This window comes from Pygocentrus nattereri, chromosome 12 (genome assembly GCF_015220715.1).
Source record: "Pygocentrus nattereri isolate fPygNat1 chromosome 12, fPygNat1.pri, whole genome shotgun sequence".
NCBI lineage: Eukaryota > Metazoa > Chordata > Actinopteri > Characiformes > Serrasalmidae > Pygocentrus > Pygocentrus nattereri.
The window spans coordinates 30641983-30781172 of record NC_051222.1 but is presented as its reverse complement, the minus strand read 5'-3'; the positions used below and the strand labels follow the sequence as shown (position 1 = coordinate 30781172).

Here is a 139190-nt window from a genome sequence, read left to right as displayed (position 1 = left end):
GCGCCAAGAACCGCATGGGGCAGTTCGTCCGCTCGGTGGATCCAGACTCGCCTGCAGAGAGAGCAGGTTTACGGCCCGGAGACAGAGTGGTGGAGGTAATCCAGCAGACATCACTTTCAGATTAATGCTGAGATTAGCCTGGATTAGCCTGGATTAAGATTAATCTGAGAGAGAAAGAGAAAGGGAATGCTTGTATAAATGGACGGCGCATGTAAATACATAGATTAAAATATTACATGTCAGTTGCAGCCGTCTTGAAGGTATTCTGCCCAGTTGTTATTGACAACAGTGTGTCATACAGTGTCAGACACCAAATAAGCAAGTCTATTAAGTATTACTGACAAACCCCACACAGCTCCAGGCAAATGCGTGATGTTTTAGGCATGCAGTTAGCATCATGCTAAAATGTTTATTCCTCAGTATGTGCTGATGTTCTAGTAAAGGCTAAAAATATACAGGAAAACTCAGACTTACTCTGCTCTGCTTTCAGCTTTAGCTCAGCTATAGCTGCTTTTCTCGCATCTCCAGCAGGAAACGTTTCCTCAAAAGTGAATCGTTTCTGTTAAAATGTCTCTCAGCATTCGACTTTTTATGAGGCTGAAGTCGCTTCTCATTGGAATTTTAACGTTCCACCTTAAATGGTGCCTGAGGCGCCAGAATGCAACTGCTGCACCATATAAGAGCGGCGTGTTGCCGACCCCAGCTCTAGTGTAAAACAGCAGCTGCAGCTGATAGAAGAAGCTGATCATGCATACAGCAGTTACTCCTTTAGATCCTCTACTGGCTGTTTTAATTGACCTGGGTTACAAATATTTTAAGTTTTTGGCTGTAGTGCCAGTCAAAAGTCTGGATTCATCACTTTTTTGCCACTGTTTTTCTCATTTGAAAATAATAGGCCTTAAAACTATGAAATAGCACTAATATGGAATTATCCAGTGAGCAGGATCGTGTCAAAAAATCCCTCTGTTTCAGGTTCTTGTAGCAACTGGACCCCCTTTGTCTTCATGAGGAGCCACCTGAGATGCTTGTTCAACTTGTTGAATTGATGTTTTTGATGCTTGTTCAACTTTCCAACAATAATGAATTCACTGATTTATTGACATTAAGGAATAAAATGAATACTTTTACTTTTAAAAAATCTGGGAATAAATTTAAATCTAGACATCAATATCATTGTTTTTGTTTGTTGTGGAAGCAGATTTATAGCATTTCAAGGGGAATTTCACTGGTGGGGAGAAAAAAAAGTTTAAATAATTTATGCAGCCAGATATAAAAACAGAGTCACTCAGAGTGGGTTGGTGAGAAATGGTTCACTGTAGAGAAACGTACTGATTCAGATTTCTTTACAGTGGTGCTGATAGGAACCAGACGTCACCATGACTACAACACTAATACAACAGTACTGTGTGAAAGTCGGAAGACACATTTCCAAAATCTGTTTATTTGTGTAGTTTAGTTTTTTAGTGTTTTTTAGTGTAGTAGTGTTTATTTGCTGACAAAGGTATTAATATTTGAATAAACAAAATGTATAGAACATTAATTATATATAATAAACAGTGATTTTCTGGATGTTGGTGTGTTTGTTTACATTTACATTATTTGGCTGACGCTCTTATCCAGAGCGACTTTCAATTTGATCATTTTACACAAGAGGGCGAAGGTGGTGTTAGGAGTCTTGCCCAAGGACCCTTATTGGTATAGTGTAGGGTGCTTAACCAGGTGGGGGATTGAACCCCAGTCTACAGCGTAGACGGCAGAGGTGTTAACCACTACACTAACCAACCCATTTCCAAGCCTCTCCTCGAGGAAGCCCAGTATTATATGTAGTTAAAAAGCAGCTCCTGGTTTGACCAATCAGTGCTTAGTAAATTGTGATCATGATGTAATTGATGATATTAACGAGTCTCTGTGGCGGCTGTGAAGGTGTTCAAGAAAAATACAGACCCAAGAAATTCTTGTTACTTTTTATTGTTTTTCTGTTTATTTGAATTATGAATACGACTTTATTCTAATGTATATTGTGATAAACTCACTGCTGAGGTCAGCTGGTTAAACATTTGCTTAGATGCCTAAAACTTTCACACAGTGCTGTACATCAATTCTGTTTACTATCCAAAACCACCAGAGAACCTAGACGTGTCTTCTGAGTCCTTGTATGTGATGTTGATGATGGTGAAATAGTGGTGCATCTGAAAAAAGAAAGTTTACCCCTCCACCATGAATGGATTTAAAAACGTAGTTTTCAGACGATGAGCGCACAACGTGTCAGGCATCAGACGGGGCATTCATAACCATTCTTGAAAATAACTTACAGTGAGGGAGCATTTAGGTTCCTATCACCACCACTGTGAAAAATTCCTAGTCAGTATGTTTTTCTGGAACGGATCATTTCACATCAAAACACTCAGAATTTTAAAAACTGGTGGAATTTCCCTTCGTGTTGCTTGACTGTTTAAATACAGCGCAATCATGAGTGTTTGTGTATGACCACAGTTTGCAGTTTGTCTATAGTCAGAAAGGAAGTGGAGGTTAAAGACGAGGGTGCAGTGACTGGGCGTCATGCGCCATCTGGTGGTCAGGTCATGTTGGTACACCTCCAGCCCCTCACCTGTATGTGTGTGTGTGTTTCAGGTGAATGATCGGAGCATCGAGGATATGAAGCACTCGGAGGTCGTGGCGTTTATTCGGGGAGGAGGAGGACACGCGCAGCTTTTGGTGGTCGACCCAGAAACAGACGCGCTTTTTAAAAGGCTGGGAATTACACCCACGGCAGAACACCTTAAAGGTACTGTACAGCATCAACACCTCTCCAAACATCCTCTGCAGAGGTTCTTCTACACTTCATGTAAAATCTTTCACAGCTATGTGTGTTGGACCTTTCACAGTCTACACAGCCTTATTAGGATGAAATGGTCAAGATGTAAATGACGTCGTTCAGAGCGGTTTGGTGTGAAAGGCTTTGTTCTAGAGAAACTTACAGACTCAGAATTGTTAATAGCGCTGTGATGGAAACTAAACTAGACACACACTAAGGCCAAATCCCATTTCTTATTTTTACCCCTACCCCTTGTTTTCGAGTGTAACCCCCCCCGAACATCAGTTGTCATCAGCGACTTTTATGTAAACAGACGAGACGAGGTTTCCCAGCCATTTCCAATACGCCGCATCACATCATTTAGAGCTACTAGCGCTGCTCTGTAGGCGACCCTGCCGGCCTGCAGTGACCGCAGAGGAGGGGAAAGTTCAGCTCCTCACTGCTTAAATTCATTTAGGGCATCATCCGCCTTCAAAGAGGGGGGCAGTTATTTATTATCACCACCAAGGATTCTTCGGTGATGTGAAGCTGAACTTAGCTTTCTAATCGCCAGCTTCATGATCGAATTTTCCCGTTCCACCTTAAATGGTGCAGCAACCTCAGGTACCAGAACATAACTGCTGCACCATTTAAGGTGGAACGGGAAAATTAGGCAGGTAGAGGCCGACACATGCGTGTTGTGAAGGAAATGGCCATAAAACACTGCAATGGTTCTTACAGTAAAGCGGCTTTTAAACAGAGAAATACTCACTTCTATGTGTCTCTTTGGTCACTTGTGCAGCCGACGATTCGCATAGCATTCTGGGAATTTTCTCACAACCCTCTGTTTGTTGTGCCTCTGAAAAATCTCCGTTTGAAGGGCCGAGTAGCCCCAACCCCTCCATCTCAACAACAGTCAGGATAACCCTACCCCTAGACGTGAACACGCAAAACAGAGGGGTAGGGCTAAGTGTTTAGGGCAAGGGGTGAAATGGGACTGGGCCTAAATTTACATATTTTGAGAGAAAAAAAACTGAGCTCAGTCAGTTAAAAGGGATTAGAGTCTGTGTTCTGTAACGTTTGTCTAACTGAGCAACAAGTATTTCGATGCATAAATGTCCTGACATGTTGCGCAAATGAGAAATAAACGTCATAAGAATGCACAGGATTACGAAAACACTGCGACAGTGAGCGTGTTTACATGCACCTAACAGTCCGACAACTGCAGAAAATCAGATCCGATCAATGCGTTTACACTCCAGTTCTACACGAGTCGGCCAGTAATCAGATTTCCGCTTTGCAGCCGGCCAGAAACCTCACAGAAGAAGACGTGACGTAAACGTAATGTAAAACTTCATGTTGCGCCACTTTAGCTGAAAATATGAACACGCATCATCTGGACGTTGAAGCATAATTAAATCCTTCATTTCGTCAAGCATGTTATTTGGTTTCACCGTCGCCCCAGAAGTGTTTTGCTGCCACCTCATGGGCGATGTTTCCTGCTTATTTCCGGTCCCGCCGTCTGTTTTCACTCATGCACAGACTGAGAAACCCAAAAGAAATCAGAGTAAGAGTTCACATGCACTGAGAAATCTGATTACTGAGCTAAAGTCCAGCCTCTTTGTCAGGTTTCTAGACCTTTGAAAGTTTGGAAAGTAAATGGAACGGCTGTAATTATTAAACCTTTAATTTCATTTTTAATTGAATAATTTTCCCTTTCAAATCTGTTGTTTTAATCATGGTTTTTATTTCCATTCTCTTTTACTTTTCAAACGACTCTCATTCTCAGTTGTGTGCCAGCAGTGTATGAGGTGCTCTATCAATAAACTTGCCTTGCCTATATTTGTGTTATAGACATTGTGACCCCTGGTTCCTATCATGACCACTGGAAACAAATCTGAGTCAGTAACAGTTTCACATCAGATGCCTCTGAATGACTGTTTACACCTCAGTTACTGAATTATTCAGACATAATTTCCCTTTAAGGTGTTATAATTGTGCTGGCTAATGAATTCAGTTGAATAGCTGAGTTTGTTTGAATGTATTTTTATCTCTTTCTAACAGAGGATTGTGTGGATGGACCACTCATAGAGAGTCCAGTGTCAGACCGTCCAAACACAGACAGCTCTGCTTCTCCTTCACCAGTCACTGATGGACCCCTCATTTGCCCACCAATAGTAAATGTCACGCTGACTGATCCACCAATCACAAACGGCTCTCTGAAGCACCAAAGCCACGGAAGCTCCTCCTCGCACTCCACCCTATCAGAGACAAGTGCAGAGCTGAGCAGCTCTGACGCCGGCAATAAGGTGTGTGTATGTTTTTGGTTGTTTTAGGATGAAAATGTCCTCGTTTTGCAGGAAAACTGGGCCAAGAATATGGACTCGAAATGGTCCTGAAGGGCAAAGTATGAAGCTGGATAAAGCAAACTTTGGACGGCCCGCGTCTTGGCTGATCGGCTCTAAACACTAATCATGCGAACAGTAGTTACTCCTTTAGATACTTTAGTCAAACTTTAGAAACTTTAGTCAAAAGTTTGGATTCATTCAAAGATTTTCCTTTTTTTCCCACTAAATTTCCACTAAATTTGAGAAGAGATTAGTAGTGGACGATATGTCAGCTCATCCAGAATACCGGTTGAAATTCCTCTTAAGTTATTCGTTTGCAAAACAAAGGGTTTGAGAAACCAAGAAGACATTACAGAATGGAATGGAAATTCTCCTCTCTACCAGTTCTCTGACCTAACTGCTGTGTTTGCTTCACAGATGTTTGATTTGAGTCACTGCAAGTGCCACAGCGGCCTCAGTGGAAAGCAGGAGTTAAAGTCACAGCAGGAATCGTTTTTGGAGAGTGACCTGCGCCTCAGCCCCACAGCTGCCGAGGCCAAGCAAAGAGCCAGGGCGAAAAGAGCCAACAAGAGAGCGCCCCCCATGGACTGGAACAAGAAAAAGGAGATCTTCAGCAACTTCTGAAGAGCCTGGACCACAAAAACTCCCCATGCTGACAGAAACCAAAGAAAACAGACATTCAAGACTTGGGCCAGAGCTGGGGCTGAATGTTTAGCCCTGGAAAAAAGTGAGGGGATTTGAAAAAGACACTTTGTAAAAGGAGGTGTTGATTTTTTAACTCCACCATTCTTTTTTCTTTAAGCCTCCCTCCTCCTTAAAATGGCCACATGTCAGGAAGAAACCCCAAAAGCCTGGTGACAAAAGAGAGACAAACAATAATATACCCTTAAAAATAGTGATACCATAGAAGAAGTCCTTCTGCTTCCCTGAAGAACATTTCCATCCCCTGGAAATTTACTTAAGGAACCGAACGTCACTCCACAGTGTACTTCATTATTAAGAGTGTACAGTAAACAACTCTACAGAGATGGGTTTTGAAAGACATGGTCACACAGGAGACACACGGTCAACGGCAAAACCAAGAGAAGAGTCAAATTGCAAGTGGGATTTTGTGGATTTAGGAAGTGACAAAGGATGCTAAAAGGTAAATAAGTCTGAAAATGATGGATTCAAGTTGGACATGACAGAGTTTCTGTCAACGACAATGAAAAGGGAAAATGAAAAAGAAAATATCATGGAGACATGGATCAAAAATACAGTACTGGATACAACCATGTCGCTCCAGTGGTGAGAGTATGAGAAGGATAAAGGGCAGGATAGACAGACAGACAGATGGACAGAGGAAGAAGGTCTTGGTATGATGATTTGAAAGGCATGGAAAAAAATACTGATGCCTGATTCAGATTTTGGTGTTATCAGAAGTTTGTTGTTCACATGTCGCCACAGTTAAGCTTTTTTTAACTTCTGCTTTTCAACATTTCATGATGGGCCAACAAAAAATAACAAATAACCCAAATTTACTTTGGACTACAATCTTGTTACATGAATGTTTGTTAAAGTTAACACCTTAAAACCTGCACTATTGTGTGTTTTGGGGATTTGGCGACCTCCCTGGTCAAAATGTGTTATTGCACATACACATAAGTTGTGTTTCGGAGCCCTTGCCCAAGCAGAGGACATTGATGATTGCGAGAGAATTGAAAGAGTATTCAAAACTTGGTGAAGGACACGTCCACTGAGGATGTGAGTGAATTCTATACTGTTGTCATTGATTTTGCATTTGAGACCTAAACATTAAGATAAAGTGACCCTTATTAGTCCCACAATGGGGAAATTTCACCTCTGCATTTAACCCATCCCACACACACACTAGGGGGCAGTGAGGGCACTTGCCCGGAGCAGTGGGCAGCCTTATCCACAGCGCCCAGGGAGCAGTTGGGAGTTAGGTGCCTTGCTCAAGGACACTTCAGTCTTGTATTGTTGGCTCTCGGGATTGAACCAGCAACCTTCCGGTCACTGGGCCGGTTCCCTGACCTCCACCCCACATCAAGCCGGGCCTGTTGTTTGAGGCTGTGCGCGTGACGTGGTCTTATAAATCATTATTTCAGGCTTTACAGAGCCACTCACTACAGCACATGCTTACCATATTTTCCTTGTTTATTTTTCTCCTGTCTCAGTAAGGCTACTTCTTTCAATTTTGGCATAAAAGAACCTTTTATTCTTCTATATGATTATTTTTTAGTTTGGAAATGCATGGTTTTGTTACGACATTGCCATGTCATTCACAATGATCAGCAATGACCAATTAAGGAACTCTGGGTGTTCATCAATTTTCATAATAGGGAAAAATAAGTGGCGTTCTGTTGTTTTTGCTCTCTTTGGTTTTTCCCATTTATTTTGTACTGTGTACATTTTCCCCGTATTCATATTTCGACTGTTAAATAACAACGGCATAATTCAGAGGATTTGGGGACATTTAGAAAATAAGCCTGAAGGCCATTACACACAGAAACATTTGGACACGATTGTACCACATCAAACCTAAACACACCAGACACAATATGATTTTTTAAATTGTACCAAACAAGCAAATCAAAAGTCATCCTCATGAAACAGACCGTCTGTTGCAATGCACTGAATTCTTTCCAGTTTCTCCACCTCATTCAAAAGCTTAAAGAACTCTTTCACTCACAGCTTGGCTCTCCGTAACTCATTTTGAGCTGCTCTTGTAAATCCCAAACAAGATGAAGTACAAGCAAAACAGGCTGAATGTCTTCAGCCAAGAGTGACACTGGGCTACTCTCCATTTTGCAAAAGTGGATGCAGCATGGAGAGCCTCATCACTGCATTCAGAATGTAACGTCGCTGGTACACAGCTAATTCACATCTTTGGTGTCGCCATGCCAACACCAGTGATTGGTCAGACGGCTCATGTCGTAGGGGAATGTATACAAAAATCGAACAGGGGGCGAATAAAATAATGCCAGTTTTCTGCATCTGAAAAATGGCATTTGGTGTGCAAGATATCAGCAGTTACACACATGCTCAAACTCAGATACTGTCGTCCGAATAAATTTAACGAATAATTTGCGCTCGATGTGGAAAGGCCTTAAGACAAAACGTATCAGCTGTGAAACATTTTATTCACCACACTCGGTAACAGTGTAAATTTTCTAAAACTGCATTCATTTTCCCCAATAGAGAAAACCGGCTTAGACCCAGAGTTCCATATATCGGCTTGATGCAGATTACAGGATGAGGCACGACTTCAGAGGCCTATAGAACCAGTTCTGCAGTTTCTCTAGAAACTATAGCTTTGCTTGGACAGTGAATGCCAGCACAGTCTGTGTCAGAACTTTTCTTCACAGACTGAACAAACATCAAATCAGTCATTTTAACACTGACTCACTCCAATTCCATTCATATAGCAGTCAAACAAGAAAACCTGTTTCAAATGGTTACAATAAAAATTTCTTTATCAATCTACATCAGATAAACAGCACATGACCGGACTGAATCTGTATGTGCAGAACATACACTGATAACATGAGCACCAGAAATCTAAAGCACTTTACGTATTTTGTTATTTTATCATTTTGGTGTCTCATAATTTCAAATTCATAGTCCAACGTGAATATTTAAGTACATAGAGATAACTTACAGTTTAATATTATTGCATATACACTAATTTAATTGGCACTTAACTTTATTGAGATGTACACCACGCTGTGAAATGTGCTTCCGGCACTGTATCAGCTAAAACTGGGTTTTAAAATATGTTTTTAATAGTAGTCTCAGGTTTCTAGCATTAACTGTGAAGATGCATCACATAGAGGTCTGTCTTAAGCACAGCAAAACTAACCATAATCCTAATATTCACAAAAGTTATGAGTAACATTTCACGAATAGCACAGTGAGCATGATAGAACATTAATATGCTATTGTAATCTAGTAATTACAATATCAAATTCCACTTTGTTTTGCTTGCATTTCGGGTTAGAAATGTTTAATCCTGCATCAGAGCTGAGCTGTTATGAATTCCACCGTGCGGACTGTCTCTGTTTTACACAGATGCTATGAATAAAAAGAGGAACTATGAAATATCATCTGTGCAGTGGTTTTTTCCCCCCTCTGCGACTGTGTGGTGCAACCTCATGGTCTCCCGAGCCAGAGCGCAGTTCTATTTCTCACCACAAGAGGGCAGAAAAGAGACGTTTGACTTTTTTTTAAATTCCATTTAATAAAACAAAGCGACTGTTTTTGTGTTTAAATCGCTTTTTTGAACAAGTTTCTTTCCACATTATACACGGGTGTTAAAACAAATAAGTAAAGACTTTCTATTGCTATTAGTTACAGTGATTTTTAGTTCCACCTTAACGTTACATTACTAATGCACCATTTAAGGTGGAACGGAAAGTTCGACTAAGAAAACGTAAGCTTTGTATTTCTGGAAGGGGTTCACGGCTTGTTTTCATGTTTATTTACAATAGATGGAGTATCTTGTCGTTTTTTAAAATCTTATTTCAACCCATTTGTGTTTTCAGCTTGGCTCCAGAATGTAAACACTGCACGATTTAAGGTGGAACGGGACATTCGACAAAGATGCTAATGAGAAAACACCTCAGCGTTAGCTGGGCTCCGTATTCAAGGGAAATGTTTTGTTTTAATCGATTTTACAGTGAGTTTATGTGCTGTAGAACGCCTTTCTTGTCGTTTTTGACCTGTTTCAGCTCATTGATTTCACTTTGCTGCTGCCTGGCAACCGTCAAACCCATGCTAGCATGTTTTTAAAGGGGACCCATTAGTTCACCTAAACCGTCCACAAGAAAGACTGGACATCAGATTGTGTTTTACTGTCTGAGGGGTAGAAGAGCACGTGAAGGAGAAGAGGAGGAGGAGGAGGAGGAGGAAGGGTGATTAACTACAGCTTCTCAGACAGTGTTTGTACCTGATTAGACGGCAATAAACAAACCTCTGAAATGAGAGAGAGGAAGGCTGAGTGGGTGAACTGTGGATATAAATAGGACAAAATGTCAATAAAACACACCCACTGTCTCTCTCACACACACACACACACACACACTTCTCTGTCCGAAGGTCTGTCCTCCATTTTCCCAGCACCGACCGGCAGCCAGCAACAGGGTGGAGAGTCGATACTTTCTGAAAGAAATAACTGTGGAGCGATTTTAATCCAGTATGAATCTGCAGCGTGTGTAGTTTTACAGTCTGACTGTAATAATTGTGGAGTGATTTTAATCCAGTATGAATCTGCAGTGTGTGTAGTTTTACAGTCTGACTGTAATAATTGTGGAGTGATTTTAATCCAGTATGAATCTGCAGCGTGTGTAGTTTTACAGTCTGACTGTAATAATTGTGGAGTGATTTTAATCCAGTATGAATCTGCAGTGTTTGTAGTTTTACAGTCTGACTGTAATAATTGTGGAGTGATTTTAATCCAGTATGAATCTGCAGTGTGTGTAGTTTTACAGTCTGACTGTAATAATTGTGGAGTTATTTTGATCCAGTATGAATCTGCAGTGTGTGTAGTTTTACAGTCTGACGGTAATAATTGAGGAGTGATTTTAATCCGGTATGAATCTGCAGTGTGTGTAGTTTTACAGTCTGACTGTAATAATTGTGGAGTGATTTTAATCCAGTATGAATCTACAGTGTGTAGTTTTACAGTTTGACTGTAATAATTGTGGAGTGATTTTAATCCAATATGAATCTGCAGCGTGTGTAGTTTTACAGTCTGACTGTAATAATTGTGGAGGGATTTTAATCCAGTATGAATCTGCAGCGTGTAGTTTTACAGTCTGACTGTAATAATTGTGGAGGGATTTTAATCCAGTATGAATCTGCAGTGTGTGTTGTTTTACAGTCTGGCGGTAATAATTGTGGAGTGATTTTAATCCAGTGTGAATCTGCAGTGTGTGTAGTTTTACAGTCTGACTGTAATAATTGTGGAGGGATTTTAATCCAGTGTGAATCTGCAGCGTGTGTAGTTTTACAGTCTGACTGTAATAATTGTGAAGTGATTTTAATCCAGTGTGAATCTGCAGCGTGTGTAGTTTTACAGTCTGACTGTAATAATTGTGGAGTGATTTTAATCCAGTATGAATCTGCAGCGTGTGTAGTTTTACAGTCTGACGGTAATAATTGTGGAGTTCTTTTGATCCAGTATGAATCTGCAGCGTGTGTAGTTTTACAGTCTGACGGTAATAATTGTGGAGTGATTTTAATCCAGTATGAATCTACAGTGTGTAGTTTTACAGTCTGACTGTAATAATTGTGGAGTGATTTTAATCCAGTATGAATCTGCAGCGTGTGTAGTTTTACAGTCTGACTGTAATAATTGTGGAGTGATTTTAATCCAGTATGAATCTGCAGCGTGTAGTTTTACAGTCTGACGGTAATAATTGTGGAGTGATTTTAATCCAGTATGAATCTGCAGTGTGTGTAGTTTTACAGTCTGACGGTAATAATTGAGGAGTGATTTTAATCCAGTATGAATCTGCAGTGTTTGTAGTTTTACAGTCTGACTGTAATAATTGTGGAGTGATTTTAATCCAGTATGAATCTGCAGTGTGTGTAGTTTTACAGTCTGACGGTAATAATTGTGGAGTTATTTTAATCCAGTATGACTCTGCAGTGTGTAGTTTTACAGTCTGACGGTAATAATTGAGGAGTGATTTTAATCCGGTATGAATCTGCAGTGTGTGTAGTTTTACAGTCTGACTGTAATAATTGTGGAGTGATTTTAATCCAGTATGAATCTACAGTGTGTAGTTTTACAGTTTGACTGTAATAATTGTGGAGTGATTTTAATCCAATATGAATCTGCAGCGTGTGTAGTTTTACAGTCTGACTGTAATAATTGTGGAGTGATTTTAATCCAGTATGAATCTGCAGCGTGTAGTTTTACAGTCTGACGGTAATAATTGTGGAGTTATTTTAATCCAGTATGAATCTGCAGTGTGTAGTTTTACAGTCTGACGGTAATAATTGTGGAGTGATTTTAATCCAGAATGAATCTGCAGTGTGTAATTTTACAGTCTGACTGTAATAATTGTGGAGTGATTTTAATCCAGTATGAATCTACAGTGTGTGTAGTTTTACAGTCTGACAGTAATAATTGTGGAGGGATTTTAATCCAGTATGAATCTGCAGTGTGTAGTTTTACAGTCTGACTGTAATAATTGTGGAGGGATTTTAATCCAGTATGAATCTGCAGTGTGTGTAGTTTTACAGTCTGATGGTAATAATTGTGGAGTGATTTTTATCCGGTATGAATCTGCAGTGTGTGTAGTTTTACAGTCTGACGGTAATAATTGAGGAGTGATTTTAATCTGGTATGAATCTGCAGTGTGTGTAGTTTTACAGTCTGACTGTAATAATTGTGGAGTGATTTTAATCCGGTATGAATCTGCAGTGTGTGTAGTTTTACAGTCTGACGGTAATAATTGTGGAGTGATTTTAATCCAGTATGAATCTGCAGTGTGTATTTTTACAGTCTGACTGTAATAATTGTGGAGTGATTTTAATCCAGTATGAATCTGCAGTGTGTAGTTTTACGGTCTGACTGTAATAATTGTGGAGTGATTTTAATCCGGTATGAATCTGCACTGTGTGTTGTTTTACAGTCTGACTGTAATAATTGTGGAATGATTTTAATCCCGTATGAATCTGCAGTGTGTAATTTTACAGTCTGACTGTAATAATTGTGGAGTGATTTTAATCCAGTATGAATCTGCAGCGTGTAGTTTTACAGTCTGACGGTAATAATTGTGGAGTTATTTTAATCCAGTATGAATCTGCAGTGTGTAGTTTTACAGTCTGACGGTAATAATTGAGGAGTGATTTTAATCCAGAATGAATCTGCAGTGTGTAGTTTTACAGTCTGACTGTAATAATTGTGGAGTGATTTTAATCCAGTATGAATCTGCAGTGTGTGTAGTTTTACAGTCTGACAGTAATAATTGTGGAGGGATTTTAATCCAGTATGAATCTGCAGTGTGTAGTTTTACAGTCTGACTGTAATAATTGTGGAGGGATTTTAATCCAGTATGAATCTGCAGTGTGTGTAGTTTTACAGTCTGACTGTAATAATTGTGGAGTGATTTTAATCCAGTATGAATCTGCAGTGTGTGTAGTTTTACAGTCTGACTGTAATAATTGTGGAGTGATTTTAATCCGGTATGAATCTGCAGTGTGTGTAGTTTTACAGTCTGACGGTAATAATTGTGGAGTGATTTTAATCCAGTATGAATCTGCAGTGTGTGTAGTTTTACAGTCTGACTGTAATAATTGTGGAGTGATTTTAATCCAGTATGAATCTGCAGTGTGTAGTTTTACGGTCTGACTGTAATAATTGTGGAGTGATTTTAATCTGGTATGAATCTGCACTGTGTGTTGTTTTACAGTCTGACTGTAATAATTGTGGAATGATTTTACTCCAGTATGAATCTGCAGTGTGTAGTTTTACAGTCTGGCGGTAATAATTGTGGAGTGATTTTAATCCAGTATGAATCTGCAGTGTGTAGTTTTACAGTCTGATGGTAATAATTGTGGAGTGATTTTAATCCAGTATGAATCTGCAGTGTGTGTAGTTCTACAATCTGACTGTAATAATTGTGGAGTGATTTTAATCCAGTATGAATCTGCAGTGTGTGTAGTTTTACAGTCTGACGGTAATAATTGTGGAGTGATTTTAATCCAGTATGAATCTGCAGTGTGTGTAGTTTTACAGTCTGACGGTAATAATTGTGGAGTGATTTTAATCCAGTATGAATCTGCAGTGTGTAGTTTTACGGTCTGACTGTAATAATTGTGGAGTGATTTTAATCCGGTATGAATCTGCACTGTGTGTTGTTTTACAGTCTGACTGTAATAATTGTGGAATGATTTTAATCCCGTATGAATCTGCAGTGTGTAGTTTTACAGTCTGACGGTAATAATTGTGGAGTGATTTTAATCCAGTATGAATCTGCAGTGTGTGTAGTTTTACAGTCTGACTGTAATAATTGTGGAGTGATTTTAATCCAGTATGAATCTGCAGTGTGTAGTTTTACAGTCTGACGGTAATAATTGTGGAGTGATTTTAATCCGGTATGAATCTGCACTGTGTGTTGTTTTACAGTCTGACTGTAATAATTGTGGAATGATTTTAATCCCGAAAGAATCTGCAGTGTGTAGTTTTACAGTCTGATGGTAATAATTGTGGAGTGATTTTAATCTGGTATGAATCTGCAGTGTGTGTAATTTTACAGTGTGACGGTAATAATTGAGTGATTTTAATCCGGTATGAATCTGCAGTGTGTGTAGTTTTACAGTGTGACGGTAATAATTGAGTGATTTTAATCTGGTATGAATCTGCAGTGTGTGTAGTTTTACAGTCTGACGGTAATAATTGTGGAGGGATTTTAATCCAGTATGAATCTGTAGTGTGTAGTTTTACAGTCTGACTGTAATAATTGTGGAGGGATTTTAATCCAGTGTGAATCTGCAGTGTGTGTAGTTTTACAGTCTGACTGTAATAATTGTGGAGTGATTTTAATCCAGTGTGAATCTGCAGCGTGTGTAGTTTTACAGTCTGACTGTAATAATTGTGGAGTGATTTTAATCCAGTATGAATCTGCAGCGTGTGTAGTTTTACAGTCTGACGGTAATAATTGTGGAGTTCTTTTGATCCAGTATGAATCTGCAGCGTGTGTAGTTTTACAGTCTGACGGTAATAATTGTGGAGTGATTTTAATCCAGTATGAATCTACAGTGTGTAGTTTTACAGTCTGACTGTAATAATTGTGGAGTGATTTTAATCCAGTATGAATCTGCAGCGTGTGTAGTTTTACAGTCTGACGGTAATAATTGTGGAGTTCTTTTGATCCAGTATGAATCTGCAGCGTGTGTAGTTTTACAGTCTGACGGTAATAATTGTGGAGTGATTTTAATCCAGTATGAATCTGCAGTGTGTAGTTTTACAGTCTGACTGTAATAATTGTGGAGTGATTTTAATCCAGTATGAATCTGCAGCGTGTGTAGTTTTACAGTCTGACTGTAATAATTGTGGAGTGATTTTAATCCAGTATGAATCTGCAGCGTGTAGTTTTACAGTCTGACTGTAATAATTGTGGAGTGATTTTAATCCAGTATGAATCTGCAGTGTGTGTAGTTTTACAGTCTGACGGTAATAATTGAGGAGTGATTTTAATCCAGTATGAATCTGCAGTGTGTGTAGTTCTACAATCTGACTGTAATAATTGTGGAGTGATTTTAATCCAGTATGAATCTGCAGTGTGTGTAGTTTTACAGTCTGACGGTAATAATTGTGGAGTGATTTTAATCCAGTATGAATCTGCAGTGTGTGTAGTTTTACAGTCTGACGGTAATAATTGAGGAGTGATTTTAATCCAGTATGAATCTGCAGTGTTTGTAGTTTTACAGTCTGACTGTAATAATTGTGGAGTGATTTTAATCCAGTATGAATCTGCAGTGTGTGTAGTTTTACAGTCTGACGGTAATAATTGTGGAGTTATTTTAATCCAGTATGACTCTGCAGTGTGTAGTTTTACAGTCTGACGGTAATAATTGAGGAGTGATTTTAATCCGGTATGAATCTGCAGTGTGTGTAGTTTTACAGTCTGACTGTAATAATTGTGGAGTGATTTTAATCCAGTATGAATCTACAGTGTGTAGTTTTACAGTTTGACTGTAATAATTGTGGAGTGATTTTAATCCAATATGAATCTGCAGCGTGTGTAGTTTTACAGTCTGACTGTAATAATTGTGGAGTGATTTTAATCCAGTATGAATCTGCAGCGTGTAGTTTTACAGTCTGACGGTAATAATTGTGGAGTTATTTTAATCCAGTATGAATCTGCAGTGTGTAGTTTTACAGTCTGACGGTAATAATTGTGGAGTGATTTTAATCCAGAATGAATCTGCAGTGTGTAATTTTACAGTCTGACTGTAATAATTGTGGAGTGATTTTAATCCAGTATGAATCTACAGTGTGTGTAGTTTTACAGTCTGACAGTAATAATTGTGGAGGGATTTTAATCCAGTATGAATCTGCAGTGTGTAGTTTTACAGTCTGACTGTAATAATTGTGGAGGGATTTTAATCCAGTATGAATCTGCAGTGTGTGTAGTTTTACAGTCTGATGGTAATAATTGTGGAGTGATTTTTATCCGGTATGAATCTGCAGTGTGTGTAGTTTTACAGTCTGACGGTAATAATTGAGGAGTGATTTTAATCTGGTATGAATCTGCAGTGTGTGTAGTTTTACAGTCTGACTGTAATAATTGTGGAGTGATTTTAATCCGGTATGAATCTGCAGTGTGTGTAGTTTTACAGTCTGACGGTAATAATTGTGGAGTGATTTTAATCCAGTATGAATCTGCAGTGTGTATTTTTACAGTCTGACTGTAATAATTGTGGAGTGATTTTAATCCAGTATGAATCTGCAGTGTGTAGTTTTACGGTCTGACTGTAATAATTGTGGAGTGATTTTAATCCGGTATGAATCTGCACTGTGTGTTGTTTTACAGTCTGACTGTAATAATTGTGGAATGATTTTAATCCCGTATGAATCTGCAGTGTGTAGTTTTACAGTCTGACTGTAATAATTGTGGAGTGATTTTAATCCAGTATGAATCTGCAGCGTGTAGTTTTACAGTCTGACGGTAATAATTGTGGAGTTATTTTAATCCAGTATGAATCTGCAGTGTGTAGTTTTACAGTCTGACGGTAATAATTGAGGAGTGATTTTAATCCAGAATGAATCTGCAGTGTGTAGTTTTACAGTCTGACTGTAATAATTGTGGAGTGATTTTAATCCAGTATGAATCTGCAGTGTGTGTAGTTTTACAGTCTGACAGTAATAATTGTGGAGGGATTTTAATCCAGTATGAATCTGCAGTGTGTAGTTTTACAGTCTGACTGTAATAATTGTGGAGGGATTTTAATCCAGTATGAATCTGCAGTGTGTGTAGTTTTACAGTCTGACTGTAATAATTGTGGAGTGATTTTAATCCAGTATGAATCTGCAGTGTGTGTAGTTTTACAGTCTGACTGTAATAATTGAGGAGTGATTTTAATCCGGTATGAATCTGCAGTGTGTGTAGTTTTACAGTCTGACGGTAATAATTGTGGAGTGATTTTAATCCAGTATGAATCTGCAGTGTGTGTAGTTTTACAGTCTGACTGTAATAATTGTGGAGTGATTTTAATCCAGTATGAATCTGCAGTGTGTAGTTTTACGGTCTGACTGTAATAATTGTGGAGTGATTTTAATCTGGTATGAATCTGCACTGTGTGTTGTTTTACAGTCTGACTGTAATAATTGTGGAATGATTTTACTCCAGTATGAATCTGCAGTGTGTAGTTTTACAGTCTGGCGGTAATAATTGTGGAGTGATTTTAATCCAGTATGAATCTGCAGTGTGTAGTTTTACAGTCTGATGGTAATAATTGTGGAGTGATTTTAATCCAGTATGAATCTGCAGTGTGTGTAGTTCTACAATCTGACTGTAATAATTGTGGAGTGATTTTAATCCAGTATGAATCTGCAGTGTGTGTAGTTTTACAGTCTGACGGTAATAATTGTGGAGTGATTTTAATCCAGTATGAATCTGCAGTGTGTGTAGTTTTACAGTCTGACGGTAATAATTGTGGAGTGATTTTAATCCAGTATGAATCTGCAGTGTGTAGTTTTACGGTCTGACTGTAATAATTGTGGAGTGATTTTAATCCGGTATGAATCTGCACTGTGTGTTGTTTTACAGTCTGACTGTAATAATTGTGGAATGATTTTAATCCCGTATGAATCTGCAGTGTGTAGTTTTACAGTCTGACGGTAATAATTGTGGAGTGATTTTAATCCAGTATGAATCTGCAGTGTGTGTAGTTTTACAGTCTGACTGTAATAATTGTGGAGTGATTTTAATCCAGTATGAATCTGCAGTGTGTAGTTTTACAGTCTGACGGTAATAATTGTGGAGTGATTTTAATCCAGTATGAATCTGCAGTGTGTAGTTTTACGGTCTGACTGTAATAATTGTGGAGTGATTTTAATCCGGTATGAATCTGCACTGTGTGTTGTTTTACAGTCTGACTGTAATAATTGTGGAATGATTTTAATCCCGAAAGAATCTGCAGTGTGTAGTTTTACAGTCTGATGGTAATAATTGTGGAGTGATTTTAATCTGGTATGAATCTGCAGTGTGTGTAATTTTACAGTGTGACGGTAATAATTGAGTGATTTTAATCCGGTATGAATCTGCAGTGTGTGTAGTTTTACAGTGTGACGGTAATAATTGAGTGATTTTAATCTGGTATGAATCTGCAGTGTGTGTAGTTTTACAGTCTGACGGTAATAATTGTGGAGGGATTTTAATCCAGTATGAATCTGTAGTGTGTAGTTTTACAGTCTGACTGTAATAATTGTGGAGGGATTTTAATCCAGTGTGAATCTGCAGTGTGTGTAGTTTTACAGTCTGACTGTAATAATTGTGGAGTGATTTTAATCCAGTGTGAATCTGCAGCGTGTGTAGTTTTACAGTCTGACTGTAATAATTGTGGAGTGATTTTAATCCAGTATGAATCTGCAGCGTGTGTAGTTTTACAGTCTGACGGTAATAATTGTGGAGTTCTTTTGATCCAGTATGAATCTGCAGCGTGTGTAGTTTTACAGTCTGACGGTAATAATTGTGGAGTGATTTTAATCCAGTATGAATCTACAGTGTGTAGTTTTACAGTCTGACTGTAATAATTGTGGAGTGATTTTAATCCAGTATGAATCTGCAGCGTGTGTAGTTTTACAGTCTGACGGTAATAATTGTGGAGTTCTTTTGATCCAGTATGAATCTGCAGCGTGTGTAGTTTTACAGTCTGACGGTAATAATTGTGGAGTGATTTTAATCCAGTATGAATCTGCAGTGTGTAGTTTTACAGTCTGACTGTAATAATTGTGGAGTGATTTTAATCCAGTATGAATCTGCAGCGTGTGTAGTTTTACAGTCTGACTGTAATAATTGTGGAGTGATTTTAATCCAGTATGAATCTGCAGCGTGTAGTTTTACAGTCTGACTGTAATAATTGTGGAGTGATTTTAATCCAGTATGAATCTGCAGTGTGTGTAGTTTTACAGTCTGACGGTAATAATCGAGGAGTGATTTTAATCCGGTATGAATCTGCAGTGTGTGTAGTTTTACAGTCTGACTGTAATAATTGTGGAGTGATTTTAATCCAGTATGAATCTACAGTGTGTAGTTTTACAGTTTGACTGTAATAATTGTGGAGTGATTTTAATCCAATATGAATCTGCAGCGTGTGTAGTTTTACAGTCTGACTGTAATAATTGTGGAGGGATTTTAATCCAGTATGAATCTGCAGCGTGTAGTTTTACAGTCTGACTGTAATAATTGTGGAGGGATTTTAATCCAGTATGAATCTGCAGTGTGTGTTGTTTTACAGTCTGGCGGTAATAATTGTGGAGTGATTTTAATCCAGTGTGAATCTGCAGTGTGTGTAGTTTTACAGTCTGACTGTAATAATTGTGGAGGGATTTTAATCCAGTGTGAATCTGCAGCGTGTGTAGTTTTACAGTCTGACTGTAATAATTGTGAAGTGATTTTAATCCAGTGTGAATCTGCAGCGTGTGTAGTTTTACAGTCTGACTGTAATAATTGTGGAGTGATTTTAATCCAGTATGAATCTGCAGCGTGTGTAGTTTTACAGTCTGACGGTAATAATTGTGGAGTTCTTTTGATCCAGTATGAATCTGCAGCGTGTGTAGTTTTACAGTCTGACGGTAATAATTGTGGAGTGATTTTAATCCAGTATGAATCTACAGTGTGTAGTTTTACAGTCTGACTGTAATAATTGTGGAGTGATTTTAATCCAGTATGAATCTGCAGCGTGTGTAGTTTTACAGTCTGACTGTAATAATTGTGGAGTGATTTTAATCCAGTATGAATCTGCAGCGTGTAGTTTTACAGTCTGACGGTAATAATTGTGGAGTGATTTTAATCCAGTATGAATCTGCAGTGTGTGTAGTTTTACAGTCTGACGGTAATAATTGAGGAGTGATTTTAATCCAGTATGAATCTGCAGTGTTTGTAGTTTTACAGTCTGACTGTAATAATTGTGGAGTGATTTTAATCCAGTATGAATCTGCAGTGTGTGTAGTTTTACAGTCTGACGGTAATAATTGTGGAGTTATTTTAATCCAGTATGACTCTGCAGTGTGTAGTTTTACAGTCTGACGGTAATAATTGAGGAGTGATTTTAATCCGGTATGAATCTGCAGTGTGTGTAGTTTTACAGTCTGACTGTAATAATTGTGGAGTGATTTTAATCCAGTATGAATCTACAGTGTGTAGTTTTACAGTTTGACTGTAATAATTGTGGAGTGATTTTAATCCAATATGAATCTGCAGCGTGTGTAGTTTTACAGTCTGACTGTAATAATTGTGGAGTGATTTTAATCCAGTATGAATCTGCAGCGTGTAGTTTTACAGTCTGACGGTAATAATTGTGGAGTTATTTTAATCCAGTATGAATCTGCAGTGTGTAGTTTTACAGTCTGACGGTAATAATTGAGGAGTGATTTTAATCCGGTATGAATCTGCAGTGTGTGTAGTTTTACAGTCTGACTGTAATAATTGTGGAGTGATTTTAATCCAGTATGAATCTGCAGTGTGTGTAGTTTTACAGTCTGACAGTAATAATTGTGGAGGGATTTTAATCCAGTATGAATCTGCAGTGTGTAGTTTTACAGTCTGACTGTAATAATTGTGGAGGGATTTTAATCCAGTATGAATCTGCAGTGTGTGTAGTTTTACAGTCTGATGGTAATAATTGTGGAGTGATTTTTATCCGGTATGAATCTGCAGTGTGTGTAGTTTTACAGTCTGACGGTAATAATTGAGGAGTGATTTTAATCTGGTATGAATCTGCAGTGTGTGTAGTTTTACAGTCTGACTGTAATAATTGTGGAGTGATTTTAATCCGGTATGAATCTGCAGTGTGTGTAGTTTTACAGTCTGACGGTAATAATTGTGGAGTGATTTTAATCCAGTATGAATCTGCAGTGTGTATTTTTACAGTCTGACTGTAATAATTGTGGAGTGATTTTAATCCAGTATGAATCTGCAGTGTGTAGTTTTACGGTCTGACTGTAATAATTGTGGAGTGATTTTAATCCGGTATGAATCTGCACTGTGTGTTGTTTTACAGTCTGACTGTAATAATTGTGGAATGATTTTAATCCCGTATGAATCTGCAGTGTGTAATTTTACAGTCTGACTGTAATAATTGTGGAGTGATTTTAATCCAGTATGAATCTGCAGCGTGTAGTTTTACAGTCTGACGGTAATAATTGTGGAGTTATTTTAATCCAGTATGAATCTGCAGTGTGTAGTTTTACAGTCTGACGGTAATAATTGAGGAGTGATTTTAATCCAGAATGAATCTGCAGTGTGTAGTTTTACAGTCTGACTGTAATAATTGTGGAGTGATTTTAATCCAGTATGAATCTGCAGTGTGTGTAGTTTTACAGTCTGACAGTAATAATTGTGGAGGGATTTTAATCCAGTATGAATCTGCAGTGTGTAGTTTTACAGTCTGACTGTAATAATTGTGGAGGGATTTTAATCCAGTATGAATCTGCAGTGTGTGTAGTTTTACAGTCTGATGGTAATAATTGTGGAGTGATTTTTATCCGGTATGAATCTGCAGTGTGTGTAGTTTTACAGTCTGACGGTAATAATTGAGGAGTGATTTTAATCTGGTATGAATCTGCAGTGTGTGTAGTTTTACAGTCTGACTGTAATAATTGTGGAGTGATTTTAATCCGGTATGAATCTGCAGTGTGTGTAGTTTTACAGTCTGACGGTAATAATTGTGGAGTGATTTTAATCCAGTATGAATCTGCAGTGTGTGTAGTTTTACAGTCTGACTGTAATAATTGTGGAGTGATTTTAATCCAGTATGAATCTGCAGTGTGTAGTTTTACGGTCTGACTGTAATAATTGTGGAGTGATTTTAATCTGGTATGAATCTGCACTGTGTGTTGTTTTACAGTCTGACTGTAATAATTGTGGAATGATTTTAATCCAGTATGAATCTGCAGTGTGTAGTTTTACAGTCTGGCGGTAATAATTGTGGAGTGATTTTAATCCAGTATGAATCTGCAGTGTGTAGTTTTACAGTCTGATGGTAATAATTGTGGAGTGATTTTAATCCAGTATGAATCTGCAGTGTGTGTAGTTCTACAATCTGACTGTAATAATTGTGGAGTGATTTTAATCCAGTATGAATCTGCAGTGTGTGTAGTTTTACAGTCTGACGGTAATAATTGTGGAGTGATTTTAATCCAGTATGAATCTGCAGTGTGTGTAGTTTTACAGTCTGACGGTAATAATTGTGGAGTGATTTTAATCCAGTATGAATCTGCAGTGTGTAGTTTTACGGTCTGACTGTAATAATTGTGGAGTGATTTTAATCCGGTATGAATCTGCACTGTGTGTTGTTTTACAGTCTGACTGTAATAATTGTGGAATGATTTTAATCCCGTATGAATCTGCAGTGTGTAGTTTTACAGTCTGACGGTAATAATTGTGGAGTGATTTTAATCCAGTATGAATCTGCAGTGTGTGTAGTTTTACAGTCTGACTGTAATAATTGTGGAGTGATTTTAATCCAGTATGAATCTGCAGTGTGTAGTTTTACAGTCTGACGGTAATAATTGTGGAGTGATTTTAATCCAGTATGAATCTGCAGTGTGTAGTTTTACGGTCTGACTGTAATAATTGTGGAGTGATTTTAATCCGGTATGAATCTGCACTGTGTGTTGTTTTACAGTCTGACTGTAATAATTGTGGAATGATTTTAATCCCGAAAGAATCTGCAGTGTGTAGTTTTACAGTCTGATGGTAATAATTGTGGAGTGATTTTAATCTGGTATGAATCTGCAGTGTGTGTAGTTTTACAGTGTGACGGTAATAATTGAGTGATTTTAATCCGGTATGAATCTGCAGTGTGTGTAGTTTTACAGTGTGACGGTAATAATTGAGTGATTTTAATCCAGTATGAATCTGCAGTGTGTAGTTTTACAGTCTGACGGTAATAATTGTGGAGGGATTTTAATCCAGTATGAATCTGTAGTGTGTAGTTTTACAGTCTGACTGTAATAATTGTGGAGGGATTTTAATCCAGTATGAATCTGCAGTGTGTGTAGTTTTACAGTCTGACTGTAATAATTGTGGAGGGATTTTAATCCAGTATGAATCTGCAGTGTGTGTAGTTTTACAGTCTGACGGTAATAATTGTGGAGGGATTTTAATCCAGTATGGATAACTCCCATGGACAGATAGAAAGTGGACGATTCCGTAGAATGACCCATTTTTGTAGATTTCTTTATCCTACTTTGTAAAATATGCTGTTCTGGTCCTCAGTTGGCTGATTGTTACATTTTCATGTTCATGCACAGGAGGATAAATCACAGCCTGAGTATCTAAACCTTAGAAAAGCCCGGTTCCAATTGGCACATTTGCCAACCTGTGGCCCATATTTGCATATGTGACTGCGAGGCTGTAGGGTGTCCCATTTTCTGCGCTGGTAATCAAATGAGTGCCTTTTGTGCAGCATTCAGTGACCACCACATTAATGCAGACTCAGCAACGGCCTATTACCCAATATTCCTTGAGATACATGCAAGAAACAGTCAGAGTGGGTGGCTTTGTTGACCATACACCACTGATGTGTTGTCATTCTGTAGTTGGCATCACATTAGAAACTCCAGGTTCTTTAAAGACGGAGTCCTAAACTTTGATTTATTTTTTATATTTTTTTGTTTATTAGAGCGTCTTTGTATCTTCAGCTATTCGACACAGTTTAACCCCAATACTCACACTTGTGTAAAGTGTCTCCTCAGCCGCCGTTCGCTCCTCTGCTGACGCCTCACCACAATGTAATGAACCTTGGGATATGTTGGCTGGTGAAGGATCCACCTGTTGGATCCTTCTTTGCATTGGAAAGACAGAATGATATATTTCTCAGCCGCATATGAAGGAGCCTTCGAAATGGGACAGCCTAGTTACACCGCTGTGACACAATCGGCCTTCAAATGCAGCCTCTGAGGGACGCAGCCCCAGAATTGGGACTTGCACTAGACCTAGAGCACTGGTTTCCAACCCTGGTCCTGGAGAGCTACCTTCCTACAGAGTTTAGCTCCAGTCTGTATCCAGTAAGATGCTCCACCTCTTACTCAGCTCTAACACATCTGATCCAGCCAGTCAGGGACTTGGGAAGAGGCTGATTAGCTGGAACAGGTGTGGCAAGTTGTGGTTGGAACTAGGCTCTGCGGGAAAGTTGCTCTTCAGAACTAGGGTTGGAGACCACTGGCCTAGAGTGATGTATTTTTCTTACAAATTTGGCCAACTGTACATCAAAACATGATTGGTTGGTTCCTCTGGTGATACAAGGTGGTTCCTCACCTTGTAGTTACGCTGCTAGTTAATCGAGCATGTTGGGTCTTCTCTTCTGGTCTCTTGAAGTCTTAGCCGATATGGAAGCTCGCGTAGCTACATCTGCCTGGACACCATGGAGAAAAACAGTTTCCTATTGGCCAGTTTTCCACTGGCCCATTCAAAAATGAACCCTTTTGATTCCAACCTGAACTTGACAAAACTAAACGATGAAAAGAGAGCAGTGCTGTAGTACTTACAGCTTTAATACAGTCACGATTCTACTGAATCAAAATGAGCCAAAATTTTTCAACTATACATTCTGTAGTTCCCAGAAATCATTAGGCCTGCAGTCTGATAAAAGATGGTGCTTCAAATGTTCTTCAGTAAAGTAAATGGTTCTGTACAGAACCATAAACAAAGAATCCTTTTGCATGATTAAAGGGTTCTTTGCATCATGAAAGTGCCCTTCAGACTGATGGAGAATGTGCTTTAGAACAGTTCTGTATAGCACCCAAAAGGGTTCTTCTATTGCTACGTTGTCAATCTTGTGACCAAAGAACTATTTGGGTGCTGTATAGAACCATTTTCAAAAAGGTTCTACATAGAACCATCTAAAGCACATTCCATCAGTCTGAAGAACATTTTCAGGATGAAAAGAAGCTTTTAATCATGCAAAATGCTCTTTTGAGTGTCCATGGTTCTATATAGAACCATTTTCTTTACTAAACAACCCTTGATCGTCAAGAATGGGTTCTTTGGATTGATGGAAAATGGGCATGAATGTGCTTTAGATGGTTCTATATAGCACCCAAAAGGGTTCTTCTATAACAATAGAAGCCTTTAACCGTGCAAAAATGTTCTGTGGGTGTTCATGGTTCTATATAGAACCACTGTCTTTACTAAAGCACCCTTGAAGCACCTTTTTGGACTAAAGTTCTTTTTCAAGCTCTGTGAAGCTGAACCTTCATCAGAAACCCTGTCTAGGTTGACCCAGGGCTAATATGAGAAGTCGTTCTTCCTCTTTTCACACAATGTTCCTTTGTTCTCCTCTTTCCTCCTTTCGTCTCACAGAAAGCACCTACAAAACCAGAGCCATGGTTCAGTTTCTCCAAAGTGTACATGCTCGCATTTGCATACGCCCACACTCTGAGTCTCTCTCACACTCAGTTTCTCTTGCGCACACACACAAACTCCGAGAGATCCTCTCGAAGGCCCACCACAAGCAGAGAACTGAGTCACTTCTGCAGACTAAATCACAGATCTTTCACATCGTTCCTCCAGTTACAAAAGGTACTCCAGCTCTTTCCAGCTGTGTTCCTCTTCCAACCTAAACATTCGCCCAGCTTCTGAGCATCGCTACTGCATTAATGCACATAGAAATAAATGAGTCTGTGTGTGTTGCATTTAGCTTCATCGCCCTTCCTCTGTTTCCTGTGCTGTGGCTTTGTCACATTATAGTTCACCACAGTCTACAAAGCAGATGCAAAAGCAAGACATGCACACGTGATGCAGTGAAAACACACACACACACACACGCTCTTCTCATTGTGGCCATTACTCTAGTTGTTAGCTTAGCAGCAGTTTAGTCTCCGTTTGAAGAGGAACGCCTCCATTTTTCCCCACATTTCTGCATAACCCAGTGGTTGAGATGTAAACCAAGTTGCTCAGAGTGGTTTGGTGTGAAACGGTTCCCTGGAGAGAAACGGCTCTCTTTACAGTGGTGTTGATGGGAACCAGGGGTCAGAATGTCTGCAACACAAATACAGACATTTTACTTACTGTCCACAGCCACCAGTGAACCTGTGAACTATGGGGTTTTTAATATGTAGTGCTGACCGTGGTAAAAGTCAGAAATTAGAATAAATAACTGTTCTCTGAGGACTATTTTGCCTTGTAACACCTTACAAGTACCCCTCCACCACGAATGGATTAAAATACATTTTAAACAAAAGATGCACCACAAAACTACCATAAAACAATGAGGCAGACATCAAGCGGCATATATCTGACCATTTTATGTAATAATTTTCTGTGAGGCGGCTTTCAAGACGTCTGGTTCCTATCACCACCACTGTGAACAGTTCTGAGCTTCTCTAGAACAGAGCATTTCACACCAAACTGCTCTGAATTACATTAGATATTATGGATTTAAATATCCAGAAATTTTAAAAAGAAGGAAAAAAAAAAAGCTGATTTGCACCTTAAACCTCTAAAGCCTTTAGCAGGTTTAAGAGAAACTTCATTTAAACCTACAGCCATGGCTTATAGCGACATCTAGCGGCAGATGTGTGATTTTTAAATTGGGGAAATTGGGTTTAGTTTCAACTGCAGCTTCCAAGGATAAAGTAGTTTAAGAGTTTAAGAAATCAGGTAACTCATTCAGGTTTGAGCTCGGTTTAAACTCTAAACCACAGGTCTGGAACTGCCCCAGTAGCACGAATGGGCTGATTTCACATTACAAACCATCAAAAGGAAGACATTTACAGTCATTTTCAACTTGGTAAAAAATCATTTATTTGATTGTTTTTCTTCTGTCAAGGAAAAGAGAAAAAGGTGATGAGTGTTTTTTTGGAAAGCTGAGGTCTTTCAAAATCTGAGTGCACATATTCACACTCTGACATAAACCCAATACACAAAACACTTCTTTACCTCCGTTCTTTCTCCTAACTTTCATGGTGTTTTTTTATTGCCAGCAAAACAGACACATCTTAACGAGACACAACCAACAACCGAGACGAAAAGGTGATTCCACCAGTTGTATTTAATTGATAAATTTGAATTTGTCGGCATTAAATCCTTGTACAAAAAAAAAAAAAATTAATAAATAAAATAAAAATTAAAAAAAAAAACAAAGAAAAAAGTGCATAACGAGCTCATTCCAATTTAAATCTTTTTTTTTTCTCACTGATATTTCATTCAAGGATGCGTTTGTAATTCACCGATGAAAAAAATAAAAAAAACAGCAGTAGCAGCAAAATAAAAATGAAAAAAAAAAGAAATGTAATCTTGTAAAACTATATTTGATATAGTCACGGTGCTGTATGAGAGGATTAATTCACTACATATCAAATATCAATATGGCATCAATAGTTATCAGTACAAATACTTTCTCTCAGGCACACGCGCACAAAAACATACGCGCACGCATTCACGAACACTTGAAAGCGCGCTCACGCACACACGTTGGTCACAGTTTACAGGTCAATAGGGGTCCAGGAGTCAAGTGTAATAATGTACCTTAGAACATTTAACCTATTAACGCAGAACACATACGCACAATGCAAAAAAAAAAAAAAAAAAAAAAGCAAAAAATTAAAAAGATAAAAAAAAAATACGCAAACACAAAGTACAGCTACGCACAAACGCACGATCGCACACATACAAACAGAAGTCATGATCGTTGATCTATTTTGTCTCCGTTTCACTCTAAAGACTGTATTTTGATTAAATATTTAAACTGTGATGTGATTCACAAACGAACGATGATCAAGCCCGGAGGGGAAAAACAAAAACAAAAACAAAAAAAAAGAAAAAACAAACAAAAAAAAACGGACTAGCCAACAGCACGTTTCAGAAGCAGGAGACAAAAAATTAAAACGAATATACCAAACAGCGCAAGAGGAAGAGAAACCAGAGAAGCGGCAAGCAGAAGAAAGCGGTGACTGCGGTCTGTCGAGGAAAATGAAGTAAAGTTTTGCGAAGTTAAACCTGTAAAGCGCAGAATTCAGCAAAAGACAGCGCATTAACCGTTTTGTTTGTGTTCTGTTAAATTTATTTCCATTATTTAAAAAAAGAAAGAAAAAGAAAACCTAGCCTTTTCTACAGTCTTTAAGTTTTTAAGCCTGATCATGCTATTCGCCAGAACAGCGCCATCTGCTGTCTGCTCATAGTTATTGCGAATGAATCAGCAAATGTGTCTAGAGTCATCCTGTCTGTGAGAATCTTTAATGCCTGGGATCGACCTTAAAAAAGAAGACGATGTTTTTATGGATGGCTGTTGAGCGTCGTTCCCGAACGTACAGTCTTATATTACAATTCCCACATCTGTAACCTTTGAAACTACTTACTACCTCCCTCCCTCCCTCACGATTTTTTATTTATTCATTCTTTTTTTTTTTTCAGTTTCTCGCTCATTACTCTCATTATCTTTCGCTCTTCCCTAAAATTTGTTGTTTTAGGTGTGTTTCCCCGTGATTGGGTGCATTCCGCAGTTAACTAGAGGAGTCCCCTCCCCCCTCCCTCCCACCCACCCACCCTCATGGACACACACAGGGCGTGGGGTCTGTCCGTCAGGCGGAGCGGCCGATCTCGTCCCTCTCCCCCACGATCAGGGCAGTGCAATACACAGATGGATGAGTTCCCCCCCCCAGGTTAACCCTCCTAAAGGTTCAGCTGAAAGAGAAAAGGAGAGAAATGAATGAACAAAAAGAAAACAAATAAATAAACATATAATCGCTGCTGTCGGAACAAAACCTTGAATCTAGGTTTTACTGTACATACTTTACATTTGAATGTAAGTCAATGGAACCAAAAATTTGGCCCATTTCTTTTTGTCATGAAATTTCAACACAATACAAACGGCAACAAGCAGGTATTTTCTCTCTCTCTCTCACACACACACACACACACACACACACACACACACACACACACACACACACACACACACACACACACACATATATATATATAATTAACTTTATTCTGGGTGTTAACATTTTATTGCAGCTTAATTCTCAAATGTTTTACTGTTTTTCAGTCATTTTAGAATCATCTACAGCTCTTTTTCACTCTGGACACATCTAATATCTGGTTTTTTGCTCACAGCCTTTTTTGTTCTAATTATTTAAAAAATGCACAGGACTAACATTTCACAAAATAATTACACTGCACTTTATGTTTGTACCTTACAAATGCACAGCTGACACCACCTCTTTAGCATTTTAGTCTTGGAATGTATGAGCATATAATCCACTAAAATGATCAGCTATTATTTAGTGTTTTCACCGCACACTTACATGGTTAATTTAACACTGTGAGGATTAGCCTTTTATAAGCGGTCAGGGCGACTCACCTGACAGCGCATGATCGTGCTGTGTGTGGAGGAGGGTGGGGCTACACGCCATAGCATGCAGAGAGGCGTTCTTTCAGGATGGGCGGGAACTGCTCCGAGAACTGCTGCCAATTCTCCTCCCCTACCTGATCCTTAAAACCATGCAGGATCTACACATGCAATCAAATGGAGAACATTAGTATCTTATCTGTAAAACTGCAATGCACAAAATGTAATTAACAGAATACAACCACTGTTTAGGGTCAGGTTCAGTGATATTTACTGGGGGCTGGATAAAGATTAGGCTGCAGTAAATACTACTTGGCTACAATGGATCTACAGTAAGAGCATGTGTGGTTGTGTGAGTTTTGAACCTTATAGAACATGTCTCTCAGATCGTCTTTAGGATTGACCCAGGAGGCCACCGCATCACAGAAGAAAATGAAATCCTGAGAGAGAGAGAGAGAGAGAGAGAGAGAGAGAGAGAGAGAGAGAGAGAGAGAGAGAGAGAGAGAGAGAGAGAGAGAGAGAGAGAGAGAGAGAGAGAGAGGGAAAGAAAGAAAGAAAGAAAGAAAGAAAGAAAGAAAAAAAGAAAAAGAAAGAAAGAAAGAAAAAAAGAAAAAGAAAGAAAGAAAAAGAAAGAAAGAAAGAAAAAAGAAAAAGAAAGAAAGAAAAAGAAAGAAAGAAAGAAAGAAAAAAGAAAAAGAAAGAAAGAAATAAAGAAAGAAAAAAAAAGAAAGAAAAAGAAAAAGAAATAAAGAAAAAAAGAAAAAGAAAGAAAGAAAGAAAGAAAAAAGAAAAAGAAAGAAAGAAAGAAAGAAAGAAAGAAAGAAAAAGAAAGAAAGAAAGAAAGAAAGAAAGAAAAAAGAAAAAGAAAGAAAGAAAGAAAGAAAGAAAAAAAAGAAAGAAAAAGAAAGAAAGAAAGAAAGAAAGAAAGAAAAAAGAAAAAGAAAGAAAGAAAGAAAGAAAGAAAAAAAAGAAAGAAAAAGAAAGAAAAAAAGAAAAAGAAAGAAAGAAAAAGAAAAAGAAAGAAAGAAAAAGAAAGAAAGAAAAAGAAAAAGAAAGAAAGAAAAAGAAAGAAAGAAAGAAAAAAGAAAAAGAAAGAAAAAAAGAAAGAGAAAGAAAGAAAAAGAAAGAAAAAGAAAGAAAAAGAAAGAAAGAAAGAAAGAAAGAAAAAAAGAAAGAAAGAAAAAGAAAGAAAGAAAGAAAAAAAAGAAAGAGAAAGAAAGAAAAAGAAAGAAAAAGAAAGAAAAAGAAAGAAAGAAAGAAAGAAAGAAAGAAAGAAAGAAAGAAAGAAAGAAAGAAAGAAAGAAAGAAAGAGAGAGAGAGAGAGAGAGAGAGAGAGAGAGAGAGAGAGAGAGAGAGAGAGAGAGAGAGAGAGAGAGAGAGAGAGAGAGAGAGAGAGAGAGAGAATTTGAATAGGTTAAAGAATAAGTTACCGTGTCAGGCGAGGTTAACAGACCAATGTGCAGCTTGAATCTTATTTATTTGTATTAATATTTATTCACAGATATTTTTCACACCTGTACCACTCCTCCAGGATTCACACCAATCATCACACAGATGCCTCTGAACGCAGAGTCTTTTTCCTCATTGTCTCGGATGTTCCTTAATGATGTACACCTACATACAAAAAACACAGAACATGATATTACCACAAACTAAAACGGGCAGATTTTCTATGTAAACACGGCACAAAATACAGGTCGCTATGGAAACCCACCAGGGCCGGATAAACTGCTGCAACATCGGAGCCACTTCCTGCGGACACACGTAACCCAGCCGACCAATCGTGATCGCTGCAATCAGAAGAGAGGAACATCAAAACTTCATTTCGAGGAAGTGATATTCCCATCATCAGTAGAAACACCAGACACACACACACTCACAACCTGTACATTTCCACTGCTCAATTTTTCATTAACTATTTATACAACAAAAAAAAGTGGGATTTTCAAACAAGGCCACAAAAATGTTCATCACATCAACAAAACATATCCCTGCTATTGTAACAAAACTGGTAAAAAGGAAAAATGGCAACTTCAAGAAGAAAAAATAAAATCTTGTTACATTTAAAAAGTTTTATTTCTTTTAAACCATAAATGTTCAAACAACAAAGAATAACTGAAGATAAGTTTTGATGAGATTTAAGCTCATTTAAAGCGAGGTCTGTGCCATACCAGTGTTCTCTAGCAGGGTTTTTGGAGTGTTGGGTCGGTTGATGATCTCCACCAGGTGAGGAACAACTAGAGCCACATATGGCTGCATCTCCACACCTGAGAGAGAATAATATAAACAAGAACTAAAGCACATTCATGACTTATACGTGAACAAAATTAATGGTACTACTGTCTCAAAGTCAGTGAATGTCAATATCCTGCCCATTTCCAAAATGAACCATTACAATCAACATTAAATGCAACTGACCTTTTTTTTTACCTTGCCATTTCCAAAAGTATTCACTCGCCCATCTAAATAATTGAATTCAGGTGTTCCAATTACTTCCATGGCCACAGGTGTATAAAACCAAGCCCCTAGGCCTGCAGACTGCTTCTACAGACATTAGTGAAAGAATGGGTCGCTCTCAGGAGCTCAGTGAATTCCAGCGTGGTACCGTGATCGGACGCCACCTGTGCAACAAGTCCAGTAGTGAAATTTCCTCACTACTAAATATTCCACAGTCAACTGTCAGTGGGATTATAACAAAGTGGACAGCAACTCAGCCACGAAGTGGTTGACCACGTAAGATGACAGAGCGGGGTCAGCGGATGCTGAGGGGCATAGTGCACAGAGGTCACCAACTTTCTACAGAGTCAATCGCTATAGACCTCCAAACTTCATGTGGCCTTCAGATCAGCTCAAGAACAGCATAGAGAGCTTCATGGAATGAGTTTCCATGGCCGAGCAGCTGCATCCAAGCCTTACATCACCAAGCGCAATGCAAAGCGTCGAATGCAGTGGTGTAAAGCGCTGCCACTGGACTCTAGAGCAGTGGAGACGTGTTCTCTGGAGTGACTAATCACGCTTCTGCGTCTGGCAATCCAATGGACAAGTCTGGGTTTGACGGTTGCCAGGAGACGGTACTTGTCTGACTGCATTGTGCCAAGTGTAAAGTTTGGTGGAGGGGGGATCATGGTGTGGGGTTGTTTTCAGAAGTTGGGCTCGGCCCCTTAGTTCCAGTGAAAGGAGCTCTTAATGCTTCAGCACCAAGAGATTTCCGGACAATTTCATGCTCCAAACTTTGTGGGAACAGTTTGGGGACGGCCCCTTCTTGTTCCAACATGACTGCGCACCAGTGCACAAAGCAGGTCCACAAAGACATGGATGAGCCAGTTTGGTGTGGAAGAACTTGACTGGCCTGCACAGAGTCCTGACCTCAACCCAATAGCACACCTTTGGGATGAATTAGAGCGGAGACTGTGAGCCAGGCCTTCTCGTCCAACATCAGTGTCTGACCTCACAAATGCGCTTCTGGAAGAACGGTCAAAAATTCCCATAAACACTCCTAACCCTTGTGGAAAGCCTTCCTAGAAGAGTTGAGGCTGTTATAGCTATAAAGGGTGGGCCGACATCATATTAAACCCTATAGATTAAGAATGGGATGTCACTCAAGTTCATATGCGTGTGAAGCCAGACGAGCAAATACTTTTGGAAATATATAGCGTATGTGTAACTAAGGTGGCTTGACAAAGCCAGCTGAAAACGCATAAAACGTTAAAGCAGAACAATGTTCATTGTTTTTAGTAACTTAACCAGCTTTATACAGTAATTCCAATCGCTATGGTGTTGCTACGGGTTTGCTATGGTATTCCTGCTTGATGTTAGGGTATTGCTTGGTGGTCATTAAGGTGTTGCTAGGCTGCTGAAATGGTATCCCAAGTAGTTGTTAAGGTGTGTGTACATGTGCTAGTATATATACACAGATCAAGCATAAGATTATCATGGGGGTCCTGACCACTGAAGAACAGGGTAAAAGGGGGTAACAGAGTATCAGAGAAACAGATGGACTACAGTCTGTAACTGTAGAACTACAGAGTGCAGCTATACAGTAAGAGGAGCTGATAAAATGGACAGTGAGTGTAGAAACAAGTAGGTGGTCAGAATGCTATGCCTGATCGGTGTATGTGAGTAAGTATGTCTATGAGAGACTGTGTGAAAGCTGTCCTTTGTCCCTTTCCTATATTTCAAGAGATGCTGTATGAAAACCGCTGATGCATAATCAATCACTCTATTGTGGTATAGGCCCTACAATCCTGCAAAGAGATCCTATCAGAGAGAAACGTCTCAGCCACCTAAGTGACCTTCCCTGTTACCATATTTCACTCACAAACATGTGAAGGAAAGGAAAATGCATAGGATTAGAAATGTCCACTCTGACTAATTTTGCTATTCATGTTTCTTTAAGAGATATTTGGTTTACCACAGAAAAGGAAAAACAGGTCTTTGTAGTAATATTAATGTATCATAACACACAGACAGGTTATGCTGCTGCACTGGTGCTAGCATGCTAAAAAAAAACTAAATGCAAGAATGAGTATTTATCAGATTGCAGCAGTGTATATTTGATAAACATCCTCTATTGGTCAAAAAGAGCCAAGGCAAAGTGGGTTGGCCTCAAGTCACAGACGCTGCCCATTCAGATGAGCCAATGAGCTAACAGTAACTGTAGAGCTAACCAGGCCAAGGTCAGACAGTACTGACTCACTGTCTTCAAAGTTTTTCCTAATGTTTATGTTTAAGGAAACACTGAGAACAGAGAAATAATCTTTTCATTGCTATTGGCTCTGACTGAATAGCTTAGAGCAGTACATGGATCATCTATTCTTACAATACAAAACTGAGTAGAAGGCAGAATGACGAAATGACAGCTCACCCATCTGCATGCAGATTTCTCCAATGGCCCACGTAGCGTTATTACACACAGAGATGAACTCAGGGTTCAGGTTCGTCCCCAAAATCGGCATGAACTCAGCTACACAGAGAGACACACACACATACATACACAGACGTTTAAAAAAAGGCTGGAACAGTGTCCAAAAATACTGGCTGAACAACAATAACAAAAGACTGAGTAACAGAGAAAGAGAAATAAGAAAACAAACATTCAGACCGAGTTAGTGTTTGACCGCAGCGTAACTATTCCATTAGCTCATTAGGTCACTTGAAATCTGATCAGCATAAATCATAACCATATTAATCAATCAAAAAACCCAAAAACCTATGTATACTGTTCTAAACTTGCCTACAAAGCCTGAACTCATTTATGATGACAAATACGGTTTATAATAGAGTGAATATTTAAAGCCCCTGTGTACTCGATTAACTATTATCTATAGGTGTTGTGGTACTTGTACTACGAACTGACAGAAAAAGTATGCTGTTGGTCTTTTCTGTTAAGAGATTTTTGATACATTACTGCCTTTTTCTTCAGTTGGGAGGGATTAATTTCCCTCCAATGACTAGCAACTAATGCTAATGGTGCGTGCCATGTCAGATCTGCCAAAGTGCCAATCAGAGCAAGCAATGTGTATGTCAGGTCCTCATGTGCTCCCCCAACTCCATCCTTTACAGGGACACTAAGAAATTTATCCAGTGCCCACAAACATGACCGTGCCAACTCACAATAGGAGCTTTTGTGACCACCATTACAGCTAGCTAGACATAGCTTGACATGACTACACAACTCAAAGAAAGCAGCAGCTCTGAATTTTTGGAGCATTCATCTACCATCACATTTAGTGAGAGGAATTCTGTATTATATATAATGTGAATACAGCACTTGTAAATACTCTCGGCATCAGTTCTTAAATCATAAATTATGCTATAAACTATACTATTCTTAAATAATAAACTAAACATTTAAACAATGTTGACAGGGGCTTTGAAATGAATTCAGCAGTATCTACATAATTCTGAATGTCTCCTAAAAAAACATGCTTGTTATCAGGGGAATGAGGGCTCTTTGTTCTTACCGATGCAGGGTTTGACGTGAGGAAAACAGGCTTTGGTCAGATCTCCCAGCAACGCAAAAGAGCTCTGTCTGACCTCGGGCATTGTGTCCTGAAGAGAAACAGATACTTTAATTGCACTTTAATGCACCGGACCAACGTACTGTTCCCTGTTCAAGACCATGACTGTTGGAGCCAGACCTTTAATTCAGGCCATAAATGTTGAAGAAAAAAAAAAAAAAAAAAAACTTTTTTCAAAACACATCTCAGGAGCTTGTAAATGATGTTAACATTCCAACAGAGCCAGTTTGAGGAGCCTGGCCACTTCCTATTTCACCTGTTCTATCAAAAACAGGACAGCTAAACAGCAGAGGGCACCCACGAGCGAGTCCTCAATGAATGGGAGTGAGCAGAGCTCAAAATCTAAAAACTAAAAATGAAAATAGTTTCTAATCACTGGCCCAGCACTTTCACTAAAAAAGCAAAGAAAATATGTAGGAAAGTTCTTATTTCTACAGCAAATAATTCTATTTTGGGCGTCAGAACGCTGGAATTATTGCTACCGAGTACTGATTGGTTTGCAAGCAGAGCAGCTCATTGGCCGTTCGCACTCACCGACGTCATGAACGTACATGAGGCACTGCTTTAAACTCCTATAACTTGAGTTTAAAAGCTCTTAAAATATAAATGTATACAAATATATAAGTGTTAAAATGTTTTATGCTGCTCTTTGTTCAGGAAATAAATGTATTCTTTGACATTAAAAATGTTTAAGCACTTATAAACTGTGATTTTGCACAAATGCTCCATGTTCACCCATTCATTTTGGACTCACTTAGGAGCACCCTCTAGTGTTTGAGAAACCCGGAAGACAGTACGGAGCGGTAATTCTCCTCTCTACAAGTTCTCTGGATTCCCCAGTCACTTCATAATTAGGTTGATAGTCAACCCCTTTGTCTCAAATCAGGCTGAGAGAACCCAAACATGAAATATGAACTTGACCTCAGCCAATACATAATTCTGGGGTAGGAGCGAACCACCACCCAGCACTTTAGTGTTCCCTGGATGTCCTACAAAGAAATTTTTAGCAATCTGGAAAACACACCGAAAATAGACAAAGACACACACCTGCATGCACTGGAAGAGTAAAGTCATGATATTGCTACGGGCAACCAGCTGGTCAACATGTCCACCAAGGCCCTCTGCCAATCCACTTAGTAGATCCAGAGCTACTATCATGAAGTCCTTATCAGGAGCCTCATATTGGTCCGGCTGCTGGCTGTACATCTGCACACGCACAAGGGAGGAAAAGAGGTGGAGAGTCAATGACTACCAGACTCTCTGTGGGTTTGTTTACGCATGTTTGTGTATGTACTGTTACTGTATTTACTCAATTATCTGATTCAACTTCAAACTGGCAAAAGGAGGTACACACCTAAAACAGGCTGTATGTATTAGATTGTATTGTATTGAGTGCGTGTATTAAAATGTTTATATTGGTAATATAGCAGCACTGTGTTCACAGCAAATTTCCCCTGTGGGCAAGAAAGCTGATCCAATCTAATCTGATTTGAGCGTGTTCTCACCATGGCCTGAGCGAGTGTTTTCTGCACCAGGGTGACGCAGCGCTGATACACAGGTTCACAGTAGGGCAGGAAACCGCTCTGCAGCGCCGTTGCAACAGATGACAAACACTGCAGAGAGACACACGTTGCATATTTATATGAAGAAAAATAATAAATAAATAAATAAGTAGGCGCAAGTTAAGGGATATTTCCAGAACTCTATATATTCATAGTTTTTGGAGGAAATGTATTACTGGTGTGCATGTAAATGCACTCAGTGTTGTTTTATGTTGTGACTTTGGCTAACAAAGTATTGGGAATGTGCTAGTGCGCCTTGTCTTTATTTACTAGACACAGTGTGAGCTTCAGCTTTAAAGAATCAGCCTAATAAAATTTGACCACAGACATATTTCACGGTAAAGAAATCAGAATCAGGCATAAGCATTCATGATCAGTGCTTCCCGAGTCCTTGTGATCAGAGAGGATGCACGAAGCAAGAGCATTAATTTCCCCTTTATGAAGGCGACAGGCGAAGGTTCACAGCAGCAGGAAAGTCTTATATTTTCCCTAAACTGCAGTGATTCTTTATTCCTCATCCATGGATACAGCAACGATGTGGCCACTGTTGTGACTGCTCAAGTTTTGAGCCTAAACATTATTTTCTGATTAGCTGGGCCAAAGCATCTTAACGCTAACGTAACCTGGTAGAAAGAGTGTTGAGTGTGATGCTCGCTCTACCATTTAAGGATCGTCTTTCTGCTGTGACGTATTTGGGAAACTCAGTCCTGATTTTAAGAAAAGCGCGGTCCTGTTTAGGGTTTGTTCGGCTCGGTGCAGAGTCGCTCTGCACAGTCTGCTGCTGTTGGGGCAAAAAAAACTTAATGACTTAAAACTTAAGCAGACAGGAAACTGCATTGCTGCTCAACCCACTGACTTGAAAACACATGCACCACCTTGGTTTCCCTTCAATATATATTCTTTGCTGCTGTGCTTCGCCTGTCCCCCAGTGACACCTACAGCACACATTGTGAACTACACTTTATTAGTGAATTCTTAATAAACTCAAAAGACTCCAAATCAAATTGCAGAACTCGATCTCTGCTCAGGAGCCAATAATGTCACACCTGGCCAAAAGTCTGACGCTATGAGGCTTACTTTGTTTAACTCTAACGGTTCAAGAACACGGCACACTTTCCAAATTAAAAAAACAACTTATTTTGAAATCCCAATTGTGCTGAACAAATGTTCATTTTCCTAACAAAAAAAAAAATGTAGGATTTTATCTTTAGCTGTATTTTACTCGTTTTACTCTTGTATTATATTAAGTATCTCTTGGTTTTATTCTATTCTCTACTATAGAATACTCTATACTATTCTATATAACTTATATTGTGTTTTGTGGTGCCAAAAGACACATTTGCATGACCAGCTGTTCTGAGAAGCTTTTCTTTCTTGAGCAGAACTAGAGTTCTGCAATTTGATTGGTTCCACAGTAGAGCAGAGCTTCGGAGGTCTGCAGCTAGACCCTTCTCAATAAACTTCTTAAGCACCTTAAGCATTTTCAGACTATTTACACACAGTCTGACAGGGTTTGGATGGAGCAGAGGGAAGCGCTTTTCTGAATGATTCAGCTTTCATACTGGTAAGCCATGTCGCACAGTGAAATTTTTTAAATGTCTAGGAAACTTAATCTAGCAATAACTGTTTGTTCTCACACTAACTGGATGAGCTACAGTTAGTAGAATCAGCAGTACTGTGTGTAATGTTCAATAAATACATTAATAAATCAAACATAGCTGTTTATGGTCATAAAGGCGGCTCTGGCTTTGCATGCAGTGTTCAGTGAATGTGCTCAAGCTCAGCCTCAGTGACACTAGTGGGCTGGCTGAGTTTAAGCAGTAGGTTTTCAGTCTCACCTCTAGCAAAGGGAAAAGGTCTTTGTCCTCATCCTTCAGCTCATTCCATTTCTGAATCAGAGGGGGCATCAGCTTCTGAATGTACTCCTACATACAGTCAATTCAGAAAGAAAAAAAATTAAACATGCCAATTTGAACCCGTCATATAAACATATAGACAAATTTATTATTAATAACCATTTTTTGTAGATTTAATTCACACCATTTAAAGGGGTTTAAGAATAAATCCTTAAAAGGGTACATTTTAAACATTTGTGTGGTATTATGTAACACACACACACACACACACACACACACACACACACTTTCTAAGCCGCTTATCCTTTTAGGTGGCTGGGCAGCTGGAGCCCAACGGTCATTGGGCAAAAGGCAGAAAGCACCCTTGACAGGTCGCCAGTCCATCGCAGGGCAGACACTGACACATTCACACACTCGCAAGTAGGGGCAATTTAGTGTGTCCACTTGGCCTGACCACACAGAAACGACCCTGCTTACCCGGCCGGGAATCGAAGTAACAAAAATAATAGAATTCATCTTACAGGACTATTATACAAACTCTCTGTATCTCTCAGAATTAAACATACTAGTTTTGTTATTGTGTCTTCAAGACTGATGTAAATGAAAAAAAATCCCAGATCTTCCTATGTGGTCTCAGTCTTCTGGACTGTGCTGTACACACACACACACACACGCACACACACACACACACACACGCACACACACACACACACACACACACACACGCACGCACGCACACACACGCACGCACACACACGCACGCACACACACGCACGCACACACACACACACGCACGCACACGAAACAAATTCAAAGTGTTCTGTTCTGGCAGCTTAGCTTCCATTTACAGACTGAGTGAGGGAAACCTTATTTTTAACATCTTGTAGACATTTAATCAAATGTTACCTTAAACAGGACTATGTATTCGCAAAAAACAGATTTTTATATTAGGTAAAGCTCAAAACGCTAGCTATGTATATATTTTTGGTGCGAGTCAAATCAGATTGTTCCTCTTGGTTGCAAACAGCGTCTTCCAAAAGGAAAGTTTCTCAGAGTGAGAAAACCAAGAAAACCAAGTGTAAAGTGAGCACAAGTAAAACAGTGTCACACTTCTGCCATTCAAAAAAATCAATAAATCACATCTCTTGTGCAGGATATTCTCAGTAATACAAACAACCGAATTGATTTTCTGCTGTCCGAAAATACTGCATGTAAATTCAGTGTGTAATGGCCTTTTATCTTCACATGTCCGAGAATAGAAAACGAGTAAATACCGTGCCGTACTCTTATCTCAGGAGATCGTTTTTAAGAATAAAGCTCTGCAGCCAAACAAATTATACCGTCAACTGGAGGCTTAACAAATATGCATGTAAATCATTTGAACTGAGCCAGAACTTCTTTCACAACTTTCATTTCTTCAGCACGTTATCCAGCAGCCACTGGCTGTCAGATAGGAAGACACTGGTATTACCGGCTGGTTGAGATGATGTCCCACAGAGTCTGCAAGGGTCCCGATGGCGTCATAGAGGATGAGCAGGTTCTTGTGCTGGTACTTTCCGAAGGCGAACACCAGAGTGTCTAAAATAAAGCTGAGGTACGGGACCAGCTCCGTACAGGCCTCCTCCTCCAGAGTGGCAAACGCACTGAGGGGAAGAACCGAAAAGGTTAAATGAACAAGAACAAAAGGGGGAGAGAGAGAAAACAAAACATACAAGAAGTAACAAACAATAACACAGTTCTTGGGCTGGTGTTGTTTCCAGAGGTAGTTTGTAACTCTGTACCGAGTGATAACATAGAACTTTTATGTGGGATGTCCTTCAGCACTCAGCGGTCCCACACCGTGAATGGGCGTGGTCCACTGAGCTTTTGTTGCTCCTGGAAGCTTCCATGTGGAATTAAAGCACTCATATTAAGACAGGGGCAGACTTAGTTTTGCTGACTTGTGGCATCCTATGTCCAAAACAGTGCCACATTTAAAATGACTGAACTCTTCAGTACCATCCATGCTACTGCCAGGCTATGTATTTGATTTCATACACCTGTTAGCAATGGGCGTGGCTGGGCGTGTCCACATAAATGTCAGCCATAGTACAGAGGACCATTCCGATGCGAATGACTTCTCCATAAAATCGACACAAAATTGGGTCATTATGAGCTAAAAGGTGGAGTAAAAGTGTTGGTTTGTCAGAAAATGTCTGCGATTTTAAACAGTCACCTTACAAAGACTGTATTTCTTCCGATTAGCATTATTTAGTTTCTGAAGGGAACATTTTATTTTGCTCAGAATGACCAGAGTTGCAAAAAAAAAAGAAAAAAAAAAAGTCTTTAAACAATTAAAACTCAAATTCAAGACAGAACAAAACAAAACAATCAAGATTATGTTCAGTGATGGCAGGTCCTTCCCTTCAATTAAATAGCTGTCCTTTGTCATAATGTTACTAACTCCTGGCCTGAAACGTACTAGATGCCATAGCAGAGGTGGCTTTAAACAGGATTGATTTTTTTCCCCCCAATTCTCAGAGCATCCGAATACTGAATTTCATTTTGATTCCTATTAGACCCTCACAGCACTAAGCACACACATACAGACCTGCAGGCGGCCTCCTGCACTCTCTTGTTGCCGTCGAGGATGCGTTTGAGCAGTTCAGTCATGAGGGGTTTGAGGTGGGCGTCTGGCGGCTGGCTAACCACCCAATGGGCGTAGCGGCTTAGAGTCCAGCAGGCAATGGAGCGAACTAGAGCCTTCTTATCACACAGACACTGGATCAGGTGAGGGATCAGTTCAGGCAGGTAGGGAACCATCCCCTGCATACAGCCTACAGTGAGAGAGAATGCCTGGGATGAAGCGGACACTGAACATGAAATGACTTACTTGTGATGTTCACATTAAAATCCTTAAGTAACTGATTGAACAAAAAAAAAATGCTACTGCAGCTGGAACGTGGAGAGAACATTGTATTCAAATCTAGACTAGAGAGAACATTCTAGAACAGTAAGAAAGGAAGAGAACAATCCAGATCAGTGCAAATGGAAGAGGCACATTTTAGAGCACAGCGTATGGAAGACAGGCATTCTAGAAGGAATGGGAATCCTGGATGGAAAGGGGGGTGGGCAGGAGGAAGGGAAGCTAAGATGAGAGTGAATGTAGGAGAAGAAACAGGCTAAACGGTCTCAGGGGGGATAATTTTGGAAAACAGCATGAAGGGAGGAGAACATTCTAGAATGGTGAAAAAGAGGACAATTTAGAACAGTGGGAACGGAGAAAGAACACTCGAGACCCACATGAACAGTGGAGATCATCATCATAGAACAGTGTGAATGTTGAAAGAACATTTCAGAACAATGTGAATGGGAAGAACCTTCTAGAACAGTATGAACAGCAGAGAACATTCCAGACCTGTGTGAACAGAGGGGAAGAACATTCTAGAAAAGCATGAACGTGGAGAACATATGGGGAGAACATTTCAGAACAGTGCGAATGGGGGGAACAATCTACAACAGGGTGAAAGAGAAACACCTGTATAATTTACACAGGAGTTTTGTAGTAATTATCAATGTACAGTATGTATAGACTTTCAGGCCTAAATGAATAACAAGTCTTAAGATTAATAACTGAAAGGGCTGCAAATACAGGCGACAAGCTTCCCTTCACAAACACTGTCTAACTGAACTGCTCCTTTAACAGGGGTACAAGTAAACAGGTAAGACATGCTTTCAGGTGTGCAGACAGAATGCCTGTGCGTGTTAATACACACCCTCAGCGATAGCTCCCAACACCAGTATGCCGGACTCTTTAACAACCCAGTCTGGGTGGAACAGAAGCCCCTTCAGCAGAGGCAGCAGGTGGGGCAGGAGCTCATCCCGAAACACATTAGCCAGGACATCCAGCGCCGCCGCAGAACACTTACCTACACACCAAAACGCAGTAACAAGAGCACATTACTGATCACCTCCAAGATACAGATACAACATGAAACTACACTGGAAAAACACCACCACGAAGATGGACGGATGAATTTACATTTCAAGAAGTTCTCAAGACTCAGAATGTGTATTTTTTCCTGACATCTAACAAATTTGGACATAGTAAGTAGTTCTACATTTAAAAACACGACCCAAAACTTAATTATGCTCTCTTTGTAATCAAACATGCAGTTGGGAAGTTCAAGCACTAATGATATTCACCATATGCTCAGAAAATCAGTACTAAACGTAACCAAGGCAGATACCCATTTTAAGAACTAACCATTCCGATAGACAATGTTGACCAACATAACGTTATTTTTATAGTTACAAATTTATATTTATTAATGATTTATGGTTTATAAACTCGTTTTTTTTTTTTTAATTTCATACTCCAGTAGTTCCATTTTTATTATGATAGATTTATTAAAAAAAAAAAATCTTATTGCAATCTTTGACAAATATTGCAATTGTGATTCAAATGTGCTCCCTTTTCAAATTGTTTACTACACATTATTCTCCAGTCATAACTTGCTTTTTATGCCAAAACAAGCACATTTTTTTTATTAACTGAGGGAACTCAACAGAACTACGCACAGAACTAGGGCTGTACAATTTTTGTTGAATAAAACTGCTGGACATCAATTACTATGAGAGTGATAAATGAATATTAAAATTATATTTTTCTGTGTCGATATGTTGCAAGTACAAACTTTCTTTTTGAAAAACAACTAATCACCCTTTTAAGCAAACAGCAAAAAAGAGGCACAACATACATCATTCAATATGATCCTACAAAAACAAATATCTACAAATATTTTACTTTTGATGCAGATTATGATGTGACAGCAGACTTTGCTGCTCCATACATTTTATCATACAGTCTAGGGAAGACAACACTGAATAAGGTAGGGTATAATAAGAAAATGACAGCTCCTACGATTATTTAAAAACTAAAAAATATTTGATATAGTAATGATTACTGTATCAGCCACTCTTACACATCCAATTTGCCAGTTTGATTAGACTCTTACCCCGTCCTTGTTTTTCTGACCATATTTTACAAACTGATCATTCGGCTGTAACAGACTTGCACTCACGCAGATTCCAGTCACTCAGAGTGTCGTCATCATCGTCTTCATCTTCATCAATGTCCTCTCCCTCCTCCCCCTCTCCGCCCTCGTGCTGCAGGGTGACTGTGCGGGACTTATGGAAACGGGGCTTTATGTCCTGCTCGCTGTCTGGGACAGTGTCGTCCTCCTCGACATCACCCTGCAGATAGAGAGAGAAGGAATGAAGGAAACAAAAAGAAATAAAATCAGGAAAATTAGGATCAAAGACATTAAACAACAAAAGGAAAAGAAAGGCAAAATGAAAGAAAGAAGCTACAGAGAAGAAAGATGAATAGCCAGTCATACAGACAAAGCCCCAAGCCCACTCACCTTCAGCAGAATGATGTCAATCTCAGAGTACTTCATTCCATTCACCAGGATGGGGATGAGTCTACAGAGAGCAAACATGCAGAGCTTTTCATATCAACAGCACCTTACAGCATAAACAAAAATACAAGTTAGAAAGAGTCTCTACTTTACTTTACTCTACTAGATGTCGACATGATTGAAATATTGTATAACATCTCTCTCTCTCTCTCTCCATCCATCCATCCATCCATCCATCCATCCCCCCCCCCCTCTCTCTCTCTCTCTCTCTCTCTCTCTCTCTCTCTCTCTCTCGTTGTTGCACGTTTATTGCATAGGACTATGGTGGTGCTGTCCGATACATCCCAAATTTCTTCCTGCACCTGTTGTGTAAGTGCGAGTAGGCTACCTATTTCTCCTAGCAGTCTTGGTTTGGTGAATGTGGGGCCCGTCAGTGATAGTCTAACCACCAAGTGAACAAAAAACACTCTGCATATTCAATGTGCTTCCAATAACCAGCTGTGAGGCATGATTATGTTGGCCCCATGCTGATAGCAGCCAATAAAAAATAAAATTTACATGCGTCCACATGGTTATTAACGTTGTTTACGCTACGCAGCTAGCCATTGTTCCTCATAAGTTGTGGTAGCCGCTCTTAATAGCAAGGGAATATAATGAGTCAAGCTCGAAAATGTAATAAAAGTTAAATTTTTTACTAGCAATGACAGCGGAAATTAGACATTAAACATTAGGGACCACGCCAGCCAGATAATTTCAACATGATTCTGTCTGTAAAGGACAAAAAAAGTCCAGAGAGGTTGAAGAGAAAAACCTGGTTAACTGTGAGCGTAGCTAAAACACTCCTCTGCTTTCTTTGCCTGCCCTCATTATGCCATCACCCGAGTTCATTCATGGATTGGTCGACTTTGAGAGAAACGATTTTGACAAGATCGCCGAGATGAACGATCATCGTGTATCTTGTCTTTTCAGTGAACCTCACAGGTGAGTCATTCTGCATTATTATGAGGCGAGTTACTCCTACAGCCCAAAATGCAAGGTGTTTCCCTGCTCCGATCCGATGTGTATTTGCAGGCCACAGTGATCATCACTGCTACATAACTTTGGATTTGTAATGTTATCATATCTCTCATGTTCTGCACTTTCGTTTCTGCATTACGTTAATCTGTGAATGTGATGCAGTGTGTTTGTGTTTGGATCAGGTGTGTGTAGTTTCATTGATGAGTCGCTGCTGCTCCTACAGTTTATTGTGCCCCACCAGGCTTTCTGTGCCACTGTAGTCACACAAATATAATAGCTTCTGACAGCTTTTAAGGCTTGAACCCTGGTCAAGTTCTGACCCAGATACTACCATATAAAGAACGGACTATGAGACCGCATGTAAATTTGGTAGACGACCTGCTAAAGACGCGCAATCAGCATTTGCCAAAATTGGAACTGGATGATTTTTACCCCAAACATGCAATCAGCATTCTGCCCATGTATTTTTCACTGATCTTAGTTGCAGTTTAATGAGGTAAACAATGAGAGGCAGGCAAGCGGACTCACGCTGTATTTGGATGCAGCGGCTAAGCCTAAAGCAAAATGTCATAGCATAATTATACATTACTCATTGTGCAAAATAGCCAGTCCCCCCTTTCTTCCCATGTAGTACTACATTTGATTGTTATTTAAATACGTGACTGATGTTTTAATGAAAACTTTAGAGATTAATTCCACCAATTTCTTAAATTGCCTCAAGTAATTCAGAGAGGTTTGATGTGAAATGCTCTGTTCCACAGAAACTCACTGAGCCAGAATTGTTCTTCTGAAGAGTTTGAGGTCTTTAAGAGCTCCTTTACAATTGGTCTCATTCACCAACACGTTCCTAGGTTTTTCCTTAAATTTGTTCAGGAAAATCATGAGAAAAAGTCGACGTCACATTCATGATGTAATCTTAAACTGCAGACGTGTTCACACTATTCTGACATTCACCAATGTTTTCTTATATGGAATTTGTTAAATAAGAGCCAAGAACAAATTCCAAATAAGAAAACACGGGTGAATGTCAGAAAACCGCATAAGTTTTAAGAAGAACTTTACAGTTGGTGAGTGAGCGATGCATCCCTACTGATTACTGTACAATACTAAGAAAGGACTTTACCAGTGAATATGAAAAGGGTAGACTACTTATTCTGCCATACTAAGAATGGACTACGCTGAATGTGAGAACAGGGGTGAGGTGGACACTCACTGGACTAGGTGTCCTGATAGAGCCTCTTTGCAGATGGGCTGTTCAGCCAGAGTGAGCCAGAACTCGCAGGCCTCCAGAGCTACGTTCTCATCAGGGTCCTGTGTGCGCTGAAGCATATACTGAGAGATGGAGAGAAAGAGAAAAAGGTTGATCCTACATAACAGAAAACAGGAATGCTAAACCACACCACTGAATGTTTGCACATTTCAGTAATGCTGCTGATGTGTTGAAGTGAATATTTAACATTTTTTTGTAGGTGTATTAGCATGAAATGTGCATAAGTCACCTGTAATTGCGCTGCTGAATGATGCTAAGAAAGTATATTTGCACCTATGACCTTCTGGCCTCAGTTAATGTACGTGTGTACAGATGTATACAAAAGTTTGAACAAACCGCAGTCAAATTACACCTTTTGTTGATTCTCTGAATAAAAGGTAACATCCTCTACAGACAACACACTTAGATATGCCATTTTTCTGCAAATGTTCAATATATTTGCTGAGTATAACATATTGAAAAAATATAAACAGAACCATTATTATATTTCATTTTATTTTTACTTCAAATTGTAAAGCATTTTAACACTCTACAGGAAGCGTAGGGGGCGATACGGCTTCTACTGTTTCATTTAAAAAGCTCTATAATGTTCATATGATCCACACAGTCGCTCTGACAGACTGTAATACTCTACAGGAAGCGTAGGGGGCGATACGGCTTCTACTGTTTCATTTAAAAAGCTCTATAATGTTCATTATGATCCACACAGTCGCTCTGACAGACTGTAATACACTACAGGAAGCGTAGGGGGCGATACGGCTTCTACTGTTTCATTTAAAAAGCTCTATAATGTTCATTATGATCCACACGGTCGCTCTGACAGACTGTAATATACTACAGGAAGCGTAGGGGGCGATACGGCTTCTACTGTTTCATTTAAAAAGCTCTATAATGTTCATATGATCCACACAGTCACTCTGACAGACTGTAATACACTACAGGAAGCGTAGGGGGCGATACGGCTTCTACTGTTTCATTTAAAAAGCTCTATAATGTTCATATGATCCACACAGTCGCTCTGACAGACTGTAATACACTACAGGAAGCGTAGGGGGCGATACGGCTTCTACTGTTTCATTTAAAAAGCTCTATAATGTTCATATGATCCACACAGTCGCTCTGACAGACTGTAATACTCTACAGGAAGCGTAGGGGGCGATACGGCTTCTACTGTTTCATTTAAAAAGCTCTATAATGTTCATTATGATCCACACAGTCGCTCTGACAGACTGTAATACACTACAGGAAGCGTAGGGGGCGATACGGCTTCTACTGTTTCATTTAAAAAGCTCTATAATGTTCATTATGATCCACACGGTCGCTCTGACAGACTGTAATATACTACAGGAAGCGTAGGGGGCGATACGGCTTCTACTGTTTCATTTAAAAAGCTCTATAATGTTCATATGATCCACACAGTCGCTCTGACAGACTGTAATACACTACAGGAAGCGTAGGGGGCGATATGGCTTCTACTGTTTCATTTAAAAAGCTCTATAATGTTCATATGATCCCCTCAGTCACTCTGACAGACTGTAATACACTACAGGAAGCGTAGGGGGCGATACGGCTTCTACTGTTTCATTTAAAAAGCTCTATAATGTTCATATGATCCACACAGTCGCTCTGACAGACTGTAATACACTACAGGAAGTGTAGGGGGCGATACGGCTTCTACTGTTTCATTTAAAAAGCTCTATAATGTTCATATGATCCACACAGTCGCTCTGACAGACTGTAATACACTACAGGAAGCGTAGGGGGCGATACGGCTTCTACTGTTTCATTTAAAAAGCTCTATAATGTTCATATGATCCACACAGTCACTCTGACAGACTGTAATACACTACAGGAAGCGTAGGGGGCGATACGGCTTCTACTGTTTCATTTAAAAAGCTCTATAATGTTCATTATGATCCACACGGTCGCTCTGACAGACTGTAATATACTACAGGAAGCGTAGGGGGCGATACGGCTTCTACTGTTTCATTTAAAAAGCTCTATAATGTTCATATGATCCACACAGTCGCTCTGACAGACTGTAATATACTACAGGAAGCGTAGGGGGCGATACGGCTTCTACTGTTTCATTTAAAAAGCTCTATAATGTTCATATGATCCACACAGTCGCTCTGACAGACTGTAATACACTACAGGAAGCGTAGGGGGCGATATGGCTTCTACTATTTTTTTGCCCGGACTGAACTATGTATGATGGTCGCAGCAAAGAAGTATAGTAGCTTGATTCGTCAATAAACTCAACAGTTGAAAGTTGAATATAGAAATAAAATAGAAATGAGAACAACCCTAGTTAACACGTCAATATGGCATATGTGCATTTGCGTGTCTCACCTGGATGATGCTGTGCATGTGGGGGATGAGGCGGTCTATGCGAACCTCCAGCAGCATCACTAGCGCCCTGCACACATTCTTCCTCACCTCAGAGTCTTCATCACCCGCCAGAGCAAACAGAGACTGAAAGAGACAGTGAAAGAGCAAATAAAGAAAGAAAAGAAAACAAGAAACAACAAAGATGGAGCAAACATAAGACATTAAGTTTCTGTACAGCATTAAAAGATTAATTCCCTCAAACAATGCAAACACTAATTTTTATCAGCATTACTTGATAAAAGGATTGCTTTGTGACTGGATCTCAAAAAAAAAAAAAAAACAAAAAAAAAAACTGATGTCTCCTTGATTTTTCTCTCCCCTTTTGACCCAGAAACTGGTCAAAACCCAACATCTTTAAGGATTTGGTGGAGCTGAGAAGTGAGGAGGTTTTCAGATCCTATGTACAAGACCTTTTTATTATAGCATGGTCCAAAAAAAGACAGCTGATAATATGATAAAGGGGTTTATCATCAACAGACCACTTAAGCCTAGAAGCTGGTGATGAAAGTAAGGACCTCTCATTTGGTAAACAAGCTTGGCACCCATCCTTCTTTTCTCACATTGCATCTCATCTTTGAGCTCTCAGATGGAAGAGCTTAGGTGTGAAGGAATGATGCAAGCAAGTAATTGAGGAAAAGAGATTCGAACGTATAAAACAGACCTCACCTCTATGAAAGTGTCAATGTTGTCCATCAGAGCCTGAGCTCTGCCTATGATGAACTGATTCACACATGCTATAGCATGTGACCTGTGGAGAGGAGCAGAGAGAGCATGTCAGCCCTAACACACAATTTTATATATTTAATTTTCTAAAGCAAGTCCATTTACACCAAAAGGGTCACAGCATGATCATTTTTAACTATTAAGTGTTCAAAAAACACACACCTGGATTACTTTTATCAGAGGAGATAACGAAATCGTAAAACGTAATTTGTGTGGTTTTTGATCGGCCCAGCGGTTCACCATAAAATATACGCACAATTTTCCCCAAACGAGTACAGGTCACAGTCCAGATGTTCATGTCAGTATTGTGCCGCAAGACGCTTTCAATAAGCTGCACAGTCACTGTTTATAAGTGGAGTTTGTTATTATACTAGACAGACAGATGGAGATGACATGGACAGATAAGAGTCAGACCTGATTTTGGGGCTGCAGTGTTTGAAGAACTGTAGAAATTTTGGGATCATTATGTTTAGAGGTCGATTCAGAGCATCACTGTCCAACAGCTCAGATGAGTCCTCACAGATTTTCTGCAAAGCGCCGAATGAACCCTGAAAACAAAAGATTATCTATTACATAAACATCCTTTTGTGCGCTCATGCTCAGGATGAGTGAAACGGCTGTAAAATGAGATCGTAGGGAGTGTCACCTCGCAGGTGTTGTAGTCCTCAGAGTTGAGCAGGTTGCAGAGTTGAGGCAGAAGCTCTGGCCATGTCTGCAACTCTCCTTTAGATGCTATGGTGGTGATCAGAATGCCTGCATATAAACAGACACACTGAGTTTGCATACATGAATATAAAACCACAGACAAAAGTCCCCAAGTGGTCTCATTTGCCTTTATGTAGAGGTTAGGGCTTCAACAATGAGTTGACAAATGTAACAGCATCATGTGTAGAACAAAAAGGACACTGTTTACCTAAAACCAGAGACACCTTATAATTCTGGTCAATACTGGATACAGCACAGTTTGGTGATTTTCAACCTGGCACAACTCAATAGTTAGTTTTCAGGCTTAGTCTGTGTATTTGAATTGGAGATGGCACATTACTGGGGCTGGCACTACGCCCCCCCCCACCTTTGTCCACCTTCTATACATGTTTAGGTTAACCTCTTTAACTCCTTGAGACCACCAGTGGTTCCAAAACGCAATTAGTCATACTCTTCATAACATTCATATTTCATAAGCTACATTCAAAACCTGTCTTCTTTCCAGTCAAATAGATGGGCGATGTAATTTTAAACCATTATAATAAAAGCTTTTTTTCCTACTGAAAGGCGGCCCATTTTTCCACAAATCTGGGCTATAAACTATAAACAGATGGCATCTCTTCAGTGATCTGCTTTGTAAAATTACTTTTTATAAAATAATACAAAGACCGTCTGAGATTTTTGGTTTTCAGCAGTAAATTGTAAGCATATAGCATTATGTGTAGATCATAAAATACTTTCTGTTCATTTGAGGGGAACTTTTACAAAATAAATCAAATTTAATTAATTAGTTTGGACTGCATGTACCCCTCAGTGCCCTTTCCAAAAAACAGTGAACGAGCCAAACAAAATAACTTGATAAAATAACTAAAATCAACTAAAACTAATTCCAAAACCAATTCTGTCACAGCAACAGGGAGCACACAAGCAGCTTCAATCTGCCACCTCCTGGACAAAACCATGTTTTGGACTGCAGTAACGAACATGCTTAATATTATGGTTAATTATGAAACAAATTTTACTATTGTTTTTTTAAGGGTTAAGAACCAAAACCCCAGGACTTGCTCAGAAATACCAACGTGTATTCAAAGCCTCCAAAATGCGGTTTCGTTTTCGCTACTGAAACCTTGAACATCGGCCAATACAGAGTCGATATTTCTACTTTAAAAGTTACTAATTTTTTAAATGATCTATTTTTAATTGAAGCTCCACATTTAAGACGAGCACCTAAAAGTAGTCCATCACAAGACTCTACTAACCCCACAGAAAGATCTACGCAGCCATCACCACCACTCAAGAGACACAAAAGCACCAAACTGTGCCGGACCAGATTTGATGAACCTGGCTCTTGAATATTTCTACGATATGATACACATATTCAAGATTTACTAGGACAGCAAAACAAAAGAACCAGAGGCCAGAACTTTGAAAAATGATAGCACTGTGACAGGAGCAAAAATGACCATCTCACTCAGCTCGCTTCCTCCCTCACTCACCGATAGTGGCGCGGATGAGTGGTGACGGGTCTCCGATGTTGTTGAGACACTCCCGTTTGATAAAGTCAGCCACGGCAGGAGGAAAGTTCTGATAGTGAGCTTTCACATTGTTCTTCAAAATCAAACCACTGAGAGAGCGAGTAGGCTCATCTTGAGTGTGAGAGAGAGAAGAGAGAGAGAGAATACATCACAACGGGGGTCTTAAACACACCTTGATGGGATCAGCTGTGCAGTCTTCTCCAAGGAGGGCCAGTAGCAGTAGAAAAAAAAATGCAGTGAAGTAGTGACCCATATACCCGTAAGTCAAAGCAGGTCTTCTTTCAGCAACAAACCTCTACGACCACCATCGCCACTATTATATCACCACTACTACTACTACTACTACTACTACTACTACTACTACTACTACTACTACTACAAACATATAGAGCATATAATAAACATTGTAGCGTTTACTTGCATTAAGTAAAAACTTACATTTAAGAGAACTAAATGGGATTCTAACAGTGAAAGCTATGAAGTGAAGTGAAGCAGTTAATTCTGCATTCTCCGCAGATTCATCTAACAATTAACTCCGACATGCTGCATCGACTGCTGTGTCTAATGACATAACTACTGCTCTAACTTCGAATAACAGCTACAGTAGACATAGCTAAATCACGGTCATGCCCACCCGGTGTGCAGCATTTATGTTGTATCAGGGTTTTCTCTGAATGGTTTCGCTTGCATGCAGCACTTTGTCTTGGCTTTTAACAAAGTAAACATTGGTCTAAGCTGATTTTTGCAGGGTTTGTGTTGACTATCCAGCCAGCGTCTGATGGGTGAAGCAAATTTAGTCATCAAACATGAATATATGCCGCTGCAGAAAGATGTGGAAAAAATCTGGGCCAGATTTAAGACAACACTGTAAATGTGTGACGGCCTGTGTGAAGCTGGACCCCTGGTTTAAATCAACATTAGTAGCACAGCTTCATCATTTGTCAGACTCTTGTCAGGGTTTAAAGGAGACTTACCTTCAGATTTGAGACTTGTGAGGACAAAGATGAGGTAATTGTTGAAGTCTGGGAATTGATTGAGTTGCTCCAGTTTCTAATAGAACTGCTGAGGAAATCACTGACAAACTAGACACAAACATACTCAACAAATAAAAACACACCAAGACAGGTTTATAACGCCAATGTCTAGATTATAATAATACATACGAGGCCTTAAAGTGACAATTTGGCAAATTTACAAAACTTCCTACTAACCCCAATCGCAAAACTTGCTTACGTGTGACGGTCTGACACTGTATGGCTGTTGTCTATAAAAACGGACAAAAGTATGGGCAGAACTTGAGCTGCTGTTTTTTAGCTCTTTCATTGTTTATGGATAACAGTATGTCACACAGTGTTAGGGATCACATAAGCAAGTCTATATGGCAAAAGCAGTTTCTCCACTTTCCACCTCCAATATGCATGATCAGAAGGGGGTTTTCCTCGTCCTTGAACCAGAAAATCTCACTCTAGAGACTCCTGCTGCACTGCTGTATGATATGAGAAAGCATGTTTACAAAGTATAAGCAATTGTTACATTTCTGCCAAAGTGCCCCTTTAACAAGTCAGTTCCCCTAATCCACAAGACAAGTTGGGTGTCTGAAGTTTGGTTCTTTAGCTTTGCCTCACAAGCGAAGGTGGTATTAGGAGTCTTGCCCAAGGACGCTTATTGGTATAGTGTAGGGTACTTACCCTGGTGGGGGACTGAACCCTAGTCTACAGTGTAGAAGGCAGAGGTGCTACCCGCTACACTACAACAACCAGTTTCTTGTTCAAATTTTCCCGTTCCACCTTAAACGGTGTAGCAATTACATTCTGGTGCGTCACTTACCATTTAAGGTGAAACGGGAAAATAAAATAAAATAAATAAATAAATTACATTTAAATAAATTAAATTTAAATAAATAATTTAAATAAATAAATAAATTAAATAAATAAATAATTAAAAGTCAAACGTTTAGAGACATTTTACAAGAAACTTCTACTTTTGAGGAACAGTTTCCTGCCAGAGATGCGAGAAACGCAGCTATAGCTGAGCTAAAGCTTAAAGCAGGACAAAATAAGGGCGTTTTCATTTATATTTTTAGCCTACATTAGCACACACTGAGGCATATTTACAGCCAAGATGGATATAATATGGACGTAAATGGCCCTCAAAGTGATCCCTGGTGCAGCCTATACATCAACAATATGGTCTTAAGTTCAAAATAGGGACATTTAACCTAAAAACACTGAGTTTGTGAACGGTGTGTGGATGAGTTAGACCAATCAGAAACCACCAAAATCCCACATGCTGTGACATCACAACCACTCAAGACAGGAAAAGCGGTTAAGATGGTCTTATTGGCCAAAAACAGTACAGAAAATAATTAGATTCAATTTAAGTCAAAAAATGTTTAGAGAAGTTATAATTATTGTAATTTTGCCCAAATCATTCAGCCCTACAGTTTGGTGTGATTAGTGCATTTATGCACTAATCGGTGGATCGGTTGTAGCTGCAAAGTAAATCCAGTGTATGTATCCAGTGTAAAGAAGCATATTTCAGATACCAAACATGTCTTGGCTGATCAGCTACATTTGAGGGAGGTGGGACTGTATATGTTTGTTTTTCCATTCTTCTCCTATGCACGGTCACATGCCGTCTTCTCCAAGGATACCTCTTGCACGGCTCTCTGCGTGGCCGTGTCTGGAGACTGAGAATCCTTCAGCAGCAGGAGCACCTGCTGGAGACCCTGTTCATCCGGCTGCCACTCCATCCTACATACGTGCAGCACAGAGCGCGACAGAGAGACAAAGACACACACACACACACACACACGAGAAAAAAAGAAAATAAAAAAGGTGGAAACACACAGAGGACGAATGAGTGCGCTACACAAATACTCTACTCAAAATGACCAGCAAGATGCAACAGGCACACAGCGTAGAACCAGTGAGGACTCTACAGCTACTGGAAAAAAAACAAAACATCTGTAACGGTGTACGAAATAAACCAGAATCGGTCACTGTCGTAGGAAAAGACGAGGAAAAGCGGGTGAAACGGCCAGGATGCTATTTGGCAAGAGGTTCAATGCTAAACGAATGTATTTCTTACTGATCCAATTCACAACATACATCGATCAGGTGTATACCCGCTCCATCAGCTTACAGACTGTGGTCCTGTTTCTCTACAAACCTTGTCAGACCCCCTTTTACCCTGTTCTTCAGTGGTCATGACCCCCATGGACCCTCATAGAGCAGGCACTATTTGGGTGGTGGATCGTTCTCAGCGCTGCAGTAAAGTGGTGGTGTGTTAGTGTGTGTTGCGCTGGCCTGAGTGGATCAGACACAGCAGTGCTGCTGGAGTTTTTAAACACCTCAGTGTCACTGCTGGACTGAGAATAGCCCACCAACCAAAAACATCCAGCCGACAGTGTCCTGGACTAGAGGATGACCAACACAAGCTGTGCAGCAGATGAGCTGCCGTCCTTACATCTACAAGGTGGACCGGCATGGTAGGAGTGTCTAACAGAGTGGACAGTGAGTGGACACAGTGTTTAAAAACTCCAGCAGCACTGCTGTGTCTGATCCACTCGCACCAGCACAACACACACTAACACACCACCACCACGTCAGTGTTACTGCAGTGCTGAGAATGATCCACCACCCAAAATAGTATGTAAGGGTGTCCTGGCCATTGAAGAACAGGGTAAAAGGGGGCAGAGAAACCGATATAACATTAGAGGTTATATGGCCAGTGGAGCTGAGCGTAGAAACAAGGTTCCGGCTAATGAGCGTAACGTTCCGGCTAATGAGCGAAACGTTACATTTCCACTTTTGTTGATCTTCAGTTGGCTAATTACATTAGCTTAGCATGACGACGTTACCTGGCAAGCCACGGGCGCGCGGTCCGTTAAGCTAGCGTTACCTTAGCAACAAGTACCGCCGCGGTAACGTTAACACAGCAGCAACGACGGCTCCGGTAACGCTAGCTTAGCAACGGTAACGCTAGCACAACAACAAGTAACGTTACTGCTAAGATAGCGTTAGCTTAGCAACAAGTATTTCAGGTGTAATCCGTGCAGGCGGCTAGCTTAGGTGTCTTAGCGACGACCTTACCGCTGTGTAGGCTCCACAACGAGCTGGACGCGTTTACTCGGCAGACCACTCGCCTTCACTCCTGCGCTTCGTTGTTTTGCTAAAACGGACGCGATTTTAGGCTAGCAGGCTAACCTGCGCCTCACGGTCGACGAGGCTGAAGTTGGCTTCCTATTCGCTCGAATTTCGCCGTTCCACCTTAAATGATGCAGCAGTTCCATTCTGCCGCCGGAGGATGTAGAATGGAACTGCTGCACCATTTAAGGTGGAGCGGCTATGTTGGAGCAAGCACCTCGTCGTTTCACGTTCGCAGCGATGTAAACGTGCCAGAACAAACCAGTGGATAATAACACTGCGGCGCCGAGTTACTGACACAACTACGGACACGGAGCGACGAGGACACGGCAGAGACACGTCGTGACATCTTGAGCCGCGGTTCGCAGGTCTTTGTCCGTTTTCGCTCTTTCCACATTGTTGTTGTTGTTGTTGTTTTCTCGCTATCTTTGTGAGGGGAGCTAGCGAGCGAGAGCTAACACGTTGAAAGTGCCGCCAAAGCCCCTTCTTACCTGATTCGGTCAACACGCCGATTTTCCTTCTTTTTCTCCTTCTTTTCAGCCTTTTTCGCCTATTATGTCCCGTCCTATCGGCGGGTGTCGGACTGCGGTTTAAAGGGGTCGGGGTTGTTTTAAAACGACGCGGCGCTCTTATGCAGCGGTTTTGGCTTTTCTCCCGTCTTAATCTGGGAGGTTTGTTATTCGCTCGCCGGCGCCTCTTCGTTTCCGCCGTGGAGATTTGAACTCGTTCGGCCCCCGTAGCTGCGTGACACTCAGTTCCCGCGCAGTCGCCGAGCTAACAGCGTCCATAAACGTTAAAGGGCGCCTCCACAGGTTTTTCAAAATTTCTACACAGCTCAATAGTCGAGCTGTAAACAGAGTCATTCAGAGCGGTTTGGTGTGAAACGCTCTGTTCTAGAGAAACTTGCAGGGTCAGAACTGTTCACAGTGGTGGTGATGGGAACCAGACGTCGGAAGAGTGTAATGCCTCTAAAAGCTCCCTCACAGAAAGCTGCCGTATATATATATATATATATATACACTATATTAACAAAAGTATTTACTTGTCTGGCTTCACACACGTATGAACTCGGGTGACATCCCATTCTTAATCCGTAGGGTTTAATATGATGTCGGCCCACCCTTTGCAGCTGTAACAGCTTCAACTCTTCCGGGAAGGCTTTCCACAAGGGTTAGGAGTGTGTTTATTGGAATTTTTGACCGTTCTTCCAGAAGCACTGATGTTGGACGAGAAGGTCTGGCTCACAGTCTCTGCTTTAATTCATCCCAAAGGTGTTCTATGGGGTTGAGGTCAGGACTCCGTGCAGGCCGGTCAAGCTCTTCCACACCAAACTCGCTCAGCCATGTCTTTATGGACCTGCTTTGTGCACTGGTGTACAGTCATGCTGGAGCAGGAAGGGGCCGTCCCCAAACTGTTCCCACAAAGTTGGGAGCATGAAATTGTCCAAAATCTCTTGGTGCTGAACCTTTAAGAGTTCCTTTCACTGGAACTAAGGGGCCGAGCCCAACTCCTGAAAAACAACCACACACCATGATCCCCCCTCCACCAAACTTTACACTCGGCACAGTGCAGTCAGTCAAGTACCATCTCCTGGCAACCGCCAAACCCAGACTCGTCCATTGGATTGCAAGACGCAGAAGCGTGATTGGTCACTCCAGAGAACACGTCTCCACTGCTCTAGAGTCCAGTGACGGCGCTTTACTCCACTGCATTCAACGCTTTGCATTGCATTGCACTAATCTGAACGCCACATGAAATTTGAAGGTCTGTAGTGATTGACTCTGCAGAAAGTGACCTCTGCGCACTATGCCCCTCAACATCCGCTGACCCCACTCTGTCGTTTTACGTGGCCGACCACTTCTTGGCTGAGTCGCTTCCACTTTGTTATAATCCCACTGACAGTTGACTGTGGAATATTTAGCAGTGAGGAAATTTCACGACTGGACTTGTTGCACAGGTGGCGTCCGATCACGGTACCACGCTGGAAAACCTCATAGAAACCATTAAGCGTTTCTGTTTGGTTCCTGATGGTTTGATTATGTGTTTTGTCTTTTTTGACGTGTTGATATCACATGTTAAAGGATCCTAATGGTTGAAAGGGTGAGACCAGTGGCTGACTCTAAATTAATTAGTTGGTTCTCACTTTACATTTATTTACTATTGAATTGCACTATTTGTAAATAGATACTCTACTGTTCGCATATGTACACCCACACGTGCAAAACCACAGCTGCTGCCTTCTTTTCTATCCACTTATTTTACTTTTTTATAATTCTATTTTAAATGATATCACACTTTAAATTATTTCTTTATTTTTTACATTTTTACAGTTTGAAATTGTGGAGTCTTTCCTTTAATGTCTTGCTCTTTATTCCTACTGTAATCTTTTTTGTTTATGCACTGTTAGGATTGCTGCCCGATTTCATTGTACCCTGAGCAATGACAATGAAGAATCTTCAATCTTGAATCTAATGGGATCTAAAGGTGCTCTACAGGAAATATAGTGGTCTCTACTGGAAACCGTTAAGCCAACCCCCACTGTGTGTTTGAATTAGACTATCGTGTACAGACAAAACCTGCGATTTATGTACTCACTTTCCATTAAACACTTCATCCATGAAGATGTCTGAAGAGTTTAATGTGGCTAAAAGCTCTGTCACAGAAAGTTATTACCAGAAACAGTTATGAATGCACTGCCTGATGTCTGAGACACTGTTTTATGGTAGTTTGAAAGATGAAACTTACTTTTATAGCGCACTGATGGCAAAGAGGTACACACACACACACACACACACACACACACACATATATTTTCTAAGCCGCTTCTCCCTCAGGGTACATACAGGTCATTATATGGTAAATTAGTCCACAAAGAAATCAACGTTCCATATAAACACTTAGAGGACTCGTGTAGGTTCACTGGTGGTTTTGGATGGTAAATAAAATGTCTATTAGTGTTGTAGTCACGGTGACGTCTGGTGCCTATCAGCACCGCTGTAAAGAGATCTGAGTCAGTAAGTTTCTCTACAGTGAACCGTTTCACACCAAACCACTGTGAATGACTTCGTTTACCATTAAACCACTGCATTATAAGACACAGTCTCACTGGAATTCCAGTTTATGGGCTTCAATTAAAAAAAAAAACGCTAATCCACTGTCACTTCATATCACACTTTCACTCGTTCTCTTTCACTTTATCACTCCCTCTCACTCACTATCACGCTTCCTCTCTCACATTCACTCTCACTATCCCTATCGCTCTCACTCATTCAATCTTATTATTACACTCTCATACTCTCACTCACTCAATCAGACTTCTAAATCGGACTTCTAAAGTCGCCTCACAGCGAGGAGGGCCTGGGTTTGATTCCCCAAAGGGTGACCGGGGTCCTCTCTGTGTGGAGTTTGCATGTTCTCCCCGTGTCTGCGTGGGTTTCCTCCAGGTTCTCCGGTTTCCTCCCACAGTCCAAAGACATGCAGTCAGGCCAATTGGACATGCTAAACTACCCCAGGTGTGAGTGTGTGAGTGACTGTCTGTGTCTGTGTGTCTGCCCTGCGATGGACTGGCGACCTGTCCAGGGTGTATCCTGCCTTCCGCCCGAAGACTGCTTGGATAGGCTCCAGCACCCCCCCGCGACCCTGACGGAGAAGCGGCTTAGAAAAGGGATGGATGGATGGATGTTAAAGTGATGTGTGACAGGGTTCATAAAGACTGCAGCTCCTCCAGTCACCAGCAGATGGAGACATATGTGCAAAAATAGAGCATTTGCGTTGATATTGTGCATCTCTGAAAACGGCTGTACGTTGAATTCTCACACACACACACACACACATTGTCTAAGCCACTTCTCCCTCAGGGTCGCGGACGTTGAATTCAGGTTTATCCAATTCAATTTTATTTGTACAGCATTTTTTGCAACAGTCCTCCCAAACAAGCCTTTCAGAAAAGGGGGTTCAGACCCCTAGTGGACTAAGACAAGTCTGCAGATGAAACTGGAAAGTATCATATGGACCATATGGTTTAAACCTTTCACACTGTCTTCTGACCACTCTAAACTGTTCTGACTCGGAAAGAGTCAAAACAAATCTGCAATCTTGAAATTCTCCCTTGACTACAGTCTGGCTTTCCGCTCTTTCAGACTGATGAGTCATATGGGTGTTGGCTTTGGACTGTTGGCAAAGTTCTTTTCCAAGAGATTGGAGCAGCCAAGCACTCTTAAAATAAAGGTGCCAAAAAGAGTTCTTTGTGCAGAGATGTAGAAGAACCACCTTTGGAACCTTCCAGTGAGGAACCATTTTTATAAATGAGAGGGTGTGAGTGTGAAGAACCTTTTCACAGTTTAACGAGCCTCCATCTAATGAAAAGATTCCAGAAAGATCCCTTAAATTCACGTTTGTCTAATCTCATTTGCAAAAATGGTTCTTTGGGGAACCAAAAGAGGATCTTCTATGGCAAAGAACATCTTGCGACCCCTTTATTGATAAGCGTGTGACTTTTCTCATCAGAGGTCACACTTCAGTATCAGTGCCAACAGAGTCATTCCAGAAATTCATCACAGGACACTATTTGGCCTGAGCCAAAAGTGTAGACTAAAGTCTTCACCAGCCTGGTGATGCTAGACTCAAACTTACAGAGGAAGCTCATGAGTTGTAGAATGGTTTAATAAAAAATAAATAAATAAATAAACAACAACAATTTCCTGTCCTTTCTGTAATGAGACTCAGCCATACTCAACCCGAAGCCTTTGATTTTACTAGGCTAAACATAAAAGCAGTAGTTCAAGCCCAAAATTGAATATACACCATTTCTACCACATCTGTTAACTGTCGTCATTCAGCCAAGGCACTGTAGCTAATGTAGCTAACAAGTGCAAGGTAAACCCCTACAAGTTAGCATTACGCTAACTCCTTGTCTAAATCATACACTGGCCTCAAACCATTCTGACTTGTTATGTAATCTCTAATGAGTTGCTTATGTGGTTTCTGACACTTTATGACATTCAGTTATCTATAAAAATGGACAAAATTCAGGTTTCAAGATGCTGCTAGTACTGTTTAGCTATGCTAAATACATCTGTCTATTTCCACTCATCGCCCAAGTGTTTAGGCACAGTTTGCAGGGGGGTAACTGATGGAAAGCGCTGGGCAAAATTCAAAGGGCACCCTTCACTTATTTACCTTCCAGTCAAAACACACATCATGCTCAAGTTATTCATTTTTCAGGAGATACAGTATTTGTGAGAAGATTAGATATAATCCACTTGAATACGGAAGGAGAAAACTGGAGCTCAAAAATGATTAAAAGCTACAAAGAAAATGAGACTCCTAACAACCACCTGGAAAAGCTGGCAGACACCAACACTGCCCCCATCAGATAAACAGCACTTAAAGCTTTCCTCTTTGAGAGAGAGGAGAAGATCAAGCTCCACTCTGGATTCAGATCTGAAAACATCCACAGGAGCTTCTGTCCATCCTTCCACTGAGAGACACTCAGCGCTATGAGTCTGAAAGGATGTGGAGCTGTTAAGAAGCTCTGAGAAAAGGAGACGCATCAAACAGAGAAGCTGAACAATGGACTGACCACCCCATAGTCCAGACCTCAGCACCACTGAATGTGTTTGGGATTATTGGACTGTCAGCAGCAGAAAATACAACCAACTTCTAAGACTGAACTTTGGAGTTGTGAAAAAATGTATCTGCGGTTTACTTTCAAAAACCGAAAGCTTTTCCGACTGGAAAGAATGGAAGCTGTAATAAAGACAAAGAGTGGACACACTAAATCCCATTTGTCAAACACAAGGCCCATAAATCAGCTCAGGCCTTGACACAATTCTTTCCAGCCTGCAGAAATATTTTATTTTTTAATTAATATTAGCTGATGGGCGGCACGGTGGCGTGGTGGGTAGCGCTGTCGCCTCACAGCAAGGAGGGCCTAGGTTCGATTCCCTGGCCGGGTGGCCAGGGTCCTCTCTGTGTGGAGTTTGCATGTTCTCCCCGTGTCTGCGTGGGTTTCCTCCGGGTTCTCCGGTTTCCTCCCACAGTCCAAAGACATGCAGTCAGGCCAATTGGACATGCTAAATTACCCCTGGGTGTGAATGTGTGAGTGACTGTCTGTGTCTGTCTGTCTGCCCTGCGATGGACTGGCGACCTGTCCAGGGTGTATCCTGCCTTCCGCCCGAAGACTGCTGGGATAGGCTCCAGCATTCCCCCGCGACCCTGACGGAGAAGCGGCTTAGAAAATGGATGGATGGATATTAGCTGATTTTGCAATGTGTAGCACTGCAGGCTCCAACATGCATTACAATGTTATGTGCTCTCCAACTCTCATCCCCCAATAGCAATCTGTTATTAGAGTCTATCTCAATTCTGCACAATTCTATGCAATTCCTCACCAGTCACATCAGCAAACCAATATAATCAATATAAACACCTAATGTCTCAACAGCTCAGAAATAGAGCCCAAGTCTTCATGAACTTGCAGCAGAGAAAGGATGTTAGGTGCCTAGCTCAAGCAAATAGGTAGGTTTGAAAGGCCATGCTCCCGGGGACGTTTAAGCTTTGAATATTTTAAGGGCCCGTGTAATATTTCAAAGTCTGCTACAGTTGCCTGTATTTTACTGTTGAATTCTTTGCAAGGTTTTAATAAACAACAGTCAGTTCAGTTTACAGCACGACATTAAGTAAAAATGAAATAAAGACATTTTTTTCTCTGGCCCACAGATTTGTTGAGATTTTCCGATATGGCCCTTTTACTCATTGAGTTTGACACCCCTGCACTAAACACTGAGAAATTACGTATTTAGGCGTTGAGGCTTCTGTGTAATTTTCTGTGAAATATGTTTTTTCCTACTATTTTCTGACATTGAAAAAGGAATAATCGAGTTTGAATGAAAACTGTATAAATTAAGCATGTAAGGGGGGGTCGGGGGGCTCTCTGACTTTTTCAATATACTGCACATAATTTTCCATCACTTGTTAACTACATTAGCCTTGTAGTTTAGTGCAAACTGAAAGAAGCAAACATGTCTCCTCTGCTAGTTACCATCTATATTGGTTGGGATAGTGTGGTTAACACCTCTGCCTTCTACACTGTAGACTGGGGTTCAATCCCCACCTGGGTAAGCACCCTACACTACACCAATAGGAGTCCTTGGGCAAGACTCCCAACACCACCTTGGCCTCCCTGTGTAAAAATGATCAAATTGTAAGTCACTCTGGATAAGAGTGTCAGCCAAATGCCATAAATGTAAATGTCTTGGCTGACTGTATTTGGGGCAAACTGTATGCGAGGTAAACTATTGCTTAATCGAGCTAATTTGTAGCCACATAACAATGAAATGCATCGGATTGCAAAAGCAAAACTTTATTTTTATTTGGGCACCACACAACCAGGATGGCTCATAATATACAGAACATTCAAAAACATGCGACTTTTGCATACTGTTTTAATAAGTTAGACAACACACACTATATTCAAACAAGGCCGTTTGGACCTCCCCATGCATTTTCAGTTATGTTTACATCCCTCCCGACATCAAACATGAAGATATGAAGACCAGTGTCTCATGTAAGAGAGAGAGTGGAGCTCTGCCTTCCTGCAGGCTTTCAGCTCCAACCCCAAAATCTAGCTTCATTCAGCTAATCAAGTACCTCTAAATTCAGTGGCTGGACCAAGTGAGGTGAGTAATAATAGTGTGGAAATGCATTGAAGTGCTGTTTTTACATGTAAAAATAATAAAAAGTTATTTTATTCATATTTGTATGTCGCGTGTAATTTAAAAAAATAATTCTGAATCAAAATAATTTCAACTGGTGAAATCTGAGGCTTGCTTAAGTGAATGGTCCCCCAAAGAATCGAATCAAACTGACGTGAATCATTTTTACCCTTGAAAAATGTAGTGAATTGACTTGATCATTTTCACACAAATAAAGCATATTACATCAGCACAACTGTTGCCAAGAAAGATTAAACTGAAAGTCAATGTTGATAAAATATTTCTTTCATGCGGAAATGACGGACACATTTGAACAAGGTCAGATCAACGCATTACGTCTGTCAGTGTAGCGGACGAGGGTTGAAGCCAAAACTCTGCAGGAAGCGAGGCGGCTGACCAGCACAGATAGAGCTGTTCTTCAGCAGAGGGAGCTGATCTCGCTCTTGCTGCAGCCCCATTTGCAGCAGGCGTTGGACAGGCCCACCACCACGTCCCGCCCCTTCCTGTCGGAGGTGCGCAGGGCCTCCAGCACTTCATCAGAGATGAGTGAGCGTGCAGGCCGGGGGAACGTGGGGCCCTCCGGACTTTCAGGGGCCCAGTTGGGCGTCTCTGAGTCAGAGTGAGGCTTGTAGGAGAGTGCAGAGATGGGGTTTGAGCCCCAGCCGTCAGAGGCCTCGTCGTCATGAGCAGAGAGGAGGTCACTGGACAGGTCTGCTGTGAGAAAAAGGAGAGCGAAAGGGAGTTTTAGCAATAAAGTGGATACAGACTCTACAGTCTCAGCTGCTGCTCAGCTTGTCAAAAGTACACTATGGGAAAGTTTTGCTCAACTGCAAACCACATTTTGTCATTAAAAAGGGCTGCAATTTATTAAATAGGTGCAAAGGCCCTTTAGTGGCTATAATACGATCTAAAGGGCAGAGCTGCTCTAAAGGGCGGAGCTGCTCTCTTGTACCTTTGCCTCCTTGTATATGCATATAGGCGGGAGGAGATTATCATAATGAAGCACCTACTCAGATTCAACAAGACAGACAGTAAATACTGCCTCTGCATTTCTGAGTCAAAATTTCTACACAAATCAATTAGTGGGATGTAAACAAAGTTATTCAGGGTGATTTGATGTGAAATGGTCTGTTGCAGGGAAACATAATGAGATGTATATGTATATGTATATGCATGTCTATATATATGTATCTATATACACACATATAAATATCATGTCCCCATGTATTTTAGATCTCACCTGCCATGCCGATGGATCGTCTCCAGCGCGAGCCTCCACAGGTGAAGATGACGGCTCTGATGAACTCTCTTCCACACAGCTTCACTCCGTAGATAGGATGACCATCAGTGGCCTGCACTCGGCTGGCTAATGCCACCAGCAGGCAAAGGGTCAGCACTACTTCTTTATACATGACGGCAGCAAAGGCCAAAACGGCTAGGCTCAGCAATGAAAGTATAAGCGAATTTGCTATGAAAAGCAAAAGAGCTAAAGAGCTAAACCGCAAAGATGAGGACAGTCAGAAGAAGCTGGCAGGTACCACTAAACCTACTTTATTGCCTTTATTGCAGTTTGGAAATGCTGTCTTTGGGTTCCTCAGCATCCTGGAGGCTCTTTTATAGCTCCTCGGTGCTCCAGCATGACCTATTCGTGCACAGTGTCAGTCAGGGAGACAGTGATAGCAGCTCTGATAGTGGCAAAGACCTTTAGGTGGACAAAGAGCCGTGCAACAACCATTGTAATTAACCCAGACCCAGCCGTGGGGGTTATGTCAGAGGAAACAGCCTAATCTCACTGCTCGTGACCTTTCTGACAGCACAAGGAGCTCAAACCCACCAAATAACCTTCATCGCTATCAAGAAAATCCTACTGCTTATATCCATGTTTTGGACAAAAATCACATTTACAGTTTTCCTACCTCCAGTGTAGGAGCCAAGACATCTTTAGCATCTGAAGTTTGATTCTTTACTTTTGTTAATGTAGCTAACAAGTAACAGACGTTTATGCTGCAAAGGGTTCTGTGCTTGGCAAGATCTGGGAATATGAGATTATTATCTTGTTATAAAAGTAATTTACTAGTGTTTGCCTTTGAATTCATGCTATATTCTCAAATCAATCAAGAATATGTCTTTTATATAGTTAGATTTTATTTAGTTTTATTTTATCCAGACATATTTTTCTCTCTGATGTCCAAATATTATAACTTTTTTTATTGCCCTTTAACGGTCCAATGTCTCTCTTTCATTCTCTCTCTCTGTCCAGTTGTCAATGAATATTGATGGAAACTTCACTTGTATTCCTGGCTGTGATTTCAGAAAAATCGGTTTTCTGTTTTAAAATGTATCTGAGATTAAGGACTAGTTTTAGTTAGATATGTAGCAGCAGCCTCTCAGCTCACTCGTTTGGCTGGCGGCGGCTGTGCGGCTCTGTTTATTAGAAAACATTAACTTGCTCATTTACTTTGTTTGGTCTATTAACTCTTAACTATACTGTTCTGATGGCTCAGTGACTGTTGTTGTCACTGTCACTGTCAGCTCCTTGTTTACTGGGTGATGTTAACGTCTGCTTGTTCTAAATGTTTTGAGCTGGTTTCCTCTGGGAGCAAGAATTTGCATGTTGTTCATGTGATCGGCTGCTTTGAAACTCTTTACAATGACTTCATTCATTTTAACTGTTTCACTGTTTTCCTTCTATGTTGTTTATATATACATATATATATATATATATATATATATATATATATATATATATATATGATTTAGTGATTGTTCTACTTTATTTAGGCTGTTCATTAATTTGCAGGATTGCTTTTCATGCATGCTTTGGGCCGATGCCGCTTACAGGGTTACTTTTTTCCCGCACACACCTGCGAGCCACACTGAAAATCGCAAGATATTGTGTTGGATCCCATGCAGGCCTCTATAATAAAGAGCCATGGAGAGCAATTACATAGACATGTGCAAATAAGCAATAAGCAATACAGCAAGGAGATTTGTTGGCTTAGTTTAGATTTAAAGTGTGAGGTGTCTACTGTGTTTGATGAGCTCTACAGCTCTGTGGAAAATGCTGTTAGCATGTCTGGTTGTGCTGGATTTGATAGCCCAAAATCTTCTACCAGTAGGAAGTGTCTGTAAGAGGTGATGTCCAGGATGAGAGGGGTCAGCTGTAATTTCACCAGCACATTCATGCTGCTGTTGTAGATGTCCTGAAGCATTGGCAGGCTACATCCAATGGGCCTATCTGCTGTCCTGATTATGCACTGTCAAGTTCTTGAGAGGTGGAGGAACCAAACCAAATGGTTATGGATGATGTGAGGATGGATCTGGATCATCAGGCTCTACAGCAGGTTGATTTCTTTTCTCGGGAAGGACATTCCCTGCTGTGCTTTCTTGGCAATGGAGACCATGTTCCTCTCCCACATCAGGTCCCTGGATATGGTGGTGCCCAGGAACATGAGTGACTCATGGTGGAAACCACAGAGCTGTTGATGTTAGGAGGGTGTAGGGAGAGAGGGTGGCGCCTGAAGTTCACCACCATCTCTATAGTCTTTTGTGTGTTGAGCAACAGGTTGTTCAGAACACCAGCTGCTTGACTTCCTTTCTGTAGGCAGGCTGTTGGCTGTGAGGCCCAACACAGTGGTGTCATCTGCAAACATCAGGATCTTCAAAGCTGGCTCTTTAAAGACACAGTCATTGGTGTAGAGGCTGAAGAGAAGGGGTGAAAGCACACAACCTTGTGGCACACCGGTACTGAGAATCCAGGAGTCTCGTGTTTGTCAGGAAGTCTATGATACACCGGCAGATCTGGCTCAGACAGCTAGGACAGTTTGACGTGCAGCAGCTCTGGCACTATGGTGTTGAATGCTGAGCTGAAGTCTACAAACAGAACTGTAGCGTAGGTTCCAGGACTTTCGAGATGCTGCAGCATGAAGTGTAGGGCCAAGTTGACCATGTTGTCAACAGATCTGTTTGCTCTGTATACAAACCGCATGGGATCCAGAAGAGGGTTTGTAATGGCCTTCAGGTGAGCTAGGATCAGGCCTTCAAAGACCTTCATGTCTATAGGGGTCAGAGCTACTAACTTGTAGTCATTAAGTGCAGTAATGTTAGTTTTTTTTAAGGACTGGAATGATGGAGGATGTTTTAAAGCTTGTGGGAACAGAGCAGTTCCAGTGATTTGTTGAAGATGGTGGTGAAATTCAGCGCTAGATGGTCACAGTAGTACCTTAGGGCGGACGGACAGACACCAGCTGGCTCTTTTCTCGCCTTGTCTTCTGAAAAGGCTGTTAATGTCCTGCTTATTGATGGTGAGATGAGCAAAAGTCAGCAGGGAAGGAGGGCAGGGGAACGTCACTGTGTCTGTATATTCATATAGTTTGCCTGTCGCCTCTTCAAAAACAGTCCGGTTTGTGGACTCAAAGTGGCCCTGTAGTTTTTCAGTGTCTCCGCTGGTCCACTAGTATGAATTAATTTCCACATAAATTTGTGATATATTTTCTGGTTCCTTGGCCTTCATTTTTTTTAATCTGCTAAAATTAAGAATTGAATTAAGAATTATTTGCTAATATTCAGTGTATTTCACTTATTACTGTGCTGTAGCAAGTCTCATTTGAAATAATTTATAATACAACCCCAATTCCAATGAAGTTGGGACGTTGTGTAAAACATAAATAAAAACTGAATACGATGATTTGCAAATCCTTTTCAACCTATATTCAATTGAATACACTACAAAGACGAGATATTTAATGTTCAAACGGACAAACTTTATAGTTTTTTGCAAATATTCACTCATTTTGAATTTGATGCCTGCAACACATTCCAAAGAAGTTGGGACAGGGGCAACAAAAGACTGGGAAAGTTGAGGAATGCTCAAAAAACATTCCACAGGTGAACAGGTTAATTGGAAACAGGTGAGTGTCATGACTGGGTATAAAGGGAGCATCCCTGAAAGACTCAATCGTTCACAAGCAAGGACGGGGCGAGGTTCACCACTTTGTGAACAACTGCGTGAGCAAATAGTCCAACAGTTTAAGAACAACGTTTCTCAACGTGCAGTTGCAAGGAATTTAGGGATTTCATCATCATGCAGTGCCGCCTGAGGGATTGAAGGTCACGGGCATTCAATGTTGGTTTTCTGCCTTTGCTGCTTACTTTCAGAGAAGTGCTCCTCAGACCCATAGGGGAAAAAAAGATATGGACATGTATTTTCACATATTTGAAATACATCACAAATACGTTGTAATCCATGCCAAAACACACACACACACACACACACACACACACACACACACACACACACACACACACACACACACACACAAAGCAGAACTTTATAGGAAAAAAAAACTACTTGAATTATGTCAAAAACAAAAAAAACCCACAAAAATGGAGATATGAGGTTTTGTTCCAACAGCATAGAATGTGTATCCCAGTATCTTAATTCTAAATATTAGCTAATGAACCTTTAACAGGGAAATCAGGTGCTGTAGGTGTTGATACACTGTAAAAATGCATGATTTGATATCTTCATTATTTGAAATACATTTTGTATGTCTTACCACATAAATACATTGTTAATGCAAGGTACTATGCAAAACACAGAACTCAATGCAATTCATTCAGTTTGTGTGTATGTAGTTATACCTGTAACTTGTTAAAACTACATATATGTCACAATTGGCCCCTCCCAGTCCTCCATGTGATTTTGTTTACCTCTGGCCGTGTCCATGTGCTCCCTTGTTTTGATTCTTCCCTGTTCTGCCCCCTTGTTTCTAGACTCTGCCCTTGATTGTTTTCACCTGTGTCTTGTATACCCTTGTTGTTCTTGTATTTAAATCCTGTGTTTTCCCTTGTTAGTGGCTGGTCTTGTTGGTGTTGTTTCTTCTGGCCTCCATTGTGTGGCTAGTCTGTGTTCCTTTTCGTATGTCTGTCCCTCGATGTCTCCGTGTTGGTTCTTTGACCCTGGACTGTTTAGACCCTGATTATGGATTTGCCCCTAATAAATCTCACTTCTCTCAGCATATGCGTCCGCCTCATCATGGCTCCCCCACGTTAAAGTATAAATGAAAAATATAGTAACAAATACAAAGAATGCATTCTAATATATATTTAACATACATTTTTGGCCATTTCCCTACATTGAGAAAAATATATATGTGTGACAGAAGGATAGCAGCCAGAGTGAAAGGGAAGGTTTACAAGACAGCAGTGCGTCCTGCTATGATGTATGGTTTGGAGACTGTGGCTCTGTCTAAAAGACAGGAGGCTGAGCTGGAGGTGGCGGAGATGAAGATGCTGAGATTTTCGTTGGGAGTGACGAGGATGGACAAGATTAGAAATGAGCAGATCAGAGGGACGGTGAAGGTGGAGCAGTTTGGAGATAAAGCCAGAGAGGCCAGGTTGAGATGGTTTGGACATGTGTTGAGGAGGAATAGTGGATATATTGGTCAAAGAATGTTGAAGATGGAGCTGCCGGGTAGAAGGAGAAGAGGTAGACCTCAGAGAAAGTTTATGGATGTAGTGAAGGTGGACATGGAGATGGTTGGTGTGAAAGTAGAGGAGGCAGTGGATAGGGCAAGATGGAGGCAGATGATCCGCTGTGGCCACCCCTAAAGGGAGCAGCCGAAAGAAGAAGAAGAGTTTGAGGCAAACACGATGATTTAGGAATTTGTCCAATGATAATTGCCAGCTGTTAGCTTCCAATACTTGTTAGATACACTACAATACAATACACTAGCCCCAGTACAAAACTAAAGAAGCAAACTTCAGACGCCAAACTTGGCTGACCAACTACATTTGGAGTAAGGAGGGGAAACAAGAATGTGGCTGTTACATTTGCCACCAAACTATCTCTAATACTCCATCTCACAGCTTTGCTGGTTGAAGCTTTGTAATGTAGGTGTAAGTAGGACTGTTTGATTCTTAAAGGTGAGTTTGGCTTCCCATCTGTTTGTTTTTCTCAGTTTTTCTTTCTGCATGTTTTTAATTTATTTAACCAAAAATGGTTTAAAAATAAAAACACTAACTACGGCCTAACGATTTGACCTAGTCCTGAATCATTTCCTCGAATGTTTGGGGAAAGAATCCTTTCTCTCTGGTGGTTTCGGTATATGTAGGTAGTTCAATGGCGATGGATTCAGCAACAAGTGTCGTACTGTTGTCAGCAAAACTATAAAGCAAAACCCGATGTGCCCTGAAACATAAGGAACTTTGCCTTTGGCACAGAAATGACGTATGTGGCGTTTAGAGAGGCGTGGTACTTTAAAGGTCTCCTTCTGCATGTGGCAGTGCATATCTAATGTCAGAAATGATATTTGGTGACCTTCCTCAGATTGCAGTAACAAACAGGTTATAAACAAGCATCTACAGAAGATCAGGGGTGAACTGTAGGCCTACGTGTAGCACGGCCTTCTGCACAGAGCCTATGAGAAATGAACTGAGGCTTTTGGATGGAAAAGTGCAAAGAAAGGCACAAAAAAGAGGGGATATGAGATGATCAGACGTCACGGACGCAATATTTCATCCCGGGTTACTTGACCTGCTCTGACATTTCAAGATAAAGATAAGAGAGTGACGTGAAAGGGGAAATGGGGTGAGGAGGTCGTGTATGTGTGTTGTTTTGTCATAAGTCTATAATCCTATAGCTTCCTATCAGCAATGCCCCCCTCCCCGAGCTGCTCATGTGTGAAATAACAAAGCTTAGGGGAAATTGATTTAGTAATTTGGCATTCAGACAGATAGGGAGGCACGGCTATGTGTTCTAAATTGTTTTGTGCGTCTTCCTCCTCGTCCTTATCGTACTGATATACAAGACAGTAAATATTGGAAGATGCGTGAGTCTAATTAAAAATGTCAGTGCGTTGAAATACTGTCTCCTTCCAGCAGGTTCATCTATATTCATGTGGGTTTCTGAGTGCAAAAAGAAAAAGTTTTAACCACTGCCTCTAAAAGTATGTGCTTAGCAACACCCCCACAGCCCACCCCACGGCCCACCCCACCCCAAAACTGTTCATACATTCTTTCTCACTACTTATAATTAAACTGAATGCATCTTACTTGAAAAATATATCATCTTAAAGGGGAACTCCATCATTTTTTAATTTATTTTTTTATTTCTTTCACTCTAGAGAAACCTGCCGAGTCAGAATTGTTCACAGTGGTGGTGGTGATAGGAACCAGACGTTGGAAGTGTTTAATGTCTCTAAAAGCTCCCTCACATATTACATACTACACCGCCTGAAGCCTGGGATGTTGTTTTATGATACTTTTGTGATGAAGCTTTGACCTAAAATGTCTTAATACCCCATTCCTTTTAATCCAATTCAAGGCGGAGGGGTACATGTAGGGCGTTGTAGGGCAACGTAGTCCCCCCCAAACAACTTATTTTTCATATGTTCCTCTGTTTCACCATCATAAACAATACATATAAAAACTTGTAGGTTCTCTACTGGTCTGGGATGATAAATAAACTTGCTATTTCTGTGTTGTGCGCACCAGAATCGAACGAACAGTTTCACATCAAACCCCTCCAGACGACTGCTTGTGTCCCTGTGACTGAGTTATGCGGAAATTGTGAAAATTCGGTGGATTTCCCCTTTACGCGAGACGTTCGATTGAGTTGAACGTTGTTGGGCGAACAGGGGGCGTGTCCTCCTTGCGTAATATCAAGGGATGAGTGACAGGCGCCTGTCACGAATGTGCGCACGGCTAGCCTGAGCCGTCCAATCAGAGGGAGGACGGAGCGACGAGTCGCGCCAATCAGCGCGGAGACGGAGGCGTGACTAGGACGGCGGGTGGGTAGCAACAGTTGCCCCGGTGAGGACGAGGCGCCATAGTCACGGTAGCCCTGGCGACAAGAACCAAGCAACGGGAATCAACAACAACAACCGCCCGATCCGCTAAAGAGCGAGAAAAGAAAAAACAAACAAGTAAGCGACAAAACCGAGACACGTTTCAGCAGCAAGCGAGAGGCGAAGGCTACAGTGCGGTTTTGCGCAGACTCTTGCGCTTGTGAGGGGAAAGTAGCGAGTGTTGTGCGCCGTAGTTTCTCTCCTAGCAGCAGCAGCAGAAGCGCTTGTTTGAGCCAGAGCTAGGCGGCGGAGGTAACGAGATCCGGTTGTTATGACGATCCGCGATAGTGGTACAAGATGGCGGGTGTTACAGCGAGTGTTGGACTTTCACTTGTTGCCCTCTTTCTTTCTTTTCTTTTCTTTTTTTTCACCTGCGAAGCAGAAGTTTGCTTCTTCTTCGCCAGCGTCTCACTCCAATTCCCCGTTCCACCTTAAATGGTGCAGCAGTTACGTTATCTGACCTCAGGCGCCCGAACGTAACTGTTGCACCGTTTAAGGTGGAACGGGAAATTCGAGCGAGACGCTGGCGAAGAGGAAGCCAACTTCAGCCTCGTTTTTCCGCGCTGGGTCAGAGAGTTTCATTAGAGACGGTCTCGGCTGCTACGCGTTTCTCTTCGGATCACGTGTCAAATGGCGCACTTGACAATCTGACACAGAAATCACTTTGTCGCTCCGTTTTTCTTCGCGTCCCCTTTGCTTTTCCACCCTCTCCGCCTTTTCACTCTTACTTTCGGACACTCGCTTTGGGGCACAACACCGCCGGAGTGTTTTTCAGCTGCTTGAAAAAAGTTTTCGCCAAAAGGCCCATATGCTCGCCAGATCAGCGAGGGAGTGGAGAGTGGGCGTGTCCTTTCGGCGAAGTGGGCGTGACCGGGCGTGATTGACGCTGTTCACATCCAATTGAGTTTCAGTATCAGCGCTGCGTGGAATAAGTAGCTGCTGCCAGCGGGGGTTCTGCCTGAGATCTTACCTGCTCCAACAAGAAGTGTGTTTTTTGCCTTGCTAGCCTATTTACGTCTTACCCAAAGGGGAATTCCACCCATTTTTGAAAAATTCTGCATAGTTAAGTCATTGAGATCACTCGGAGCAGGAACCAGACGTTTACCATGCCTAATAGGCTCATAACCACCACAACCACCAGTGAACCTACACGTGGTTCTTGGCCTTCTGAGTTTTATGTAATATTTCTGATTTTAAACAGTGGAAATTTGGAAATGACACTTTTTTGGGGTGTCTAAGACTATTTTGCCTTAGAATGACCCGACGCCTTAAACGGATGAAATCGATCATGTTTTAAGGCCAAAATTGTCTCATAAAGCTGTGGCTCAGTAACCAAGCGATGTATTCGTAGTCATGTGGACGCCTGGTTACTATCACCACCACTGTGAACAGTTGTGGCTCTGCTCAATTTCGTTGTACACTGTGCAATGACAATAAAATCTCGTCTCTGTAAGTTTCTCTAGAGCAGAACATTTCACACCAGACCACTCTGAAAGACTCTGTTTGCATCACAGTGATTTCCTTATGCAGGAGTTTTGAAAAATTGGTGGAGTTCCCCTTTAATCTGTCACCCTTCTTGCTTTTTCTACAGTGTTTTTCTGGACAAACTGCCTCACATTTCCGACAGCCTCGTATAATACGCGATATGATGTAACGTGGCACACTGGCTTATTCGCCATTGGCTTACAGATGGTTTTCTGAGCTATGAAATTCAGTCATAGGAATTCCATCACAAGACTGGGCAAGTAAACACGGCCTGTTTGCACCTAATTTAGCGTTAAAAGGGGTGCATTGTAAAACCAGTTCGACAAGCTTCAGAGAACGTAGCGTCTTAAACTCCCCTGTCTTGTGCTGCTGGTGTTTTTTGTGTAAGAAAGTTTATACTTTTGAATTCAGGTCAGAGTTGCACGCTGAAAGCCTACTAACCCACTGGATTCGTATGCAGATCTGTCAGTACTGACAGTAGTCATTTAAAAGGCCTGTCACTGCAGACGTTAAAAGCAGCTTACACCCCCCAGCCGCCGCCCCAAGCTAAGACATGTTTGCTGTTTTGGTTCTAGGGCAGGTTTGCTTCTTTAATTTTGCACTGGAGGTACGAGGCTAATGTAGCCAGTAATACCACAGCGATTAGATGTGCTCAATAATCTCAAATGAAAATAAAAATAGGTGACAGTACAGAGAAGATGACTGTGACTGCTGTTTGTTTGCTATACTAATGTCCTTTTGTTCATTTTTATAGACAACTGGATGTCATACAGGGTCAGAAACCACGTAAGCAAGTCTGTTACAAATGACTATTTTCAGGGAATTCCACAGATTTCTCAAAATTCCTGCATTTTTCAGCAGTTGGGATGTAAACAGAGTCATTCAGAGCGGTTTGGTGTGAAACGCTCAGTTCCAGAGAAACTTGGAGAGTCAGAGCTCTTCACAGTGGTGGTGATAGGAACCAGACGCCTGAATAGTTTGATGCCTCCATCACAGAAAGATATTACAGGAAATGAACGACTGCAATATTTTACCATCAATATTACATATGAAATGTAGATGACATGTCGATTCACTGGTAGTTAATAATAGTAATAATATAATAGTAGATAATTTAGTGCATAACCCAGCGGTTGAGATGTAAACAGAGTCATTCAGAGTGGTTTGCTGTGAAATGGTTCGCTGTAGAGAAACTTACTGACTCTGGTTTCTTCACAGTGGTGGTGATGGGAACCATAATGTCTATGACAGAAAAATAACCACATTATTTACTATCCAAAACCACCAATGAATGTAACATTGATGACGGTACAATAGTGGCAAATCTGAAAAAAGTAGATTTTTCAAGCTTCAGGCACCAAATCTGTGATCATTTGATGTTGTTATTTTCTGTGATGGAGCTTTTAGAGGCATTAAACTCTTTGGTTACCACCACCACCACTGTGAACAATCCTGGCTCTGTAGTTTCTTCAGAAAGGAGCTTTTTGCATCAAAAAACCTTGAAAGACTTTTTCATAACCATCTACCAATGTCTGAAAAAATCAACAAAATTCCCTTTGAAAGTAGATTAAAGAACCTGTTGAACCAGGATTGTTCACAGTGGTGGTGATAGGAACCAGACATGTAAAGAGTTTAATGCCTCTAAAAGCTCCATCATAAAAAGATATGACATGAAATGATCACGGATTTGGTGCCTGATGCTTGAAAAATCGACTTTTTTCAGATTTGCCACTATTGTACCGTCATCAATGTTACATTCACTGGTGGTTTTGGATAGTAAATAATGTGGTTATTTTTCTGTCATAGACATTATGGTTCCCATCACCACCACTGTGAAGAAACCAGAGTCAGTAAGTTTCTCTACAGCGAACCATTTCACAGCAAACCACTCTGAATGACTCTGTTTACATCTCAACCGCTGGGTTACGCACTAAATTATCTACCATCCAAAACTATCAGTGAATCGACGTGTCATCTACATTTCGTATGTAATACTGATGATGGTAAAATCAACAGAATTCCCCTTAAACTTGGATTAAAGGACCTGTTTTTCCTTCCAGTTGAGGTTTTGTTATAACAGTGATGAAATATAGGAGCAACATTACATCCCTGACAAAGAAACAGTGTTTTGGCATCAGTTCACTATTGTCAGTTTCAGTGTCAGGCTTCCTTTTCACACGTCCACCCCTCACACTGCACACACTGCACACAGGCATTGTTGAAAGTCCTTCAAACAGGAAGTGACTTCCCATGCGTTTCAGCAAGACACAGAAGCCATACTTCCGGCTCGACCGTCTCTAGCTCGAACGCTCTGTACCTGCTTGAGATCACTCGTACAGGCAAACGCATCCTTGTCTGGTGTATTTGATTTGGTTTCTGGTCTCTAAACCTCAAAACCTCCCGATGCTACTTAGAAACCTTAGTGCCCTGATCTGTGGGGTTGAAGTGGTGAAACCTAGACCTTTTCTGACCCCTTAAATGTAGGCTTGCAAGCCAAACTACTCCCTGTCTTCAGCGAGGCGGGGACGTTTCGTCCGTAAACGTGACCAGGACCTGCCTACTTTGACAGGAAGGGGCCGTTTGCCATTTGAGTGATATGCAGAATAACCACGTCAGCTACAAAATGGACTAACTTCAATTAAGCAGGACTCATCCGGCTGTCTTCAAAATAAAATATTAACTTAGGAACTGAAGATATGCTCAGAAAAATGTTGTGTGTCATGATAATTTATCTCGATAATGAGAAAATATCGTTGAATTGCCCGCCTCTAATTCTCAGCATGAAAAAGCCTATTATTGCTGAGCTCCTCGTCTCTGAAATGCAACCAAACGAAGAACTGCTTTTTATTGAATTGGCTTTGACTTTATGTTCTCAATAACTGAACTATTATTAACTATTAGATGCCCTCAATGGGCGAAGAGGCTGGTTCATTCATGTTGAGAAATAAGCTTCAAATGCTGGCCTTTGCAGAAGGAGTCACACGCCCCTGTTTAAGCTCAAGTTGGCATCACATATGATTACCCAGTTTCGCTAGCTTGGGGCTAACAATACTACAAATTCCCATACAAGTACTACCTGAAATTAGCATTGTGCTAGCAGCTGACTGGACAATGCAGTGCTGCATTTAAAGCGAAGTACAAGGTTTGTGCAGTAAGCATTGCTGTGTAAAGGCAAACTGGTAGACCGTCATGATGTTACTACTGTACCAGTTTCACAGCATAAACACTACTAAGGATTTGGTGAAACGACTGGAATATCCCACGCATTACATTACATTCTGTTAGACCTCTGCTTTCCTATTAGTGGTCATACGTTTGGCCGAACTTTGGCCAAAAATTCGAATGATGTCGTGCATGTGCCACTAGGGTTCATCTTCAAAAGGTTCTGGTAGAGCAGTGAGTTGTTTCAGTCTTGCAGGACAGCAAGTGCTGTTTTAAATGTACATTAACAAATCTAATATGGTAAAAACTGACACACCTTGGCTGATGCACCGATCAGGCATAACATTATTATGATCCTTGTTTCTACACTCATACACTTACTCTATAGGAGCACAGGGTACAATTACAGACTGTAGTCCATCTGTTTCTCTGATACTTTGTTACCCCCTTTTACCCTGTTCTTCAGTGGTCAGGACCCCCTTGGACCCTCACTGAGCAGGTACTGTTTGGGTGGTGGATCATTCTCAGCACTGCAGTAACACTGACATGGTGGTGGTGCTGTGTTAGTGTGTGTTGTGCTGGTGTGAGTGGATCAGACACAGCAGTGCTGCTGGAGTTTTTAATCACTGTGTCCACTCACTGTCCACTCTATTAGACACTCCTGCCTTGTCAGTCCACCTTGTAGATGTAAAGTCAGAGACGACAGCTCATCTGCTGCTGCAGCTTGTGTTGGTCATCCTCTAGTCCTTCATCAGTGCGCACAGGACGCTGCCCACAGGACACTGTTCGCTGGATGGTGGACTATTCTCAGTCCAGCAGCGACACTGAAGTGTTTAAAAAATCCAGCACCACTGCTGTGTCTGATCCACTCAGGCCAGCGCAACACACACTAACACACCACCACCACCACGCCCGTGTTACTACAGTGCTGTAAATGATCAATCACCCAAATAGTACCTGCTCTGTGAGGTTATGCAGAGAAACAGATGTACCGATATAGTAAATGGAACTGATAAAATGGACAGTGAGCGTAGAAACGAGGAGGAGGTCATCATGTTATGCCTGATCGGTGTATGTTCTGAATGTGTATGCTGATGTTCTGCATTCAATAAACCCTGTCATCTCTTTTTAATGCAGAACTTCATCTGTAGTTGTCATGGCGACTCCAGGGTTTGCAGAAGACCTACAACCCTCCCAGCCCCAAGGGGGTAGCATAACCACAGCCAAAGCTGTCCAGCAGAAAGCCACGCCCGCTGCCACATCCCAATTCCTCCCAGAGATACAGAGCCCTTCAAGCTCCACCCCTTCGCAGACAGTCCCCACCGCTAGAGCTAGTCAGGTCACGCCCCCGGTGAGCCAGAAGAAGACGGTTTTGGCAATACCTTCTCAAGTAACCGTGGCAGCAGGGCCTTATGTTGCCTCGGAGATTCAGAGCTCCGCATCCCAGTCCAGCAACGGACAGAGCACGCCACAGTACATAGTGGTCACTGTTACTGGTAAGATGTAACTTATCACATGTATACACACACTTGTGCACTACTGTTCACAAGCTTGGAAACACAGTTATATGATTATATCGCTGTTCTCAGAACAAAGCCTCGTATCTCCAAAATGGTAAGTTTACAGGAGAAGGGAAAAAAACACCTTACTTTTAATGTAAGTCAGTAGAACCAGACTTTTTTCCAAGCCATTCATCATGAAATTTACACACAAAATAAAGGACAACAGGTACAAATCATGTCAAAAACCCGAAAAACGACAAAAATGGAGATACGAGGTTTTCTTCCAACAACAGCGATATATAATTATATAACACAATTATATAAAATCTTTTTCCTTGAAAACAAAGGTATAAAAATATGATGCCAGTGCTTGACAACTTCAAGCGATTTGTATGACACTGTAAAATATTACATTTCATTTGGATTAGGCAGAAAGATTCAGGGTGAGCTTTGCAGACACTAGCCTAATATTAGACACTAGCCTTAATATTTTCAGTAATGTAAGACCAATTTTGTTGTTGATAAATACATAACAAGATTCAACGTAATATTTTCAACATGAATAACTTCGAGTTTTAAATAATTATGAGAAAGGAAGTAAAAATGGCAGAAATGTTAGATGTCCTCAGTATATATGATGAACATCAGAATATTCATAAGTTCCAATAAAATTCATACCCAAATTGAAGTGATGACAGAATATCAATGTAGATAAATTGACAAGAAGATGATATGAATATGTAATCCCAGTGTAATTATTATCATTTAATAACTTTTTTAAAATGTCCAAATACCTGAAATCTTGAATAGACAATCTACAAAGTAACTTCTGCTGTCCTGTTTACAATATTATGATCTACGTTACAGAACAGCCGCAACAATAATAATATCTCATATGGCTACTAGAGCGAACTATAAGGACTTCACCAAATCTGTCAGCTTTGAAAAACAGTAGTTTCAGTTTAATTCTGAATGTTTTAGCTGTTAATGAACAATCTGAGCTTAAATTTACTCCAAATAGACAGGCTTGTTGTAAGTCTGAGTTTGATCAGATGAATGCATTACGAAACCCAGGAAGAGAGGGAGAGAAAGAAGCTGAAGGACTGACCGAGCTGAGGGAGCAGGTCTGTTGGAGGTTAGTGGTGAAGAAGAAAGTGAGGGCGAGTATTATTAATATTCATACTGACTCTATTTTAATTTAACTGAGAAAATATATTCCTCACCACAACCATGAAATTCTTTCACCCAGCTTATTAAACATGCCTACAGAGCAAAATCAAGCTCTTCATGTCCCAACTGAGACTGGCCTGATGTATAATCTGCGTTTGAATAATATATTTAGGGTCTTGCAGCTGATCTAAGAGAGAGGAGGTAGCAGTACTTGAGCTCAGTTCCTTTGCTTGATCTGTGCCTGTTGTAAGTGGATGGATACAGTGTTTGTTATACTAGCTCTGAGCTTAATACAGACTATGAAGAGACCGAACAACTGTGGGCCAATTTAACTGAATATCCAGTTTCTGATACACTTAACAAGCTGATGTACTTGACATTTTCTGGGTGTTGCTACTATAAAAGTGCATTTTAAACATTTTGATGCCATTAAAAAAAATTGGGACTCTTTGGGGACTATGCCCCCAGACCCCCCTAGTACAGGCATAGCCCCCATCCATGAACCTGTAGCGACTATACAGAATCTGCACTTTGAACTTTTTGTGATGGATCTTGTAGGCGTGTTTTGACCAAGACTGAAAGCTCCTTCTATTTTTTTGCACCTTTGCTTCCTTTGTCATTCGCTCTCTTTGCCGACACCAATACCGCATGTCCCCATTGCGAATAACAATAATGCATTTAAGTGTCAGTATCGGTGCAGATACCGATACCATATCAATGAAGTGGTACTCCAAAAATGTCGTTAACCAACATAAAATTAGCAAATGTTAAGCTCATATAACCAAAATGGTGACTTTACAGGAGAAGGAAAAAACCCACTTTACTTTTAATGTAAGTCAATGGAACCAGACTTTTTGTCCAAGTCATTTTGGGTCATTTCTTTTGGTCCATTCTTCATGAAATTTACAAACAATGCAAGGACAACAGGCATATTCAAATCATGTCAAAAACTGAAAAACGACAAAGATGGAGAGACAGGGTTTTGTTCTGACAGCAGTGATATGCTTATCTTATTTTCTGCTTATATTTACAAGAATTTGCCTCAGCCTGCGGGATAAAAAACACTGGGTTTACGTTTGAATTCACTCACCTATAGTTAACTCTATGTATAATAGTGACCGCATGTAGTGGCGAGGTTTTTACCATTGACGTATAATAATGGTAGAACGCAATACGGCCAGTGTGTGAGAGAGTAAATGACTGTATGCGAGTGGCCATGTTGTTTGAACGTGCTCTGTTGCTGCGTGTTTCATGTTTATTTCTGGGTCCTTCTATTAGCGGAAAGACCCAGCAAGTGTCCCACATCTCACATTACCCACCCCCACCACACACACCACAGACATCTGATACACAGTTTCCTCATATGGCCAAACTGTAATCTCTCACCACACCTTTCACACTTTCCATTCGTTCGATATTTATTTCTCCATCTTTGTGATCACAAGTATTTTTTTTATTATGTAATAACAACACTGACTACAAACTGCAAACTTTCTCCATCTCACCTTGGTGCCTCAGGTGCCAGAATGTAACTGCTGCACCATTTAAGGTGGAAGGAGTAATTCGAACAAGAAGGTGGCAGCTGAGAAGCTGACTTCAGCTTCATGACTTTTTAGTGGTTGACAGTTTCTCGTTGCAGGTTAAATGTGTCAGGAAACCAGCTGGAGTGCATATAAATGCAAATAAGTCTGTCCATTCATTGTTAAATTCTCAATGTTCATCTTTTCTTAGGCATTTTGTTGGCTGCTAGCTAGGAGGGATTGTTGTCTGCGTTGCTATGTGACCACCAGTCTGTGTCAGTCTTGAGGGTTAAGGGTTGGTACATTAGCAGTTATACATTAATTTCAGTGTTTAAGACTATTTATCGTTTCATTATTATTATTGACTAAAAATCGGATTCTGCCATGGAGCCACAAGAGAGCAGAAAAAGAGCCTCCAGGGCCGCATGTTGTCGACTCCTGGGCTATGGGTTCTGATATTCATAAATAACATTCTGAACACGTTCTAATATTCTACAGGTCCTAATATTCTAATGTTCTAATTCTGTTCTAATTTTCCAAAAACATTTTGTCTTCCACTTTGACCATCACACGCCTATTTGCGATGGTAGAACGAGGCTGTTCTACTGGCCTAAGTCTACTTCGTATGCTCTTCAAATGAGCAAGCAGCTAAGCGCCTACACAACCTCTACACCTTGAGCTATTCATGGCAGATCCTGTGGATCTTGTAGGCTTGCTTTCACATATCATGGATCTGCGTTTTCTGGAGCAATTGAGCTCCATCCAATACCTTTGGGATGAGTTGGAGTGATCCCAAACGAATCATCCAACATCGGTACCTGATCTCGTTAACGCTCTTGTGGCTGAATGCAGTGGAACCCTCACAGCAATGTTCCAACACCAGGTGTAAAGCCTTCCCAGAAGAGCAGAGGCTGTTACTGCGGCAAAAGGGGGTCAAACACCCTATTAATTCCCTTGATTTCAGAAGAAACACTGAATAAGTAGATGTCTACAGTCTTTTGGACATATAGGGCATTTTTCCACGGCACAAAGTACCAAAACCTTGACCACCAAAAACCGGAACTCTGCTTTTTCCCATGGTCAATGGTCCAGTACAAGTCCGGTTTTATGGTTTTTGGTACCTGCTTAAGATTGGTGGAACCTTTTTCGCTATTCCTTTTATTTATTTATTGGGGGGGGGGTTGGGGGTATCTAGAGTTAGGGGGGGAAGGGTAGGAGGATGAATAGGATGGAACGGGCGAGTAGAGTGAGTTTGGGGTTAGATTTTTACAAGATATTGTAGAATTAATATTGTTATAATTGTAATGTTTTTCTTTCAAATTGTGAAATAAAAGGCGAAAAAAGAAAAAGATTGGTGGAACCTAATGGCGCTTGACGGTGTTCTCCTGTGTCTTTGCTAATTTGCAGCTATCGCTAATGACAGTTTAGCCAATTCATTTGCTCTTCAGGGTGAAGGTAGTCAGAAAGTGCTTTCCCGTGAGCCTGAAGTGCTCTGGAATGTAAACTGGAATAAAATGTTGACGTCTCTATTGCTATTTTCAGAATGAATACTGTGCGAACATTTGGCAGAAGTAAGTCAGGAAGCTAACGTTAGTGCTTTTAGCATTCATGCTAGTCTCCACAGAGTGATTTTGCTCATATCGCCAGCACTTGTCCAAGAAACGAATAAGAACATAAGTGTTTGTATTTGTAGAGAACTGCGAAAGTGCCGAACGTTTTGTGGCAGCCAGTAAGATGGCTAGGTAGTCACGTTAGACACTTTGGAGTGCCGTAAAATGACCATTACAGACAATTAAGGTGCTAATCACTGTGGTTGTGATGGCTCCAGCTGTCTCAAGCTGGTGGGAAAAGAACTGGTAGGATCCACTGGTGCCTTTTTTTTTTTTTTAGCTCAGTCCTTATTTTTGAATGTGCAGTGGAAAAACATCTGTAGTTCATGATCGCCATTGTGGTGATGGCCATAGAAAACATTAGGGATGTTCACCTGATGGGTCCAACACACAGAATTGACCAGAGTGCAGTACGAGGACCAGGGTTTGAGCTGTACAGCAGCACCTGCACGACCGAGAAAGAAAACATGAAAATGCAACAGGTTGCGCATGAGCTAGCAGAACTAAGCTAGGAGGATTCTCTCTCTCTCCCTCTCTCTCTCTCTCTGTCCCTCTATCTCTCTGTCCATCTCTCCCTCTCTGTCCCAGCGCTGTGTTTACTAGAACATGAGAGCGCTTTGCCGTCTGTCGAGATTAGCCACTCAAGGCTATCGCTCTGTATAAGAGGAGCCAGCGGCGCTCTCTCGTTCTCTCTGTCCATCACTCCATCTCTCTTTTCCCTCTGTGTTGTAAAGTCATGTTCTACAGTAGCTGCTTGTACGCTCTGGAGCCGGCCTACCGTGAGTTAGAGGGGTCACGTTATTCACTTTTAGGAGAGGTTTGGTGTGGAATAGGCTGAGCTGGTTTAAAAGAATAGCCTGACTAAATATCGCTGTTGTTGGAAGACAAAAAAAAAACGCCGAAATGGTTAAAGAATGAAAGAACCTACTTTACTGTCAATGTAAGTAAATGGAACCAGACTTCTTTCCAAGATATTTTGGCCTGTTTCTTTCTTCTGCACCGTTCTTCATGAAATTTACCCACAATGTAAAAATGAACAGGCATTTTTAAAATTATGTAAAAAAAAACAAACAAAAAAAAAACAGAAAAACGACAAAAATGAAATAGGAGGTTCTCTTCCAACAGCAGCAATATGCTGTGTCGTGATACTTGGTGATAAATTGTACTATTATTCCAGTAGATTTTGTTTCAGTGATGCTGAAATGTACCATACGCTTGGTGCTTCGGATTGTTTTAAAGTTAGAAATACATAAATAATTGAAATAAATAAGTTCTGTCTGGTTAGTGTTTGTAATTCCGTGTAAAGAATCTATAGGTGTAATTCAGTCAAAACAGGCTGTGGGCTGACAGATTTGTAAGACATTCTTTAGAGTAGCAGCACTTGGGAAGCCTTGGCTAAATCATTTATTACTGCTGGCTTGAGTGTCATCTGACTTTGTGATATATATTTAAAATTTCATTGTACTGAATTTTGTCAATACCTCCCACTGCTAATGTGGCTTACGGAGACTGAAAGCTTGTAGACTCCAGTCAGTATGTTACCATTGGCGAAATCCAAATCCACAGTTTCATGCACTGTTACCGGTGTCAGCATTTCAAACTGAGCTGTTTCTTTCAGTGGTTTTAATCTGGGTCTAACTTGTGTCATATGTTTTCCGGAGTACTGCTGTCGTTTCTTTTCTTTTATCTGTCTCTCAGTTCCTCTTTTCCTCTTCCTAAACACACACATACACACACACCCCCACACACAACCCCGCATCTCCTTTCTCTCTGGGTAACCAACTCAAAAAACCTTAAGCTAAATATCTAAATATCTCTCTCTCTCTCTCTCTCTCTCTCTCTCTCTCTCTCTCTCTCTCTCTCTCTCTCTCTCTCTCTCTCTCTCTGTCTGTAGAAGGGTCTCTCCATTCTAATGATTCCGTGTCAGACTCCAGTCCACCTCCTACTGTCCAGACAGGTGTGCCCACTCATGTAGTGCAGCAGGTGCAGACCGCGCAGGTAACGGACACACAGACTTATGTCCATACACTCCTACACACACACACACAGGCAGCAGACTCTTCTGCGTGTTCTATTTGGTTTCCGCTGGTGCAATGTGTGGTCTTTCAGTGTGTGTAAGCTGTGTGCTGAAGCCGTTGTTACTGTTTTCCACCAGCAGAGGTCAGTGGTGCAGACCACAGTGAAAAGCCAGACCAGCCAGCTGGGGGTTGCCAACCTGCACATCACTCCTGAGGTGAGTACAACACACACCTACTAGGGCCACAGCCAGAATTTTATTTTAGGAGGTCTCATTACAGCTTTGGAGGGCAGCTAGGAAGCATGGTGCCCCAGAAACATTGCTAAAGTGAGACTGGCCACCACCAACTAGCCCACTAGCCTACTTTATTATAGCTTCCATAACATATTCCATAGCATTCTATAACAACAGACATTAGGCAATAGACTACAATCCTACCTTTGACAGCACTCTGTACGTGTCTGTAGGGCTGAATGATTGTGGAAAGTATGTAATTGCAATTTTCCTGACCAATATTGCAATCTCAGTTTAAATTGTGAACATCTGGAAGAAATAAGGTCCTGGGGTCATATTACAGAGATTTCCTGTCCTTTTGCCTCAAGCTAAGATCTCACAGGTAGAGATAAGATGTTTCACAAATTCGACAATCATCTTTCATGTCTGTTACCTAGCAGCTGGCCACACACACACACACACACACACACACACACACACACACACAGCTGAAACATAAACACATCATCAAAATAATCAAGTTAGTTGCCAGACAGCTAATGTTAGCTACCCTTACTGATGTAAAAAAGGTCAAATTAAAACTAAAGTGCCATAAACTTGAAGTTAAGTATGTTGTGTCAGCGCTTCGTGCTGTTTATCAGAGTCGCTGTCCCCAGTTTCAGTTTCAGTTTCCCAAAAGCTTTAGCCGAGTGCACTGACGTGATTCCTCCTGATAAACACACACACGTTCAGCTCTGTCTCCTCATTATTCACACCATCACTGTAATATTGTATCTGACAAGTTTTTATCAACATTAACACAGGACGGTAATAAGAGGGGAAGGTGAAGATCGAGTCTGCAGAGTCTGGGGTTTTAAAACGCTGTTAGGAAAAAAAAACCTTATAAGTCAAAGCACCATTTTCAGTGTAGATCAATGTGGCGCCATTATACCAGTTATAGTGAACTGTGCTGCCTCTCACTGCATAAAACAATAGAAACGGATGGTTAAACAGAAGTTAAGACCCTCTGAGGTTGTCTTAAAGTTAGGAAAGTATTTAGGATGTTTATCTAGTACGGATGTGTCTGTAATACTGTTTTCTTACCCACAGTTAGAATTCGATTGTGAACTCAAGAACTGTAGTTCTGTAATAGCTTCTGTCCTAAATTAAATTCTAACTAAAGTTGTCATGGTGACTGAACTGATACAGTAAGATTTCAGACTAAAGAGGTTTATGTAATTCGACCCATGGATTGCTTTTTTTCCCAAGAAGACCAACAGATGCACTTTTTCAAGCTTGAATCCATCTGAATGTAATGTGCTAGACTGGCAGGTAGTTGTGGTTGTGTGGTTGTCGCAGTTTGTGGGTGTTTCTTTGGTTCTGCTTGGTCTAACTCCTCTGCATGCAGTTTAAAAGCTCTGTGTTGTTAGGTTGCATTTAAGACAGCATTGTTGATGCTACAGGCTAGAGTTAAAATGGCAGATAACCAGAATGCAGATCAATACGACCCATTCCATTGCCAGTGTTTGTCTGTAGAGATTGCATGGCTATGTGCTTGATTTTGTACACCTGCTGTGGTAGCTATGGGTGTGGTCAAAACATCTGAGCTAAATAATTAGGATGTGTATCACATACTTTTAACCAAATAGTGTATTTTAAGGTGCCTCTTCACATCTCACAACAACAAAAATAACACTTTTTAACTGTTTATTAATGTACCTGTCAAATAAAGCAAGAAATGATAAAAAAATAAATGTCAGGGTTTTATTGGGAATTTAAAAGATGATGTGTCAGTTCGGGTCATTTTTGGTCAGCATTTTGTTGGGCTTGGATTAGTTTTGGACTCAAAACTTGCTGCTGTGTCTGTCTGGTTGGGCAGACCAACATTTTTGGTCCGATTAAAGCTCTGATGATAAATACCTGTGGCCATATCTTTGCAGATCTCTCAGGTCGGACAGCATGTGTACCCCAGCCAGGTTCAGTACGTGGAAGGTGATGGCAACTACAACAACACAGCCATGTGAGATGTGCATATTTTACTTAATGTTGTTATTTTTTTGTATTGTCACCTAAACAAAAACATGTTTGTTTCTCTTATGAACCCATTTTACAAATTTCTTTCTCTGTATTTCTTGCAGACGTTCCAGTACTTATCCTTACACAGACTCCACCCTCTACACTCAGGCCACACCTTCTGGCACGTACTATGAAGCCCCGCCCACGTCCACCTCCCAGGTCCCCACCCCTGTGACCTCTCAGCCGGTTTCTGTGACTACAGGGTCAGGCAGTGGAGCAGCACCCATGTTCTCTGGAGGTGGTACGGGGGTAACCGTGGTGACAGGTGGCTCATCCTCCAGTGGTGCGGGCGGAACTGGGGGCGGGACCAGTGGAGGAGGGGCTGGGAGTTATGTTGTTCCGGGGGGATACATGCTGAGTGGAGGAAGCCAGAATTACTCCCCTACCCCACGTGCCTCACCTGCTACTGTGAGTACTGTCTGTGTGTGGATTCAAACACAACATCCTACAGCTAGGAACCGAAAATAAAACTAAAGGCTGCGTCTGGAACGTAGTAAATGCTGCCTACTCAGACGGTATCCTGAGGCAGGACGACACCCAGTCATGTCTGAATGTAATGCTTGTAAAACACTGCCTGCTGAGGTTCTTTTAAAGCAATGTAGAAGTATCCGAAGAGTTTAAGTCCAGTACACTATCCTCCTCCAAGAATTTTTCCCAGGTAAAAGAATCTAATCGCTAATGCTAACATAGCTGAACGCTAACAGCTAGTAGTGTGATATCTTGGCAGTGTTACATCACTTCCTTCAAAGCACGTCCCAAACGACAGGTGCAGGTGCCTTCATCACCAAGCTGCCTCCTAAGGCACTGACTTACACCGATCAGGCATTACATCCTCACCACCTCCTTGTTTCTACACTAATTGTCCATTTTATCAGCTCCTCTTACTGTATAGCTGCACTCTGTAGTTCTACAGTTACAGACTGTAGTCCATCTGTTTCTCTGATACTCTGTTACCCTGTTCTTCAGTGGGCAGGACCCCCATGGACCCTCACAAAGCAGGTACTATTTGGGTGGTGGATCATGCTCAGCACTGCAGTAACACTGACACGGTGGTGGTGCTGTGTTAGTGTGTGCTGTGCTGGTGCGAGTGGATCAGACACAGCAGTGCTGCTGGACTTTTTAAACAGTGTGTCCACTCACTCAAGGGAAGCTTTACAGTACCTTTAAGGCTCCTTTAATGCTAATGGTGTGGTCCATGTTGTATTATTATGTTATTATTTGTTCTAATTTTATGAATGAATTAATGTAGTGTGCGTGGTAAATGGTAGTTTTTCTGTAGGACCATGTACGTCCATCTGTACGTTAATCTATACATTAGAAGAATGAAATGGTAAAATAGAAAAAGTAAATGAACTTGTTTGTGTCTCTCTGTCTTTCAGTTGCAGTGGTTGTTTGATAATTATGAAACGGCTGAAGGAGTCAGTCTTCCTCGCTGCACTCTGTACTGTCACTACCTGCTGCACTGTCAGGAGGCCAAGCTGGAGCCCGTTAACGCAGCATCTTTCGGCAAGCTCATCCGATCTGTCTTCATGGGCTTACGCACTAGACGCCTGGGGACCAGGTACACACACACACACACACACACACACACACATCAGAGTTTCATCTAGGAGAGTTTTAGTGCCGGTCATAGTGCCTGTAAATGATCGTCAGACAAGTAAAACCACGTCTATATTAGTGTTGTGCAAAATCTACAGCTGTCACCTGTGGCATATTCCCCAACAGCTTAACTCTTTGCTAATGAGAACATATTGTTGGTATGTAGCCAAGCTAAAACTTTACCTGAGCCCTGCTACATAACATTGACATAACCATGTCATGGCAGGTATTATGTCCAGTGATGTATCAGTGTCATGTTACCATTATTGGTTATTTACCGTATTTGATTACGTCATTAAGAAGACCAAGCAAAATAAACCAGGATGACCACGAGAAAAAGACGGAAAGATATGTCGACAATTTAGGTGGAGTCTCCAGAAAACACTACAAGAAGAATAGCTAGATTGGCGGACTGCACTGTATAGCACGCATTTCTTCAGAGTTCTGAAAATTTCAGTGTGTGAGATTTTACAAAAAACTAATGACAGTGGCTACCAACACTGCCAGAGCTCTTAAACAGTACACGCACACACATGCATACAGTTTGGTTGTTATTCGCCACCTTCTCATTAGAATTATTAGCAGTTCTACTGAAGTGCCTTAAACGTAGAATAATTTATAAAAGTTGGTGAATATGAAGCCAACATTAGCTTACTTCATTAAATACATTACTTTACCTCAATATACTTTTTACTCAGTTTACCTCAGTAAATGCTCCTTAATCAACAAATACCTCAAACCTTTGCTTGGAAATGTTTACTGAGCAGCTAACAAGCAGCATAGCAAAGCTCAACGTGTCTCACTGGTTGATCTAACACTGCGTCCCAAACCACGCAGTTCTCTACTTGACCTGCTATGCTAATTAGATCACTTCTGATGGTATGTGCGCTATTTTTATACACTACTTAGTTTGCTGGTTTGTGGTTTGGGAAGGGGTGCTAGTAATGCAGCAGGGAATCTCAGCTGTTCAATTTTCAGCTTTCCTTTGTTATGATTACAGCAGCAAATCAAATAAAATCAAAGCAACACGTCCAAATATATCAGTTAATATGCTTTAAAAGTGATTAAAAGTTTTTTTACTGCCTTTGCTGGATTGGTTATGGCTTTGTTGTCTCACTATAAACAGCTGTAGCACTGCTGAGTGAATTTGATGTTACCTACCGAAGTGGTGGCAGCGCGTCTGTGACGCCAGTGTTGTCATGACAGATGTCATAGTGTTTGATGTCATGATGTCATAGTGTTTGATGTCACGATGGCAAAATAGATTGCATTTAATAAAAATTAGCAAGCCATTCTGTGCACTTTTAAACTAGTAGTCACAAGAGAATGAATTCCAAACGGGCTGTTTTTTGCTGTTCAGTTTCCATATATGGATTGTATGGACTGGACTAGTGAATGGTAACATGTGACATTAAGCTCATGTTTTTAAAGTGGGGAAAATTGGTTTTTCTAAGATATGGGCTCTTTAAACTGGATTCTGTGTCAAACAAAACAACTCCAAATGTGTTTATGTGCGTTTCAGAGGGAACTCCAAGTACCACTACTATGGGCTTCGGATCAAGAGCAGCTCCCCCCTGCACAGGCTAATGGAGGACCAGCAGTACCTGGCCATGAGACAGCAGCCCTTCTCCCATAAGCACAAGTATGTGTGTGACTGAACAGTGGAGTCCATTTTTCATTTATCTGCATAATGATTTGAGTGAAAAGTGGAATCTTTGAAATTTGACCATGAATTTCAGAATTTCTCAGTATTTAGTGGGTCCCCTTTTTACTTTAATGATCGTGTGCAGTCAACACATCTACAAGTTTGTGCGAAAGCTGATGAGTAGGTCAAATCCATTGGAGAGTTGTCTGAATAGAAGCTTTGATGGAGGGCACAAGACTAAAAACAACTAAGGACTATAGCATTAACATTAACACTGAGCACGTTAAGGGCAAATTTGCAGGAATTTGAATAGTGATGTAATAATAGTGCGGAATAATTCTTCTTTGTTTTAGTATTCATAACTTTTCTTTGTTTCCGATTTTTAAGAATTCTTCAACTTTCAAGCTTAAATGTCCGCATGTTCTCAGTTGTTTGGACTACACTGTATATAGTCTTATGCTTGCTGAATTTCATTTGATGACACCATTGTAGTGTCTGAATGACTGGAAAGTGACCAAACGTTACTGAGTGTTTGAGAAAAGCACAAAGTACAAACATGAGATGGAAAGGGTTCAAAATGCAGTCACAATATTCAATGCAAACAAGTTTGACTGTTGGCCATTTTGACCTTTTTGCTGCTTTTTGGTGTGTTAAATAGGAATTTTACAACAATTTTACAAAAGGAATTTAAACAAAGTCCTTCAGAGTGTTTTGATGTGAAATGGTTAATTGTAGAGGTACTTACAGACTCGGATTTCTTTACAGTGGTGCTGATAGGAACCAGGGGTTGCAATGTCTATAACACAAATATAGCCATTCTATTTAAAACCACCAGTGAACCTACATAATTTTGATAATAGTAAAACAGTAGTAGGTCTGAAAAAGTAAGTTCTATTCAGGGACCATTTAGCCTGCATGTACCTCTTCACCATAAATGAATTTAGAATTTTTAAAAATCTGTTTTAGGCCAAAATCTTCTCAAAGCTACCCTAAAACAGTTTCTCAGACATTCGCATATTCATATCGGTTTCGTGTAATACTTTTCTGTTTTGATGTCATAATAATTTAATTGTTTAATTGCATAGTAAAAATATAGAAATTTTGGTGGGGTTCCCGTTTTTCAGTCTTTTGTGCTAGGAGCTGAAACAGAGCAGATATGGACTGGACTGGAGCTGAAGGACTGCATTTTTAATGTGGTTGAACAGGGACTGCTTGACTCAGTTTGATTGACATGTTTCCTCTTTTGCAGATTAAAGCCAGTGCAGAAAGTTGAAGGAATGACCAACGGCATGGCAATGGGGGTTGGCTCAGGACAGGGGGCGGGGCTGGTTGACATCAGCTCTCAAGTTCAGCACTATCAGCAGTTTTTAGGTAAAGCACTCACACCTAAACTCACACAAATTACATTTTGAAATGACCATGATGCCTAAAGTAAAACTCAAGAGTATACAGGACTGTTCAAAAGTTTGGACACACTTAACCCATTACATGGCCGTGCTGGCAGGCCCAAGGACTACATATCCAAGTCACAACTGAGAAACTTTATTGTTTTTTTCATAAATATATGGCCATTTTGAATTTGATGGCAACAACATGTTCCAAAAAAGTTGGGACAGAGGTATTTTTACTACTGTGTTTCATCCCCTCTTCTTTATATATATATATATATATATATATATATATATATATATATATATATATATATACAGCATTCAGCATTGAAGCATTCAGCTGAGTGGTCTTTAGCCTGGTGGACACAGTGTCCATGATGCAGGGATGAACTGTTTTCACAGACACTGGTTTTCAAATATAACAACGTGTTTTTAAGCATTACATAAATGTGCCGGCCTTTTTCAATGAAATATAGGGTTTAAATGATTTGCACATCTTTGCATTTTGTTTTTATTTATATTTTTCACAGCTTCCCAACGTTTTTTGGAAATGGGGTTGTAAATGATAAAATGAATAATCTCTCTTTCTCTTATTCAGAGGCATCCCGTTCTCTGCCAGAATTTCCAGATATTGATCTCCAAGGGAAGCCTCTGCCAGATGGAATTCTTCCAGAGCACATTCGGGCGTTCCAGCAGCTGTACAGAGAACACTGCGAGGTAGAACCATGCTCCAAGTGTGTGTGTGTGTGTGTCTGTGTGTGTCTGTGTGTGTCTGTGTGTGTCTGTGTGTGTCTGTGTGTGTCTGTGTGTGTGTGTGGAGTATCTGCCCATGGCTGAGTGTGTGAGCGTGCATGTGTACTTACAGTACCATGCAAAAATCAGAGACTACCCTTTATTTATTTAGTTTCCAGTCAAAATAGTGAATAGGTACATGTTAGGAAAAAGTCAGGAAACAAAGAAGGAAACAGACATTCAGCAGAAATTTACCTAAAAGACTCAACAACTAAATATAATATCACACTTTATAGTATTTAGTGTGCCCACATAGGCAGGTGGTTGTTAGGTATCCACTTTCTCTGGAGCTTTTAATCATTGTTATAAACTCCAGTTTTGGAAACTCCTGGTTTCTTACATTATTAACTTTATAGCTTAATGGTAGTTATGACTGAAATTGAGTGAAACTGAAAGCTTTTATGTGTGTGCTTTAGGCTATAGTGGATGTGATGGTGAACCTGCAGTTTACTCTGGTAGAGACTCTGTGGAAGAGCTTCTGGAGATTTACTGAGGGCCCAAACAATGACATGGATATGGATCTGTGAGTGCATCACACAGCCACACACAGTATTACTGCAACTAACAATTTTTAATATAATTTTTTTTTAATATAATCACAGTTACTGTATTAACTGTTACATGATTTATTGACTAATCTTGCTATTACGTCTTTTTCGGTTCTTCTCTCTTTGCCACCGCAATCATTCAAAGTTGCTTATGTGCTGAATTATGTTATTTATAGAACTGTAAACTAATAGAAGCCACGTCAGAAGCCATATTATCATATTTTTACTTTTATATTTTGTTGACAACATATGAACTTTCTAGTCTATAATCCTCTATAATGTTCCACTGATTGTTACAAGACGTGCATGTATACTCTGATGATGTTCATACTGGGTTTTCTGTGCTGGACGTTTGTATTATTATATATCAATATCAATATTATATATCAATCTGGTTTGTGTTGTGTAGTCATGGGGAATCAGAGAAACGGTTGCCGAAGGTGTGTTTGGTGCTGCTGTGTAAATATGAGCCTGTTTTGCGCTGGAGCCGCAACTGTGACAACACCCTCTACCAAACTCTAGTGGAAATCCTAATTCCTGATGTCCTCAGACCCATACCCAGTGAGTTACACAGCTCTACACAACTCTACACAGATCTAAACTACTCTACACAGCTCTACACAACATTACACAGTACTACATAACTCCCACTACCAGACTGTAGTGGAAATCCTCATTCCTGATTTTCCTCAGACCTATACCCAGTGAGTTACACAGCTCTACACAACTCTACACAGATCTAAACTACTTTACACAGCTCTACACAACATTACACAGTACTACATAACTCCCACTACCAGACTCTAGTGGAAATCCTCATTCCTGATTTTCCTCAGACCTATACCCAGTGAGTTATGTAGCTCTACAAAACTCTACACAGATCTATACAACTCTACACAACATTACACGGCACTACATAACTCCCTCTACCAGACTGTAGCGGAAATCCTCATTCTTGACGTCCTCAGACCCATGCCCACTGAGACACACAGCTCTATACAACACTACCGAACTCCTTTAGTAGTTTTCAGTTCATCCGTGACATCCTCAGACACATACCCAGCGAGTTACACAATTTTACACAATTCTACACAGTTCTACACAACACTACAAAACTTACCAGAACTCACTCTACCATACTTGAGTAGAAAGCTTCATCCCTGACATCCTCAGATTTAGTTATTTACATAACTCTACACAATTCTGTACGGTTATACACAAGACTGCACAAATCTACACAACTCCTTCTACCAGAATTTGGTTGAAATCCTCATCACTGACATCCTCACATAACCCATGAGTTATGAGTTACTCTACAAAAGTCTGCATAACTCAACACAAGACTGCGTAACTCTACACAAGACTGCGTACCATTACACAAAACTACATAACTCTACACAAAACTACATAACTCTACACAAGACTGCGTACCTTTACACAAGACTACATAACTCTACACAAGACTGCGCAACTCTACACAAGACTGCGTAACTCTACACAAGACTGCGTACCTTTACACAAGACTACATAACTCTACACAAGACTGCGTACCTTTACACAAGACTGCCTAACTCTACACAAGACTGCGTACCTTTACACCAGACTACGTAACTCTACACAAGACTGCGTAACTCTACACAAGACTGCGTACCTTTACACAAGACTACATAACTCTACACAAGATTGTGTACCTTTACACCAGACTGCGTAACTCTACACAAGACTGCGTAACTCTACACAAGACTGCGTACCTTTACACCAGACTACATAACTCTACACAAGATTGTGTACCTTTACACCAGACTGCGTACCTTTACACAAGACTACATAACTCTACACAAGACTGCGTAACTCTACACAAGACTACATAACTCTACACAAGACTGCGTACCTTTACACCAGACTGCGTAACTCTACACAAGACTGCGTACCTTTACACAAGACTGCATAACTCTACACAAGACTGCGTAACTCTACACAAGACTGCGTAACTCTACACAAGACTGCGTACCTTTACACAAGACTGCGTAACTCTACACAAGACTACATAACTCTACACAAGACTGCGTACCTTTACACAAGACTGCATAACTCTACACAAGACTGCGTACCTTTACACCAGACTGCGTAACTCTACACAAGACTGCGTAACTCTACACAAGACTGCGTACCTTTACACAAGACTGCGTAACTCTACACAAGACTACATAACTCTACACAAGACTGCGTACCTTTACACCAGACTGCGTAACTCTACACAAGACTGCGTAACTCTACACAAGATTGCGTACCTTTACACAAGACTGCGTAACTCTACACAAGACTACATAACTCTACACAAGACTGCGTAACTCTACACAAGACTGCGTACCTTTACACCAGACTGCGTACCTTTACACCAGACTGCGTAACTCGACACCAGACTGCGTACCTTTACACCAGACTGCGTAACTCGACACCAGACTGCGTACCTTTACACCAGACTGCGTAACTCGACACCAGACTGCGTAACTCTACACCAGACTGCGTAACTCTACGCAGCTGTCCAATACTATGCAAGTATATATGGCCCTACTAGAGTCGTACGTAACTCTGCATAACTTTGTGCAGTTCTCTCTGAAACGTTGCACATTAAAGAATTATGAGTCCTCTAATAATTTCTCTTGTAGTGGATCAGTAAACAGTGTGTTCTGTGTTTCCTCAGGTGCCTTAACCCAAGCTATCCGAAACTGTGCTAAGAGCTTAGAGAATTGGCTCACCAGCGCCATGATGATCATACCAGAGGAGATGGTCCGAATCAAGGTCAGTCAGACACGCGCACACACACACACTCACACACAGAGGGTTCAAATTGAGGGACCTCCCTTAAGAGTAAAAGGACCAACCATATTTGAACTTGAGAAGGTCTCTTAAGCAAAAAAAAACCTCGAAGGCTGAAGATGTCCGTTGCCACGAAGGGGTAGCATTTTCCTGCAGCCGAACATCACCAGTCCAGGCAGCCTCATAGCTGCAGTGCAGCGTTACCCAAGCGGCTGACCTGAGAGGCCTTGTAGCTGTGGCGTAGCACTGCTCATGCAGCCTCACAGCTGTAGTGCAGTGTCAACCAAGCAGCCAGCCCAGGTCATGCAATGTCACATTGTTTAGGTCCCCAGTCCAGAGAGCTCTGCAGCCACTCCGCAGCGTCACCCAAGTGACCGGTCCAGGCTGCATAATAGCTGCCATGCAGCATCACACAAACTGCAAAATGAATTCCCTCATATGAGGTGACCGTCTTCTTTTCTTCATTTGCATCACGTTTAGTATTAGACTCCTCCCACAGGATAAACTCTAACCTCGCTTAGCCCCAGTTCAGAACAGAACTGTACAAAAAACTGGCTTGGAATTGAAGACAGTTGAGGACGTCTCAGACTGCAAAGAAACTTCAGACACTTTTGACTTTAAGTCAGCAGCAGCCATGAACACAGAGAAACAATATGCTAGCAAATAAGTTTTATTGGAGTTTTATTTTATATAACTATACAATATACAGGTCTCCTCATAGTCGAGCTTTCCGCTAGGGGATCCCCACAAACCTTGTACACAAAATTGAAATACAACCAAAATACACCCACATGCCCACTTGCCCTCATACACAACATACACAAACAGGTTTCGTATGTCCGTTGTGTGTTTGTAGGTTGTGTGTGCAGGAGCATTTGCACAGACTCTGCGCAGATACACTTCTCTGAATCACCTGGCCCAGGCTGCCCGAGCTGTGCTGCAGAACTCAGCCCAAATCACCCAGATGCTCAATGACCTCAACAGAGTGGACTTCACTAACGTACAGGTATATATACACATACACACTCATGGATACTCATATATACTCATATAACATTACCATTCAAAAGTTCACAAGTGGAGGTTTCAGTTACACAAAACATATTGCATAAACATTAATTCTAGTATACAAACATTATTCTAGTTTACAGGTTTATAGGAAATTCTTTAATTTTAGATAATAAATGAAGCTCCAGATGATTCTGAAATGTATAAAATTAATGAGACTATTATAATACAGTGACCATTGGAATGAAGTTCTGATCAAATTTAGATCCATAGATCTAATTATTACATTAATATCCAAAACAAGGTTATAATAAAATTAATATTCAAAATGGTCCTTTAATAAAATTAACATCCTCAGTGAAGTCCTAATAAAATTACTATCCAGAATGAGGTTCTAACAAAATTACAGAATGAGGATGCTAAAATTAATATCAAGAGTAAAGTTCTAATAACGTGAATATCTAGAACAAATTTCCAATACAAGTAATATTTAGAATTAAGTTAAAATCAAGTAATAAAGTGAAGTAATAATTTTAATATCTAGAATGCTTCATGAAGTTTGTCAAGTCTGCATGCCTATAGCTGCCCCCCCGCTCCTCACCCTTCACTGTGTGTGTGTGTGTGTGTGTGTGTGTGTGTGTGTGTGTGTGTGCACAGGAGCAGGCATCGTGGGTGTGCGTGTGTGATGAGCGGATGGTGCAGCAGATTGAGCAGGACTTTAAGATGACCCTGCAGCAGCAGAAGTCTTTGGAGCAGTGGGCAGCTTGGCTGGATGGAGTCGTCTCCCAGGTCCTAAAGCCCTACAGCTCTAGTCCAGGATTTCCCAAAGCTGCCAAACTCTTTCTGCTTAAGTGGAGCTTCTACAGGTCAGCACAGCTGAATTTAATCCTGTGACAACAAAAGATCCTTTCGATCAACATTTGCTGAGTTTACTGCTTTGTGCTAACGTGATGTTTTAAGCACTTACTTACTGTGAGCCACACATTGAGATTTAATGTTTCTCTCTGGTAAGCCCTACTCTGTAAACCCCCTTTGTTCTCTGTAGCTCTATGGTGATCAGGGATCTGACCCTGCGCAGTGCAGCCAGTTTCGGCTCTTTCCATCTCATCCGCCTGCTCTATGATGAGTACATGTATTACCTGGTGGAACACAGGGTGGCCCAGGCCAAAGGAGAAACGCCTATCGCTGTAATGGGAGAGGTACACAAACCGTCTTTCTCAAATACAGACGTCTACACATAAACCACACTGTACGCATGTACAGCATGTAAACATTGTAGATCTTAAGGCTGGGCAAATGGCAAATACAGTAGCACGATACCTCAAGACAATATTACGATTTGCACCAGCAGATCAGAAGTGCTATATAAGGATGTGAAAAATAAACTATTTAGAAACAGGACCCAAAAAAATGATAACGTTACATCATAATGAGCTAACATCCAATCAGCTACTTGTTTCTGTGCAGTTTATGCAGCTACTACACATTGAATGTTGTTTTCAGGCTCTGTATAATTAGTCTTTATAAGATATACACGGTTTTTCCAAAATGTTCTAGAATAAAGAAGTGTCCGTCAGGGAAGCAGTGTTCCTCAGGGAAGCAGTGTTCCTCAGGGAAGCAGTGTTCCTCAGTGAAGCAGTGTCCCTCAGTGAAGCAGTGTCCCTCAGTGAAGCAGTGTCCCTCAGTGAAGCAGTGTCCCTCAGTGAAGCAGTGTCCCTCAGTGAAGCAGTGTTCCTCAGTGAAGCAGGGAAACAGTGTTCATCAGTGAAGCAGTGTTCCTCAGTGAAGCAGGGAAGCAGTGTCCATCAGGGAAGCAGTGTCCATCAGGGAAGCAGTGTCCATCAGGGAAGCAGTGTCCATCAGGGAAGCAGTGTCCATCAGGGAAGCAGTGTCCATCAGGGAAGCAGGGAAGCAGTGTCCATCAGGGAAGCAGTGTTCCTCAGTGAAGCAGTGTCCCTCAGTGAAGCAGGGAAGCAGTGTTCCTCAGTGAAGCAGTGTTCCTCAGTGAAGCAGTGTTCCTCAGTGAAGCAGTGTTCCTCAGTGAAGCAGTGTCCCTCAGTGAAGCAGGGAAGCAGTGTTCATCAGTGAAGCAGTGTTCCTCAGTGAAGCAGTGAAGCAGTGTTCCTCAGTGAAGCAGGGAAGCAGTGTTCATCAGTGAAGCAGTGTTCATCAGTGAAGCAGTGTTCATCAGTGAAGCAGTGTTCATCAGTGAAGCAGTGTTCCTCAGTGAAGCAGTGTTCCTCAGTGAAGCAGTGAAGCAGTGTTCCTCAGTGAAGCAGGGAAGCAGTGTTCATCAGTGAAGCAGTGTTCATCAGTGAAGCAGTGTTCATCAGTGAAGCAGTGTTCATCAGTGAAGCAGTGTTCATCAGTGAAGCAGTGTTCCTCAGTGAAGCAGTGAAGCAGTGTTCCTCAGTGAAGCAGTGTTCCTCAGTGAAGCAGTGTTCCTCAGTGAAGCAGTGTTCCTCAGTGAAGCAGTGTTCCTCAGTGAAGCAGGGAAGCAGTGTTCATCAGTGAAGCAGTGTTCCTCGGGGAAGCAGTGTTCCTCGGGGAAGCAGTGTTCCTCGGGGAAGCAGTGTTCCTCGGGGAAGCAGTGTTCCTCGGGGAAGCAGTGTTCCTCGGGGAAGCAGTGTCCATCAGGGAAGCAGGGAAGCAGTGTTCCTCGGGGAAGCAGTGTCCATCAGGGAAGCAGGGAAGCAGTGTTCCTCGGGGAAGCAGTGTTCCTCGGGGAAGCAGTGTTCTATAAAGCGGTGCTCTAGAACAGAGTAGTGCTCTAAAGCAGTGTCCTAGAATAAAGCTGTTTTAAAGTAAAGCAGGATTCTAGAAAGAAGCATTGTTCTAGAAGTACTGATGGCACCCAGGATATAGTCTGTTTAGTAAATTGTAGATCAGTGTCACTGTAAATTATAAATGATTACTCATATAAAAGATATTTATCATGATAACAATATATTGTCACGTCACATGATTCTAGTAGATCTTACACAGCCACTATTAGTGAGTTAGCACGTTAGTTGTTTACTTTGAATCCGTATTCAGTTACTGTGCATGTGTGATTCGCTTTTTTACTTTTCTTCAATAAACCCGCAGAGTTAATAGTACACAAAAGTGGTTATATTTAATATTTGTAAGAGTAAGAGCATTGTTACATCAGGTCTGTTCAGTGTTACGCATACGTATAAAAATCATAGACTGATCTGAGATCAGCACCCAAATCTGAGATGTTGTATAAATATCGTCTGTTTCTAGGAAGTGTGTGTTTGTTTTTAATGTTTTTTTTTATTGGTCAGCTTTCCAGCCTGAGTCGGAATATGGATGCATCAGACGTAGAGAAAGGTAACTCGTCTCCAGCTTTTCACTGTCATCCTCCTCTCCTCCACTTCTCAGCACATTTATGACTATATAATACAAATATTGGCTTCATTTAGGCCACAGAGAACACAAGTAGATGCCTTTCTAGCACGAGATTAATATAACCTGGGGTTATATTACCATATTCCATGGTTTGTTTTATGGCACAGGAATGATATAACCTGGGATTATTTCTATAGTTAATTTTATGGCCTAGGATTATTATGATTTTAGATTATTTCTACAGTTCATTTTATACTATGAGATTAATATAACATGGGGTCATTTCTGCAATTTGTTTTACATTTACATTTACAGCATTTAGCAGACGCTCTTATCCAGAGCGACTTACAAGAAGTGCTTTGTCTGTCTAGAGAAAGTCGTTTTGCTAGTTACCAATAGGTTAGAGAGAAAGACAGTCCTGAGCTCAGATACTGCTAGAAACTAAACGTCACTGCAGACACCAAGAGAAAAAGGAGCAGAGTTGAAAACAGAACTCTGTGCCATTCAATGCAATCGGTCTTCAGTCTACGTTTGAAGACAGCAAGAGGCTCTGCTGTTCGGACAGCCAGTGGGAGTTCATTCCACCACTTGGGTGCCAGTACAGAGAACATTCTCGACGCTTGTCTTCCATGCGCATTGAAGGATGGCGGGTCAAGCCGAGCTGTACTCGAAGCTCGAAGGGCTTGTTGTACAGTTCGAGATTTCACCATTGCCATCACGTAGGCAGGGGCTGGTCCATTTTTGGCTTTGTAGGCCAGCATTAGGGTTTTAAATCTGATGCGTGCAGCTTTTTTAAAGGACAAGATTAATATAACCTGGGATTGTATTTATAGAGTGCTTTATAGCATGGGATTAATAAAAATCTGGATTATAACATGGGATTAATATAACCTGGGGTTATTTCTACACTTTATTTTAAAGCACAAGATCAGTACAACCTGAGTTTATTTCAATGGGCTGTTTTATAGCATGAGATTAATAATAATAATCTGGATTATAACATGGGATTATTATAACCTGGGGTTATTTCTACACTTTATTTTAAAGCACAAGATCAGTACAACCTGAGTTTATTTCAATGGGCTGTTTTATAGCATGAGATTAATAATAATAATCTGGATTATAACATGGGATTACTATAACCTGGGGACATTTCTACACTTTATTTTAAAGCACAAGATTAGTACAACCTGGGCTTATTTCAATAGACTGTTAAATGGCATGAGATTAATAATAATAATCTGGATTATAACATGGGATTACTATAACCTGGGGTCATTTCTACACTTTATTTTAAAGCACAAGATCAGTACAACCTGAGCTTATTTCCATACATTGTTTTATAGCATGAGATTAATAATAATCTGGATTAATATAAAATGAGATCATTTTTACACGTTATTTTACTTTTTCTATTTACTTTTTTACAATCTGGGTTTATTTCACTACACTGTTTTATAGCATGAGATTAATAATAATCTGGATTATAGCATAAGATTAATATAACCTGTTTTTTTTTTGTACAGTGTATTTTAAAGCACATTATTATGGAAGCATGATGCTGGAAAAGTATGTATAAGAGCTTGTGCGTTCCTCCTTGCAGAAGAGGAGGAAGAGGAGGAGGACGAGAGCGACGAAGATCAGATGTGCGTTATGGCCGACTCGGCTGCTGTGGCGGAGGAGTCTCTGGAGCCGCCCACCAAACTGGCCAGAACGGACCCCTTCAACAGCGCACACAACTAAAGCACACATTCAGCTCCGCACACGACCATCACACACAAACACACACATTTACATCTCTAACCCACTTATACAGACAGAACTAACACACACACATGGCTTTTTTATTAGGTATTCTTAGTGCCATGCAGTCATCTGCCTTATCCTTTACCAAACTACTCTATTGCCTCTATACGATAGTGTAATGTATTGATGTTTAATGCCTTAAATTGATTTCAGTGATAATGCCTTAAGTATACACATAGCCCATTTGTGTGATAGCGTTTACAGTATAAATATTATACATAGAGAGTGACTGTGTATGTCAGGGTGTGTTTATGTTTGCGTATGGGCAAAGAAGCACTTTTCACTGTCAGAAACAACAGGCAGAAAATGTAAAAGTGAGGCAAGACGCTAAACAGAAACAGCGTCACTCCCACTGTAACATTTCTGACTGGAAAAGAAATCAGATTTTAATCAGATGAGTCACACAACCAAGTCATGCTAACTAAGATACTGTAATGGTCACTGTGCACTTAGCAGGCTGTCATCCAGCTCATGCGGCCATCACAGTCATCTGCTCTTTGTGGTTCGGTGGAGAAATGGTGCACCGAGGCGCTTGTGCTTTATGGCTTATTGTAAACACAAGCTTTGCTCATACAGTTGGATAAAAAGTTTGAAGTCCCCATATGAAATGGCATGTTTTGTTAATTTTCTAAGTAAAAAATGTTGGGAAATTTTATTGCAGTTAAAAAAAACCAAAACAAAACAAACGTGTACATTCAAAGTGGAAATAAACACTGCTTGTTTATTTCCTTGTTGGAAGTGTTAAAGCTGGAGCTACAAGTTCGGATAAGCCCCTTTTTTGTTTGGTGTCTTGGCTCCACCCTGATGGGCTGACCTGCAGATCGAAGCCTGAAACCGAAAGCAGCTGAAAGCAGCTGAAAGCAGCTCGCTTCCTTTTCTGTTGTTGTGCTTTTCTCTAGATTTTATTTTCTGTTTCTCAAAGCGGAATAAGACATTTTAGTCCCTTTTATATCTTCTGCTGTTTCTGACAATGAAAACGAGAAATGCCTTGTTTTTTTCCCCATTCCCCATGTTTGGATTTTGAAACGAGAATCAGAACCTCCCCCCCATTTTTTTCAATTTCTGCTTTCATTTTTTTTTCATTTCTGTCACTGGAATGAAAATAAAATGAGCAAAAATGAGCACCAGTGATGATGATGGTGATTTTCCTGAATAACAGGAAAAAGGAATAGCAAAAATAAATAAATAAATAAAAACACAGCCGCCCACAATCAAAGAAGAAAACATTATTTTTGTTATCTCTCTCACTCTTTTCCATCAGTCGTCATGTCTTTTTTTCATTGCTTTGCACTGCCTTGATTTGCTTTTTCACTTTTTCACAAGAAACGGTGTCATGACTTCATGCACACGATGCCGTCTGTAGCTTTCATGCGTTTTTGGCTGAAGCGCTCCACACTAAGCGTTCCCGGTGGGGCTGAGTAGAACTAATTATTTGGATACTTTCAGTATCAAGATCTAAATTTTAACACCGATTCCTGAACGTACTGTACTTTTTTTCAGTACCTTTGTTTTAAATTACAGACCAAGAGTGGGCGTGGCTTTAACCATAAACGAGTGTGGTATATTTATTAAAATAATAATCAAGAAGCGCTGATGTTAGAAACATGCATTAGAGACTATTCTATATATTCTATTTAAAAGCACTGAACAGCTTGATGCTGTTTTTGGGTCAGACTTTTTAGTGAGATCAGATTATTTTCAGTGAATTGATTCCTTTAAATTCATCATGTGAAGTCTGACTGTTCTTATCTGTTCAGCAGCACAAATTTGTGTATAATTTTGCTTCCCCTACGTTCATCTTAATAGTACTTTATAATAGGACTTATTGGTTTGTTGTGCAGCAGAACAGCACATATTAGACAAATGAATACACAGGTGTATATTATAGTCAGAATATTATGGTCAGAGTGCCGCTGTGTTTAGCATCTCAACCATTTGCTTGCAAATGTTTGGAAACGGAAAGGAGTGAATCTTTCAGTGTAGCGATTTTAAAAAAACTACCCGAAACTTTTGTGCCATTTTTTAAAATATAGACTATTAGTTTAGCCTTATTGACGCTCCGCCCACACAAGCCTTCTTTCATAGTTACTGTTGCTGGGTTGCATGAGTGTTTACAAAATTCTGTTCAACCTAAAGAGAAACTGTAGCTCAAAACTCAGTTTTTTACTTTGTTCACCCCAAAAACATCCATTCAAAAAAACGCGCAGGGCACGAATGAGCAAGTCTACAACATCACGGAAAATCATGTAGTGTGAAATACGGTGGAGCCCAGATTTCTGAGACCACATCGAATTTTCTTTCATTTGAGCTGGAAGTAAAAAAGAAAAAGTTTTTGAAATTTTAAATAAAGTTACGACAAGTAGAAAGCAGATTGTGCATTTTTCCTTGGACCCCATAGACCCTGTGCAGATTTCTAACGGCGGTCTCCTGCATTTTTTTGCATTTTATATTTTTCCCTGAGGCCCAGTTTTAACTTTTGTGGGATTTTTCGTTTCCACATGACCATTTTCAGCTTCTCTTAATCCCGTAGAAGTAAACTGGCTGTTTTAGTTAATTCTCCCCTCAAGACTGATAAATTATCTCTATGTAAATGATCTCTTAAATTATCTCTGTTCTGATTGGATCCCCCGTACTGTGACACATTCAAAAAGTAGTCCGGGCTTTTTCCCCTTTAACTTTAGCGTGAGTGGCTGAGGCTAAACTGCTGTAGGATGAATAGGCAGATATATGTAAATGGGTGTGTCCTAATTCAGGGGCTGCATCCTACGGTGTGTCTGTCGAGGGACGTGATCTACGAATGTGTGTCCTTCGAAGGATGTGGTCTACAAAGGTGTGTCCTTCAAAGGATGTGGTCTACAAATGCGTGTCCTTCGAAGGATGTGGTCTACGAATGCGTGTCCTTCGAAGGACGTGGTCTACGAAAGTGTGTCCTTTAAAGGATGTGGTTTACGAAGGTGTGTCCTTTGAAGGAAGTGGGCTACAAAGGCTTGTCCTTCAAAGGATGTGGTCTACGAAGGTGCGTCCTTCGAAGGACGTGGTCTATGAAGGTGTGTCCTTTGAAGGCTGTGAAGACACGAAGGCTGAACTGTAACGAGATGGTCTGCTCTACAGCGGATCTTCTGTTTGCGTCACAGCACCGCTGTGGTTGGTTGCCATGGAAAAGAAGAACATATTTCTCGACCGCGTATGAAGGAGCCTTTGATAGCCTAGTCGCACCGCTGTGAAACAATTGTCCTTCAAATGCAGCCTCTGAAGGACGCAGCCCCTAAATTGGGACACGGCTCATGTGTTGGGTTTTGTGACATCACAGAAACAATGAGCTCTTTTTGCACTTTTGAAACTTTAGCAATGTTTACATACAATAACAGACTGTCATTTTCAAAAAGGAGAGGAAAACGTGGTTCTAAACGTTGAAACTCTGTTCAAAGTGTTGCGCTTGTAAAATATCATTTGAACACTGTTCAATTAGAAAACTAAACAGTAGAGTGGTCTCAGACTTGTGGACCCCACTGTATTTGGTGAACTGTTGGAATGCGTAGCTTTAAAGTGGGGGAGCAACTTTCTAGCACTGTAATCTGAGAGAAGACGCTGCTTTAGAGATTTGGGATTTGACTAATGAAGAACTTCTTGCTTCTTAGGCTGCCATGGCAACCATCCTCCCACAAACCCAGTCACATGTGGAGGCTAATCATTTTAGTATGAAATACGAAGAAACAAGTATAAAGGTGTTCAGACTGTGTACATAGCAGCGTAAACAGTTTCGTTCGTGCTTCGTTCTCTTTCTTTTTCATTTGAGCTCTTTGATAAAGAAAAAACAACCTGTTGCTTAGCAACACCGCATTGCTCCACTCTTTATAAAGCCAAAAAACTCCCAAAATAAGACAAAACATTTGTGTATAATAGCAAAGCATTTGCTTTACGTTTTTTTTTTCTTCTTCTTTGCATTATTTTGCCAGAAGAGAGATTAACGCTTTATGCTCAGTGTATAGCTTGGTTGCATTGATTTGTGCCTTTGGAGAAAAACCTCTGAATGGAGGGATCATTAAATGTGTGAATAAATGAGGACGTACACTTTTTATGGTGCTTATTTGTGCTTTGGCATACAAAACAAGGATGCTAGTGACTTTAGACCAAACATAAGCTATGCAGTAGTAATAGAACGGTCCCAGGATTCACACTTTAAACCATCTGTCTTTTTACTCTGCTCATTTATCCATGTATTTTATGTTTTCTGCAGAAAAAAAACCCATAAAGCATCCATTCTTCATGAGCATGATGCACTTTCACTTTCTCAAACACACTGACACCCGATAGGCTGCAGTTAAAGGGGACTTCCACTGATTTTTACTTCTTTTTTTTCTTATTATTTCTGCATAATGCCCTTGTCCAGACGTAAACAAAGTCATTCAGAGTGGTTTGGTGTGATATTTAATCGTAGAGAAACTAACAGACTCCCATGTCTTTACAGTGGTGCTGATGGGAACCAGGGAATCTATTAGAAAACAGTGTCTCAGGCATCGGGCAGTGCACTCATAACCATTTCATGTAATAACTTGCTGTGATGGAGCTTTGAGAGTCGTTAAACTCTTCAGACGCCCGGTTCCTATCACCACCACTGTGAACCATTCTGACTGGTTTCCTCCGAGCCCTTTAATTATGCAGAAATGTTGAGCTAATCGGTTGAATCCTCTGTCAAAAAGACAGTTTGAGCCATTTCCACACATACACAGTCAGACGCACCCTTGATGATCCTGCAAAACACTGAACAACCAAACATTTAATTCCAGCTCTCGTGATCAAGACTAGCCAGCAGATACGTACCTTTATCATAGTCCTCGTACGGCCTTTCTCCTGCAAACCTGTTTCTAATGGCAGCTCTAATAGCCGTTTAGCAGCTATTCTCTTGTGGCTTATTTCTGATTGGTCAGTGATTTTAGTCATGTGGCCAATCAAGAGTGCTGGGTTGGATTAATGTACACCTTTAGAACGTTCTGCTTTTTGCTGTTCTGGTTGTATTTATAAATAACTTTGTGACTGATGTCCTATAAGGGTTAACCTGAATCGTGTCACTTCTCTCGACAGTAACTCTGTTAGAAATACATCATTTTAATGATATATTGTTTATACCAGTACAGCCTTATTTGGAGTGTATCCGTAGGTTTCAATGTGGGAGAAATCGGTATTTAGGTATTATTGTATAACAGATTGTAATTAAAGGGGGAAAAACGTTGACCTTTGTGTCTCTTTTCTTCAACAGGCTGTGTCAGTCAATTTTAGTTGAATGTTTCCCATTTCTAAGTATATCCTGGCTTAACCTCTTATTCTACAGGGTATATTTTGGTTTGTCCATCTGAATTTAAATGAGCAAATGATAGTGGAAATTATTCAGTAACAGCATGAAATAAATGAAAAAGTAAAAGTTCCCTTCAAATGAACAGAAAATGTGTTTTATGATCTACACATAATGCTATATGTTTACAATTTACTGCTAAAAGCCAAAAATCTCAGACACTCTGTGTTATTTTATAAAAATTACAGAGCAGATCACTGAAAAGATGCCGTCTGTTTATAGTGTATAGCCCAGAATTGTGGAAAAATGGGTCAACTTTCAGTAGGAAAAAAAAAAAGTTCAGCTTCTTTTATTATAGGGGTATAAAATGACCGTCTATTTGTCTGGAAAGAGCAGTTAACAGTTAAACACGTCTCAGAAATAGGTAATACGATGTAGGGGAGAGTGGGGCACAATAACATGAGGTAAAAACTAACATCCTTTTTAAAAGCTAGTTAAACGGGTTTAAGTGAAACCCCTGTCTTGTATTTCCATAACGGGTTCACCCTGAAGACTGTTATTGCACCATAAAAGTAACTTTTTTTTCATCTTAAGCATTTCTGGTTACTGAACTGTGTGTTTAGGTGCAGTGTGTAAGATTTAGGGGGATCTATTAGCAGAAATGGAGTATAGTATATAAAACCATGTTTTCATTTCCCTTCATATCAACACTGGCTGCGTTTACATGCAAAGATATTTGCCAGTCTGACATTCCTGATTATAGATGGTGTTTATTTGCTCACTCTACTTAACAATCGGGTGGAAAATCTCTGTTTACGTTCACGCTACAAGTACTCAGATCCAAAATGACATGCATGCGTAGAGAACCACTTAGTTTAGACGTCACCATGACAACAAGCATCACGTGAGTCCAGTCAGAGTGAGATGAGCAGCAGTGAGCAGTGCTTGTGTTTTTTAACTGCTGTGAAATGATGTCAGACTCAGGAAAACGTCCTTCACATGTCCTTATTAAAGAAGACAGAGAGGAAGACGTGTTCTGAGACACATATGCAGGACATCCATCCCACCACTGTCATTTTTTAAAATAATTTTTTTTAACCCGATTTTCTCCCCAATTTAGTCATCTCCAATTCCACCCACTAGTTAGGACTCCCCCAATCACACGATGCTATCAATGTTAGGAGGTTGAAGGCAGCACAGGCTTCCTCCGAGTCCTGTGAAACCAAACACTTCTTCTTTTCAAACTGCCGCTCACGCAACGTTACTGGACAGATGAACGCGCTCGGAGGAAAGAGCCAACCACCAGATCTGTTACGTCAGCTAACAGACGATAGCGCTGACTAGTATCGCGTAGAGTGATGGGGGGTAGAAGGGGGACCATCCTACCCACCCAGAGACAGCGAGGCCAATTGTGCTCTCTTGGACTCCTGGGTACGGACAGCTGTAGCATCACCACATCTCCTGATGACTCGGCCAACGCGATTATGCCACTCGAGAACCCTTCAAACACCGTCGTTTAAAGATCAGAGCATAAACGGCCACTTTCTGCTCTGCCACGTATGAACTTTCACTATGACGCGACGCGCGTGATCAGAACGTACCTATTTATTTCTCTTTTATTCCCGGGCCAACATCCCATGACCACACCACCTCCCTTTCCACTTCGTTATTAATGTCACAACTCATCGTTTATTAATGATCATACAGATATAAGGTGATGTGGCACCACTACCACCCAATACCCCTCCAAACCCCACCCCCCACACCCTCACCCACCCCCTGCTTTGAGTAAAACAAAAAACAAAAATAACAGACAAAAAAGAAGAAGTAAAGAGAAAGGATGAAATAACAATAATAGTAATAATAATAAGAATGATAACACTTAACAATGGACAAACTGGAAATACAGGACAGACAAACGCAAACACTTAACAAAACAATAAACAAAGCAGTAACGCCCCCTTTCTCTCTCTTTTATTTATTTATTTATTTAATATGTAATCATAACATGGATAGTTGTCAAATCCTGTGTAGGGGTTTTAACCCTTTCCTCGTGAGTGTGGAGAGAGAAATCAGCTATGACTATATTGTAAAAATTGTGACCAGGTTTCCTCGAAAGATTTTGTGTTATTTTTGAAATTTGCTGTAAGTCTCTCCAGGTTGCAGTGATCCGTGAGGAGGTCAAGCCAAAGCTTTATTGAAATTTTGTTTCTGTCCTTCCAGTTCAGCAGTATAACTTTTTTGGCAATGGTAAGTGATATGAATATAAAGGATCTAATGAACTGAATGTGACAACTATCTGGTATACTGTACTGTATTTTTCTTTGATGTCATCAAAGGCCATGAGCAAGCCATCAGAGAACAGCTGTGCCAGGCTGGTTATTCCTCTCTGTTTCCAGGATGAGAATATAACAGGTTTGTTATTCATTAAAAACGGGATTATTCCGTAGAGGAGTATGACCGGAGGGAGAGTGGCTGTAAGAATTTTGTTTGAATTCCACCACGCGTTCAGGGTGGTGCTTATTTTACTGTATTTATACATTATTTATTTAATTTTTTTATAGTTTTGTCTATGAATGGAATATTGTTAATGTCCAGTTCTTGAATTAAACTTTCCTCAATATCTTGGGTTGGTTTGAGCTACTTGTCCAATGTGTAAAGCAATTGATGTGATAGAAAGTAGTGGTAGAAATTTGGGGCTCCAAGTCCTCCAAGATGTTTCGGTTTCTGGAGGGTAGCTAACTTGATTCGAGTCTTTTGGTGCTTCCAATAGAACTTAGTAATTGCATTGTCAAGAAAGGAGAACCAGCCTGATGGTGGGGTAACAGGGGTCATAGAGAACAGATCACTGATTTTAGGAAGGATATTCATTTTAACTGCTGATATTCGGCCAATTAGAGTTAATGGTAGTTTATTCCACCTTTGTAGATTTTCATACGATATATCAGACGATACTTTCAGACGATATATCATAGACCTCGTCATCCCAGTTGAATTTACTTAGCGGCAGAAACTCAGATTTGGACCAAATTAATGGAAAAGCCAGACACCCTGCTGTACTTATTTATCAGATCATGAACTGACGGAAGGGACAGTGAGGGGTTAGTAATATATAGTAAAACATCGTCTGCATATAGGCTGATTTTATGGCGGTATGACTTTGACTCTATACCTGAGATTTTATTGCACTGTCTGATAGAAGCAGCCAAGGGTTCAGTAAAAAGACAAAACAAGATCAGAACGTACTTAAACTTTCCGACGGGGAATCTAATCGGATACAGGCACTTGCATGGTATTGTTCTTTATTTAACAGATGATTTACAGGATTCCCCACCTTGATCAATCAGACAGAAAGTGTATTCTAAATGGCGTCAATCGGACTAGTCTACTCCGTTTGAGGCTTTTACATGGACATATTCTATTCCGATTGAGGCATTAGCCAGATTATTATTAATGGATTATTAGGCTGCATATAAACGTGGCTCCTGGGAGGGAGTCTTTCAAAAGAGCCATCGTGTTTGTACAGCAGCCCAGAACAGACAGATCAAACAGTGGCTCTAGAGAGCGCCTTTCGAGTTTTAAAAAGCAGCAGTTTAATCTGGTGGCAGTATAGAAACAGTTGGACGATGGAGAAAGAAGAATCAATGCCTGCTGCTGCTGCTGGCCACCCAAATTGTGTTGTGAGAGGTTTGAGAACCCAAATGTTGACGAATGGAGGACCATACTTGTTATTTAGCACAAGAAAAAGCAAACGAGGAAGAAACTTCATCACCAAAAAAGCGGAAACCTGACAGCCACTATATAATACATGCTTGGAAAGGGAGGGGTGACGAAGGTGGACTCTGTTGGTTGCAATCTGCACTATCACCATCTAGATGCCACTACAACCTCACACACTGTACCTTTAACCGCCCTCTGGTTGCACACCTCACAGTGTGAGCTAGGCAGGCTGAAGTGCAGCCTCCACATCATGAGCTTAGCTTTAACAAGGTGCTACAACTAAGCCCACCAAAGCGAACATCTGTGTTCAGTAAGTTCGGGACAGTTTATTCACAGACTTGTCAGAAATCATACTCCAGATGTCAGATGAATAAAATACACTTCGGTTTTATCATGCCAATTCTGCTTTGTGGTCAAAAATACATTTGAAAACAGATATTTATTCTGATGTGTGTAGTTTCGTACATTTATGTTAGAAAACGTCTGGTTCAAATAGCAGAGCTGCGTAACCTGAATTGGGCTTTGCATCGACTTTTAATGACCATCACAGCCCCTCTGTCACCCTAACCTGAGCTTCTAAAAACTAAGTTTACATTTAAGCAATAGAGCACAAGAGGGAGTGTGGTGCCGCCTTCAGCTCGTGCCGAGAAATCACAGCTGTGATGTTAAAGCGATAACACACAATGTCGAGTGTGCTATTGCTTGTATACAACAGTTAAATAATTAAAGTAAGAAATGAATAAACTGGCCATGAACGCGGCGTTTAATGTTTTAATGTTCAGTTCCTTCCTCCTAATTATAGCTCCTTAACAAGCAGTCCGTTACTACGTCACAGTAACGAGCTCCGCCCACTCGCTGCTCAGCCGGCAGTTCGTTCTCCAGCTGCTTACACTAAATTCCCAAACTGTCATCACCACCGAGCAGCTTTTCGGGTTTTTATTGGGTCAGTTTTACGGCTCAGTCTGATTCGGTCAGACTCTGAAGATCAGACACGTTTGGCGAATGGTGTTGGGTTCATTTCTGGCTGATTCCGGGTTATTTGGGTTCTTCTGTCTCAGTGTTTCACAGTGATTCGCTGTGTTTTGTGATTATAATCATGCAGGAAGCGCAAAACATTTGGAATTATTTATTTATATAAAAAGAAATTCAAATAAGACGATATCAAGTACTGATGTTATTGTGTTTGTTTGCCTTTAGCAGTACTTTAAAAAGACACCAAAAACTACGCAATCTGGCTTTGGAGCTCAGTCCGTGTAGACGACAAACATCCTGAACAGAGTTTTCACATTTAATCCAAAGTTCCAGACTCTGAGAAACAAACACTTCACAAGTTTGTGCAGATGCCCTCTTGGGTGGCAGCAACCGAGCAATTTATTAGGAACACCTCCTTGTTTCTGCCCTCATTGTCCATTTTATCAGCTCCACTTACTGTATAGCTGCACTCTGTAGTTCTACAGTTACAGACTGTAGTCCATCTGTTTCTCTGATACTCTGTTACCCTGTTCTTCAGTGGTCAGGACCCCCATGGACCCTCACAGAGCAGGTACTATTTGGGTGGTGGATCATGCAGTAACACAGATGTGGTGGTGGTGTGTTAGTGTGTGTTGCGCTGGTCTGAGTGGATCAGACACAGCAGTGCTGCTGGAGTTTTTAAACACTTCAGTGTCACTGCTGGACTGAGAACAGTCCACCAACCAAACATATGCAGCTAACAGCGTCCTGTGACCACTGATGAAGGACTAGAGGATGACCAACACAAACTGCAGCAGCAGATCGTCTCTGACTTTACATCCACAAGGTGGACCGACAAGGTAGGAGTGTCTAATAGAGTGGACAGTGAGTGGACACAGTGTTTAAAAACTCCAGCAGCACTGCTGTGTCTGATCCACTCATACCAGCACCACACACTAACAAACCACCACGTCAGTGTTACTGCAGTGCTGTGAATGATCCACCACCCATATGGGGGTCCTGACCACTGAAGAACAGGGTAAAAGGGGGTAACAGAGTATCAGAGAAACAGATGGACTACAGTCTGTAACTGTAGAACTACAAAGTGCAGCTACACAGTAAGTGGAGCTGATAAAGTGGACAGAGGGTGTAGAAAATCTGCTGTTCTACTGAACAATGTGAATTCTGGACCTGAATTTTCTGCTTGGGGAAAATCACCCATGATGAAGCTTCCAGTGACCAAAACACAGGCCAAATACCTTCTGCAGTCTCCAGGACTTACTGTTCAAACATGCTTACAGATCATAATATCTCTCAGCGATCTGGTCAAGGGTTCAGACAATGTTATGGATGGTGGTGAAAAAACCAGTAAATAATGAATTAACAAAAAAAAAAAAAAAAAAAAAAAAACCATCTGACTCACGCAAACGTAGTAGAACTGATGCTCTAAAGACGTTAGATCCATTAAAAAGCTGCTGCTAATGTTGCTAGAAATTAATGAAAGTGAAAAGTCACTAATCAGCCCTGACATCATTCTAACTGGTGGTTGTTAGGATCTATTTTTTGGAAGTTTAAATGGACACTTGGGAATGACCAAAACTCAAAATGAGGTCATCTGAAGCCAATTTCACCACTTACGCTGTAGTTATTTAGCCATTATAAAGCCAGGTTTTGGCTAATCAGCTGGAGACCTGTTTGAATCAATGGTCACCGTCAATTGGTTCAAGCTAAAGTTAACTCAAAAGAACCAACCAAACAATCCAGAAGACTTCAATAATCTACATCAAGTTGTATTACATCTGAATTTAGGATTCAAATCTACAGAAAGGTAGCTGGAGGTCTGGTAAGCAAGCTAACAAGACTGACTTATAGGTCCCTGATTTATACTGATGGTAAACAGTCCCATTAAGTTAGGTGAATGAAAAACTTATGAGCTGAACATGCACACAAATAGGACACACTAAAAAAATAATACAAAATACAACTAAAAATGTATATAAAAGAACTTTAGACACTTTGTTCATTCCAGCTGTGATAACAGACGGGCAGCACGGGTTGGTATGACTGTCTGTACGTTCTAGTGCAGCTTCCATTGTGTAGCAGCAACAATTACAGTTCACTGGACTTCGGTCTCCAGTCCCCTCAATCTCTACGTAGCTTTCACACTTGAGTTTGTCAAAAGAAAAAGGTTCTACAGTCCTGTATTACCTAGATCTGGAATAAGGTTGAACAAAACCATGGACAAGGGGGGTCCCCTCAAAAGCAGGACTGAAAACTTGTGGGAGTTTTATGGACTTCTCCCCCCCCAAAACTGCTCTCCCTGTTTGTTACTGTGTCATTCTAGGAGTTTTCTCAGAGGACGATCCATGTGCCTCTATCGCTGTCAGCAAGTACTTGAAGAGAAGTGCCTACAAAATAAAGTACGAAGCACAGTGTTAATCCAGACCTTCTACTTTGTTCGTTTACTGGCCATTTTATCTAAACCCCTACCCCACTAGCTGCCAACCTGCATGTTAAGAAGAGCCATTTTTGTCCTTTCAACAAAAATCTAACAGCATTTTATGTCCATTTCAGCATCTTGGCTGTAAATATGTCTTAGTATGCGATAATGTTATAGTTTAGGGTTAAAAAAAAGTGTATAAAATGAAAACGCACTTACTTTGTTCTGCTTTAAGTTTTAGCTCAGCTATAGCTGCTTTTCTCACATCTCCAGCAGGAAACTTTTCCACAAAAGTGGAATAGTTTCCTTTAAAATATCTCTCAATGGTTGACTTTTTACGAGGCTAAAATCGCTTCTCATCCCCCAGCTTCTGAGTCAAATTTTCCCATTCCACCATAAATGGTGAGAATGTAACTGCTGCACCATTTAAGGCAGAACAGGAAAATTACAGAAGCTGACTTCAGCTTCACCACTTTTACACACATCAGTGTCACTGCCAAGTTGAGTGGACCACCACCCAAAAATATCCAAGCAGGAGGAGCTCTGTGGTCTCTACACACCCACAAGCTGGAGCTACAAGGGAGGGGTTTCTGATATAGTGGCCAATAAGTTCTTGCTTTGGTTATTCAAACATATTTTTCTTCAAGGTTATACAGAAATGCAGCGAGAAACCCCCCATAAATATCACTACAAGTAATGTTACATATACAGTATGGGTGACACACACCTTTGTGCAGGGCTTCATTGGTCATGCGGTTGATGTAGCGAGAGCTACTCTCAGGAACGAGCCACCTCATAACTGTGTTTACACATGATTTTCTGTAAGAACTCCACACACTCCCGCTGAGAGAGAGACACACAACTGTAAACTCCAAAACGAACTGGCCAAAAGGCTACTTCAGTAATATTCAGACTGAGTCAACTTTAAATACAAAGCAAAAAATGTATATGTATGTGTGTGTGTATGTATAAACACACACACACACACACACATATATATATACATACACAAACACACGCACACACACACACACACACACACACACACACACACACATTACATATACACACACATAGGCCACAAATGTACGTTTGCAGCAACAATGAGCGGAGAAGTAGTTTTCAAAAAATGTGTTAGTGTTATTTTATATTTGATTTTCATTAAATCATGCTGAAATGTATATATGTGTCTCTCATAATGGTATTAAGAAAACTCAGTCACAGTTTGGCGCCCCGAATTGACACAGAGCTGTGAGTTGCGTAGAGATTCCTACCTCTAGTTACTTTAGCACTGCCTGGGCTACTGGTGTAATAATAATAATAATAATAATAATAATAATAATTTGAATAAGTACGATTTGTGTAATTAATGGAAATCCTTTCTAACTTCAGAACAGCTCACCTTGTTTGACCTTTGACCTCTATGAGGTCACCAACGCCCACGGTACAGCAGGCCCCTGTATTCAGATCCCAGCTGACCTGCAGACTGGAATGATACGATTTAGGCCTGCAAACATACAAATTCACAAACATTCAGTGAAAACATCAATTACATTAAAAAAAAAAATGATACAAAATTCATGAATCAACATTTTAGTCCTCATTGGTAAATAAACGACGACTAAAAATAGATTTTTTCAGCACCAACTCGTTGTTCTCTCTCAGACTCTCATTCGTACTTCAATCACTTGGCTTGCAGTTTTATTCGTGGCAGAGGGTTGAACTGTTCAAAATGCAGGTAGAAGTGGCCCAAATCTGATCTTTTTCCTCATATGTGACACAGAATCTGTCGTCTTAGATTTGACACTTTTCTTTGGATCAAAACAGAAAGTGCCATATTCGGTACATCCCTACTCTAAATATCAGCTTTAACAACGTCAATATAAACTTCTCAGCAAAGATCTGTGAATAACAGGTAATGGAAGGGAATAGATAGTAAACATGCCGTGACTGACTAGGCCAGCTGGACATGGCAGACCAACAGGGCAGTTACGGGGCTTCACATCTCTCACATTGTGTGTCCTTCACTCGGTGTGTGTCTACAGTGTATATGCGCATACCTGCTGTGTTCCTCCTCACAGTTGGAGAAGGCCAGCAGCAGAAGACCAATGTTTATCACCACTATATTCGTCTCCGGGCAAACCTGTCGTCATAGAAACAAATCTTAACACGGCAAGTGAGCAGTTGCCATGGCAATACACTTAAAACAAAATATGCAAATGCACTGGAATGTCAGTCAGAACAGCGTGGCACTGAGGCAGTCCAGGAAACTATATTTAAATTCTACATGGAGACAGAAGATATAACAACATAAGCACAGACACCGGCATCAGGTGTACACATGCACATGGTAACACACCAATCAGGCCTAACATTATGACCACCTCCTTGTTTCTACGCTCACTGTCCATTTTATCAGCTCCACTTACTTAGTTTTTAAACACCTCAGTGTCGCTGCTGGACTGAGAACAGTCCACCAACCCAAAATATCCAGCCATCAGAATCCTGTGGGCAGCGTCCTGTGACCACTGATGAAGGACTAGAGGATGACCAATACAAACCGTGCAGCAGCAGATGAGCTGTCGTCTCTGACTTTACATCTGCAAGGTGGACCGACAATCTAAGAGTGTCTAATAGAGTGGACAGTGAGAGGACACAGTGTTTAAAAACTCCAGCAGCACTGCTGTGTCTGATCCACTCACACCAGCACAACACACACTAACACACCACCACCACGTCAGTATTCCTGCAGTGCTGAGAATGATCCACCACCCAAATAGTACCTGCTCTGTGAGGGTCCATGGGGGTCCTGACCACTGAAGAACAGGGTAACAGAGTATCAGAGAAACAGATGGACTACAGTCTGTAACTGTAGAACTACAAAGACCAGCTATACAGCAAGTGGGGTTGATAAAATGGACAATGAGCGTAGAAACAAGGAGGTGGTCACAACGTTAAGCCTGATTGGTGTACATATTTTTAAGCATACCTGTAGTGTTATATTTTAAAAATGCTATCCTAACTACCTAAACCAACCCAACATCCATGCAGTGAAAACATTTCTATTGCAATGGTGCTGAGTGTGTGTTTGTTTATTCTTTCCATCTCACACTCACACCCCTCATTCATCAGTGTGCATGCTTTACAAAATTTACGATGATTTCCAAACATCTGACAACACAAGTTCATCAAAGTTAACAGGCCTATGCTGGTACTTTATGCTAAAACAACTTATTTTTAATTATGTGTTAGTGATGCACAATCAGAATCAGCCAAGATTGGAATCAACATTATTTGCTCTTTAATTGGGCCAAACTTTCACATCTTTTCCATTTTTAAATCAGCTGGCTGTTTAAATGACATGAATAAATTGCAGTGTGTAATGTCGCATATTTATTCATGCATACATTTCCAAGTCATGTATAAATTATGCTCTGACGTTTTGGTTCAGGTATAGCAGCAGCACTCAAACAAGCACAAGTGCACTTACCTGCCTCACATCACTGATGTCATAACATTGTAACACATATCTGCCATGTTTGGCTAATAAAAAAGTTGAAAGTTGAAAAGGTGAGAGCTTTAGATCAAAAAGCCTAATAAAAAGTAATGGCCAAAAAAAAGAAAAAGAAAAAAAAAAAAAAAAAAAAAAATCAGCTATCGTTTTTGGCTGTAACAAAATTGGAATAAGCCTCGAAGATAAATGATTGCTGCGTCCCAACTGTTTATTTAGTTATTATGTAGAACTGTGGACTGCTAATCAGTATTGCTCTGTTAACCATCATCATAGGTAAACATAAACATCAATATTACTCTGCGACACGATTGTGAAGCATTAAGCAGCCTCTTCTGCACCGTTAAGCATATGTGTGCAATTATCTCAGTGTTTTTATCCGAGTTTTCTGTATTTCTTTGGTCTTTCTCTGAACCTGCCTGAGCACCAATCTGAAGAAAATGTATAATCATTTTGAGATCCATTATCATTGTGATGTACAAAGTCTTAAATAAACACACACACGCACACACACGCACGGACACGCACGCACACGCACGGACACACACGGACACGCACGCACACGCACGCACGCACACTATATAAGATTTTGTTATATAAGACGAAGCTTGGGTTTTTGGACGTTACAACGATGGTATCATTAAATCAGCCAAGCTTTAGAGACACATACCTCTAGGATGACAACATCATAGTCGCTAAAAGAGCAGAACTGTGAGGCCCACTCAGCATCGTTCCTGATGACCTCATTGATCAGATACTCAAAATCCAGAGTTAATTGCTCTACGCACACACACTGAGAGAGCGAGAGAGAGAGAGAGAGCGAGAGCGAGAGAGAGCGAGAGAGAGAGCGAGAGAGAGAGCGAGAGCGAGAGCGAGAGCGAGAGAGAGAGAGAGAGAGAGAGAGAGAGAGAGGACACCATTTTAACAGTTCATGCAGCTGCTTTTAGGATTCGTGCCAATTCCCAAGAAACAGTGATCAGCTGATAAATAACAACAGCTGAAAGTAGTGCAGTTTTACAACAATAACATACCACATTTTACATTTTAATACTAAGCAGCCTGAGAACATTTTATAGTGCTTTAAAAAAAAGGAAAGCATACTTTATCAAATGTCATTTGAACATTATTCCACATCATGCAAAACCACATTTCCTTCATTTTTTTAAATAAATAATCCTGATGACATTTTTGGTTTGGCAGCGTGACGTCAAGTCAACTGTGAAGCTCGGGTTTTGAATCAGAGCGAACCAACTGAGTCAGATGTTGACAGAATAACCGATTACAGAAATAAATGTTAGTCACAGCCCTGATAGGAACACACCTGTCCGGCGTAATGTCCCGTCACCAGCTGCAGGTTTCGTCCCTTCAGGTCCGAGACGGTGAAAGGCAGCTGAACCTTATCATCCTCTTCTTCTGAGAGAGAGAGAGCACATTTTAGTAAATATTATTTTAAAGGGCCCACATTATGGAAATTTTCTTCACTTTTGTAAGTATGTAAACAACACTGATGTTTCCAAAATGTGCTGTTTGCTTCCTGGTCCACACGTGGATACGCCACTGCAAAAAAACGCCCAATTAAATTAGTTATTTTTGTGATGACATGAAAACCAGACTGCTTTTTTTAAATGAGGCACAATACAGGGCAGCCAGTTAGAACAGAGACCATTTACATACATCACTCTTTAAAGGCACAGAAACACAAAACAGCCTGTTTAATCCTAAGGAATAAAGAGAGGCTGTAAAATTGTCACTGAAAACTGGATGGTGGCCGTTTTTTGGTGCATAAACACCTTAAATGCACCTCTGAAAAAAAAACAAAGACAAGAATCATTTAGGAAATGGACCCAATATTTTGTTATGACATGCCAAAATTGGTGCAGTTTAACTGCCACCCTCATGCTGGGTTTTCGTGTATTGGGAAAAAACCTTTGTTCCGTGCCTCATCGCGGTACACCACCAACGGCAGCATGCAGCCAATGATATGTTGCCATGGTGACAGCATCAACAGTGAAAACAGAAGATTACTGTGTTGGCTGTTTATTTAAGGTGGAAAAAGGCAGCAGGAAGTTCAGTACTGGTTTGTTTTTACTGTTTTACACTGTGTGACGCGGGGTCCACGTCTCCTTTAAAAAAAAAACAAAAACAAACCTTTCTGTTTTTTCACTGCCATGGTAACACAAAAACTTCACTCCTCATAGAGTGATTCACTGACCACCGCAGTACGTCATCGCTGGCAACATTTTCCGTTGCTGCTCCACTGAAAACAACTGAACTTGCAGTTTATTCTACTGCCAACATGCAATCACAGGATTCGATCAATTCACCTGATGCCTTTTCACACCCGTTGCGTGTCTTACCGTTCTCCTGCTCTGATGACGCTGACTGCTGGAGTCGGTATCTGAGCCGTGTGTAGTTCACATATCCAGGCTCTGATGAGGATGGTGATGATGAAGCTCGAGGTGACAACGAGGAGGCAGAGGAAGTGGACGCTGGAGACATGATCGTGTTAGCGTCCTCCTGCTCCGGGGACAATGACGTACTCTGGGTCCTACCTGAAGTGGACGGCCCTGGAAGGCTCACTTTATCATCCTCTGTTTGGGGAGAGTGGACGATATGGCAAAGATACATTACAATGCCCAGATACAGTTTGTTATTCAGTGGTAACAATTTATGCAAAAATAATCACAAGTGGCCAGCCTAGGGTTCACTTTTAGCAGCTGTAGCCAGTCAGCAGCCTGTCCATGTTGTCCTCCCATAGGAGTAGAACAGAGTGATGGATACAGCTCCTTCACACTTTTATTCCCTGCGGGGTTCAACCCAATGCCACATGTATAATATAAATATGTGGGGAGTGAACAGTGTGAAGGCACTGAAAATGTGTTATTTTATATGTTCTTTACAGAAAATGAGCAAAGGCCAAGGACTTTGAGGTTGAAGTAATAAAAAAAATCAGATCATTTTTTCTTTTGGTAAACACTGAAAACGGGTCCCAAAGACACAAACACCATAAAGGGTTAATTATACATTTATATATGTACTTTCAAAAATTCAGGGTGCAAATGCCATCACTACAACAGTTCTTTTATGGGGAATGTCCTTAGTTACATAACTGTAAAAAACATGCTCCCATTTCTCCGGGGAAAATTAATGCAGTGTAAATTTATTTAAAAAGGTACACAACTGGACCTTAAGGACACAACTCCACTGCATGTACTACAGGGACTAAAAGCTACCCGGACAGCATTTTTTCTGACCCTTTTCACTCAGAAGAAACAGGAGGAAAAAGAAGAACTACTGGTAGCGTCATAGTGGACTGGACAGATGTCCAATCAGCTCCTTGTTAGTATGTGGTTTATACAGTTACTGTACACTTGATGCTCTTTTCAAGATCTCTATTATTGGTTTAAAGTAGCCCGTTTTAAAGGTTAAATACAGCTCCTCGGTGCTGTAGAACAAAATAGTGAGTGTAGTCGAGAAGTACTGACGACGGAGAACTTGTAGAGAGGAGAATTACCGCTCTGTAACATCTTCCGGATTTCTCAAACACTAGAGGGCGCTCCAGGGCGAGTCCAAAATTAATGAGCTAAGACGGAGCAAAACCATAGTTTATAAATGCTTAAACATTTTAATCTAAAAGAACACAGTCAAAATGGAGCCTTATGTATATTCATGACGTCAGGGAGAGCAAACAGCCAATGAGCTGCTCTGCTTGCCAGCCAATCAGCACTCACTAGCAGCAATGCCCACCTTCTCCTGTCCAAAACCCATTTGCTGTAGAAAAATAGGAAATACATAGGCAAGTTCTCTTTGCTTTTTCTACTTCCTAAAATTAAAGAAAAGCTCTGGGGGCGAATGATTAGAAATTACAGGCAAATTCACTTGAAAGAAGCCCTGAATATTCTTTAATAACTCTCACAAGGACGAAGCAATCTGAGCGAAATAATGTGCTCCTCAGGATGTCGCTGCTGTCAAAACAAAACCTTGTATCTCTAAAATGGCAACTTTACAGGAGAAGGAAAAAACCTGCTTAATTTTTAATGTAAGTCAATGGAACCAGAGCTCAACCCCCACCCCCCTTTCTTGGTACAGACCATGCACCTTCGTGTGTCTGGCAGAAAACGGAGATCACTTCCAGCATCACATGAAATGCAATCAATCTTGATCCGTCAAGGTGTGTAGCATATTTTACTGTTCAGATTGCTTCATCCTAACAGGAGTTACAGCAGAATATTCAGGTCCTCTTTCAAGTGAATCTCCCTGTACGTTTTTAGCTCTATTCACCCCATTCATTGAGGATTTTGTTTGCGGACACCCTTTGCTGTTTAGCAGTCCTGTTTTCGATATAACGGGGGAAATAGGAAGTGGCCAGGCTCTTCATGAACCAGCTCTGCTGATGACACCCAAGATATACTTGTAAAAGTGTATTGTGGCGTAATTTAATCACAGCAACAGTAACCTATCATTTTACTACCTGACCCTACTGTTTTATCCTTTTTTCTTTACCTTTCTCTCTTGTTCTTCGCTCTATTTCTCCAGAGGGCCTGTGTGAGCCTTGGTCTTTCAACTCTGCCTTCTCCTTTCCATCGTTTTCTCTTCGGCACCGCTCACTCTCTCCCTCCGTCCCAGCTGCCTGCGCTCGGCGGAAAATGTCCGCTGCAAACTCTCGCGCCCTCACGGCAGCCTGAGAGCGGCTGGGTGACAGCGGTGTGGGGTGGGGGTTGGTCTGTCTGCGGTCAGGTGACCCATGAGAGGAAGAAGATGAGGATGAAGATGAAGGACTGGGTGGATGAAGAGAGGAGGAAGAATGAGCTTCCCTCTTCCTGTACAAGATTTGATTATTCTGCCCATCCGTCTCTTGCTTCCCTCCTGTGAGAGGAGAGAGAGAGAGAGAGAGAGAGAGAGAAAGAGAATGTTCATATAGAATATATGTCCAAAGGTTTCCAGATGTTTCTTCTCATTAACACTTTTAGCTGCTTTAAGGTTTGCTGACACAAGTGTTATAATAAAAAGCACTGACAGCAGAACAGACAAGCTTAGGGTCACCATATGCGATCCATACATCAGCTAGAGGGGAGAAACCTCCCTGGTGGTACTTGCACTGATACTTCACAAGTCGGCGGAGAGGAAGACGTCATGTTCTCACCACCGTCTTTTAAAGATCAGAGCATAAACTTTGTCTCCTCTGCAGACCAGTTTCTGCTCCGCCATGTCGAACGGTAACTTTCACTATGCTGCAACACACGTGATCAGAACGTGCTTAAGCATTCCGATAGGGAATGTAATCAGATAGAGGCGTTTACATGGTTATTATTCTTCTATTGTATTCAAAATAGGTTCAATTGGACTAGTCCGACTGAGGCGTTTACATGGACGTATTCTATTCTGATTGAGCTATTAGTCAGATTATTAACGGATGCAGTGATGAAGCCCCAATGAACACCTCGGGGATAAGTTCTCAGATAAAGCTCCAATGAATTCCTGTGGGATGGAGAGAGTGAGGAAGTTTGGTCAAAAGCTTCTGTGATGAGCTGAGGCTCAACTTGGGTTGAGTTGGAGTGACAAAGCTCCTCTGAATGCCCCTGGAATGCTTTGGAAACTGCTCTTACGAAGCTCCACTGAACTGAAGGCAATTGCCTTTGGGATAATTAGATTGATAATTAGATTGATGAAGCTCCACTCAACACCTCTGGGAAGATGAAGCTCAACTGTGTTTGGAAGACGTTTTGGAAGAGATGCAATCAATCAAAGTTTCACCGAACACTTTCACCTGAACAGAATCAAACCTCAGAACAAATGTTTCAACATTCAGTGTAAAACCTTCCCAAAGGAGAAGAGGCTGTTTCTGCAGCAAAGAGGCAACAAACTCCCTATGATTTCAGAGGAAACCCCAGATAAGCAAGCGCCTGGGTTACTTTCAGACATTCTGCAGTTTCTTTTAGGCTTTCTTTTTACACAGATATAAACAATTACAAATACAGACATAAAACTGGAGGGAGAGAGAAAGACACACAGACAGAGCTCCTTACCAGAGCAGAGGGAGATGGCACAGGCCACTAGTGAGTAGCTGGTGTTAAGAAGGATGACCTGATCCTTCTTCAGTTGCAGAGCTGGCTGGAAGGTGGGGAATGGATAGACCACCTGATAACGTGCGTTTAGTACATAACCGTGCTCCAGACACTCTCCTCCTACACCGAGAGAGAGAGAGAGAGAGAGAGAGAGAGAGAGAGAGAGAGAGAGAGAGAGAGAGAGAGAGAGAGATCTCAATACCACACCAGTACATCAAAATGTGCATATGTGCATGTAGGTGGGCAATATGACAGCATTTCATCGTGACTATGAAAGATTGTCATAATATGCTGTTCTGAGCACATCTTGGATATCCAAAGTGCTGAAAGTATGAAAACTAAAGTAAAAGCTTAAAGTACAAATATTTCATTTTACAGAGAGCATAATTAGTTCTGTTTAACAAAATGTATTGCAGTTTTTTTTGTGAAACATTGAATAATAATCACAGCTGCTATATGTTTTCTATAGTGTTTATATATAACACTACAAGTTCTTTTTCTTCTTCTTTTTTTTTTTAACGGAAACACTAAATATCATGGTGCACGTCACGTTTTGTAAAAATGTCCACCCCTAGGTGTAGCATATAAGTACCTGTACGTATAGTAGATGCAGTAGGTACAGGGCAGCACTGCTGGCAGGGTTTGGCAGGAGGCATGGAGGCAATGGTGATGTAAATGTCTCTGTTATTCTCATCACTCATCATCATGTTCATCAAAGCTGAACTGCTGCTGCGTGTACTGATTCATACATTCAACGAGAAATAATCAATTAAAATATTAGCAGAGAAACCAGTGTGTTTGTAATATACCCACATTTCTAAAATTAAACAACAGAGAGCTGTATTTATGTATCTTTTCAGAATCAGATGGGTGGAGGTCCCACTCAGCGGTCTGCACATGTGTAATAATTCACACGGTTTTAAAGCTCTTGAATTATTACCGTTTATGAGCCTAAACATTGTTAACATGTTTACATGACATCAAGAAAAAGTTACAACACTTGAAAGCACTGATTTAGCTTAGTGCACCCAGCAGGGAATCTAAGAGGTTCTCACTTGAAGCCAAAGATGACGATCTTAGAGTGGTCATTGTGCCATTCGCACACAGTCAGATAGAGTTCACTGTAGATATCTTCGCCTGCAAACAGACGTACGTGGTGCACCTGAAAAGGAGCAAGACAGAGAAACAGACAGAGAGCTGTCAAATAACTGTTTATCTCAATGCACGAAAAATCAAATATTAGATATTAAAACATTTTTACGTAATATGAATGCTACTTGTATTAATAGCTTATTAAGAATCACACTAGCCTGTTTCGTCACATCATCTACGAATGAAGAATAAAGACTGACCTGGTGGACAGGTCAATGACACACTGTCCCTGTTAGGGACCATCAGCTATTATTACCTGTTTGAGGCGGCTGTGCAGGTTGAACTCCCACCAGTACAGGTGGTATGTGTAGAAGGAGAAATCATCATCCTCACCACAGTCGCTGGTGTAGGACAAAACATAGCGCCCGCACTTCGTAAAGCCTAAGAAGATATGACTGAAACAGGGACACAAAACGGTGAGGTCAGTAAGCAGGTCCTGGTCGTACATGTCCTCTAGTCAGTTCCTGTCGTGGAGAGTGGACAACCAACCACAAACGCTTAAAAAGAACTGTTCACACTTTCTGCATAACAAATTAGGTGGTTGATGTGAAACGCTGTTGTGAAGAGACATATTAGCATTAAGCCCTTTTCGGGTAGGATTAGTTTTCCATGGGGGAGGTGGGGTAATGCCGGTTTACCTCAGAGCATCTGTAATGTTTATGACCAACTCGCACTGGATGTGCAGAGTGCAGTTGGTAAAAAGCGACTGACATGGTGCGTTCAGACGGGACTACAATCACTGAGAAGCGCCGGTGATGATTACATCACCCCACCTCCTCACGCTAAACTAATCCTGTCCGAATGGGACTTTAGACATAGAGACACTTGCAGATCTGCTTACAGAGATGGTGAATGGAATCAATCTGCAACACAAAAGTTGTTTTTTGGCAAAAAACTAATTTTTCAAAACCCATTAATGGTGGAGAGGTACATACAGGGCAAAACAGTCCCAAAGAAAATGTATTTGTTTTGGATTTGCCTCTATTTTACCACAGTCAACATTACATATAGAAACTCAGAAGACTCGTGTAGGCTCTCTGGAGGTTTTGGATAGTAAATAAACTGGCTATATTTGTGTTGTAGACATTGTGACCCCTAGTTCCATTCAGCAAGGCTGCAAAGAAATCTGAGGCGGTGTGTTTAAATACGGTTGGTGCAGTGTAAAGTGTAACACCTCTGCCTTCTACGCTGTAGACTGGGGTTCAAGCCCCGCCTGGGTAACCTCCCTACACTATACCAATAAGAGTCCTTGGGCAAGACTCCCAACACTGCCTTCGCCATCTGCCATCATGTGTAAAATGATCAAACTGTAAGTTGCTCTGGATAAGAGCCAAATGCCATAGATGTAAATACAACAAGCCTTTTCAGATCAAACCACTCTGAATGACTGTTTAAATCTCAAACACTGAATTACGCTAAAGTTTTGAAATATCTGCAGCCTTTCCATGCTAACATATTGCTTTCTTTATGTATCCTGGCCAAGGATTATTTACTTATTTGTTTGTAACCCTGCAAAGGTGTAAGGCGGCGGGTACAGACAGCACTGTGGTCGTACACATTTCCAAGCACTCACCCTGCTCTAAGGAACTCCTCACTGACTATAGACTTCAGCGGCACACAGACGCGAGGTGGAAGCTTCCGGAAAAGTCGCTGAGACAGTTGGCCGTAGAGCTGCGGAGGAAGAAACAGTGAGTTTGAATATGCAAAGAAATGAAGGAAGTGGGAAATTACAGCATAACATCCCAAAGCTATTTCTATCTGCCACAGTTGAAACTCCGCAAATTAATCTTCAGTAAAATATGCTTCTTCTTTTTTTTTATTGATACTGAAATCTAAAAGTTCAAATCAAACTGCGTGTGACTTTATTAACTATGTTAACGTGCTTTTGCTAATCAATGCAATCTCACATTTAGGCTCATGGTGGCCAAATCTCACTCCTTGTCCAGGTCATTTTTAGCGACACTATTAATGACAGAGGTTTTGCCTGTTGCTGCTGTATAAAACGATGTAAAAGAGCCTCTTTGTGCGCCGTGGAAAAGGTGGGCAAAATAAAGGCAGCTTAGTTTAGAAAATTAAAGACATTAAAGGGGACCTCCACTCATTTTTCCAAAAATTCTAAATAATTCAGTCTTTGAGACGTAAACCAAGCCATTCAGAGTTTATGTGAAATGGTTCACTGCAGCGAAACCCACTGACCGGTCTCTACACAGTGGTGTTGAAGGGAACCAGGGGTCCACAATGTCTACAATGCAAACACAGCCACTTTATTTACTGTCCAAAAGCACCAGTGAACCTACACGTGTCTTCTGGGTTTATACGTGTAATGATGGCAGAACACTGATTACGCTGAAAACATGTTTTCTTTGAGGACTATTTTGCCTCACAACGCCCGGCATGTATCCCTCCGCCACGACTAGATAGATCTATCATCTAACCACTTCATGCAGCTTCACGTCTTTCTGTGATGGAGCTTCTAGAGGCATTCAACTCTTCAGACGTCTGGTTCCCATCACCACCACTGTGAACAGTTCTGACTCGGCGAGTTTCTCTAGAACAGAGCACCTCACACCAAACCGCTCTGTTTACACCTCAACCGTTTAATTATGCAGAGTTTCTCTGAAAATTCGGCGGACTTGCCCTTCAAGTCTGTCCCTCTGAATCGCTAGCAGGAGCACTAACGCATCACCTCCACGACCTGCGATTTCACTGTTAAATGCAACTGTTCAGCGTCTACCGGACTATTTTCACCCAAACACCCCGAACCGCTGCCTGTGCGGGGCCGTTCGCGGTCCGGCAGCGCGGAGCCGCCGGGCTGGGAGCTGAATGTTGTCGCTAGCTCTCGTTAGCTTTTGTCACTGAGGACCGTTTCGGAGGTCTAACCGCTTCCAGACAGTGCGCTTGCTGATAAATGACGGGTCGTTCGTTCGCTCCGAGTTACCTTCCCCCGTGTGAGGACTTTGACGACGTGCTCTTTCTGTTTTCGCTGCTGTTTTTGTTTTTGTTTCTGCTCGTCTTTCTCCGATTTCGAGCTGGGCGCCATTTTTACTTCTTGCCAAAAAAATCCCCCGGCTCCGCCCCGCAGCCCCACCCACCTCCGCCAATGATTGGCTGCTTGCGGGGCTTTGCGGCATGCTCATTGGTCCGGACGCCCGTCAATCAAATAAGTAACTCCAATACAATTCCTGATTGGACGCTGTTAAGGTCTGAATATTCATCGGCCAATCGGTGTTTTGATGTCCAGTGAACATTAAATGGACAACGTCTAAAAGAACAAATATGAAGATTAAACTCAATTAAGAACAAGAATGAAATTCACACACATGTGCACAGCCGTAAAACTACTGTAATGTATACCCTCTGGCTTATATACTTTCAACGTGGTGATATTTATGCATTTATTCACATATACAGGCAAAACATTATGACCACCTACTTGTTTCTTCACTCTCTGTCCACTTTATCAGCTCCTCTTACTTTATAGCTGCACTTTGTAGTTCTACAGTTACAGACTGTAGTCCATCTGTTCCTCTGATACTGTTCTTCAGTGGTCAGGACCCCCATGGACCCTCACAGAGCAGGTACTATTTGGGTGGTGGATCATTCTCAGCACTGCAGTAGCACTGATGTGGTGGTGGTGTGATAGAGTGTGTTGTGCCGGTGTGAGTGGATCAGACACACCAGTCCGTCAGGATTGATTGGAATGTGGTTGTCACGTTGTCTAGAAAGTCAACATTTTTTTGGATAATTATTCAGGTTTAGGCTCTTGCAGATAATTTTAGTTCCGTGAGGACTGGATGAAAATCAGGACAAGGAGGTTTTGAAAAAAATTGCAGTTTTGGTTACCTGACCGAGTTCCTTGGCTGCAAGCTTTACGGTTTGGTCTGCACGATTTGTTTAAGGGTCGAAAATAATTTATGCCAATCAGAACAAAAACTTGGTGTCCGTGCTTGGACCCCTAATTGATGTATGTTTGAACTTGTTAATGAGGATGCACTGAAGTGTAATCTCTGCCACAACCCACTGTGATGCAGTACCAGCAAATGACCACGAGATGTCGGTCATGTTGAACAGCATGAGACCCTCAGATAGAATAATGTGTGACCTGAGAAGTCCACGTACATGCCTTAACTATGCAGTGCCAAACATGACAAAAGATGTGAGGTTGAGATAATGCACGAGAGAGAGTGAAACCACGCAAGAAAGTTTGAAAATTTGCCCAAGAGAGATTGAAAGTTTGCCCGTGAGAACGTAGGGATTTGTTGATAAAATATATCTTTGAGTCATCATTAATAAAAGGTTTGTGGCAACTATTAATTTAGAAACTATTAAACTAGAGTACAGAGTCATTGTAACTAAGGCCCAGGCAGCCTTAGGTAGGAAAGTTAGGCCTAATGCTTCTAGGCAAGAGGTTTCCGTGCCAGGCACTGCTTAGAAGGCCTCGAGAGATGAGCAGATATGAGCTGTAAGAAATACGGTCTTTTTATTAAGAGCAAGCTAGCTTTTGGTGAGGAGATACATAAGCAGTCAGCAGGAACAGGTTGTAACTCTTAAATAATTAAAAAAGCCATTATGGAGAAGTCGTAAAATTGGTCCTTGTCAGACGAAGCATAGAGGCGTCAAAAAGTAAATTTAACATAGTGAATATAATGATAGCCAATGGAAACCCTAGGATGGTCGGAGAGGAGAAGTGAAGACAGCGCCCTGGGGAGGGGCAATGAGCATATTCGAAAAACATTGTAAAAAACTGATGTAATGTGTTGAATCTGTGCATTTTTGGCTATCCGGAAGCCGACTTGTCACCTGAAACTTAATAAAAGCCTTTTCCTTCAAAAGAACCAACGGCTTCATTCTTGCAAGAAAATCTTTTAAACGTTTTGGCGGTATTGCTTTTTATACTTTGCAAGAATGTTTTTAATCTTTTGATTTAATAACTTTTTTATATTATAAAACAGATTAAATTAAAATGAGAATATTAATTAAAAAGTTAATTAGTTGTAACATAATACTATGTCAGAGACCCAGGGTGGAGGTTGGACTGCACTGGATCCCGACAAGAGATTCAAAGTTTGCCTGTGAGAGAGAGCTTGAAAGTTTGCCAGAGAGAGAGAGATTGAAAGTTTGCCCGAGAGAGATTGAAAGTTTACCTGTGAGAGATTGAAAGTTTGCCCGAGAGAGAGAGATATTGAAAGTTTGCCCACATGAGAGAGATTGAAAGTTTTCCTGGGAGAGAGATTAAAAGTTTACCTGAGAGAGAGATTGAAAGTTTGCCCAAGAGAGATTGAAAGTTTGCCCGAGAGAGAGATTGAAAGTTTGTCTAAAAGAGAGATTGAAAGTTTGCCCGAGAGAGAGATTGAAAGTTTGTCTAAAAGAGAGATTGAAAGTTTGCCCGAGAGAGAGATTGAAAGTTTGTCTAAAAGAGAGATTGAAAGTTTGCCTGTGAGAGATTGAAAGTTTGCTTGCGAGAGTGTGATTGAAAGTTTGCCCGAGAGAGAGCTTGAAATTTTGCCTGAGAGAGATTGAAAGTTTGCCTGAGAGAGATTGAAAGTTTGCCTGAGAGAGATTGAAAGTTTGCCTGAGAGAGATTGAAAGTTTGCCAGAGAGAGATTGAAAGTTTGCCTGAGAGAGAGCTTGAAAGTTTGCCAGAGAGAGATTGAAAGTTTGCCAGAGAGAGATTGAAAGTTTGCCTGCGAGAGATTGAAAGTTTGCCTGCGTGACAGATTGAAAGTTTGCCTGCGAGAGATTGAAAGTTTGCCTGCGAGAGATTGAAAGTTTGCCTGCGTGACAGATTGAAAGTTTGCCTGCGTGACAGATTGAAAGTTTGCCTGCGTGACAGATTGAAAGTTTGCCTGCGAGACAGATTGAAAGTTTGCCTGCGAGAGAGAATGAAAATTTGCCCGCGCGACAGATTGAAAGTTTGCCTGAGAGAGAGAGATTGAAAGTTTGCCTGAGAGAGAGAGATTGAAAGTTTGCCTGAGAGAGATTGAAATTTGCCTGCGAGAGAGAAATTAAAAGTTTGCCTGAGAGAGATTGAATGTTTGCCCATGAGAGATTGAAAGTTTAACTGAGACAGACTGAAAGCTTTGCCCGCAAGAGAGAGACTGAAAGTTTGCCTGAGAGAGATTGAAATTTGCCTGCCAGAGAGAGATTGAAAGTTTGCTTGCAACAGTATTAGTATGCAGTACACAGTAAATGCTGTACAGTATTAGTGTGTAATATGCCGTACATACTGTAGAGTATTAGTGTGTAATACGCCGTATATACTGTAGAGCATTAGTGTGCAGTACGCAGTGTATACTGTAGAGCAGTAGTGTGCAGTACGCAGTGTATACTGTAGAGTATTAGTGTGCAGTACGCGGTGTATACTGTAGAGTATTAGTGTGCAGTACGCGGTGTATACTGTAGAGCAGTAGTGTGCAGTACGCAGTGTATACTGTAGAGTATTAGTGTGCAGTACGCAGTGTATACTGTAGAGCAGTAGTGTGCAGTACGCGGTGTATACTGTAGAGTATTAGTGTGCAGTACGCGGTGTATACTGTAGAGTATTAGTGTGCAGTACGCGGTGTATACTGTAGAGCAGTAGTGTGCAGTACGCGGTGTATACTGTAGAGCAGTAGTGTGCGGTACGCGGTGTATACTGTAGAGTATTAGTGTGCAGTACGCAGTGTATACTGTAGAGCAGTAGTGTGCAGTACGCGGTGTATACTGTAGAGTATTAGTGTGCAGTACGCGGTGTATACTGTAGAGTATTAGTGTGCGGTACGCGGTGTATACTGTAGAGCAGTAGTGTGCGGTACGCGGTGTATACTGTAGAGCAGTAGTGTGCAGTACGCAGTGTATACTGTAGAGTATTAGTGTGCAGTACGCGGTGTATACTGTAGAGTATTAGTGTGCAGTACGCGGTGTATACTGTAGAGCAGTAGTGTGCAGTACGCAGTGTATACTGTAGAGTATTAGTGTGCAGTACGCAGTGTATACTGTAGAGCAGTAGTGTGCGGTACGCGGTGTATACTGTAGAGTATTAGTGTGCGGTACGCGGTGTATACTGTAGAGTATTAGTGTGCAGTACGCGGTGTATACTGTAGAGCAGTAGTGTGCGGTACGCGGTGTATACTGTAGAGCAGTAGTGTGCGGTACGCGGTGTATACTGTAGAGCAGTAGTGTGCGGTACGCGGTGTATACTGTAGAGCAGTAGTGTGCGGTACGCGGTGTATACTGTAGAGCAGTAGTGTGTGGTACGCGGTGTATACTGTAGAGCAGTAGTGTGCGGTACGCGGTGTATACTGTAGAGCAGTAGTGTGTAGTACGCGGTGTATACTGTAGAGCAGTAGTGTGCGGTACGCGGTGTATACTGTAGAGTATTAGTGTGCAGTACGCGGTGTATACTGTAGAGCAGTAGTGTGCGGTACGCGGTGTATACTGTAGAGTATTAGTGTGCAGTACGCGGTGTATACTGTAGAGCAGTAGTGTGCAGTACGCAGTTGGGACGCATCCCACACCTTTTGCGTCCTCACTGTGATGCAAACACTGCAGCAGGCCGACAGGTTAACACGAACAAGCTCTTCCCCAGCGTCAAGGTCCCACCTCACAGTTTCAATATCTGAGGGCGAACTTTCGATCTCTCTCGCGCAGTTTCACTCTCTCGCGCGCAGTTTCACTCTCTCGCGCAGTTTCGGGTCAGCGCTTCGCAGCGGAGGATCTGTTATTGAGAAACGTCCCGAAGCGGCGGTATTGATTTCAGCCAGAGAGCCTGTAGAGAGGAGGAGTCACTCTCCGCGATGTCCTCCGGTTTTCCCCAACGCTAGAGGGCGCTCCGGAGGGCGCGTCCAAAATGAATGGGTTGATATGGAGCCTTTGAGCAAAATCATAGTTTATAAACGCTTAAACATTTTTAATGTAAAAGAACGCAGTGATCACCTGAACACGGCACAAAACATTTTAACACCGCTGTTATATTTAAAGAGCTTTTAATCTCGAGCTATATGAGTTTAAAACGGCGCCTCATGAACGTTCATGACGTCAGTGAGCGCGCACAGCCAATGAGCTGCTCCGCTTGCCCATCAATCATCCCGCTCTAGCAGTAAAGCCCGCCCCCTGCTGCCCGAAACCCGTTTACTGTAGGAGAAATGAAACGTGCCGGTGAGATTTCTTCATTGTTTTGGTGAAGTTCATCCTCCCGCTTTCTCACACCAAAGACGCGCTGCAGGCGAGGGACTACAAGCCACTCTAACCCGTTCTTAGCCGTTGAGCTCCATTCACTCCCGTTCACCGAGGCCTCGCTGTCGGTCGCCCCCTGCTGGTCAGCAGGTCTGTCGGCCAGGCTCCTCAAACCGGCTCTGATTTCAGTCCGTCCACTAAGCTGAAATGGCGTCGTGTAACGGTAAGCGTTTATTTACTACACTAATCCGAATTAAAGCAGGTGTGGGTCACACCAGCCTGTATTTACTACCTTTACACAGCTAAACTGTTATTTAAGTGAATTCCCAGTTAACCGAGTAAATGTGTTGGCCCTCCTGTTATCTTCAGATCTTCCAGTAAGAAAGTTCTCTACAGAGAGCACGAGCACGCTCGTTCCTGCCAAGTTTATTTTAACACGCTGGAAAAAATACAGTATCAAATCCACTTTTGCGCAGGACACGTTTGATGTTTTTATCCCAATATGGGAAAATTCCGTAAATAAACAGAAATTGTGCATTAAAATCTACAGAATTGTGTTCTTTGTAGAGGATGTGTTCACTTTTCCATATGATTTCATACAGAACCAGTACAAAGGAGAGGGGGGGGGGGGTCTATTTTCATAAATAAATCATAAAAATACTTCACATCATACATAAATCAATTAAAAATACTATGGATGAACCAGCATTTAAGTTGAAATTAAGTTGAAATAAAATTATTTAAGTTGAATAAAATGAGTAGATCACTTGGTACCATGTAGGAACCCTGCTGAAAGACAAACCAAACATAGAAACCGTTAAGGTTCTGTTAAGGTTCTGTTACAGTGTAAAGGAGCTTGACCTTGATGTTTCATAATCATAAACACGATGCTATGCTTACAATTTACTGCTGAAAGCCAAAACCTCTGCATAGTCCCCCCCTCCTGCCCATGCTATGTGAAGCGACCTTGTGTTTGTGAAAGGCACTATATAAATGTAATTTATTATTATTATTATTAAAAATCTCTGACGCTCTTTGTGTTGTTTTATAAAAGTAATGTTTCCAGAGCAGATCACTGAAGAGACGCCGCCTGTTTATAGTTTAGAGCCCAGATTTGGGGAAAAACGGGTCGACTTTCAGTAGAAGAACAGAGTTCAGCTTCTTTTATTATAAGGGTTTAAAATGACATCACCGTCTATTAGACTGGAGAGAAGAGCTACAGCCTCATACAACGCCCAGCTTCTGAATGAAATATGAACGTTATGAAGAACACATTTTGGAACCACCGGTGGTCTCATGGAGCTGGAAAGGTTAATGGTTTAGCAGGTGACCAATAACTGATTCTACATGCTGTTAATGGTTTTACAGGAGGTTGGTGGTCTCTATTGGAAACTGTTAAGCCAAACCCCATTAAAAAGCGAAATGGTAAGATTTGACCTGCAGCCCATTTGGTCAGATTCTGAAGAAGACTGGACATCAAACTCTGAACCTGTCGTCGATCCCGAACAAGCTTTATGGTCGGCAGCTGTGAACAACTAAACTGGATTCAGCAGGAACCCAATTGAGCCAATAAGATGGGCTGTGAAACGCTTTACATACTGATTGGACCAAAACTGCGTTCACTGTCAGGCTCATCTGACAGACGCTGAACCTGAGTTGACCTGTCATTGACGCAGTTTTATGGCCCTGTCTGCGCAGAAAGGTGCTACTGTTGAAGCACACGAGATAAAATGTTTGGGGCTCATTTTCTTTACTTTTCTCTTTATTTTTTCTTGTTTTATTAAGGAATAGAGCACTGGAGGCTGTGTTACTGTGAATAACATCACAGCACTGATGATCTACTGTACTCACCTGCAGCTCTTTCCTGCTACTGAGTAACAGATGTGACTTCTTCTTCTTCTTCTTTCAGCTGCTCCCTTTAGGGGTCTCCACAGCGGATCATCTGCCTCCATCTTGCCCTATCCATTGCCTGCTCTACTTTCACACCAACCATCTCCATGTCCACCTTCACTACATCCATAAACCTTCTCTAAGGTCTACCTCTTCTCCTTCTACCCGGCAGCTCCATCTCCAACATTCTTTGCCCAATATATCCACTATTCCTCCTCAACACATGTCCAAACCATCTCAACCTGGCCTCTCTGGCTTTATCTCCAAACTGCTCCACCTTCACTGTCCCTCTGATCTGCTCATTTCTAATCTTGTCCAGCCTCGTCACTCCCAATGAAAATCTCAGCATCTTCATCTCCGCCATCTCCAGCTCAGCCTCCTGTCTTTTAGACAGAGCCACAGTCTCCAAACCATACATCATAGCAGGAAGCACTACTGTCTTTTAAACCTTCCCTTTCACTCTTGCTGCTATCCTTCTGTCACACATCAGCCCTGACACCCGTCTCCACCCACTCCATCCTGCCTCTTCTTCACCTGATTTCTACACTGTCCATTGCTCTGGATGGTTGACCCAAGTTATTTGAAGTCATCCACCTTTACGACCTCTACTTCTTGCATCTTCACCTTTCCACCTGCCTCCCTCTCATTCACACACATGTATTCTGTCTTGTCTCTACTGACCTTCATTCCTCTCCTCTCCAGTGCAAACCTCCACCTCTCCAGATTCTCTTCCACCTGCTCTCTACTCTCACCACAGATTACAATGTCATCTGCAAACATCAGGGTCCAGGGAGCCTCCTGCCTGACCTCATCTGTCAACCTGTCCATCACCATCGCAAACAAGAAGGGGCTCAAAGCTGATCCCTGATGTAACCCTAACTTCACCTTGAAACCATTTGTCACTCCAACTGCACACCTCACCCCTGTCTCACTATCCTCATACATGTCCTGCACCACCCTAACATACTTTTCAGCTACACCTGACTTCCTCATACAGTACCACAGTTCCTGTCTTGGCACCCTATCATATGCCTTCTCTAGATCCACAAAGACACAATGTAGCTCCTTCTGACCTTCTCTGTACTTCTCTACCAACACTCTCAACGCAAAAATTGCATCTGTGGTACTCTTTCTGGGCATGAAACCAAACTGCTGCTCACTGACCTGAACCTTTCGCCTTAGCCTTGCTCCAACAACTCTTTCCCATACCTTCATGGTGTGGCTCATCAACTTTATACCTCTGTAGTTACTGCAGCTCTGCACATCACCCTTGTTCTTAAAAATGGGGACCAATACACTGCTTCTCCACTCATCAGGCATCCTCTCACTCTCCAGGATTTTGTTAAACAACCTGGTTAAAAAGTCCACTGCCTTCTCTCCTAAACATCTCCATACCTCCACAGGTATGTCATCTGGACCAACTGCCTTTGCATTCTTCATCCTTTCTGATCCAATATCTCTCCCCCCGTTGTCCTCCTCTCTCTCTCGTTTTCCTCATTCATTAGTTCTTCAAAGTACTCCTTCCATCTACTCAACACTCTCTGTTCACTCACTAGTACATTTCCCTCTCTATCCTTTATCAGCCTAACCTGCTGTACATCCTTTCCAGCTCTATCTCTCTGTTTAGCCAAACGATACAAGTCCTTTACTCCTTCTTTACTGTCCAGCCTCTCATACGGCTCATCATAGGCCTGAGCCTTTGCCTTTGCCACCATTCTTTTCACTATGCGACTAGCCTCACAGTACTCCTGCCTACTTCCTTCATCTCTCTGGTTATCCCACTTTTTCTTAGCTGCCTTCTTCTTCTGAATACTCTCCAGGACCTCCTCATTCCACCACCAACTTTACTTGTCTTCTTTTCTCTGACCAGACGAAACACCCAACACATTTTTGCCAGTTTCTCTCACCACCTTAGCTGTAGTTTCCCAGTCCTCAGGTAGCTCCTCACTGCCCCCAAAGGCCTGTTGCAATTTTTCCCTGAACTGCCTGCAACCATCCTCCTCCTTCAGCTTCCACCATCTAATCTTTGGTTCTGTCTTCACTCTCTTACTCTTCTTTGTTTCTAATCTCATTCTACAGACAACCACCCTATGCTGCCTTGCTACACTTTCCCCTGGCACCACTTTACAATCTCCGATCTCCTTTAGGTGGCATCTCCTGCTAAGGATATAATCCACCTGTGTGCAGCTCCCTCCACTCTTGTATGTCACCCTGTGTTCTTCCCTCTTCTGAAAATACATGTTCACCACAGCCATTTCCATTCTCTTTGCAAAATCTACAACCATCTGACCTTCCGCATTTCTGTCTTTCACACCATACATACCCAGCACCTCTTCATCCCCTCTGTTCCCTTCACCAACATGTCCATTGAAGTCTGCACCAATCACCAATCTCTCCTCTCTAGGGACACCATCTACCACTTCATCCATCTTACTCCAAAATTCCTCTTTCTCCTCTAACTGACAACCAACCGGTGGTGCATATGAACTGACCACATTCAAAATCACACCATCAACCTCCAACTTCAGGCTCATGATCCTGTCTGACACTCTCTTTACATCCAGAACACTTTTCCCAAGCTGTTCCTTTAGGATTATCCCTACTCCATTTCTCTTCCTCTCTACACCATGATAGAACAGTTTGAATCCACCTCTAATGTTCCTGGCCTTGCTTCCTTTCCATCTGGTCTCCTGGACACACAAAATATCTACCTTCCTTCTCTCCATCATGTCTGCAAGCTCTCTGCCTTTACCAGTCATTGTCCCTATGTTCAGAGTCCCTACTCTAACTTCCACACTCCTGCCTTTCCTTCTCTCTCGCTGCCTTCTAACCCGCCTTCCTCCTCTCCTCTTTGATGGTCTTCGACCTACAGTAGTCCAATTTCCACCGGCACCCTGCTGGTCAACAGCACCGGAGGCGGTCGTTGTTAACCCGGGCCTCGACCGATCCAGTATGGCAATCATATTTGTGATCCGCATGATAGTTTTATGCCGGATGCCCTTCCTGACGCAACCCTCACCATTTATCCGGGCTTGGGACCGGCACCAGAAGTACACAAAGTACACCCCTAATGGCTGGTTTGAGTAACAGCTGTGACATTATTTACAAAAAAGGACAGAATCTGTTTTGAGACCCGAAGAAAAACTGAGTGTTTAAATGCTTTTCAAAACTGAGTTAAAGCCTGAAATCAAAACTTGACCATTTTCTGCTTGTTACCTTATCAGTTCTGGAATACATGAGGGTCTGAAAGGAAAAGGTGCCCTGATTTCTGATTCATGATGACTGGCAGCAGGCTGGGCTCAGTCAGGCAGTTTGAAATGACAGGTGGATCTAATGCAGTGAGAATTAGTTTGGGTGGCTTGATATAAAACAGTGGGTAAAACAGAAATTTGGAATTCACTGCAAACCGGGAAAACATCGTTAACTAATAATG

The 139190-nt window shown here is 41.1% G+C and overlaps 5 protein-coding genes and 1 long non-coding RNA gene across 15 annotated transcripts in view; 3 read left to right on the top strand and 3 right to left on the bottom strand.

The window, feature by feature from the left end:
* The window catches only part of LOC108443331 (Na(+)/H(+) exchange regulatory cofactor NHE-RF2), a 31197-nt gene extending 24238 nt beyond the window's left edge, over positions 1-6959 (top strand). For all 3 annotated transcript variants that reach the window (XM_037543761.1, XM_017723920.2, XM_017723918.2), the window contains 4 exons: positions 1-95; positions 2632-2785; positions 4859-5103; positions 5560-6959. The exon at positions 1-95 is cut by the window's left edge. In XM_037543761.1, the coding sequence (XP_037399658.1) occupies positions 1-95; positions 2632-2785; positions 4859-5103; positions 5560-5766 (701 nt within the window). In that variant the 3' untranslated portion in view covers positions 5767-6959. The remainder of the gene's footprint in view (positions 96-2631; positions 2786-4858; positions 5104-5559) is intronic.
* A 21914-nt stretch (positions 6960-28873) lies between these two features.
* On the bottom strand, positions 28874-57120 carry LOC108443332 (transportin-2). 2 transcript variants are annotated; one of them, XM_017723922.2, is made up of 25 exons: positions 56797-57120; positions 54811-54910; positions 53132-53207; positions 52119-52268; positions 50564-50670; positions 50332-50465; positions 49861-49942; positions 49156-49278; positions 46747-46865; positions 44520-44580; positions 44178-44349; positions 42870-43022; positions 41705-41930; positions 40586-40757; positions 39097-39183; positions 37202-37309; positions 36744-36902; positions 35640-35727; positions 34541-34639; positions 31848-31943; positions 31391-31466; positions 31191-31290; positions 30042-30116; positions 29689-29837; positions 28874-29006 (listed from the first exon to the last, which is right to left on the bottom strand). In XM_017723922.2, exons 2-24 carry the CDS (start codon positions 54907-54909, stop codon positions 29730-29732), a joined length of 2670 nt encoding a protein of 889 aa, XP_017579411.1. In that variant the 5' UTR covers position 54910; positions 56797-57120; the 3' UTR covers positions 28874-29006; positions 29689-29729. The 2 variants fall into 2 exon arrangements, with proteins under 2 accessions (XP_017579411.1, XP_037399759.1); XM_037543862.1 differs by lacking the exon at positions 56797-57120 and adding an exon at positions 56252-56381.
* Positions 56592-58926, top strand: LOC108443333. Its single transcript, XR_001859125.2, has 2 exons — positions 56592-56673; positions 58713-58926. It is a non-coding gene; the product is annotated as an uncharacterized LOC108443333 (long non-coding RNA).
* Positions 58927-63647: 4721 nt separating this feature from the next.
* Positions 63648-65618, bottom strand: rln3b (relaxin 3b). 2 transcript variants are annotated; one of them, XM_017723915.2, is made up of 2 exons: positions 65261-65618; positions 63648-64731 (listed from the first exon to the last, which is right to left on the bottom strand). In XM_017723915.2, the coding sequence occupies exons 1-2, from the start codon at positions 65430-65432 to the stop codon at positions 64439-64441; spliced, it is 465 nt and encodes a 154-aa protein (XP_017579404.1). In that variant the 5' UTR covers positions 65433-65618; the 3' UTR covers positions 63648-64438. The 2 variants fall into 2 exon arrangements, with proteins under 2 accessions (XP_017579404.1, XP_017579403.1); XM_017723914.2 differs by having other exon boundaries at positions 63648-64734; positions 65261-65617.
* Positions 65619-72798: 7180 nt separating this feature from the next.
* On the top strand, positions 72799-103769 carry rfx1b (regulatory factor X, 1b (influences HLA class II expression)). 5 transcript variants are annotated; one of them, XM_017723926.2, is made up of 18 exons: positions 72799-72947; positions 78654-79012; positions 85213-85316; positions 85477-85551; positions 87489-87568; positions 87687-88032; positions 89004-89185; positions 90746-90865; positions 92118-92239; positions 92858-92976; positions 93468-93574; positions 94009-94160; positions 96304-96401; positions 97276-97425; positions 98085-98293; positions 98473-98626; positions 100715-100760; positions 102382-103769. In XM_017723926.2, the coding sequence occupies exons 2-18, from the start codon at positions 78673-78675 to the stop codon at positions 102519-102521; spliced, it is 2544 nt and encodes an 847-aa protein (XP_017579415.1). In that variant the 5' UTR covers positions 72799-72947; positions 78654-78672; the 3' UTR covers positions 102522-103769. The 5 variants fall into 5 exon arrangements, with proteins under 5 accessions (XP_017579415.1, XP_017579412.1, XP_017579414.1 ...); XM_017723923.2 differs by having other exon boundaries at positions 85474-85551; XM_017723925.2 differs by lacking the exon at positions 72799-72947 and adding an exon at positions 73101-73121 and having other exon boundaries at positions 85474-85551.
* A 9804-nt stretch (positions 103770-113573) lies between these two features.
* Positions 113574-128771, bottom strand: dcaf15 (DDB1 and CUL4 associated factor 15). 2 transcript variants are annotated; one of them, XM_017723928.2, is made up of 14 exons: positions 128652-128771; positions 127287-127384; positions 125970-126108; positions 125617-125723; positions 125154-125299; positions 124523-124681; positions 123000-123362; positions 120854-121087; positions 119818-119909; positions 119167-119289; positions 117046-117128; positions 116388-116492; positions 115713-115828; positions 113574-114953 (listed from the first exon to the last, which is right to left on the bottom strand). In XM_017723928.2, the coding sequence occupies exons 1-14, from the start codon at positions 128751-128753 to the stop codon at positions 114898-114900; spliced, it is 1923 nt and encodes a 640-aa protein (XP_017579417.1). In that variant the 5' UTR covers positions 128754-128771; the 3' UTR covers positions 113574-114897. The 2 variants fall into 2 exon arrangements, with proteins under 2 accessions (XP_017579417.1, XP_017579418.1); XM_017723929.2 differs by having other exon boundaries at positions 119818-119906.
* Positions 128772-139190: the final 10419 nt, after the last annotated feature.

Bases quoted from the DNA above. Each gene is read 5' to 3' on its own strand.
- LOC108443332 (XM_017723922.2), bottom strand. From the start codon at position 54,909: ATGGAGTGGCAGCCGGATGAACAGGGTCTCCAGCAGGTGCTCCTGCTG. The intron at 46,866-49,155 runs GTGAGACACGCA...TCCATCTCTCAG, and splicing joins ACATGCACAGCATCATCCAG to TATATGCTTCAGCGCACACA. The intron at 43,023-44,177 runs GTGAGTGCAAGT...TTTGGTGTGTAG, and splicing joins TCTGAGTGACTGGAATCTGC to GTAAGTGTTCTGCGGCGGCG.
- rln3b (XM_017723914.2), bottom strand. From the start codon at position 65,432: ATGTATAAAGAAGTAGTGCTGACCCTTTGCCTGCTGGTGGCATTAGCC. The intron at 64,735-65,260 runs GTGAGATCTAAA...TTTTTCTCACAG, and splicing joins ACGATCCATCGGCATGGCAG to CAGACCTGTCCAGTGACCTC.
- rfx1b (XM_017723923.2), top strand. From the start codon at position 78,673: ATGGCGACTCCAGGGTTTGCAGAAGACCTACAACCCTCCCAGCCCCAA. The intron at 97,426-98,084 runs GTATATATACAC...GTGTGTGCACAG, and splicing joins TGGACTTCACTAACGTACAG to GAGCAGGCATCGTGGGTGTG. The intron at 98,627-100,714 runs GTACACAAACCG...TTTATTGGTCAG, and splicing joins CTATCGCTGTAATGGGAGAG to CTTTCCAGCCTGAGTCGGAA.
- dcaf15 (XM_017723928.2), bottom strand. From the start codon at position 128,753: ATGGCGCCCAGCTCGAAATCGGAGAAAGACGAGCAGAAACAAAAACAA. The intron at 119,910-120,853 runs GTAAGACACGCA...TCTCTCTCTCAG, and splicing joins GTCATCAGAGCAGGAGAACG to AAGAAGAGGATGATAAGGTT. The intron at 119,290-119,817 runs GTGTGTTCCTAT...TCGCTCTCTCAG, and splicing joins CGGGACATTACGCCGGACAG to TGTGTGTGCGTAGAGCAATT.